The following is a 144,179-nucleotide window of genomic DNA, read 5'->3' as shown; positions in this document are numbered from 1 at the left end:
TGTCTGTTTCCTGCTTAGTTTCGGGTGTCTTAAAGAATTAAATTTTTTCCAGACGAGTTTTATAGGTTCAGCATTTCCTAAAGAGTTACAATAATTTATCCAGGCTATTTTTTTGGCTTTTTTGAAAGCTTTTTTAGCAAGAGCCTGACTTCTCTTCCAGGCAATTTTGTGGGTAATTGTGGGTCTGCTAGCAAATGTTTTCTCATCACGTTTACGGTTCTGTTTAGCAGTCTCGCATTTTGGTGTCCACCAATATAATTGTGGGAATCTATGTGTATCTTGCCCTTTTGAACGTACACCTACGATATCCAGAGTTTTTGTAATTAGTTGTATAAATTGAGAATACGAGATATCAGTATTAGATCGTAAATTTTCTGATAATATCAAGGAGTCAATTGTTGTGGAATACAATGGCCAATCAATAAGGTTAGTTTTCCAGCGTCTAAGGAGAGGTGTATTTCGCGGGATCTGTACATTATACATAAATCTTCCTTGAACATGTATGGGTAAGTGATCACTTCCACGCATATCCTCATCCACAAACCAGGTAAGTTGGGGGAAAATTTCATCAGACACTATGGTTAGATCTATCACAGAAGGATTATTTCCTGATCGAGGAATATGTGTTATGGAACCATCATTAAGTATGATAAAATTATTATGTTCTATCCAGTCCACTAAAATCTGGCCTAAATGATCTGATCGTGAACCGCCCCCACATTGGATGATGCCCGTTAAAATCTCCTACACAAATATAAGGGCCTGGAATATTGTCCAGAATACCTTGAAAATCTTGTAGTTGTATTTTTTGAGATAACGAATTCGAAGGTATGTAAAAATTAATAATACTGAAATAAAAGTTTTGTATTTTTATGCGCACTGCTATGATTTCTACATGATATCTGTTTACTATATTAATTTTTGGGTATAAAAAAAGAGTTTGGTGGGCCACACTCTCATGAATGTGTATGCTCACACCTCTTTCATTGTGTTGAAATGGCGGACCTATAGTATTATAATATTTTAGATTGTAATTCTCGTATTGCTTTCCTTTAGTCTCTTGTAAACAGAGAATTAAAGGATGGGATTCCTCAATTAGTTTATTTAATTCGATTTTACGTGCAGAAAAACTATTTATATTCCACTGAATTAAAAATTCCATTCCCTACAATATACTATTAATTTTTTCCTCTTTGATTCCTGGATTTATGAAATTAAGTTTTGTAAAACAGTCAAGAGATTCCCTGTTAGCTCATGAATATGTTTAAGTAGTGGTTGTTGTCTTCTAAGTTCTGATATATTTATTAGTGCCGACCACAGCTCTGGCAAAGTTTGCATTAACGATTTATACAGTGCCTGAAGATTTTCCGCTGGAGGATTTGAAATGATCTGTCTATTTGATGATCTATGCTCATGTGGATGTTGCTCAATGTGATTGGATCCAGACTGGGGTTGCGCATTTCGTCCAATTGGGGGTGATGGCGTATTCTCCTCGTCTTCGGATAAACTGTCAAGTGATGAAGATTCATAAAATAGCTCTTTAGGTGGTTTTGGAGTTTCTCGTGTCCTTATATTACTTCTACGTGAGTGCAGCCCATCTTTGCTCACACTCGTGTGATTTTTCTGTTTTCGCATTGAGGGTTGCGAGGATGTAACTATTTTAGGAGTTATTGACTCTCTAGTTGTCACAGATATTAATGGACTTGCCATTGTACATTGGATGACCTCAGCGTGAGAGGGGAGCGGTGGAAATTGTTTAGCAGTTAATGGAGGTGCCAAAATGTCTCTTCTGGTTAGAGGTGGTTTATATGTCCCCAATATTTTTGCCTTAGCTTCAAAATAAGATAAGTTTTCCTCCGCCATCCGCGTCTGTATTTGCTGTTCTATTTGTCGTTGAGGGCAATCTGGGGATGTAGCTCTATGATTACCTCGACATATGACACAAATAGGAACTTCTGTGCAGGAATCTCCATGTTTTTCTTTTCCACAGTTGATGCAGATTGCTTTTGAACGGCAGTTCTTAGTTTGATGCGCATAACGGAAACAGTTTTGACATTGTAAGACAGACCTCGTTCTAGGTCGGACCTCGAAAATTTCACTGTTTACTAGTATTCTTTCTGGTAAGACATTACCCTGAAAGGTTAGGCATATTAATTTTGTGTCTCCCAGATCGAAAGAACCCATATTATTCCATACTTTCTTCTGCATACGCCTCGCGCTGATGACTGGGATCGCCGATTGCACTCCATCCATAATGTCTTGTACACTGATATCTATGCCAACTCCGAAAATAAGACCGTCTCGCTGTACAAGAGCTTGAGGAATTCTAGTTCGAACCTGTAAATCTTTATGATACATTTCGTTTTGTGTGAAAGCATTTGCAGCTTTTGCATTTGGAAAAGTCACACGGACTCTATTTTTACCACACTGTTCGATCAATTCTATGTCTAGTCCTGCCTTTCGAAATGTATTCCCTAAACTGCCACCGGACAGTTTTCCTATATTTTTTCCTGTTCCCTCTAACAGTACTATATATGGACCTGATTGTGCATTGTCATATGTGTACTGTCGTGATGGAGAATTTTCATTCTCGTTCGATCGGATGATTTTATCTGGTTGGGCAGTTGATTCTGAATCCGCCGATCTCTTTTTTGCACGATGTTCTTGTTTTTCTTCCTCCCCTTTCATGATAGCATCCTCGTCATTCACTCTTGATATATTAGTCTGTAGAAAGACGGGAGTTTCACCACCGCTTAATGCTAATAGGGTATCAGCAGCACATAGGGTTGCTTCTTCCCCCATTACACTGATTAATAGCGTTCAGGTGAGTCAGTTTATCGTTACCACTACTATACTCTTATTTACACAAATACACACACTAAGTTAATAAATCCAAATTAATTTTCACTTCGAATACCTCACAAGAGGTATTTTATAGTCAAACACGTAATAACTACGAAATAAAAACCGGATAACACAATCACGATCCGAAAAACCTCCTAGCCGAACACAAGCTCAACGCCATTTTTTTCATAATCAATTCTTGTTCCTGTCTGAAAAAAATCTTATTGGCGCTTTTGAATTCACTTACGGTTACCGTTAATCATTTTGTAAAGTAAATCGAGTAGAGTTACTACTACTTTTCAAAGTAGCTGTAAGTAATTTTCACTGTTATTTTTTTACGAATTAACTTGATCTGTTCTTTTGTGTTTACATTCATTAACAGTCATTCACAATATTCTATCTTTTTTTTTTATCAACGTCCAAAGTTAACGTATGTCACGGAATCTCAATACAATAACAACAAGGATTTATACTAATCAAACACTAATTCCAAAGTATTCATACTGTAGACTGTGGTAGGATCTGCAAGGAATCAACAATTCAAACTCATTAAAGCAATATTTCTGAAAAGAAGTATGGTGTTACTGTGGGTTATTAGAACTTGCTATATTACTGTAACTTCATACCGTAGCCAATCGTAGCCGACGAAAAATACCGGTTCCGAAACGCATGCGTGACGTAAGCAAGTGACTGAACTTTCGAAACATTTTACATGTAAATAGTACTAAATAAGCACATGTTTGCAACAAGCTTATCTAATACCATGTGTGGACTAACAAGTAAATGTTGTTTCAGTGAAAATATTGGAACATTTTGAGGCTCACCTGCAAGACAGCCACGGGAGCCACTGCCTTATGGAGAATCAACTTCAAGTTACGACTAATCAAATGTGAGTTTCAACTTTTCCAACTACCAAAACCTTTTTCAACGTGTCCTTTTTCCATTCGTGTATTTTTCTACGTCACTGGATGCTTGATATTCCCGAGAGAACAAATAACAATAGTACTTCCATAAGCGCGAGGTATTTCTCTGGTGCACAACTCCTCTCCGCCGCAGACAAATCTGATGGGCAAAAAAAGAGCTAAATTTCACCATAAATGGAGTTAATTAAAACTTACTTTCAGGGAACTAGATGTTCCAAGGCTCGATAAAGTGCTTCCTTTGTTGTTAGGTGTCAAAAGAGGTGAGGAAGGAGGCGCTGCTATTACCGTTAACTTTGAAGTGATGACAAATTATTCTTAGTTTTCACCGTCTAGAACTGGCTGCATCGCTTACCTCAATGATCCAATGATGATCGTATGAAATCGAAAATAAAGTATTCCGGAATAACAATATTATGTCATCTGCACGTCAGCCACGGCGGGGAGGTAAAAAGGGGTGGGGCGACGCAGTCAATATAACAATATCACGTGCAAAATGTATATTTATGGCAAAAGTTGGTCTATGTGGGCCACCAGTGATGACACCATAGTGGGTCAGGGGGACGGTCGCCCCAGTTCACAGCAAAACGAGTACACGAAAGAGCCAGATCTTGTCCAAAAGAGCTAAGTTGGCAACAGTGCTCGCAGCCGCCGCAGACGGAAGGACCTCGGGGAAACTCTCCCTCTTGCCCTTAAGAAATGAAATTCTACTGATGTGGAAATGGTGTCCAATGTTAATTGACGTTTTTATTTCACAGACGTTGTGGAAAACAGACCGAATGGAAATGACTTGACAATTGGCGATTAAAATTATCCCATATGCCATCTGGTGAGATTTTCAGGAACCACTACATGTAGGACACTTTGCTGTGTTGAAGCCGTTTAAAGCATGGGGAACATGCGAAAAAGTAACGTCTACTGTTTACCTTCTGCACTAAATCGTTTTGTTGGTCAGGACAAGTGAAAAGCTTACATGGGTTTTCCACCCTGTGGAATCAACAAAATGAAATTTGGAAATAAATCAGGGAAAACAGAACTGATTGACAAGATTAGCATGGGGGGATAACTGAAATGCGGCAAGGAAATTACGAAGAATGCACGAGTCTGTTCACTTTATTTTCCCAATGATGATTTTATTACCATGAAAGTATGTTTTAAATTGTTCTTTATGAATATAGCATTTCTTTTCGAAAACAATGTATTATGTATGTAATTTGGAACAGGTGCAAGTCGAAGATGAAAATAGTTTGAGAATTAATTAATGTCTGTAATCATAAAGGTAAGCCAGAAAAAGGAAATTGGCATGCTAATGTTGCTGTTTCATTCAGTAAGTGAATTTTCAGTGAAGATAGCCGTGAAATTGTTGTTGTTATTATTATCCTGTGCTGTTATTAAACCAGCCTGCCTCTTTGGGGAAAGAACTGCACCGGCATGTTTACATTTTTGTTCTCCCCAAGCTTTGCAATACAGGTGAATTGCTTTATTTTCAAATCATTTCTGAGAGCCCAGTTACAACCGAGGTTTAGATGAAACAGCACTGCTTTCAAGAACCAGTGCGTATACATTAGTTTCATTTTTCCTATTGTGTGCGGGATCCCGAAAAGTCGGGACCGGGATCGGGAAAAAAAGTTCCCGCCCCTATCCCGACTTTTCGGGATACCGAGCAGTCGGGAAATACCGAATGATCATTTTAAAAAGTCGTTCGTTAATTCTCGACGTTTTCTGCATTGTAAGTTTCTAGAACTTATCGGAAATTGTTCGTTTTTATTCCAGAAATGCAAAAACAATCATTTAATGTGAATATGACGTGTATAATTCGAGATTTCCAAGGCTTCGGGAAATTTTAAACATATCTCGTCCCGAAAATTTCCCGACTTTGTCGGGAAATTGCGAATTTTTCCCATCCCGAATATCGGGATTTAGAAAATTTCCCGTCCCGACCCAAAAAGTTCTGTCCCGCACACCCCTACCTATCATAAATGCTTCGTTCTCAACACAGCTTCACCTTCGTTATAGTCCCTGGAATTCACATTGCATTCGCAATATTTAAAAAATATCGCGTAATTAAACGTTTCTTCCATAACAGCAATGACAACACGCTGCTATTACGCACTACTACTGAATGTAAAGAAAGATTTATCCTACGTAGAGCGACCATATTGGAAGCGACACTAGCGCTCAGGTGGTAATTTTAATCGTGATTGCCTACGTGCTATCCACTCCGCCACAGGTTCCTGGTTGGAATCCCAGCTTGGGCATGAGTGTTCTTTGTAAGACTTCACCAGTTTCATCATATCGTCAGTCTTCCTCATCTTCCCGATTAGGTAAGAGTGGTAAAAATGGGAAGTAAAATAAATCATATCAGTCAAGTCTCCTACTGTTACTTTTGCCGTTTGGTGTACACAAAAATAGCCTACATCAGAAATTATATTTCCAGCAGAGAAAGAATCATGCACAGAGACAGGAATAAAAATCAGAGATACTGTAACCATAATAGAACGAATTACAAAGAGTCTTATTTTGCACTTCTCCGATGAAGAGACACTTATAGTTAAGTAATTTGGCAGATCAACAACGGATTTAAAGATTGTTCATAATATTAAAAAACACAATTCAGAAGAATATTTAAGAGGCATTTAAATAAATATTGAAATAAATAATTTTCTCTTTAAATACATACTGCATCAACATTACAGTATAATTCATTGTAAAACTTGAAATTTGTAAACTTAGCACGCTTTTAACTTAGGATGTTATAAACCTTTCCTCGTCAAGTTTGTCTCAAAAGAGTGCAACAAATACAGCAAAACACCGTCAGCCTCCATTGATATTTTCATTACATAATTACAAATTTCTTGTGGAAAAGGAACAATAACAATAAACTAGCATCTTCTTCGTTTCCTTGTGAACGTCGAGTGACCTGCCATGAAAGAAACAACTGATTCAGCATGGTCCGACTGGAACTCCCTTCCTCATTTGGCCTTGGTGAACATTTTCGCCCATTTAAACCTTTCCGATAGGTTCAGGGCGGCGCTAGTGTGCAAGAGCTGGTCGGTAGCTTTCAACGCTCCACAAGTTTGGCGCTTCCATCGCTTGCAGTTTGATGGACTGGTTGATCTAAAATGTCACGTGACGTTCGCTGAAAAGCAAGGCCGCCATGTTAAATGCCTGCAACTTGTTTGCCCAAGACCCCAAAATTACACAACTCTACGTTATTCGAAAAAAATTTCCCAGTCGCTTGGGGCATTGAAATATGCTGGTTGCCAGTTGAAGATGTTTGTCCTAAAAGGATTATATTTCAAAAAGTGTTGGTCGGATGGCATTGCCAAAAACAGGATCGCCAAATCTCTTAAGAGATTTCTCAAGTAAGCATTGCACTGAGTAAATAGTGTACAGAAATAAACCAGGTTCTGAGTTACTAACTTTTCAAATATCCTTAAAGGCTGCAGTACTTGGTAAATACTTCAGTTTTGCACCAAGATACTTGCGTTTATTCTAGAGTGTAAACTGCTATTCATGTTAACATAATGTTTTTTTGTTCCATAATTATGAAGTAAACAAATAGCACATTCATAATGTCAGGCCAAATCTTTACCTCCCCTTTTTAAAGTCGATTTCTGTTTCTTATAGTCAATTCCAATCGAATAATTTGTTTATTCTTATCTTGCGGCAAGTATTGTATTTATAACACACGTTTCTGATATTTCACATTTTGTTTTTATCTCATTTAAGTTTTCTCCCTACATTTATCTGGATAGAATAGATAAATTGTGTTCGTTTGATTAGGCAATTATGTTAGATTCTGATTATATTAGATTATGCTTGGTTATGTTTAGCTTGGCCAGGAGGGCCTCCCCGATGGTGCAGTGGTAGCTTCATCGCCTTGTAATCAAGGGGTCTCGGGTTCGATACCCGGTGGAGGTGCATAGTGGTTCGGATCCCACTTTAAACTGTAGGTCCAGTCCCGATTAGCCTTACTGTGCATAAAGTGGACTTAAAACATCAAACCAAAGCTTGGACAAGATGATTTAGATCAAGTTCTTCGTTACAATAGTTTTGGTTAGGTTGGTTATGTTTACACTACGATAGGTTCTGTGAGGCTAGATTAGTTTATGGCAGTTAGATTTTAGTTTTTAGATTAATATTCGCTTGCTTGTTCATAAAAATAAGTTCTGTTAGTTGTGGTTAGGTTAGTTAACATTATTGCAGATTAGTTCTTGTAACTTTGCCTTAGTTTTGAAGCGGCTAAGTTATTTCACTTTAAATAGTTGACATTCATCATTAAACGATTGTGCAAATAACGCACTGCAACTAAAAGGTTTTAACGAATGTTCTTAGTTCATTCGTTGCAAAATGTGAATAATGAATACACCACACACCAATCTTAAGAATCTAATAATTTCTGATGCAATAACAAAGTTTTTTTTTTTTTTAGAGAGAGGGAGAGAGTTTAAGTATATATAATAAATCTATTGTTTCCAATTATTTAGAAAGTGAACTTTGAATGTAAGAGAAATTTAAGGTAAAATGAAAATGCAAATCCAAAGTCTAATTTTAGTCATGTATTTTAGCTTTAAATAAGTAACCTCTTTCCTAAATTTACATTAAATGAATATAAATACTGATGTAGTAACTGATCTTAACGTGTGTGATGTTGCCGATAGAGATTTTACCTTTGGTTATACGTATTTTTACATATAAGTAAGCACAATGCACAGGAAATATTGTTGTACTTGAATTTTTCTTATTTTTTATGTTCTTATTTTTATTTTCTACCTCCAAGTACACGAGCAATCAAGCCACAGCACGTAGCTCTCATAGTTGCAGACTTGAATACGTGACTCCTGCACTCCTTGTTCATTTGTTTGAAAGACCGAGGTAGAAAACCAGCAAGTTGTTGGTTGAGGTTCTTCTAATGTGTGAAAATGTATGTATAAGAAAATTTGAAAATGCCATGTGATTTTTATGGAGAAAAACCAGTCTATAAAACTCGGAAAAAACAACGCGTCCTCAGCTTCATCTACTGATCGCATTTGGCGCTGCAGTCGAAGTGCAGTTCGATGTACGGTCTTGCACTTTTCGGACACGGCCTTTATGTGGATAAGGAAAGTAGGTAAGAGTTGATTGGTTTCGGTCTCATTCCAGTGGGCAGAAGGAGCTGTCTGTGCTCAACCTGGAGGAGGCTGAGCTGGACATTCCAGATGCAGTCACCATCCTACAGGCGCTGGCCTACAGGTGCAAGGGAACGGTGGTCGTCCTCAACCTGCGGAACTACATCACGGGTCCTCCGATGGAACCAGGAGATATCAGGTGATGTGACGATTCGAGATGAATTTTAACTTGAACAGGCACATATCTAGAAATATATTTCGGGGAGTAGGAGGGTAGAATCAAGTGTCCCAGAGACAATAATAAAAATAATAATAACAATAATAAAAATGTTTAAATTAAAACAATTAAATTATAGTTAAATTAAATATTAATTACAATATGTAAATTTAGTAATGAATTCTTATTATTACATGAATACTTAAATAACGGTAAAAGAATCTAAATATAACAGGATGTATTTATTATCTAATTCGTGTACTTAAGATTGCCAATTTTGCATAAAAATAAGGAAATTAATATCAAATAGATAAAGAATTGAATATTTATTGAATAATACAAAAGTATGTTTTTGATTAATATTTTATGCATATTTTCATAAGTAGTAGTGTGCATAAATCTTCATTGGTTCTGTCCTTCAAAGCAGTACGATCCCAATGTAATAATCCTTGTCTTCCAAGTTCATAGGAAATAAATGACCATCGATTATGGTACAACAAATGAGAAAAAGTACATTTTCATTTTAGTCTTGGTAAGTCTTTCGGGGAGGAGGGGTCCGGACCCCCCCCCCCCTAAATACGTCCTTGAACTTGGATTAACTTACGAAACATGTCAGTGCCGTAGTTAAAGGGACACTACCAGGCTTGAGTCTCGTGGCGAGCGAAGAAAATTATTTGTTAACCAAAGATTATATGGTGATAACTTCATCTTTGATGTCTAAAATTGAGAGATCGTCTCCTTGTGGTCTGCAACATAAGCGACCACCTCCTGGAAGGTGTAAAGCTCTCCGTTCACAATCAATTAAATTACGAATAATACAGAAAAATTAAAACTTCCTTTTCATTTTACACTAATTTTGCACGAAAAACTATATTTTGTGACTGCATAATATCCATTTTAATATTCTGATGCAATTCTTGAATATTCTAAAGCAAATTTCTTGGTATGTTGATGCATATAATTGGAGGAGAATATTTACACACCAATATTGATCAATATTTTGAACAAATTTTAATTATTGCAATTTTCAAGTATCTGTATCGGTGGGAATCGGTAAGAGTATCGGCATCGGTATCGGTTCAAAGTGATATCGGCTCAGCCCTAATCATTATCATTAAATTCCAATGAATTTGAAATATGTTTTGCTTGTTGATGGAATATGAAAATGACTTGAAATTGTTCATAGGAAATTCTTGAGTCAAGGAGTAAAATACTTCTGTTTGTTGACATCTTGTAGTTTTCCGTTCTGTGGATTTTAAGGCATTTTTACGCGTAAAATAATGAATGAAATTAAATAGCAAGGAAAAGGGTATTTGGAGATTTTTGCAAATTGAAAAGAGTATAGAGTATATGAATCTCTAAAAGAGTATAATACTCTTAAAAATAGTATGTCTGGTCACCCTATGTTAGCAGTATCTAGTACTATACGTAGTTTTACCAAGAAATGTCCAATTCTTGCAGCAATATTTTATTGTGATTTCAAAAGAAAACCAGGAGAGAAGCAAAGACAAAAACAACACTAAACCTGACGTAACTAATGTTATCCAAAACTCAAGTGTAACTATCTCTAGTTTCGAAACTCGAATCGCAAAACTTTTTCACTATGATACTGTTCGGGAAAAGTGTACAAAAATGATTCGCTAGAAGTTGGCCGTTTTTCAATGATTTCAATAGCTCACCAGATTTCAAACGTTTCAGAAAATTATTCATGAAAGTAGACTGACGCAACGTAGCCTTTTCCCGTTCTCTCTGCCTTTTCCTATTTTCTGAGGAAGTTACATACCAACAAATATGCGCAAGAACAAGATCAAGTTTACCCCAAAGGATGCATTCAGTAAATAAAATCCGACTTCGTTCTGCCTTCATGTCCCCCCGGAGTCCGTAAAACAACAAGGGGTACGGCCGTACCATCGTACCCCCCCCCCCCCCCCCCGGAGCTGCCGGTGCAAAAGTGTACTATATTTCTTTCCTTATTATATTACTGTTCAAAAAACTCTCATTCTTTGTTTCTTTTCCTACAAATATACTTCTTATTTGAGACACACGCAGAAATGGTGCATTTATTCAACGTATGTATTTAAAAATATTACTAAGAACACAAACATGTTAGTAAAAATAAATATATACGTTTATTTATTTGCCTTAAGATGTAAAATAAATAACATAAGGACAAAACGAAAAAAAATATGTCTCTAAATATTGAAAAGAAGAAAGTTTAAATTTGCGGGTCACAGTGACCCATTGTGACCGCAATAAATTGTGAAACGAGCGCGACCTCTCCCGAGTCAAAGTAGTGTCATTGCAACACTGTGGTAAAACAGCTGGATTGCGATTCAAGCACTTCATAGTTACCTTAATGTTCAATTGTCGGGAACATTCGAAGGACAGCAGTTTACTATTTACGTTAGCTCGATCGCTGGTTGTATTGTTTTGTGTGTGTTCCGTTATTTAAAGAGCAGTGAATAAGCATCAAGAAGTGTACATTCACGGCGCGCTACGACGCCAGCGTTCGAATCCCGGCGTGGACATGGGTGTCCTTTGTGAGTGTCCCTTCATCAATTTCATCATATCATAAATCGTTCTCATCGTCGCGGTTATCCAAAAATGGCAGAAAAGCAACGCTAAATAACAAAAAAACAAATCAATGAAGTGTACATGTGGTTTCAATACGAACCTGCAAAAGGAATTTGAATTTCTGCGTCTTGACACGAAATCAAAAGTGAGAGATATGTGGGGTAAGTTTTCTGGGGAGTTTTATGAAGAATAATGCTGTTCGCAACAAGGCTGGTTCTTCTGATAAATACTTCTCGCATTCCTCATCTTCAGCATAGGACTAACATCAAAGATTGATCAGAAGGGACAAGAAATACTATGTAAGTCTTACCGAGATTATAATTATTAATCTCTTATGGCGGGGGATCATATTTCATTTATTATTTATTATGTAACATTTATATGCTTCATACTTTAATAAATAATAGTATGTTTATAATCACGATAATATTACACAATTATTCTTCATAAGACTCCCCAGAAAACTTACCCCACATATCTCTCACTTTTGATTTCGTGTCAAGACGCAGAAATTCAAATTCCTTTTGCAGGTTCGTATTGAAACCACATGTACACTTCATTGATTTGTTTTTTTGTTATTTAGCGTTGCTTTTCTGCCATTTTTGGATAACCGCGACGATGAGAACGAGTTATGATATGATGAAATTGATGAAGGGACACTCACAAAGGACACCCATGTCCACGCCGGGATTCGAACGCTGGCGTCGTAGCGCGCCGTGAATGTACACTTCTTGATGCTTATTCACTGCTCTTTAAATAACGGAACACACACAAAACAATACAACCAGCGATCGAGCTAACGTAAATAGTAAACTGCTGTCCTTCGAATGTTCCCGACAATGGAACATTAAGGTAACTATGAAGTGCTTGAATCGCAATCCAGCTGTTTTACCACAGTGTTGCAATGACATTAGTTTGACCCGGGAGAGGTCGCGCTCGTTTCACAATTTATTGCGGTCACAATGGGTCACTGTGACCCGCAAATTTAAACTTTCTTCTTTTCAATATTTAGAGACATATTTTTTTTCGTTTTGTCCTTCTGTTATTTATTTTACATCTTAAGGCAAATAAATAAACGTATATATTTATTTTTACTAACATGTTTGTGTTCTTAGTAATATTTGTAAATACTTACGTTGAATAAATGCACCATTTCTGCGTGTGTCTCAAATAAGAAGTATATTTTTAGGAAAAGAAACAAAGAATGAGAGTTTTTTGAACAGTAATATAATAAGGAAAGAAATATAGTACACTTTTGCACCGGCAGCTCCGGGGGGGGGGGGGGGGGTACGATGGTACGGCCGTACCCCTTGTTGTTTTACGGACTCCGGGGGGACATGAAGGCAGAACGAAGTCGGATTTTATTTACTGAATGCATCCTTTGGGGTAAACTTGTTCTTGTTCTTGCGCATATTTGTTGGTATGTAACTTCCTCAGAAAATAGGAAAAGGCAGAGAGAACGGGAAAAGGCTACGTTGCGTCAGTCTACTTTCATGAATAATTTTCTGAAACGTTTGAAATCTGGTGAGCTATTGAAATCATTGAAAAACGGCCAACTTCTAGCGAATCATTTTTGTACACTTTTCCCGAACAGTATCATAGTGAAAAAGTTTTGCGATTCGAGTTTCGAAACTAGAGATAGTTACACTTGAGTTTTGGATAACATTAGTTACGTCAGGTTTAGTGTTGTTTTTGTCTTTGCTTCTCTCCTGGTTTTCTTTTGAAATCACAATAAAATATTGCTGCAAGAATTGGACATTTCTTGGTAAAACTACGTATAGTACTAGATACTGCTAACATAGGGTGACCAGACATACTATTTTTAAGAGTATTATACTCTTTTAGAGATTCATATACTCTATACTCTTTTCAATTTGCAAAAATCTCCAAATACCCTTTTCCTTGCTATTTAATTTCATTCATTATTTTACGCGTAAAAATGCCTTAAAATCCACAGAACGGAAAACTACAAGATGTCAACAAACAGAAGTATTTTACTCCTTGACTCAAGAATTTCCTATGAACAATTTCAAGTCATTTTCATATTCCATCAACAAGCAAAACATATTTCAAATTCATTGGAATTTAATGATAATGATTAGGGCTGAGCCGATACCACTTTGAACCGATACCGATGCCGATACTCTTAACGATTCCCACCGATACAGATACTTGAAAATTGCAATAATTAAAATTTGTTCAAAATATTGATCAATATTGGTGTGTAAATATTCTCCTCCAATTATATGCATCAACATACCAAGAAATTTGCTTTAGAATATTCAAGAATTGCATCAGAATATTAAAATGGATATTATGTAGTAACAAAATATAGTTTTTCGTGCAAAATTAGTGTAAAATGAAAAGGAAGTTCTAATTTTGCATAATTTCCAGGATAATTAGACTGTCAAGAAGTCGCGCGGGATTTTGCAGACCTCGTGAAAGACCAAAATGCCTGAAAGTATCTTCTGGTATCCGTAGCTGAATTAAAACCGATACATCGGCATCGGTATCGGCTCAGCCCTAATAATGTTATTTTTTAAACTTACTGTGCAATTTCAAAAGCCGTTGAAAAACATCTTGAAGATTGGATTGAAGAAAAGAATCAATGAGTGGCGGTCAGTGTGCAAAGATTTAGTACAGGCTGGGTCTAATTTAAAAGTGATTGTGCCTCTTAGAAAATTCTTGTTTACTCTGCCTGGTACAAATGTTGGTTGTGAAAGGCTCTTCAGTGTTATTAAAACTTATTGGCGAGAGGAAAAAAGTACACTCCTGGTATCAACACTCGAACAAGTAATGAAAGTGAAATTCAATGTGGACATGACCTGTGAAGAGTTTGGACTGGCAATCAAGGACGACTTAAACATACTCAAGAAAGCAAAATCATCCGAGAAGTATGAACGATCGTGCCCATTGGTGAGTAAGTATTTGTAATTAGCTAATTACATTAGACCCATAACTAATTTGAATCTGTAGAGTGTAGACCTATTTTATAGGGGCCATAATAGAAGCGATAACAAATAGCCACCCTTATTTTCGTTTTCTTTTTATGTTTTGTGATTGCGCACCTTCAACCTATAGACTATACTCTTTTTGGTCAACAAATATCTGGTCACCCTAGCTAACAACAAGAAAACAAGAAACGTGAGTTAACCAACCTTTCGTCCGTGAAGTTAAGTTATTGAGAGACAATGAGCACAAGTAACATTTAACCCCTGAGAAAATAAGTTAACCAAATCATACGTTTTGGAATAGTATTTGAGTCAAGTAGTCGTAACCAATTCTATAGTTTAACCCATTTCTCATACTTCCGGTCGTCTTAATAATTTTAAAAGCAAGAAACAATTCTCTTTTATCGTTCCTCAAAGAAAATCATATTAGGATTAGACATGTAATTATACTGTTCGGAACTCTGAAGTTTCTGATTTCTTCTTTGTGGCTTCTAGTTTTTTTCTTTTATGTCCGTATGTATCCTTAGGATCCAAAATCTTAATTTTCAGGGTTAACACGGTAGCTAATGGCGAAGATGTTTGCAAAAATTATTATGCATTTCTGTAACTTTTAATCTCAGGGACAACAGGTTACGTGTCTTGATTGTCTCTCAATAACTTAAGATTTAATAAATGATATTGTATGCGCATTTTGTATTTTGTTTAACCAGACACAAATGATCTGTGATAATATGTGTTATGTGAGAGAAATCGAGACGACAGACTTTGACTTGGAATTTAGCATTTAAATGTCTAATTTTCTTATAGGTACGTATTATTGTTGAAGCGAGCAAGTGAAATGCCCATTTTAATGAAACACACCATTGGGCAAATTTTATTGTACAAAATTATCAATGGATCAACGGAAAGCAGAAAATTTTAAATTTATTGAAATTCAATGTGAACAAAAATAAAAACAAAAAAGTGCACCCGTTTACTTCGTTAACGTCGAAGACTAAAGAAACCCGCCGCCACAAACATGGGTGGGGATAAATAGCGGGCGAGTTGTTTTCGTCCAATCACACTCAACCTTCAGCCAATGGGCGCAGCTGTCATTCTGCTCGTCTACTCCACGTGGAGTCTCAGTCACATGACTGCGGACACGCTGTTGCAATGTGGAGACCGTGGGAAGGTTCTTGTGTGCGGAGGGACAAGGTGGCGTAGATTAGATGTGGAGAGTAGATGTGTGGCAACGATTTGCGTTGAATGTGATTGTTGGAGCTGGTGGGCGTTCTCCGTGGACTTCAAAGCCAGCCGGTCGTTAACGTAGCTAGCGTGTCGACTATACGCACTTACGCAAAAATAGATTTGCTTTTGCAGTAATTTGTACATTAGTCACGTCAATTGGTAAAGGTATTGTAATATGTAAAAGACTGTGTGAAACTGTGTAATCTATTTTCATTCTGTATAAGTATGGGGGGCAGGGGTGCCCATCCCCCCAAGGCCTACGACGCACTCCCCCCAAAAGGTAAAACATCCCCCCCCCCGTTTATGCCAAATTAATTATTCATTTTTTTTTGTCAGACAAAATTTGCGGAAAAATATAATACCATAGGTGCAATCACGATTTTTTTGTCGGGGGGAGGGCAAGTACAAGGATAAACGTACCAATAATGATAATGACATCATTATTATTAGTAGTAGTATTACTAGTGATAGTAGTTATTAGCCTAAAAAATTATGCAAAAAGGAGGTAGAAAATCCTGACAAACTGTGTGGCAAACTCGAAGTCCTGCATATTTATATGAGATTCAAAAATGTCAGTTGAAAAGACGTTAAGATGGCTTGGCTTCGGTTTTTGGGCGAGATGCAACAACATCGGCCCTATTGTCTCGAAACGCGGTCAAAGGGCGTGTATTCAGGTTGGCGAGGGGAATTAAGTTCTCGCCTGCCTGTCGCTTATCTGAGAATCTGTGGTCTGCCGTGCACATAAAATCGAACTGTGATTTTATATTACGTCACTGGATACCGTGACAGTTGCGTCACTGTATAATACAGCATATTTAAGCAATATATGTTTACTTTAGATACTTTAGGTTCACTGCCATTGTTAGTGAACCTTATTCTGTATAGTTTGTCTGCTCGACTAGCCTTGTATTAATGCGAATACCACGCCCTCCCCCCTCCATCCAAACCGATTCTAATGGCATAAGAGGTAGTGTTTCATTTCAACCCTATCGCCACGATCACCCACAGGTAGGTAGGAAAACTATACATAATAACCAAAATTAGAAATCAATAACAAGTCAATCAAACGATACGATCCCCCCCTTTTTGTGTGAAGATATATAGAATTGGTATAAAATGTCCCCCAAAAAAATTTCCATGACGCGGGCGAGTTATGAAACCCCCCTGTGGGCACCCCTGTGGGAGGGCGCTATTTTGCTTATCGTAGCCCTTGTTCACGAATCCTGAAACCGCCAGTGCACTTTTGTATGAAATCGGTGATAATTAGTTTCTTTCCATATGTTCAGCACTGAATACTTGCACAAACGTAAATGGTCGCGGTGGGTTACAGCGACCCTCTTAGCTACAACCTTTCCTGCCGACACGTGAACGCAAACCGAATATCGCCTGTGGGACTGTGGAGGGCAGAAGGAGATAAGAAGCTACTTCGAGTATGGCCCACTTACCTAAAACCCTAACGGATTTGTAAAGAAACAAAAGTTAGGTGCGGGTCATGATGACCCGCACAACCGCTTAGGGATTAAAAATTCCATCATTTTTTTTTTTTTAGCATGAAATGTCTCAAAATTTTAGTCTCGGTTTTCAAGCTAACTCCAATACTTTTATAAAACGGGATAAATAGTGTTTTTTTTTTTAATAATATCGACGGGACATGCCCCTGAAACGGGACGTATGGTCACCCTACGTAATAACGATTACTGGTTAATTTTTAATTGTAGTCCAAACTCGAGTATCCGACATAAGAGGGGGCTATCATGTACGTGGATGGATCAGAAAAAAGGTTACAACAAGCATTCTGTGAATGTACGAAATAGAAAACAAGCAATTGTTTACCCAGAGGTGCAACAGATCGCGTCATATACTCGTGACGAGTTTCGACAACTTTACGTTTACCATCAGTAGCCGATGCAATGGCAAGACGCTTGCAAAATTGGTCTGCCGTGGGAGTGCGAAGTGTCATACGCTTGTTGTGGCCGAGGAATGTTCCGCCAGACTCATACTGCTAGGCATGTGGAGTGAGGGTGTCACCTTCATTCATGACAATGCAAGAGCCCACACGGCCCGCCAGACTCAACGGTTGCTGCAACGTCTCAGGTGGGAAGTGTGTAACCCCTCCCATACACCCCGGACTTGGCCCCCAGTAACTTTTCCTTTTTATTCAGCTGAAAGCACAAGCGCACTTGTCTGGAACACGGTTCTCTTCCGACGATGACGTCCAGGCAACTGCCACGAAGTGGTTCAATGAGCAGGGAAATGATTTCTACCAAGACGGCATCAAAAAGTTGGTTCAGCGGTCTGATAAACGTCTCAATCGCCTTGGCCATTACGTGGAAAAGTGATGTGTGTGTAGCCTTCTTAGAATACAATCAGGTCATACTGTGTGTTTCTCATTTGTTGTAACGTTTGTTTCTGATCCATCCACGAACAGCTTGAATGGTGCTCGAATATCAGAAGGTTTGCTTGTTCCAGGCTGTGCGAGGTGGTGCAGGTTTTCTCGCGCCTCCAGCGGCTGGAGATGAGTTACCGGGACGTGTCGAGTGCTCTGGTGAGCGCCATCGCCGCCTCCTACTGCAGGGACTTCAAGACCTTCAGGATCTGCGTGGAGGAGGAAGAACCACGGGACCACGTCATCGCCATGGACTCCTGGAGCTTGCTTCGAACGCGGTGCCCTGAACTCGGAGTGGAGCTCATTGTTGGTGAGTCCAGGGTGAGGCACACATCTAGAAATAAATATATTTCGGGGGGTCCGAACCAAGTGTGTCAAAATAATAATAGCAATAGTCTAATAATAATAAATGTTTAAAATAAAGTAATTATAATTACATTAAATTAATTAAAATAGTATTAATTAAAATATTCAAATTAATTAATATATTTTTATTACATTAATAGGTGAAAAGACGGTATGAGGATAGTGATCTAACAGCACGTATTCATTATCTAGCTTACTTAGTTAAGGTCGGGAAAATTTGTAAAAAAAAACTGCCCTGGCAAGGAAATTAATGTCAAATAGATAAAGAGTTGAATATTTATAGAATATCAAAAAAGGATATTAGATCCAGTTGACGAAAAGTGAAGTTTCTGGTAATGCTTTATGCATGTTATTATAAGTAGTAATACATCTTGCATAAATCTTCTTTTGTGCTTTCATTCAAAGTCGTATGATGCCAATATAATCCTTGCCGTCCAATATGTTCAGCGAAAATAAATAATCCTCGATTAAACAATATGTATTTTCATTATTTAATTTTAGTTATTTTATTATTTCATTATTTTTTATTTAATTTTTGTACTTAGTAAGTCTTTCGGGGTTGGGATCCGGATCTCTGGACCCCCCTCCCTAAATACGTCCTTGTCCAGGGTGTACTTCTTTTGATCTGTATTTAAAAAGAAAAATAACGCTCAACAAGCAGTGTTTGGAAGTAGCCTATAGGCTAACTAGTTACAAGTAACTCAGTACTCTTTTTGAGGAAATGTAACTGCAAGTAGTTACTTTTAAAAGTAAGTAACTGTAACTGAGTTACTTTTTTACGATAGAAGTAACTTTTAACAGTTACTTTACGACACTTACGTTGCTATTTAAGTGCCGTAAATTATTGGCGATTTAGGGTTTAATGTGAGCCGGAATTCAGTTTCTACTGCGATACAAGAGATGTACCAGTAACAGAAAATAGATATCTTTGTTCTTTATTTGTATATTTTTTTTTACATGATGGTATGATTTAATATCATACCAGAAAAAGGTCCAATGATTATTCGGAGACCAGAATAATCATTGGTTTACATATAATAGAGTTAAATGGTTAAAATGTTATTGTGTGAGATCTACAGTTATTGATTTTAGGATCTTAAAGTCAGAGAGAAAAGTTAGTACGGAAGGTTAAAACCAGTGTAAAATGTATGAAATGGGATAAAAGAGTTATTAGGTTTGGGATTTAAACTTGACAAAGTTACTGATTGGGTGTGGTAGGAAGTTTAAAAGCCTCTATTTGTTGTTTTTTTGTCTGTTAAATGTAACATAAGTAAAATATAAGTAAGTATTCACAAATTATTTTATTATGTAATTAATTATCGATTAGCGTAATTTGGTTGAAAGAAAATTTCCAGCAGAAAGTAACTGTAAAAGTACCTTAGAGTTACTTTTGAAGTACATGTAACTGCAACTGAGTTACTTTTTTAAATGAGTAACTGTAACTGTAACTCAGTTACACGGGCAACAAGGCACACAGGTAGTATGCAGTGGCGGATCCAGAAGTTACTGTTGGGAGGGACGAATTTCAATGAGGCACCTCACCTCACCGAGAATCAAGCTACACTTGCACAGTTTTATACAGTACTGTAAACAGCTAACCTAGCAGGCTTTCATGTCCTAGAGATTAGCGTATTGTTTTACAAAAATGGTGATGGCCTCTCCGATGGCGCAGTGGTACCGTCGTCGCCTTGTAATCAAGAGGTCCGGGTTCGATACCCGGCGGAGGCAGAAGTGGTTCAGATCCTACTTTAAACTCTAGATCCAGTCTCGATTAACCTTTCGGTGCATAAAGTGGACTTAAAACACCAAATCAATCAATACAAAAATAGGGGTCCAGGGCTGGAATATATGGTTATTGAGTTTGAATTTGTTTCAAGTTTACTTTATGCTCAAATACACTAACCGGCACTGGACTTGCAAGTCAAAGCGGAATATAAAACAGTATGTGCCTTCACTGGGTATCGAACCCGGAACCTTTTGATTACAACGCCACGATGTTACCATTACGTCATCAGGGAAGCTCCGAATAGACGGTTATTGTTGCATTTTGTTTTCATAATCCTCCCATTGCCACGGTAAACTCAACAATCAGATAGCCGGCGCCCGTGGCGGAGTGGTTAGCACATCGCGCTACGACGCCAGGGGGGCTCGGGTTCGAATCCCGGCGTGGGCATGGGTGCTTGTGAGTGTCAATTTATCAATTCCATCATATCGTCACTCATCCCCATCTTCGCAAATTAACCAAAAGTTCCACAAGAAATGAAGTAAAATAAAGCAAATCGCTCAATCAATCAAGTAGAGAGAAAACTATTCTTTCAAGGTATCTCGGGTTTGGTCCCCTTTGGAGGCATATTCCACAGCGGTTCGGGTCCAAATTTCAACTGCTAGCATATCATGAGCGTAAAGTGTGCTTAAATCAAATTTGAATCAATATCCTCGAGCTTGTTAAACTTTGTGATGAAAGGCAGTACATTTGAATCTTCAAAAATATTAGGAATGATAATATATCCAAAAACCTGGCAGTTGGGAGGGGCGATCGCCGCTATATCCCTCCCCGTAGATCCACGCCTGGTAGTATGTTCATAGTACTGTGCTTGCCATTCTTGGCGAATATCCTTAACACGCTTAAATACTTGAGCTTGATTTGCTAAAACGAATATAGTGGAATTAAATTAATATACTTAGGTACTCGTGCACTTGCGAAGTTTGCCGTTTCACCTTACAAAATTCAAGGCACTCAACTATCTCCTAAGAATGATTAAATTAATATTTCTGTTACAGAATATATCCACTTACTTGGTACGAAGGAATATGGCAGTTCCCAAATGAGATTGGAATCGAGACTCTATCCATTGCAGAATTTATCCCTCAGTGTGAGGAAATATAGCCGTTACTGGGTCATTCCATATCAAATCAAAGCAAAAGAAAAACAAACATTTTGTCACCCACCATCTCAGGTTTTTACATCAGTTTTGTCCCTAAATTTCAGCAATTTGCATTAGAGATGGTGAAAAAAGGCACAGAACATAAAATGTAGCTTGAAATGTACTGAAAACAATGTTTCTTTTTTGTTTTTTTTTCTAACCACAGCTATATATAATTTTTCTCGCAACTGTCTTCAAAAGTCAAAAATGCCGCACGTCACGAAACAAAAATGGGCACCATTTTCAAACAAAGTCAAGTATTAAAAAAATAATACCTGTTTTGAACTACACTTACATAGGGGTTACAACAAAAATTAGAAATTTTAAAAAATGGTCGAGCGACCAGTATTGATTGACCCTGAATTTTTCAACAATGTCCAAAAGCACGTTATAGAGTAAAAAAACTATAAATTGCATTGTTTGTAGAGAAAGAGCATGTCTTTGCAATGATTTTCAACATCAAAATTTTTTTGGTGTGGTCATGCCCACATGCTGAAAATTCAGGCTTTCGTAACCTAGTTTTAACACCACAAAATTTTGACTTCAAGTACATTATTAATCTTTTTTGATGCTTTTATAAAATCTTTTTGAGTGCTGATATATATTTTTTTGAAATCCTAATTATTTCATTGAGCTTTGTGTAAAATTTCAGAGAGATTTGATCATTGGTTAAGTAGAAAAATATAAAATGTAAGCAAGGGTATCTTGTGCCGAGGGCCTGAAGAGTGACAGAAAACGCAGACTTAATGACATTTCGAAGTGCTGTAAAATTAAAACCGTTTGAGATACAGTGAAAAAATTCAGGGAGTCTCATACGGGAAGGGTGTACACCAAATTTCATCAACATCAGAGACGAAGGGTGACATGACCTCGTTGAAATGATTTGGAATGACCCTACTGCAAACAAGAATACCATTGAGAATGCTTCCAATTGCAAAATGTAGCCCTGTTTTTGAGGAAATATATAATTCCTACAAACGAGAATCCCTTTTAGAATATATGATTTCTGAGAAAGAGAAACCTAGCCTGATTTGATATCATATGACCCCTTTCTAATTTGAAAAAACCTATCCTTAATCGAAGATGGCGAATTTCAATATGGCGGCCATGTTTGCAGTTATACCGTAAAAGGTTGTCCTCCTTGCCCCTTGTTTGCTGGGGTGCTCAAATATTTAATTTTTCATTCTGTTTCTGAAAAAAAAAAATGGTGTCCTGTGACACTGTAAATAAACATTTACTTCATTTTGAGTGATTGTTTGCGAGGTTCGAGCCCAATTTATTTCAAAAATTATTCTGTTCCAATACATGTTTTTAAGTCTTCTCTGTGCACTAGTGTTTTGCATTAACAACTTGGAATTTTCACACACATTAAGAAAATGTCTGGATATCACCTGTCTCTTTTGTGGTACACCATTAAAAAAATTCACTATTTTCCGATAATTTTTCCATTATTGTATATTCAGTCAAACGCAACATGAGTTGTGTGTTAGATATGGAGACAGCCTAATGTGTCTCTCCTGAGCCCAGATCAGGTTTACTACTAAAGAATGGACGATATCGAAAATTTGATATCGCGATATATCATGAAGAAAATATCATCACAGACGATACGATATTTTTTCCGTATCGTGATATCGGCAATATATCGTCTCCACATCGCCAAATATCGTGACGATATATTGCTGACACGATATATATCGCTAAAATATCGTGACGATATATCGCCAACATGACATATATCATCAAATATCGTGAAGATATATCGCCGACACGATATATATTGTCAAAATATCGTGATGATATATCGCCGACACGATATATATAGCTATCGCCAAAATATCGTGACGATATGTCGTCTAGTTGATATCGCCTGGACGATATTTTTTCAATATCGCGATATATCGTCTGGACGATATATCGCCCAACACTAGTTACTAGAAAAAAATAATACCACGTTCCTCGGTGGATTACGGTTGTATTTTCAAGCACACAAAATATGCTTATTTCTACATGTAAGATTTTTAATGCATATTTTGGAGTATTTTATTTGCTAATCAGTGGCGGCGATTAGGGGGGCGAGGGAGGGGCAGTTGCCCCCCACATCTTTTCTGCCCTTTTTCCCCCGCACTATGCTAAATCTTATCTACAAAGGGAAATACACTGTCTTTGCCCCCAATTTTGGCACCTTGCCCCCCCCCCGGGTTTTGAAACCCAATCGCCGCCACTGTTGCTAATGTAAACAAGATGTGGGTATTTTGATACAACACGTGTTTTCCTTTGGTGGAGCTTTGTAGGTGTGTAAATATCACTAGACTCTGAAGAATAGTTCCAAAGTTATTGAGTCTTGAAGTTAGCCGAGGCTCCTTCCTCACATTTGGGACACATTTTCTGTTGCACACCTTCCACAGGCTATAACTCTAGAACTATTTTTCGGGGAAAGATAATATTTTATGTAGAAGCATTCCAGATATGTTTGAATCATCATGCCAATTTTCATCGAAATCCAAAAACTATAACCTGGAAAACTTTCGGAAATTGGTCGATCTTACATAGCTTAATCCTCTTACTATGAGGAAATACAGTTGTTTTTACAGTTTAGAATGCCATCAGGCATGTATTTAGAAATATATTTCGGGTGGGGGAGAGGTCCGAAACAAGTGTCCCAGAGATAATAATAAAAATAATAAATAATGTTTAAATTAAAACAATTGAGGACTAAAAGTGGTAAACGTTGTAAAAAAGGTTAAAGGTAAAGTGTTCCCCTGTGCTTAGCACCACGCCATGAAGGCGTATAGGGTGTGTGGGGGTAACGCCCCACACTTTCTTGATCCGGTCGTGAGTGGGGGGATGTGATCAGCATCACGCCCCTGACCGCCTTTACCCCCCAGGGTTTCCCCCAGGTACCCATGTTATTCGACGCTGGGTGGGCGCCGGGTCGCTTCCAACATTAGAAAAGTTCCCGGATATGAACCGGCCCGGGATCGAACCCGGGACCTTGAGCATGGTAGTCAGACGCGTTACCGACTGAGCCACCGCGGCCACCAATGTGGTAAACGTAGTAAGTGCCAAAAGTGAAAGTGTTGTGAAATCGCATCGTTCAGCAAAGCCCGTAAGAACGTTCACACTAGTGTCTCTTTACACGCCCTTTGAACTACTTAGAGGGCTACCAGCCACATTTCACGTTTACCACATTATCAAACATGGCACATTTCACAGTTTAACGTGGAAAACGGTGTTTGAATTATTGTGGCACTTACAGCGTTTACCAATTTTTAGTCTTCAATTAGAGGAGCCTCCCCGATGGCGCAGTGGTAGTGTCGTCGCCTTGTAATCAAGGGATCCCGGGTTCGATACCAATTGGAGGCACATAGTGGTTCGGATCCCACTTCAAACTGTAGGTTCAGTACCGATTAGTCTTGCTGTGCATAAAGTGGACTCAAACGCCAAATCAATCAAACAATTACATTATAATTCAATATATTCGTTCAAATATGTAAATTTATTAATATTGTATTTTTATTATTACATGAATACTTAAAAGATGATATAACAATATCAATGTAACATGATATATTTATTATTTAGTTTGCGTGTACTTAAGATCGTCAAATTTGTATAAAAACAAGGAAATTAATATCAAATAGATAAAGAATTGAATATTTATTGAATAATACAAAAGTATATTTTTGATTAATATTTTATGCATATTTTCATAAGTAGTAGTGTGCATAAATCTTATTTGGTTCTGTCCTTGAAAGCAGTACGATCCCAATGTAATAATCCTTGTCTTCCAAGTTCATAGGAAATAAATGACCATCGATTATAGTACAACAAATGCGAAAAAGTACATTTTCATTATTTTATTTTATTAATTTTTTTTGCGGAGGGGTACGGACCCCCCATAAATACGTCCTTGAATGACATTGAGACATTCTTCATTGCAAAATTTATCCCTCTCTACGAGAAAATAGACTCCTTAATGTTTGTATTGAAATACAGTCATTCCTAGAGACGAGATTTCCAATGAAAATGTTTCCGTTGCAGAAGTTATCCCTTATTATAAGGAAACACAGCCTTTCATACAAGCTACAATGCCATTGGAAACATTTCCACAATATATAGAATTTATCCCTTACTACGAACATGAGGAATTAAACTATACCTAGAAACATTGACAGTGGTTCAATATTTGCATTGCAGATTTTATCCCATTCTATGAGGATATACAGCCATTCTTACAAACGAAAATGCCACTAAGAATGTTCCATTTAATAACTGGGGAGCCGGAGAGGTCTAAGCAAGAGGAAGACGACCGTCTAGCAGATGGAATAGAACAACAAATGCTAAAACAACACCCTGAGCTTTCCGAAGAGGGAGTTGATGATGCTATAGAAAAATATCTACATTTGTTTGAAGAATGCATGGAGTTAGAGAACGAAGGAGAGCCAAATGAAGAAGGACAAGATGTTGAAGGACAAGTTGATGAAGGACAAGTTGATGAAGAACAAGAACCGAGGAAATGGAAGCTTAGATCCACCCTCAAAGAAGTAATGAGTAAATATAGCGATACTCTTGGTAAGTACATGTGTAATTTTGTTGCCCGTTGTTCCATAACCAAACCTCGTTTTTATGAACAACTTTTCTTAACAATGTTTTCTTCGTTGAAGCCCTGTTTCAACGTTACAAGTCCTCGTAAAATGTCATTTTCTATCCTATATGTATGCAACCATGTGCACAAATTCACCGTTGCCACTGACATTTATGTTTCTGCTGGCTAATATAATAAAATCGACAGTACGCTATGAGAAAATTCGTTTGGGTATATTTTATGAGTTTACCTTTGTCAGTGTGTATTCCAGAACGACATTTTCTTAACCACGGCCACCTCTCACCTTGTGACCGTCCCTTACACCGACTACACTCAACGTATTAATAACAAAGTACAGGGCTCCTATAAATGATTTATCAGATTTCAAAACACCGTTTTTTCAAAAGTTTTAATAAATAACTCGTGAGGCAACAACCCGTGAAGGCCAGGGCCTATCTATCGACTGTCGGCCTCACTCCCACTAGCCGAAGTAAGAGATCATCCAACCAGTTACAGGATGACGTGTGGTCAGCACGACGAACCCCCAGTCGTTGTTGTAGGTTTCCATGACGTTACGTTACTCATTCGTAGCTCCCCAATTTCCTCACAATGGCGGGTATCCCATACACAGGCCGAAATTTCAGGAGAAAAGTTGTTACGTTTCCCCCAGGAGACTCGAACCTGCACCCGTCCCGTACCCCGGCCACGGTGAGGAGTTTCAAAAGTATTGCACATACAACAATGATTGATACATGAAAAGAACCGTAAACTCACAAAGTTTTCCTGACACTACAAATGTTCTATGTGTGCCGCGCTGGACACACGGCACACGCTCAAGGGGTAGTCAAGTTGAGTCCATACCTATTGTAGCATTCTTCAGTCAGTGGTTATCTGTTTATACAGAGTGACCGAATTGCAAATAAGTTACTGTCGGCGTGCTCGTATGCACAGGGGTGTGTTTTGATACAATCCTTTTGTGTGTGTGATTTTTTAAATAATATCTTGATTCTCATTCCCGCACACTCTTATTACTACTGAGAGAGAGAGAGAGAGAGAGAGAGAGAGAAATGAGCGAGTACATCGTTGGCCATTGCGTAGCTACTAGTGTTATCAGCTCCAATAAATATGGAGCTGAATTTTAAACACTTACTGCCCGACTGCTGGTATGCTTTTTGGCATCTTCATTTACTACCGGTATGCCATACAGAGTCATACCGGCCCAATTCGATCCCGATACCACAGCAGAATGCTCTGGTGTCCTGACGGTTCTTTTCGGTATTCTCTTCTGAATGCACGCTGCACTATAGTAACAGATAAACATCTCGCATATTACAACACAGAAAAAAAAACATGAAGTGGAGGCCATATTTTCGTTAACTTTGAATTGCGTTTCCATTAAAATGCATGAAATCAATTAACTTCTCGAAAACAATCACTAATTGTAGAATACTGATGATGATATACCCATAATAAGCATAAAAGAGGATGTCGCCTTTTTTTCAGATAGGAAGAAATTAGAAAAAAAATTTAGCACAACTAAACACACGGTCATGAAAATAGGCGGCTGGTCAGAATTGCGCCGGTGTCACATGGGAAAAGGAAAGCGAGAGCGGGACAAAAGTCGCTGCTTCCCGGGCACTCTGTGGCACTGTTCGAGCGTCAGACCGACCTCTTTCCGGGGCACTTTCGACGGAAATGTGATCTATGCTTTCGAGTCCCATTCGATACAGCGTGTTAACGGAAAGTTCGTTACAGGCCCCAGAAATAGAGTCCCACATCTGCACGTCGGACTGCTCTTAAACCTATTGTGCTCCGACGTGGCAACAGCGCGAATTTCTGACACCCGCTTAATTTAATGGCCGTGAGTTTAGATTTAGTAGACACATCGAGAAGTCGAGGCCTGAAATTGAATCCGTAGCCTGTTGGTTACAAGGCAAGAACGTTAACTGATGGACACAAAGCGAGAGCATGCTAGATCAAGTATTTTTCATGTTTGTTACGGTTTCGCCTGAGAAAATCTTATCCCTTTATCTAAGCGCTGTTAACACAAATAGAAATACTTCTATTTCACAAAACACCTACTAATGCTATCACATTACAATCAAAGGGTTGTGGATTCGTTTCCTGCTGGAGGTTCGTTGCACAGGGGTTCGGATTAGACTTTGAAGATCCAGTCCCCAAACTGGAATTAAAACGAACCCTTGCAATTGTCTTGATGCGAATATACAGGGTGTTCGAAATGAAACACCCTCATGGCAACTCTCTGTAACTCCACATGTATTTGATGTATCAACATGAATTATAGCCCCCGTGGCGGAGTGGTTAGCATATCGCGCTACGACGTCAGGGGTCTCGGGTTCGAATCCCGGCCTGGGCATGGATGTTTGTGAGTGTCCATTCATCAATTTCACCACGTCATCACTCATCCCCATCTTCGCAAATTAGCCAAAAGTAGCACAAAAGGCGAAGTAAAATAAAGCAAATCAAATCAAATCAAAATGAACTATACATCAATGAATATACATAGTCATAACGTTTCTGTGAGCAAAGTATTCAACCATCTTGAAAGGATTGCAGTTGCCATTGGGACAGTCACGCCACACATGCTACAGGCAATCTGGCGGGAAATCGAGTATCGAATGGACATCCTTCGTGCGACTCGTGGGGCGCATGAAGAAATGTACTAAATATACTAAAAATATACTAAATGTACCAATTACTACTTTGCTCACAGAAACTTTATGACTATATATATTCATTGATGTATAATTCATTTGGTTACATCAGAGCTACATGTGGAGTTGCATACAGTTGCCATTAGAGTGTTTCAGTTCGGACACCCTGTACGTAGCTATATACATACTTCATGTGCCGTAATACGCGTATATGCACATCATATTTGCAGTGTTACATCTTCATATACAAGGTGGTTATAATTAAAGTGACGGTGTTCAGAGTGGTATAGCACGGGCTGTAATGAGAGTAGCAGTCTGAAACTTCGTATATATGCTAATGAAGCAATGTGCTCGCGAATTATGCAAAAAAAAAAAAAAAAAAAAGTTCCAATTCTCGCCACCAGGGTAAAAAATGGCGCTGTAAGCAGTCAAAACGTGGTATAGTTACAGGAAATAGGCAGGAAAGATCAAACACACGAGAACAATGATTCTGGCATGTTTATTAGGAACTATGGTTACAAGAACTGTTCAATATGGCCTCCCAATTCAGCAACATGCTGCATTCGTAACACGGCATGATCGACAGTTGCTCGCAGCATGTCTGGTGAAATCTGAGCGACATGTCGTTGTATGCTAGCTTTCAGATCAGGCAGAGACCGGACATGTCCCTGATAGACACGATCTTTTAAATATCCCCACAGCCAGAAGTCACATGGATTAAGGTCGGGGGATCTGGAAGGCCAATCATCTGGAAACTGCCTAGAGATGATGCGGTCATTAGTGAAGGTTTCTCGCAGCAAATCTTTCACGTGGCGAGCGACATGTGGTGTTGCCCCATCTTGCATGAAAATGGTGGTGTGTTCACAGTTCCGTTCTTGCAAAGCTGGAATCACGTGTTGTACAAGGAGGTCCCTATAACGTGCAGATGTCACTGTACACCTAACAGGCCCTCGAGGTGTCATCTCCTCAAAGAAAAACGGACCAAGAATGAAGGAGCTAGTGAACCCACACCAAGCAGTCACGTAAACTGAGTGCAATGGTTGTTCCTGCACAACATGTGGACGAGTGGAACCCCATATGCGACAGTTCTGAGTATTCACTGTACCGACCAGAGTAAAATGCGCCTCGTCAGTCCACAGAATATTCCCCGGCCACATGTCATCCACTTCCATGCGTGCCAAAAACCGATGGGCAAACTCACGGCGTTGTGGAATATCTTGGGGTTTCAATTGGTGCACAATTTGAATCTTGTAGGGATACCAGTGTAAAATGCACCGCAATACCTTGCGAACTGTTGACCAGGGGAGTGACAATTCACGTGCCACAGCTCTAGCACTGGTTGCAGAAGTTGAGGCATGTGCTGCACGGTCAGCTACAGCTACAGCAACTTCGTCCACAACTTCCACGGGGATGGGCCGCCTTCCTCTCCCTGGTGCAACACCCAATTCACCTGTTTCCTCGAATTTCTTCATCATCTTCTTCAGCCCATTAATTGACATGGGCCCTCTTCTCAGCCCTTTCTGTTGGCGATATTTCCGCAGTGCAGCGTTACTATTGCTCCCATTCTGGTAAAACAACTTCACTAGCAGTGCACGGTCTTTCTTCGCAATAGCCATTGCTTTTTACACGGGAAAAATCAAACTTTTAATGTTCGGCGAACATTCACATCACTAAAGGAAAAAAAAGCAACAAGCGTCACCAACAACAACCAGGGAGCTCACACAATGGTTAGGCAATGTCAACGACTTTGACGTCAGAGTTACGGAAAATTCCACGTTTTGACTGCTTACAGCGCCATTTTTTACCCTGGTGGCGAGAATTGGAACTATTATTATTATATTTTTTTTTGCATAATTCGCGAGCGTATTGCTTCATTATCATATCTACGAAGTTTCAGACTGCTACTCTCATTACAGCCCGTGCTGTACCACTCTGAACACCGTCACTTTAATTATAACCACCTGGCCATCTCAACATTATCCCTCCATCTTCGTCTTGGTCCCCCTACAGGTCTCTTACCATCAGGTTTCCCAACAAGAATCCTGTAAACTCCTCTTTCCTCTCCCATTCGTGCCACATGGCATGCCCACCTAAGTCTTCTTGATTTAATCGTTCTAATAATATCTGGTCATGAATACAAATTATGTAGTTCTAAATTATGTAACCTTCTCCACTCACCTGTCTCCTCATCCCTTTTAGGTCCAAAGATTTTCCTAAGGATCTTATTTTCAAATACTCTCAATTTATGTTCCTCTCTCAATATAAGATACCAAGTATAATATTACAGGCATATTACTGTTTGTATATTTTAACTTTTACTTTCTTAGATATTAAACGAGAAGATAAAAGTTTACGAAGAGAAAAGTAACATGCATTTCCTGAATTAAGCCTGCTTTTTAGTTCCTCTTTAATATAATTTTAATTTATTAGTATTACTCCTAAGTAATATATATTAAGCAATAACGCACTTCTTATAGCCGAAGAATCAAATGTCGCCTGATGCTAGTTTTCCTCATGAGTGTTCTGTACACGCTGAGAAAGTGTTGCAAGGCGACACCATGTTGAATAAAGCTTATGTGTTCCTTTGCAGAGGACCTTCAGCTGGATATGTACAGAAACAAGGAGAAGGTGGACGACATCCTGCTGAAGATCATGCAGAGCTGTCCCAAGATGGCGTCCCTTCGATTCAATGGCCGCCTTGCGAAGCCTCAGACAGTGCGCCTCCTCTGCCTGCTGACCATCAGACGCGAGTCGAGTGAGTTTTACTTCGGTGACGAACCTCATCTCATTGTGCTGATTCCGATCTTTCTAGCAGATAAGTTGCCGATTAACGCAATTCTCTGTACACTATAAGAATGGAGACAATGTAGACAAATGCACGTGGTTTCTGGTAGATCCCATTTGTTGCTCAAACAACATCTGTCCAGAGAGCTTGCACGCAGAAATATAGTGCATGTGATAAAGCATGCCACTCAACGTATCCGCTATATTAAAGTTGTGGGACCTGGTATCTTGAGCTGTGCAGATACTACAGAATATCACCTAAACTAAAGGCCAAATCACACGGGACTGGATTTCCCTATACCGTGTCCAAGCTATCTATAAAGCAAGCAGCGCATAGCGTCAGAGAATGGGAGGAAATCGAGTGGGCAGAGCGAAGCAGTAAACGCTGCTGCGAAGGCTGGTAGCTGCAGTTGCTTTCCTCGCCTCCACGCAATCGCGTTCCCTCTCACATGTTCATTCGTAGAGCCATCTCGCCTCACTACTTGCGCAGAGATTTGTTTTCGTTCGCCTGCTCCAGAAATAGCTGGAACAGGGTATAGTTCACGCTGTACTGGCTACATAGTTAAAAATGATGAGTAGGCCTACCAGGCTGGTTGCTAGACTGGGTTTGACGACTAGACAGTGTTCTAATTGCAACTGGTTTCTCTGTTAGATTCTGTGGAACAGCCAATCAGAGCGTGCATTTAGTCACGTGAAGTCTGTAATCTGAGTTTGGGAAGGGAAATAGTTTTTGTCTGTTCGATGAAAGAAATAGCAAAGACATGCATCCATGTTAATTAACATTTAGGACTTTATCCAAAGCGATCAGATTTGTAAACGACAGATGTGATTATAGCCTATAATGAAAATTCCTATTATTACCAGTGTATGAAACATTTGACATATGTAGTTGAACAAAATCTATTTTTTATGAATTATTCCTGCGAATCTCAGGTAGGCCTATGAATATACATATCCGAGTTCATTAAAATCCTTGCTTACCATATTTTCTATCGATCCAATTTTCAGTCCATCCTTTTCTTTTAATTCTTTGAATTTTTAATAATAACAGCAGGAGTTATTCTCCTACGACGTTCTTCCTCAAGTCGCTCGTCCATCTTTTTAGCTTGTCTGCTCTGCGCAATGCATTGTGGGTACAAAAATATACCGACAAGTGCGGGTAACGAGTACCGTGTGAGGCGAAAACTAGCAGATGAGCAAGTACTACGCAACTAGTCCAAGTCCAACTGGAAAATCCAGCAGGAGATCTAGCCTCGTGTGATTCAGGTGTAACACATAGGAAAGAACAGATCTCAGAAGCAGGCCATAGCAAAGGGTAGGGTAGGGAGGCTGAAGCCTAGGGTACCATTGACAGCTTTTCTAAAAAAAACAACAAAGTCAAAATATGCGACGGAGAAATTTTCACTTGACAGGGGTAAGGGGAGAAGGCATAACACAAGGCATAACACTTAACTGAAATAATATTCTTAAATATGCTAAACTTCTTTTAAATCAGTTGTTTCTTCATTTCAAAATTTGTAGGATGTAAATGTCACAAACCATGACATAAGAAGAAAATATGAAGGACACACAACCTTTGCCTGTGGCTCCAAAATATCTAGCTACAGGGCTGTCAGAAGTCACGTTGTTTTGTTTACATTAATTTCATTTTTAGCGTGTATAGAGAATAACTACATAATTACCAGTGACGTGCGGTGACGTCGACACTTGGGGTAGCAATCAATGGCGTGATTAAGGCGGGGAGTTACTGTGGGTCATACCCCTTCCCCTTTAGGTCCAGTATTCCTAAAAATAGAACGTCAATAACAGGAAAAGATTGCAAAATGATGAATGAGTACTAAAAAAAAGTACACGTAACCCCCACCCACATTCGAAAATAAAAAAGATTTGATTTGACTACTAAGCCAGAGACCCTGGGTTCGAATCTTGGCTTGGCCATGGGTATTCTTTGAGTGTGTCCCTTCATAATTTATATTGTATCATCTTCGCGATTAGCCAGAAGTGGCGGAAAAGCGAAGTAAAATAAACCACATCAAGCAATCAATCAATGATTTGACTTGAATTTTGTTACTTAGCATCGCTTTTTAGTCACATTTGGTTAATTGCGAAGATGATACGATAAATTAATGAAGGGACAAACACAAAGAACACCCATGCCCATGTCGGGGTTTGAACCCGGAACTTCTGGTGTTGTAGCGCACTGTGATAACCACTCCCCCACGGTTGGTTGATTTGGTATTTTAAGTCCACTTTATGCACAGAAACAAAACAGGTAACAAAACACACTTTTTGTAGTTTCTTCAATAATATTCATTTGGCTTTTCGAGTTCTGAGATACATTTTTCATTTCAAATTATTACATTATTCACTGCAGAGTACAACACAGGAACAAGAATGCACGCTCATCACGGGTTCGAATCCCGGCCTGGATTGTTTGAGGTCCCTTCACCAGTTTCATCACATCATCACTCATCCTCATTTTCGCGATAACCAAATGTGGCAGAAAAGCGAAGTAAAATAAACGAAACCAACAACAATATGAACGTGCGTTCTCTTGCCAAAATTAAAACATCCGTTGGACGCCAAGAGATTAGTATATTTAAATAAAACACTACTAAAACGAGAGTGAGAGAGAGCCTGAGCACATATTTGTAATGTAATCATTATATTCCATATTTGAAAAAAAATATATTAAAAAAAATAAAGATAGCATAACATTATTTATTGTCTACACATAACACGGTCCCATTTCATAAATAATAAAACTACATCCCATATTATACATAATGTGTAAAAGATTCTGTAAATACAGAGAACATAAGTAAGTACAGCAGAAAATTTTCCTTGAGTTCTTTAGAGGATTTACAAAGAAATCGAAGGGAAACCAATCCCCTATCTGTCCTATAGGAGATAGACTGGGGGACCTGAAAGCATGGGCTTTCAACCATTGCAGCGGGGGGGCGAGGGGGCAAGGGAGGTAGAGGTAGAAATATTCCTTTTCCTTCGGCCGGAAACTGGCCAGGCTGAAGAAGAGCGGGCTAGGGTATCCAGCCAGCTTGCTTTGCCCGCGGATCACACCGATGGACGAGAAGCGCGTGGAAAAGAAAGTGTTGCATATGAACTGTGGCTTTAACAGGACAATACATTTTGGGATTTGAAAATAATTAGAGAGTGAGATTGATTAATCTATCTCTGCTAGACTAGCTACTCCTCAGTGCACGCCACTGATAATTACTAGTGTTGTTATTGTATTTTTTTGTAATTTTAAATCGCTTCTCTTCCTCTTTGGCTAGTCGCGACGATGAGGATGAGTATAACTGACGAAATGGATGATGATGCAAGCACATGCCTTACGCACGGTTCGATTCTGCTATTTCCCGCTTGTTAACTCGTTTAGATGGCAACACCGTCACGGAGGCCATTATTATTAATTATTATTATTATACAGAGAGTTTTTAAAAGTCGCGTAACCGAAACTTTGGTCGTTTATCTCATGAAAACAGTAAGCGATATTTACACGGTGTTTTCTGCATTATACAGCCTCATCCCTTGAGATATTTTCCAATCCTTAACATTATCAGTTTACTCCACACAGAAAATTCTAGAAATTCCACCTACTGGTGGAAGTAGGCATTATTATTTTATTTTCCAGAATTGCACTTTTGAGTGAGAAAAACACCCCTTTATCTCAGAAATGGAATGGAAAATTAAATATCTGAGTACCCCCAGCAAGCAAAGGGTCAGGGTGACTTAACTTTCACGGTGTAACTGCAACATGGCTGCCATCTTGGATTCAGTTTAGGTTTTTCAAATGGGAAATACCTCATGTGATATATCAAATCAGGCTAGTTTGTTTCTGAAATTCATTTCTACAATCAGATATGTTTATTAATACAATTATTATTTCAAGCAGAAAACACACAATTGCATTTTTACAACAAAGCTGTAATAAAAAGATGAATGCACTTTAAATAACGCATTGAAGCGTTATTTTATAACTGACGTTATTAATTAATAATGACAAAGTTTCTTTATTTCTCATAAAAACACTGTAGCGTGTACATTCATGATGACCTCATCAAAACGCTGAACACGTGTTCAGTTCTAACCATTTCCAATTTTTAAAATGCCCTCATACGTAAGTAATGTTGTCATTACTTTTCATGTATACTAACAACTTTTAACTTATAGGTAGATACTTCCATATTTCCATGTTTTTTTTTTTTTTTTTTTCAAAATCAGTGTTATCTTTTAAACCTCTCGTTGTTATTTTGCTGACTTCTCAGTTCACAGATTCCCAATTCACAGACTGCCTGAATTTCTTCCCGATTCATCAATCATAACTCCCAGCGGAGTGTGACACGTGCAGTCTTCTCTTCACGTGCAGAACCTATTCCCAATTCATAGATTTTACCCCTCCCCTCCCTACTTTAGGTTAGGTTAGGTTAGGATACTGTCTTTCTACCTATTAGAGAGAATTATGCAATATCATCTGCAAGGAAAATAGCCATTATTGAAAATCTTTTAACGACATATTACATATACAGCAGGCACGTATCCAGGAATTCCTTTGAGGGTGGGGGGGCTGAACATAATTTTTTAAAGGGGTATAGATAGAACCTCACAATTGTATGTTTAAGGCCAGTGGTGGCAATTGGGTATCAAAACGAAGGGGGGCGTGCAACGAAAGTTTACTTTCTCTTGGTAGACCAAACTGAGCATTAAGAGGCCATAGTGTGGAGGCAAATAATGGGGAGAAACTATCCCGTAAATCGTCGCCACTGTTTAAGGCTGCAATTTTAATCAGAACGTGAAATCGGGACTTTTTTTACCACTCGACTCCTCTGTTTTCATGCACTAACTGTGTGTGCAGGCACCATCTCAGTATGTGTGTTTGTCCATTTCTTCTCACCAGGCATCAAACCATCTGTGTACCAGAAGTGATTTTACGAAGCTGTTACACAAGCACGGGATGCACAATCCACCCGACAACGCGAGATTCAAACTGCGGGCTGCGAACTGGATGCTGACAGTTCTCCAATATTTCTCTCTGATTCGAGCCTGGACACCACTAATGTGTCTTGTTCTACCATGTTCGCAGCTCTTATAAAATTTCGCGCCTTCCACAGATTAAAAATTACACCGAATCGCCGTATGTATGGCGCTACCTTCATTGTGCAGATTCCAAATGCTGACAAGTCTTTACATAGTGCTCAAGTTCGCTGCGACAACATCGAAAGCGCGAGAAAAGATTACGTGCAATATTATCAACAACAGGATTATAGAACATTCTCAGTCTTGCCTGGATAAGTATTTCTGTCCTTAAATTATCGTCACATTATTCAAGAACACAAAATCCTAATTTTATGTAGTATAAACTAAAAATAATATATATATATATATGGTGGGGGTGGAGGCTCGAGCCACCTGATCCCCACATTTTAATACGCACTATTAACAATAGCAGGTTTATAGAACGTTCTCCGTCTTGTCTCGATAATTATTTCTCTCCCTAGATTAACATCACATTATTTTATTTCACACCACAAGAAACAAAAAAATCTCATTTTATCTAGTGTAAAGCGTAAACTTTCGGGAGGGCTCGAGCACCCTAAGCCCCCCTTGGATACGTACCTGATATACAGGGTTTTTAGATGGCTACAAAGCAACTTACCTTCATCATTATTTCTTCCAGGGTCGCATAAACCAAACAACTTTCACTTGGATCACAAAATGTTCACTTCGCACAACAACGTCAATTGTTGTTTGTTTATTTAATGAATCCGTGAAGGTGCTTGTGGGGGAGTGGTAAGGTACTTCCTCCGAGGAGGTGGGCGCGTATTGTGGACGAGGGAGGGAAGAAATCTATGAATCTGGAAGTTTCTAAGACTGCACGTGTCACACTCCGCCGTGGGCCATGATCGGTGATTCGGGAAGGAATTCAGGATGTCTGTGAATTGAGAATCTGTGAATTGGGCATGAATCCATTTTTTTCCCCAAAAACATCGTGCTTTTTATTTTAACACACTTCTCTGTAAAATATACCTAAAATTATATCTTCATTTTGGTTTTAAACTAATATATTAACTTATAGTTTAAAATGTCTACGCTTGTTCGTGACGGTTTCATATTTTGGAAACGATTTTGAGGAAGTAATTTTTTTCATTACATCTCAACCGACAAATACCGATGTTACGGCTCCCGTGTGACGGTAGGTGCTCACTCGATTTCCGTCGAAACCGCCCCACTTTCGATCGTTGATGCAAAAAGTTTCGATACAAAGTGGAAAATCGTGGGAAACATTTACTTACTCGACGTTTCACGTAGCTGTCGAAATTAGTATTTGTATAAAACACAGACCATACTTTATTTTGGAGATGGAATAAAATTTTGGAAAACGTGCACTGAGTCGCTGTAAAAGTGTAGCGCACGCTTTGATTTTTCGTGCTATTGAACGAGATAGAGTTGTGAGAAAGGTATTCTCAAGAGGATAGCGCCATGTACACCCAACGAAAAAAAAAGCAGTAGGCGAATTGTCCATCACCATTTTCATTCGGTCTGTATTGCACAATATGATTGATAATGGATTGAAATAAAGATGTCAATAATCAGAGGGCAATGCCTATTTCGAACCAACATAATTTCATTCCTTAAAACAACACAGGATGTAGAATGAAAAGTAATGAAAATAACGATGGATAATTTGCCTACCATTTTCTTTGCCGTTGACTGTACCATGTACCAAATGAGTCCTTGGAGCTGATCCAAAGTGTATTTGAGGACCGGATATTTTCCTGAAACATATTGCCAACAAGATTACCTGGTTTCTTCCTGTGTGAGTATCTTAAGGGGAAGAGTAATATTTTCGCTCGAGGTGTGTAAACGCCACAACTTCAAGTTGCGGCTAATCGAGTGGGAGTTTTCGACTTTTCCATCGATAAATCAAATCTTCAACGTGTCGTCTTTCCGTTCAGATCGCCGCGGAGAAAAAATGTTTGTGGACCGTATTTGAATTCATCCGAAAAAAAATGGTTCCTGGACCGTATTGAAAATCAACGGGAAAAAGGTTCATTGACCGTATTTAAATTCATCCGTAAAAAAGATGCCTGGACCGAATTGAAATACTTTACAGATAAAAACGTTATTTACGGTCCAGAACCCATTTACGCTTGCTGATTTTCTCTCCTGGACCGGAATTGAATTTATTTAAAATTGCTGGACCTAGAACAACCCTGGTTTAGATAGAACCTTACGTCTGGTTGGACATTGTAATTGTTCCTCGCGCCCTTAAGGAAAAAAGTGTACGCTACACGCCCTCGGACATAGAACGAATTGAAGGACAAACGATATCACCAGTATTGACAGCAGCGTACTAGAACGAACGACCAGGGACATGGAACGACATGTCCAGAGTTTGGGGGGAGGGGGGGGGAGCTTTCAGTGTGGAATGCATAGGTTATTAAACTCCCATATGTATGCTACATTCCAGATGTAAAAACTTGTTGCTAGCTTTATTCTTGTTTGCATAAGTAGATGATGAAATGTGTCAGTCTTATATAAATCACCCTATAGTTTGATATGAAGTTTCGCACGGAATCTTCTTGTCTTGCAGAGATGCGAAGGCTCCACGTTCGCTCGCAGTACTACGAGGACGGGTGGCACAGTGAAATAAATCGCCTGTCCAAGATGTTCCGGAAGGCAATGAGGAGGATAAAGGTGGACTTTCGACTGACCAACTGGGGTCCCACGCAGCCACCCAGGATCTGCAGGGTGCCACTTGCGAAGAGGACGACCTGGAAAGGGGATCCGGCGTGCAAGGATTGGGACATGCTAGATATGCTAGGTGAAGAAGAAGAGGAAGAGGTGGAAGAAGACGACGTAGAGGAGGAAGAAGAAGAAGTAGAGGAGGAGGAAGAAGAAGTAAAGGAGGAGGAAGAAGAAGTAAAGAAGAATGAAGAATACGTAGCAGAGGAAAAAGATGACGTGGAAGAGGAAGAAGATTCGTAAATAGTAAATTTACCCTAAATTGTTTCAACAATTCAGAAATATATGCAATAAATCTATTTTTCTTGTATGCAGATATTAGCTTTACTTATCTTGTAATAGGAGGGTAAGTCAAATGAAAGCCTTACTTTTTTTGCCTTTTATCTAATTTAATTTTAAAAGCAGAGCTGTGTGGCACTTAGAAGGGTTTCTTCATATTCACTCCTGTATATAAGATTAAATACTTTGGTTTCTATTAAAAATTAGAAGTATAATTATCAACACACACACACACACAAAATGAATGCCTGCTCCCACGCAAGTTACGCGTATGATTTAGTCCCCCCTCCCCCCCCACACACACACACTTTTCGATGTAGGAGAATTATTCAACTTTATTAATTTTAAATTGTATGTATTATTTTACTAACACATTATGTATTGTTGCTTTAAAATCTGAATATCATTAGCGGCGCCAGGATTAATCATCTAGGGGTGCTGAGGGGTTGAGGAATGAAATTTAGAGAGTGTGATTATGAAAATAAAGAAACCAGTGAAATATTCATGCGTGTTTTAGCCACTAAATAAAAAACTAACCAACTTTTAATGGGCATCTATTAATATGCCAATGAAACTGGAGAATAGCCTACTAGCGACTTGCTGCATTTTTACTTGATTTTAGCACAACAATATATTTAGGCATTTGAAAGGAACGGCTTCTTCAAGGGTAGCCAATGACATACATGGATGACCAGAGGATTTTTTTTTCCAGGGGGGAGGCAAGAACAGCGGTCTCACTTCAATACCGAACATTCCGTACTCAATAAGACGGCATGTCATAACATAACACTGTAAGAGTTGTTGATTTCGGTTGAACATAGGTTTTGAAAAAGGGGTGCTAATGGGTTTAATATCTTTTAAAATATTTAAAAGATATTAAAGATATTTAAAACATAAAGATATCCATAAATATACCTGGTCTTCTCCAGATGGTAAAACTCATAATCAGATAGATCATATTCTCATTGATAAGAGAAGGCATACTAGTATAATTGACGTTCGTACACATAGAGGTGCTGACTGTGCCAGTGACCATTATTTAGTAATTGCTAAATTAAGAGAAAGACTCGCAGTGATAAATCATAAGCAACAAAATCTAAAAGTTATAAAATTTGATACAGGAAAGTTTGCTCATGAAAGAATTAAGAAAGATTACCAAATTAAACTGTCAAATAGATTTGAGGTTTTGCAGGATTTAAATGATGATGAAAATATAAATGAAACAGACGTAAATAAGAATTGGGAGCACATACGTAATGCAATAGAATCAGCAGCTAAAGAAAGTATAGGATACCATAAACCAAGAAAAAGTAAGCCATGGTTTGATAATGAATGTCATAATCTAATAGAAATAAGAAATCAGGCTAGACTTAGGTGGTTAAATAACTCGGATGATACAAATCTAAGCAATTATAATAGAATAAAGCGAGAAGTTAACTGCACGTTTAGAAGTAAAAAAAGAGATTACTTGAAAAGCAAAATTAACGAAATTGAAACAAACAGCAAAAATAAAAATATCAGAGATTTATATAAAGGTGTAAATGAATTTAGAAAGGGGTGGCAACCTAAAGTAAACTTGATAAAAGATAAAGACGGTGATTTTCTAGCTGACCCAAGCGATATTCTAAATAGATGGAAGAACTACTTTAATGACCTTTTAAATGTCCATGTAGGAGATAAATCAGAAGTAAATGAAGTACACACAGCAGAACCTTTAGTTCCAGAACCAAACTTGACTGAAGTTAAAGATGCTATTAAAAGGCTAAAGAATAACAAAGCACCTGGCATTGATTTAATACCAGCTGAGTTAATTAAATATGGTCGAAATTCATTAATATGTCAAATTCATAAATTAATTTGTTTAATATGGAATAAAGAAGAAATCCCTCAACAGTGGAAAGAATCCATAATTGTTCCTGTGTTTAAAAAAGGTGATAAAATGAACTGCAATAATTACCGTGGAATTTCTCTACTCTCAACAACATACAAAATATTGTCTAACATTCTTTTAACAAGACTAACCCCATATGCTAATGAAATTATAGGTGATTATCAATGTGGATTTAAACGTAACAGATCAACTACAGATCAAATTTTTCACATCAGACAGACACTTGAAAAAAAGTGGGAATATAATCAAAATGTCCATCAGCTATTCATTGATTTCAAAAAAGCATATGATTCGGTCAAAAGAGATAAATTATATAATATATTAGTAGAGTTTGGAATACCTAAGAAGCTTGTTAGTATGATAAAAATATGCACCAGTGAAACAGAAAGTAAAATTCGTGTGGGTAATAATATGTCTGACAAATTTATAATTCATGATGGGTTAAAACAAGGAGATGCATTATCTCCATTGCTCTTTAATTTTGCCTTAGAATATGCTGTAAGGAAGGTAAAGAAACTAAAGAAGGACTAAAATTAAATGGTGTGACTCAGTTGTTAGCATATGCAGATGATGTAGACTTACTGGTGGATGATATAAATACGATTAAGAATAATGCTAAAATATTTTTCAAAACTGCTAAAGAGATAGGTTTGGAAGTTAACAAAGAGAAAACTAAATATATGCTTACAGGCCGAAACCAAGTGTTAGGTAATAATCAAAATCTAATTATTGATAACAACTCGTTTGAACCAGTTTCCAAATTCAAATACTTAGGAGTAATATTAACAAATGAAAATTATATTAAAGAGGAAATAAAAAGTAGGCTTAATTCAGGAAATGCATGTTACTTCTCTCTTCATAAACTTTTGTCTTCTCGTTTAATATCTAAGAAACTAAAAGTTAAAATATACAAAACAGTAATTTTGCCTGTAGTATTATATGGGTGTGAAACTTGGTCCCTTACATTGAAAGAGGAACATAAATTGAGAGTATTTGAAAATAAGATCCTTAGGATCCTTAGGAAAATATTTGGACCTAAAAGGGATGAGGAGACAGGTGAGTGGAGAAGGTTACATAATTCAGAACTACATAATTTGTATTCATGTCCAGATATTATTAGAATAATTAAATCAAGAAGACTTAGGTGGGCAGGCCATGTGGCACGAATGGGAGAGGAAAGAGGAGTTTACAGGATTCTTGTTGGGAAACCAGATGGTAAGAGACCTGTAGGAAGGCCAAGACGAAGATGGAGGGACAACGTTGAGATGGACCTAAAGGAAATGGGTAGGGATGGAAGAGAGTATATAGATCTTGCTCAAGATAGGGACAGATGGAAGGCCTGTGTTGCTGCAGCCATGAACCTTCGGGTTTAAGAAGGCTAGAGAGTTAGTTAGTTAGTTAGTTAGTTTGGGTGGTAATGGGTGTGCGGAAGAAAATTATGCAGCCCTTCGCACCCCCTGGCTGAATATCCATATTTTTTTTATTGTTTGAAACCAATATTAACAAAGAAAATTCCGATCACAGTTATATTTGTTATTTGAAACAATCACCATAAAGGAAAGGAAGTTTTATGATAAGCCAAGTATGAAACGCTATTATGATTCAGTCAGACAGGGGTCGGGTGTCGCATTCCACAGAAAAAACTGTTCGTTCTAGGAGACAATGAAGAATGGAATGGAGTAGTGGGGTTTACGGTACGGACAGCGCAACTTTTAAGTGTAGAAAAGGCGAGGCTATTTGATTGAACAATCAGATTTGCTTATACTTAAAACAAAGCCAAGAGAGGCCTATACCCCAATTCTTCAGGTGTGATATGCTCTGATTTTTAAGAAATTCTGAATTTCTAGTGTAGAAAAGGCGAGGGCTCAACAGATAGATTTACCCATACTTAAGACAATGCCAAGAGGGGCCTATACCCCAATTCTTCCAGTGTGATATGCTCTTAATTTTAAGAATTTTGAATTCTAGTGTAGAAAGGGTGAAAGCCTCTCAGACAGATTTGCTTATACTTAAAATTATGCCAAGTTCCCATATGATCTTATTGCTTATAGTGTGTTTTTCTGTCAAAATCCCAGGAATTGAATTTTAGTGTAGCTCAGATTGATTCTGCCATGTATATTAATATAAAGCTTATAGTTACTGGGTTCTGAGGCCCAGTGGAGTGTGGTGCATAGCCCTATGGTTTTTATTGCCTTGCAATCAGGAGGCCTCTGGGTTTGAGTCCTGATAAAATGTGAAGCCTCTCCTGATGGCAAAATGTTAATATTGTTGCTTTGTAAGCAAAAGGCTCGGGTTTGAGTCCTGATAAAATGTAAAGCCTCTCCTGATGGCAAAATGTTAATATTGTTGTCTTGTAAACAAGGGGCTCCGGGTTCGAGTCCTCATAAAAGATTGAAATATATACAACTGCCCACACATAAGATATTCACTGCTAGCTGATAATACAGTTGAGGTTTGTGTGTTGTATAACAGGATAATAGAACAATTATCTTCTAGAACTGCTCCGTGACTCTCTCATTTCTTACATCATAAACATATGATTTTTCACCTATGAGAATGACACTACAAATGGTGTCTTCAGGTAAAGCCTCATGGAATTCACAGATAATTTTAATGTTTGTTCTGTCATTCACCACAACTTGTTTTCTTTTTGAAGTGTTGATTACAAACATGGGTCTCCGTGTTTTGAATTCATCTGGAGTGTAGTACATATCAGTACTGCCAGTAGTGACTCTTTTGAAAGCCGAAAATGCCTCATATAATTTGAGAAAATCATCCTTGGACATGTCTAAATTGTAATTTTCTCTGGGGAATACCTCATTTCTGCCATTTTTAAGATATATGTTCTTGATGTTGCAGTTATCAAATCTACTTGAATTTTTTTCCTGATTATTGTGTCTTCCAGTCTGAAACAATACCACTACAAAATCAGGCATGTCATATTGAATACTGGAGAATGAATTTGTAGCATCAAACTCATAATAGGTGCCAGATGCGGGCTTCTGTACACATTGATATGTATAAAATTGCAGAGGAATCTGTGGATTTTTTATTATATCAGCTTTGTATTTAAGAGCATAACTGGCCTCATATTCAACAACAGGGATTCTTAACTCCATAGTCTGAATAATGCATTTGCTGCATCAGGTAGGGTATTAGGCAGAGCTTCCCCTGTAGGGTTTAATGTGCTGTACCTCATCAAAGCATTGTTATCATTTGCAGCTCTTCTAAATGTGATTCTTAAACCACCCTTCCACATAATATCTTTGTAATCCGAGAAGAATCCTGGCAACAGGCGCATGGGGAACAGCACTGTGTGGTTCTTAGATAATATCTTATCACCAGCCTCAAATCCACCGATTTTGTAGTATGAAGCCTCGGTTTTGGATAATTTTAGAGTGGCCAAAGCCGTGGAGGTAATGCCGGGATAATCTATTCTGTTTATAACAACGCCATGCTTTCTGATCTCAATTTCAGAGAACAGATGCGGCACAAAATTATCTACCAATCTTATATTTGAATTTGCCGGATAATCTGTTCCATCGAGCTTTACGACATCAAATTTGATGTATAGATCTGCTCTGTGAGGGTGTATAAAGCCGTCCCCTACATCAAGATCAACCTCAATTTCTGTGTTGGGTTGATTTAAATTTGCAAATGTCCTCCTGTTTGGGGGGAATGATTGTAGCTCATAACTCTCAATATTTTCCATTGTATGTATTTTTATTTAAATGTTAATTTCTATGATAGCAGTTGTTGTGGCTCCAGCAAAATCAACTAATTCTTCTTTTTCATTAGTGACCATCAATTCAATGTAATCTATTCTATTATGGCACACAGGAAAATATAATGTTGGGGATGGATTGTAGATGATTGGCTCCATAAATTCGGAATTAGGTTTGAATGTTGCAATGATGCCGGTTTGTTTGTGAGTGCCTATGCCATTTGATTTGGTGATCATACCCTCAGCCACATTACAGTGAATATTCAGAGTCTCTATGGCTAAGAATTTGGGTATATTCATAGCAGTGTGTTTGATGGCCGCTTCAAGTTTTGTGTTGTTCTCAAATCCTAACAGCTCTCCTATAGTACCCAGATGCACCGTTTCCGTAGCAGATACAATCTCTACTCTGTGAGTGACAGAATTTTGACTTAACACCACACCTCTGGGTAAGTGAGCATTTAGAGTGGACAGATTATACTGTCCTGGAGTGATGACAATTTTTTGATCCCCTACTGCAATTGTGTTGTTGTGGTGCGTAATATTTGGGATCAGGTACATGCCGTAAAATGCTCTGAGAGCTATTGTTTTGGGATACACTATGTCATCATGCAATTTGAGTTTCAATATTGAATTTTGGCTGGTGAGATGGAATACCCCCATGATGTTTTAAATACCACAAGGCTTTTTGAAAATTTTCAATTGATGGTTTATTTATTTGAGACATATATCTGAGAACAGATAAACACAAATGTCCACAATTAACATCTTTGAAGTTTTGAACACGGGCATTATTGTAATAAAGATTAGCTGATTTTAGATATTTTATTAAATTTTCAGGTGGAACACCTCCAAATGAATCAAACACAAATGCCTGATTGTTTAAATATTTAAGATAACAGATCCAGTGAGTGCCCTGATTTTTGTACTTATCCAAATTAACAATGCCACACTCTTTGTTGAGTGGTTGTTCCGGTAAAGAATCAGACATGTACACACCTCTAAAATGTTTGATGCCCAATGGCTTGATTAAAGCTTCAATATCTTGGTTTGTAAGCGGCTCTTGTTTTTTTTAAACTTATTCATGGCTCTCTTAACACCTTTGCCTTTTTTCTCCATGGCCAGGTTATGGCGCTTCTGCTCATCTAATTCTGCCCTATTTTTCTTGGCATCTATTACTGTTTTTGCTATGGCAGCTGATCCCCCAGCCAAGCTCCCCACAGCCCCGAGAGCAGCTAAGATGGCAGGGATAGTAAATATGAATCCCCCTGTATGCAATTTTTTCCTGGATTGCTGTAATTTTTTTAATTGGGGGGTACTAAGCAACAATTTCATACCATGTCCCTTTGCAATACAAGAGCTTTTTTTCTTGCGCTGCTTTTTGGTTAAAAGACTGTCAATAGTTTTAAGAGATTTGAGACCTGCATAAGGTATTTGATACATAACACCCTTGGCCTTCATCGTAGGTTTATTATATACATATTCACAACCCCCACCCCAGTTTTTGTTTGGTGCTCATAGCTATGGTGGTCCCCAATGCTGCTATTTTCTCACTCAAAGAAGCATCTTTGCTTACAAATCTACCAAATGCAGCCTCTTCTAATTTCTTGTCTGCAACATGTCTCCTGTTAAGATCAGTATGTGTGTTGTATGCTATGTCATGGTCTCTGCAAGCAGCATCTAGAGGATTAACACCAGGGTCCCCTCTGTTTAATCTATGGTCCAATTTTGTACCTGGACCACAATACTGATAGCCTGGAATGTGTAGTTCAAATGGCAGCTTGTTTATAATGTCATTAACCAGCCCCCGGCCCTCAGAAATATTCCAAAATTTGGGTGGTAGAGTATTAATAATTTTTATAAGATATCCAATCCCCTTAGGGTCATTCACTATAAAATTAGACAATTTTGTGCTTATCATGTCCATAATTCCAACCTTTTCATTGTAAAAATTGTGGTTGCCAGCATTTTCCTCCCCAGCTATCACCAGCAACCTATCTATAAGTTTCCTGACATCATCAACCCACACAAATTCTTTAGGCAGGGTGTTGTATTGTTTGATCCCACTGCCAGTCTTGATCTGTGACCATATGGGCTTGATTAAATTATTGTATTTTGCCCCACTGCTCGACTTAACTCTTTTTTGTGTAGGATCATTGTTCTGGTACAGAGCATCTGATTTTATTAATATTTCTTTGTAATGTTCATAATCTTGATCTGTATAGCTGCCAGGCCTTTTCCTAGTCATCAGTTCCCACAATCCAGGTGTTCCGGGGTACTTAACAAAACCACCTTTTTCTCCGAGACGAGATTCTGAATAAACAATCAGATCATCTCCCATAAAAGTTACTCTGAAATTACCAATTCTGTGTATGATACTGCCATCAAGCTCTGTGTCGGCATATAAGCCAAAGACCTCATCTTTGTTGTCTTTAGGTGTGGTTAAATATTTTTGAGCAAGAAGACCCAATTCAATAGGATCCTGAGTAGCTTCAATTCTTCTAGGAGCAACAGGACTAGGTGTATGAATACTGGAAAGTGGGGTGAATGGATAATCTAATATGTTTCTTGCAGCTACAGGCACAAGCTCCGTGATCAAATCTTGATTTTGCTCTGTAACAGTTTTGATATTCTTACCTAAATTATTAATAGCATCAATGACAGGCTGTTCTGTTTGTTTGTGTTTTTCATAAATTCCACGGTTCTCTGATTTCCATCCCTTAAATCTTTTTACAAGATAATCTCTTAACTTAAGATCATCAATGACTGGTCGTTTCATGGTTATTTATTTATGTCTCAACGTCTAGAAAATCGTTGATTTTATTTCTGTATTTGCCACTATTGGGTGTTCTTGTCATATCAATTGTGACAAACCCATAACTGTCCTGGTTCCAGCACTTGCTGCAAAATTTAGAAAAATCATTGTAGCTCAAGTCCCCACCTACATATTCATCATGTATGTGTTTGAGGTTGGTATGATCTTGATGAAACACACATATAAAATTGCTGTTGTCTCGGATCAGCTGCTTGGGTATTTTAGAAAAAGTCTGTGCCAGGTAGAAACAATCAATGTTTTTGTGCCGGCCCTGTGTAAAGAAATTTCTAACCTTGTTTTGATTATCCAGTATAATGTCATCAAACACAACAACAGAATTATCGAGACATTCATCAAGTGGCTTAACATCTGGTTCAAAAATGGCAATATCCAATCCATCATATAGCTTCATCAGCTGCTGATATTTTAATTGTTCCAAGCTCTTTGAGAAAACATACAAGTGCCTGTTTTTCCAGTCTAACCAGTTGGGTGCCAATAAAAAATTATCAACCATTAGTGTAGTTTTACCACAAGCAGATGGCCCAACAATAAGACATCTAATATTATCAGGCAGCAAGTTGCCATTTCTCTTATTCTGCTGTTCAGGTTCTGGCAGCCTTTTTATAACATCCCAGGTGCTCATATTATTATTTTGTCTGCATCGATCCAGCTGTTTTCCGGATGACCCAGCCATTTGACAAATAACTTGTTGCCTTTTCTGCGGATAATTTTTTCTATGAGATATGTGTCAGGCTGTTTAGTTTTGCTGAGCTCTTGTTCATAGAATCGGCCTTTGAGAATTTCTCCTCGATGATCTTTTATTATATATGTGTTAAGGGTCCCAGGTTTAATTTGAACCACTGTAAATAATTCGGTGCTCCAGTTTCTCGTAAAGCCTCTTTTGAATAAGTGCTTATATTTGCTGATTCTTACTTGGTCGCCCACCCTGTATTTGGCCCTTCTTGTTGTTGGCTGGTATCTAGGATAATAAACAGTCCTGATCAATTTTTGCTCATCAGATGAAGTTACTTCAGAGGGTTTCATGTTGATTGTAGAATGGACCGAGTTGTTGTATTTATGTAGAAGTTCTGGAAGAATATTAAGCCATTTATAATTACCTTGGAGGGTAAATTGTTTATACATAAGATTTTTTAAGGTTCTGTTGAATCTCTCTACAATTGAGGCTTTGAGATCACTGTAACTCGAGTAATGTTTTATTGACCGGCTTTTAATAAATTGTTGGAACACTGAATTATAAAATTCTTTGCCATTATCTGTTTGCAAATAGCGCGGGGATCTTCCTGAATGATTGATGATTGTCCTGAGGGCTTCTGTAACACATTTTCCAGTCTTGGATTTGAGTGGCACAGCCCATGCAAATTTTGAAAATGTGTCTATCACAGTGAGTAGATACTTGTAGCCCTTGTTGATTTTGTCTAAGTTTTTCAACTGTCCGGTTGCCATTTCAATCAAGTCGCTTTGCCATAAATCATCTATGCCCTTTGTGACTACTGGGAGTCTCTTATAATTATGTCTGGCTTGTCTGTGTAATTCATCAACAATAATTTGTCTAGACATAATATGTAAACAAGAATATTGCAACTATGGGGTGTTCAGCAGCTGAAACTGCAGGATTTTCTAAATATAATTTGTCCCCTATTTGTATTTTAAATTCCAGAGAGCCATCATCTTCAACATATGCTGTTTCTAATGTATTGGGATCTGTAAAATCCTCTAACTCTACACTGGTGATTTTCGGTTTGTTCTCAGCATTTGTTATTGATAAGGTAGGGTAGTGGTGTGCCTGTGGCTGATGCCAATATTTGATCTTGATTGGTCTCAATGTGCCTCCAACAAAAAACTGGTAATAAAATTGTGCAGGGGACAGCATATATATTTTGCCGCCTGGTGTAAATGGTGAATCATATTCTTTGTTGGGGATACTGTACAATTCAAGAATTACTGTATGTTTTGGATTCTCGATTATGCCCGTTATTTCTTTTTCTGCTGTAAGCAATCTGCTTGTTACAGATTCAAGGTGCTCATTGATGGTCCTAACAACATCATCATGGCCTGGCTTGATCTTTATGTCCACAGCAAGTCTCTTGTATTGTTGCACAATCTCTTGAAGCTGGGTGGCAAAAACAGACAAAGCATTTGCTTGATTGGATTCCATGGTCCCTAGCTGTTGCTTGATATTGGCTACAATTTGTTGCAAATTTTCAACAACTGCCAATTTTGAATTTTGAGCAGTAAGATCATGGACCTGCCTTCTGATATCCTCAAACAGGGCATGCAGTTCATTAATATGTTGATTGGTTGGAAGAGTGGCCACTGTCTGAGTGAGTTGTTTGATCTCTCCTTGGATATTCTTGATATCTTCCGATTTCAATATGCGATTCACTGCTCTCTTAATATTTTTAAGTTCCTGTGATGTGGGAAGATTTGATACTGTATTTTGCAAAAATTCAAGTGCCAATTTTACATTGTTTAATTCAGAAGCATCAGCCACATTTTGCATAGCATTTTGGAGCAGGGCTATATCTGCCTGAGAGGGTGTGGATTGTTGTAAAATTTCAAGTTTTGTTTGGATATCATCTATCAAGTGATGAAAATGAGATAGTTCAGATTCAGTGTTGAGGTTTTCAAGCTTTGTGATCTGTTGCTGGACACTGACAAGTGTGTCTACAATCCCAGGCAATCTGGATTCTTGTACATTTGCCAAATCACTTTGCACTGCTGCTATGGTACCTTCAAGATGGGTTATGGTACTTTGAATTTTTCCAAAATCTTCGTATGTTTCAAGTTGCAGCTTAATGTTTGCAACACTCCGAGTTATTGCATTCAAAGCATCAGAAGATGGCAAGTTGTTCATAAAATTTTCAAGTGTCTCAATTTTTTCTTTAACCTCGGCTATGGCATTGTGCAGAGGGTCCAGATTAGGTATCTGGAGTGACTGAATCTGTTCCTTTAGAGTGGAAATCACTAGATCAAAATCTTCTTGTGATTTTATGCTTTTGACAATTGTTTGGAGCTGTGTCTGGACATTATTTATCTGCTCTTCCAATTGCTGTTTCAATTGCTCGGAGTTGGTGGCCTGGGTCTTAAATTTGGCTTGAAGAGCTGCTACAGCTTCTTCCAAACTTTGAAAATTATCCAATGTTGCCAGGTCAGTATATTTCTGAAGCAGCACTTTGAGTTCAGAATCAATTTTAAGAAGAGGGTCCATGCATTGTGATTGTAAATTTGTAATTTCTAATTGAAGACTGGCATTCAGTGTGGTTTGTAAAGCTTGTAAATCACTTCTCAATTTCTTGACTCTGACATCAAGCATCAGAATCTCATCACTGTGATCTTCATGTCTTGTGTGGCCAAATATATCATTAGGCATTTTTGTTTTACTGGTTATTTATTATTGAATATCTGATTCTTAATTCTATAAAAAAGGGTATAAGCTTGTCATATGATCCCGGGACCTCAATATATAAGCAGTCACCAGCAGAAACCGTATATACAGTGCCAGAAATCATGTTTGAGTGCTTGATTCTATAAATATTTCTCCCTATTGAAATTTTAACATCACCCTCAGGGGTTGTAATAAATTGCAATTGCCCACCTACAGGTAATTGGTAGTGATTTAAATTATTGTTAAATATGTACAATATTTTGCCTGTTTCTTCATCATTATCTGTAAGTATGCTGTTCAGATGAATAATTAACAAGCCACTCAGTTTAGACAGCATATCAGGAGAGGCTTGCGGTGTTGGCAGGTCCATAATAGCCTGTTTTTTGAACCCAAATAAGTTCATAGGCATGTTTATTTATTTCAAATCATGCTCTGGAATTGGGCATTGTTTCCCATTTTTCAAATCACAATGCCCCCAAGGTAGAGTATGTATGTTACATGACAAAATGCATCTCTTGTCATCATGTGGGTCCAGAGCCACTTTTGTTACAATATTTGAAGTCAATAAGTGATTCTCACTCTGAATTCTATTTTCTGATGTTCTAATTGAATTCTGTGATTTGATGCAATTTTTATAATCTTCAAATACAAGCTCTTTTTCCACAGTCACTCTGCCAATGCCCTTGGCTTTTTTGACAACAGCACTACATGTTTTAAAACTGTACATCTTGGCACTTAACCCAGCAAATTCCACAATAACATCACCAAGTGTCTCATCTTTTAACTTGCCAGGCACCTTTTTGTTGTGGTGTTGTTGAATCTTTGTATGTTCACTGGTATCAAAATATTGAAACAATTCAGGCTGTGACATATCTTGATAAACATCTTCTGTTTGAATTTCAAGAATAAAACTATCCGTGTCCATGTACAATAATTTTACACGATCACCATAAAAAGGTTTCAGCACATCATAATATAATATTAACATATGTAATTTGGACGATTCCAATATCACAGCCCCTTCATAAATAGGTTTATCAAATTTGATTTTTGTTTTCATCATGTTGAAAAGTGCCATGTGCTCATCATAAATTCTTCTGTAATTGAAGTTGGGCTTTGCAACCAATTTTTTGCTCAGGCTGGGGTCAGTAATTATTTTAACATCGGTATGTTTCCTGACATTTTCAATAGTTTTGCCATACACTGAATTCACCATCAATTTAAACAAGCCCTTATCAAATTCGCTTTTTGCAGATGTTCGAAGCTCCGTATTTGTATCAATGTATGGTTTCAACCATCTTGAGTGCCTGAACCTCAAAACTTTGCCAACTTTGGTTACTTGAACACCATGTTTCATCAGGAACTGTAGGTTTTTGTAATATATGACATAGCCTTGTTTCGGCTCCAGAGTCGTCATGAGCTTCCTCTGTTTAGAGCCAGGTGAGCACTGAACCTCGGGAATTGGGGGCAGATCAGAAAATTTGTTGTGTAAATGATCTGGAAACATCAGATCAGTCTCTAAGAAGAGGCCATATTCACTGTCATCAAAATCCTGAAGATCTTCAATATTGAAATCTTCGACCCACTCAAGCCCTGCATATGGCAATTTATCCATCATAGCGTGACCATAGAGGTTGTTTGCATCTCCATACAGTATATAATTTGATGGCCGTGTTGGATCATAATCAGGCATGTATTTGTTATTTGCTCTGGCATATCTCTGGGAACATTGCACCATCCCCCCTCTTATACATTCCTCCATAAACAGATACTTTTCTTGATCGTGGATCAGATCCAATGGCTTTTTGGTGTTGAAAAACATTGCAGCCCATGCTAGGCCCGGGGCACTGTAAAAATACACTGGGTCCAGTCCATAATTTTGCATGGAAGATTTTCTGAATGCCTGCAATATATCAGCTAAGAGGGTCACATCAAGTTTCAAATAAGCCATGTGATAATCACAAAATGTCTGGCAATTTAAATTGTCCCACATCAACTTGGCATGGTGATAATCTTCATCAGTGATTCCAGATCCTCTGATTTTGCTGTAAAACGCTTCTTGTGGTGGCAGGGAACACTCATCAAATTTAGAAAAATCTGTGACATAGTCATATGGATATACACCCTTCCGCCTAATTAATTTCAGCTCCTGATCTGGAAACGAGGCACGTGTGATTTTCAAGTCATCATCAGATAATTGAGAGGCCAGTGTAGCCAGGCTAGCAGGTAAAAATCTGTAAGAATCAAGAAATCTTAATTGAATAGGAACACCATCAACTTTAATTATCTTGCTAATAGATATATATTTTTCATCATTTTCAGCTAAAATGTTTAAATTCTGCTTGTCAAACCCCTCGTATCTGATCAGATGATGGAAATCATAATTGGATGCTCCATGGCAAAATATGGGGACAAATCTTGGTCTCTTGATCTGAATATTACAGCTATTACACAGGGCCTGTTTATATCGACCATCTGTATGAGAATGGTGTTTAACCTTGATATTTGTATCTGAAAATTCACAATCACATACCGGGCATTTTTCTGCTTTGTTGAAATCTTCAATCTGTTCCTCTGTTAAAGGCAACATAGGCTTTGATATTAATAAGATGTTAGATGCTATGTCACGGCACTCATTTTCTATTCCATGTTTAAATTCTTTGATGGCATTTGGTCCCTTGTATAAGTATGGCTCACTAGCTACACCGTCCCGTACAACCACATAACAAAAGCTGGAAGGTTCATGTAGCTGGTATGGTGTAATTGATGATTCTTCTGGATCTGGGCTACAGAATGCAAGAGATTTGAGATTCGATTCGAAATCACAGACAATATATGCTGGGTGTTCCAACAAGGCTTCATACTTTTTGAATTCTGCTTTTTCACTTGGATTGGGCATCACCATATGAACAGGTTTATGGTTGCCACAGTATTTCAGATGCTCAATTAACTTGTTTTTAGCAATTTCTGCATTCTCTTCCCGAACCCCCTTCACCATTTTTTGACCATCAAATACAGTTAAACATCTTCTGCACAACTTAAATATTGTATGAGTTTTGTCTAGTTGTGTTCTCACTAAAGCTTCAAGATTATGTATCAGAGTGTAATGGTATGTATCATCCCCTTCAATTAAGAGCAGATCAATCGGAATAGCAGATTCATCATCAATTGTACTGATTCTGAGAGGTGCTATCGGACAATTGCCAGTGGAACAAATAAATACATTAATAGATAATTGTTTGCCATTGATGTGCTTGGCTCTTTTTTCAAATTTATCAATATTCTGAACTGACATTGGATATTCCAAACCCTCCATTACATCGTCAAAAAGATGTTCATGTTGTTTGTAATAAGTTATTCTCTGAGGATCCTTTGAAACTGGATACAAAGCAGCTAATATACACCACAAAAAGCATTTCTGGTCGGCATTTTTTATATTGACCACGGCTCTTTTGTTTTTGATATTGGCAGGCAATGGTACATAAGTAGATCCTTGTAAAGGAGTGAATTCAGAAATATTAACATATAACTTGTGTGATGAACCGCATAGGCTCCATCCGGACTCTTTTGCTGCAAATTCAGAGTGTTTGATGTTCAGTTGATTTATCAAGCTGCTTATTATTGTGTCTGAATTTGCATTTGAATATACAGGTACAGTTTCTGTTATGTGGGGCTGTGTAAATTTTGTGCCATTTGGTTTCTTATATTGTACAAACAATTTGAGGGATAGCTTATAAGAGCCATTTTGTGCATTAAGAATTGCCTGCAGATCAGAATTTATACTGTTCAAGAAATTCTTAATGCCGCATCTTGGCTCTGATACAAACTGGTAATCCCTAAGTTGGGCATTAAAACTGCTATGTATGGGTGGTTCATAGCGTGGCTGCTTTGCAGGTCCAGCATTAACAGGTGTTTCATGCTTCCTTTTCAGACCAGATGTGGATGGTTGTGGGGGCAATGTTGATGACTGTACATAAGAATTACACTTATGCCATTTGTAATATGCCTTGCTTAATATTTTATGGCATCTTGGACATATTTTCATGGCCTTTCTGCATTTCTTAGAGTTACAAATACGGCAATGTCTAGCCCAATGAGAACTAGATATATTTTTATTACACCGATTGCAATATTTTTGTTTTGGCATTTTTTCTTGTAGTTTATTATATAAGATTTTCTGGGCTTCAATTCCAAACTTTATACTTAATAAAAATATCAGTTGGGTTCAGCAGTTAATGGCTGAGCTGGTGCTTTTATACCCAAACAACAGCAGTAACTAGGTTTTGGTGATAGTTTTGCTGTTATACAACACACAAACCTCAACTGTTTATCAGCTAGCAGTGAATATCTTATGTGTGGGCAGTTGCATATATTTCAATCTTATATCAGGACTCGAACCCAAAGCCTCTGATTACAATGCCACAATATTAATACGTCTCCAAATAGAATATGCCCATATTTTACTGGGTTCTGAGACCCTTATGCAGACAAAATTGGATTTTGAACTGCCATAATATTTTCTAAGTCTTTGCCTAGGCTCATATTATCTGAACAGAATTGCTTTTAGCATGAGGGGGGTACAGTTCATTGCCACTGTGTGAAAATATGTATCTTTATCTCAATAATCTTTGTTACACTTTTACATGTTGTCTTGCATGACTAGGAATTTGTTACACTTTTTCCCCTGTCGTGCTGAAAGATTAATGACCCCTTCAGTGAATCATACAGAAAAATCATTAATGCCCCCTTCTAGCGTGTCTCTTGCGTGCCGGCAAAGCACGCAAACAATTAACTATGCTTACCCGCTCTTCTCCTATTGTATTGAGGAGGTGGTTATAAAACATGAAAAAATAAGAAAATTCAGTTTTTTGTACAATATATTATTGTAAAACACTTTTTACCAGGTTTTCAGATCTGGGAGTTGTATATCAACTATTCTCAAAATCCCACTTGTGGACATATTATTTTGCCACATGTTTTCAATCTTAAATATTATATGAGGACTCGAACCCGGAGCCCCTTGTTTACAAGACAACAATATTAACATTTTGCCATCAGGAGAGGCTTTACATTTTATCAGGACTCAAACCCGAGCCTTTTGCTTACAAAGCAACAATATTAACATTTTGCCATCAGGAGAGGCTTCACATTTTATCAGGACTCAAACCCAGAGGCCTCCTGATTGCAAGGCAATAAAAACCATAGGGCTATGCACCACACTCCACTGGGCCTCAGAACCCAGTAACTATAAGCTTTATATTAATATACATGGCAGAATCAATCTGAGCTACACTAAAATTCAATTCCTGGGATTTTGACAGAAAAACACACTATAAGCAATAAGATCATATGGGAACTTGGCATAATTTTAAGTATAAGCAAATCTGTCTGAGAGGCTTTCACCCTTTCTACACTAGAATTCAAAATTCTTAAAATTAAGAGCATATCACACTGGAAGAATTGGGGTATAGGCCCCTCTTGGCATTGTCTTAAGTATGGGTAAATCTATCTGTTGAGCCCTCGCCTTTTCTACACTAGAAATTCAGAATTTCTTAAAAATCAGAGCATATCACACCTGAAGAATTGGGGTATAGGCCTCTCTTGGCTTTGTTTTAAGTATAAGCAAATCTGATTGTTCAATCAAATAGCCTCGCCTTTTCTACACTTAAAAGTTGCGCTGTCCGTACCGTAAACCCCACTACTGAATGGAAACATGTAATTCGCTGCATTTTATTTGATATGATTTCATTGTTCGCCGTTCTTATTTGTAGAGCGGATGTTTATAGTGCGTTAAGCGTCATTGCAAGAAGTGCGCATTGTGTCAGTGCGCCCTGGATGGGGGTAGAGTTCCAAGAGCCTCATTCGCTACGTGTTCAGTGGTGCAGCAAGGAGCAGAGTGCGCAAGATCAAGATAGTCATGCTGAAAGGTAAGGAACTATCAGAAAAATACATGCACTATCATTTTTTCTTACGTCTTCTTTTCTCTCGTTTCTTCTCAATTCTTTTCATCTCTCTTCTTCCCTCAACTTCTCATTTCTCAATTCTTTTCTTCTCTCTTCTCACCTCAACTTCTCATTTCTCAATTCTTTTCTTCTCTCTTCGTCCCTCAACTTCTCATTTCTCAATTCTTTTCTTATCTCTTCTTCCCTCAACTTCTCATTTCTCAATTCTTTTCTTCTCTCTTCGTCCCTCAACTTCTCATTTCTCAATTCTTTTCTTATCTCTTCTTCCCTCAACTTCTCATTTCTCAATTCTTTTCTTATCTCTTCTTCCCTCAACTTCTCATTTCTCAATTCTTTTCTTATCTCTTCTTCCCTCAACTTCTCATTTCTCAATTATTTTCTTCTCTCTTCTTCCCCCAACTTCTCATTTCTCAATTATTTTCTTTTCTCTTCTTCCCTCAACTTCTCATTTCTCAATTATTTTCTTCTCTCTTCTTCCCTCAACTTCTCATTTCTTTCCTTCTCCTTCTCTCTCTCCTTTCGTTTCTCATCCTTATCTTCTATCTTATCTCTTCTCTTTCCTTCTTCCTTCTTTTCATCTCTTCTTCCACTTCTTCTTTCCTCACATCCCTTGTATTTTTCTTTACTCGTTTATTCCCTCATCTCATCTTCTTGTTATATTTAATTTTCTACCTCTCTATTCCAATGGCGTACGCAAGGGGGGTTACGGGGTTTAACCCCCCCCCCCTTGAGCTTGTAAAATATTATGAAAAATGCTGTGGAAAAAAATTAAATGACCAATTTTTCACAGTCAAAGATCTGGGACAATAATATTACTATTACTACTTGTATTACTACTACTAATAATAATAATACTAATTTGAATTATTACTTTCATGCAGCATGGAGAAAAGCACAGCATTCCAAACACACGCGTCTTTCTGAGTGATGCCTTGAAAATAAACACGAGTTTATGAGGTTAGGTTAGGGTAACTATGATTTAAAAGAGAAAAAAGTTGTTTTGTATCTCACTTGCAACAATGTTCAATACACTGGCGTACGCAGGATTTTCTTTTTCGGGAGAGGCTGGAATAATAAATGTGGATAGCACATGGCTCGTTTTGGAGGACAGGATGCATAATAAAATATTTCGTATTTTTGGAGCTTTTCAGTCTATTAAAATTGTATTCAAAGACAAAAATGGTAATCGGGATTCACTTTAAAAGAGGTTTCGCATTTACACATTTTCATTTTTTAAAGTTCTTAACGGATTTTTATTTGAAAATTCTGATTTTCTCAAAATTTCGGTAGGGGCTGGAACACCATCGGCCTTCCCTCTACGTACGCCAGTGTTCAACGAACATGTATTTTTTTGTGTGTGAACAATGAGAATTAACTAAATAAAGTTCTTGGTTCGTTGTAAGAGGCTAATGTATAGACAAAGGCTAGGCGGACACCAGTCCGCCTTCCCATTGTATTGTTTACCGCAGCACGTTTGAATGTCTTCTCCCTTTAAAATGTCTCACCTTGTTGACGAGACAATTATTCAAACGACAATAAGCTTAACTATTACAAAATGTTTTGTTGGTATGAACAGCGAGACAATTCAGATGTGAATTATCAGGGACATTTATGCGGGAAGAAGCCGGAAAAATTCCGACTAATTCCGGGAATCGAACCCGGATCGCCTGCGTGGTTGTCAGACGTTATACCGACCAGACCATCGCAGCTCCTTGGATGAGTTCCATACTTTGATTATTTCAATTTATTTTAATATATTTTCTTGTATTTATGGATCTTCTTCACCCTTGAAATGTCTCACCTCGTTGACCAGACAATTATTTCGTAACAAAGAAACAAAAAAATGCTCCCAGGATTTGATAAAAATCGAATGACTAGAAAGTAATTTCGTTCTAATGTTTTCATAAATACTATATTTATGTAGATCTCTACTACTTAATAGTAGTAGTAGTAGTGGTATTAGTAGTATTATTAGTATTAATGTAGATAATTAATTAATTATAAGTATTATTAATTAATTGTGATTATTATTTAATTAAAGTATAATAAAACAATGGTAATGTGAATTTGGAAAAAAAGTTTTAGAAATACACCCCCCCCTTGATGAAATCCTGCGTACGCTACTGCTCTATTCGCTTCTGCTCTGTACTCTTCCACTATTTGTCATGTTTTCTCGAATTCCCTTCTCTTCTCTTCTTTCCCCTTCTACTAAATTGTATCGACTGCACCACGCACTCTCACCTGCTATTTTCTTTTTGCTATTACTGTTGAACCTGAGTTATACGTATGTCAAGGGAAGATAAAATGATACGTATAACTGAGAATTACTTACAAATCAGATTTAGATACTATGTCATATCATCATTAAAATGCAGTAAAACCTCGTTAATCCGGACACGATAATGGGGACTTCGCTTAATCCGAACAGGCAAAAAAAAAAAGCAGAATGCTTTCGGAAGAAGCCGCATTTACACAGGAATACCCTCGTACTGCATTCTATGTACAGTATTGCTTTACATTTTACTGTACTGTATAGTGTATTTAGGTTGGTTGGTTGATTTGGTGTTTTAAGTCCACTTTATGCACAGTAAGGCTAATCGGGACTGGACCTACAGTTTAAAGTGGGATCCGAACCACTTGTGCCTCCACCGGGTATCGAACCCGGGACTCCTTGATTACAAGGCGACGACGCTACCACTGCGCCATCAGGAGGCCTAGTGTATTTAGGCCTATGCCCTTTAAATACACCATAAAAAACGTGTTTTGCTATAAACAGAGCTTTAATGCACTTTCTACTGTTCTTTTAGGTTATTTCAGTTAATACGGACTTTCGTTAAACCGGTCAACTTACAACTTATCCCCCCATAAGTCCGGATTAATGAGGTTTTACTGTACTGTAAATTAACGAATCTAAAAGTATGATTCTTAAATACAGGCACTGTGCACAGAATTTATTGGGTCGGAACGGGAATTTTTTAAAATTCCGACATTCGGGACGGGAAAAATTCGCAATTTCCCGAAAATTTCCGATAAGTTCCTGACATTTACAATGCAGAAAACGTCGAGAATTAACGACTTCTTAAAATGACCATTCGGCATTTCCCGACTGCTCGGGATCTCGAAAAGTCGGGATTGGGACGGGAATTTTTTCCTGTAATTATTTCTGCCAGAAGGACTTGCCTTCCGCTGGACGCCACGCGAAAATTATCTGTAAACGTATTCCCCGAAATCTCACCTTTACATTGACGTACGATACGCATCACAATTTTGTTTTGTAACTGCTGTTCCAATAATTAAAACTACCCTTTCCGATGGAATCGAATTGATTTGGATAGGAGAAAAACACGTGTCAGCTTTGTTTGGACTCATGACGTCACACTGATATGGTCCATACAGATTATTTGCACTTCATACTTGGCAACAGTGGAAATTAATAACAACAACAAAAGAGAAACGATAAACAAGCAAAGCCGTGCCTCCTTATAATGCCAGTTGTTTATTTTTCTACAAATGTTTAGAAATATACAAGAAAAGGGTGTGTTTTGGTGCTAGTAATATACATATTCACGTGTTTATAACTGATACAAATGTCGACACATTATGGAAACACATTCCCATTGGCCCATGATGAGTATGAATTTGAAGAGGACAATGATGATGAGGGCGATGAAGACAGAGACCGTGATGAAAGAGACGATAGCGATGAAGGTAAGTAATTCGGAATATCACATTAAGTATTGTCAATTCATTGCAATACACAAAATTGGGGAAAAAGTTACAGTAGTTACATGTACACAAGCTACAAGAAAACAAAAGAAATACACCCTTGTACACATGCTTAGGTGGTCATGTAGTTTGTCAAAAAGTTTTCTCACGATTAGTTTTAAGTTCAATTTATGCTTAAGTAGGTTAATCAGTACTGGACCTACAGTTTAGGGAGGGATCCAAACTACTAACCAATGTGGCTCCACCGTGGATGGAATCTGAGCCCGTTATATAGTGAAATCATGGGCGTAGATAAGCGAAGGGTGTAATGAATCCAAACCCATTTGGAGGCCGTTTACCCACTGTACCCCCTCGAGAATCACGTCGAATTTGTTTTAGTCGACATATTTAAATGTTTTACGTAATGTAAAAGTGGTTCCAGTGTTAGGAAAGCATACAGAACGGAGATATTTGATCCCAAAGAATGTCCCATGTAAACTTGCAATTTCGGAGTAATTTGGCCGCTTTTTGTAAGTAAACACTGTTTGTATGTACACTAAAATAACGAAAGAACACGCCGAAAATAACTATCAGTACCAAACCTAACAATCCTAACCTAACTACATAAAATTATAGCTGCTGTTTGTGGAAAGTCGTTTTGGGTGCTATATTCACTTGCGCGAAGCCTTTGGGCTGTTCTGCTTCACGGTAAAGTAACACGCTAAGGTAACAGACGTACTTTACTTCACAATAACACATTTCCGAGAGCTAAAATCAACTGAAAACGTTCATAAACAACAAAATCTTCATAAACCATGCAAGATATTTCACTTGCTCTATGGGGTACAGAGGGTCAAGGGTACCGAAAGTCCTATTAATGTCACATAGTTATGTTTTACAAAGTAAAATTGGCATGAGTTTACAATACCGGACCACTCTCCAATTTCTATAAAATTTCGCCTACTTACTAATTTCGGTGTCCTGATGACGTATCTGTAGTTGATATTTGGCGGTCACTTGTTAAAAATGTACATTTACATGTAGAACTTGTAAAATAACCTTGCGATTTACCACGGTCATTGTCCATACACAGCAATTCGGAACCATCTTTCTTTCGAAATTCGTTAATGATCTTCCTTTACGCACAACAATCTTGCTACTTTGATTATTGACGTCAGACGAGGAATGCCTACGAGATTAGGTTAGGTTCCATTAGCATGAATACAAAGAAAAATTAATATTTTGGCTAAGAGAACTATACCTTGTCTTGCCAAACATGAAAAAGCGTTCTCCTGTGACGTCAGAACACTATGTTGCTAAACTGTTGTGCGATAAGTGACACCAATTCGGGGAAAATGGCATGTTCTGTGGAGCTACTGTTCTTATGGTAGGGTTATGTTACGTTAAGAAAACATAGTTTATTTCTCGATTTCCATACTCAACCGCCAATTATTACATGCAGATTCGTGATTAGAAGTTCACAATTAGTGAGTAGGCGAAATTTCATAGAAATTGGAGAGTGGTCCGATATTGTAAACTTGTTCCGCCTTACCTATCAAAGTTAAATTAAAAGCAATATTGTTTTGGTTAATATAATTAATTGCAGGGTTGTTGATTTTTTGATTGTCTTGATTTTTTTTATTCTTTTTACTAAAACTACTTTTTTAATTATGTTTTATCACATTTTCAATATAAATGTTTATACAAAGTCTAAAACTTGTTAGGTTCTATGTAATTTGCATGATATTAAAATAAATTAAAACACTTTTCAAGAAATCTGTCATACACTGCCATATTTTAAAACAATATTCAATAAACAGACATCAGTAAAAGGTAACAACTTTAGAAAAAAGGAGTTTAATGTATGAAATCTAATTCTAACTACTTCAGTTATTAGTAAATGTTTCTGTATTACTGTTACAGAATACACTTGAGTGTACGACATTGACATATCATAGTTTGAAGCAAATGCTCTTTTACAAGTTCCGAATTGCAAATTAATTAGTGAATTACAAGTATCTGTATTTTAGTTTGGGCTCTACAACCCCTTCTTAAAATAAGGAATTTTGAAAAAGTGCTAAATATACTTAAAACTATGTTTTTCAATTTTACGTTAACTTGGTTAACTAAACTAATAAATACCTTGGGCAACTTGTTAAACATGTACTGTAATCTGGGCTGAACTCTGACACTTTGGTGAGGTTTTTTTTTTTTTATATTTATATATCAAACAAGCTTCGAACATGGACAATCATTATATATTACATTGTGGGGTATATTTATGAGGAACACAACTAAAGTGAGAATCACGAACCTTCCGACCCTCTGTAAACAACCGTCTCACTTCGAGTAACGTATCACTCCGCGCCAGCTGTTCGTGAATGGTGCGGCCATCATATGCTGCTCACTCGCAACCTTTAATTTTACGTAACATGGAAAAACGTATTCTTATTTTAACTGATAATCTACACATTGAAGTATAATACATTTTCTACAAGCGATTAAATACGTGTTCTTGTTCAAGAATGAACATATTTTTCTACGCCAAAAGTCCCATTTATCTGACACTGGGTTAACAGATCCCCCTTCCCCCCTCCTCTCTCAGTATGACAATGTCAAAGTTATACAAGAGTGTGAGAGATTCGTTCCAGTAAATTCAAGCCTTTTGATTTTATTGCTTCCTCTTCCACCAAATTATTGCCCAACATTGTTGACATGTAGAGTATTGTTTTCTCCTTTGTGCAACAAATATACTGCCAGTTTTAGCAGAAGCTAAACAAAGATAAGCCGGGGAATAAAAGGAGATTATCTTTCTCTCGGTTTCTCGTGCACTAGAAAACAAGAAGACGATAATAAGCACATTATTTACGCACGTCTCATGCAAGTAATGTATTTTCTTACCTTGATTCAGCAGTTCCTTTTTGAACTTGAGGTATTCGGCGCTAGACATCATCCTGTCAGAGTACGGTCTGTCAAATTTGCTTCCCAAAAAGGAACTCAACGTGGCACAAGAGGCGATTTAACGTCGACTGCTAAAATTGGGGAGATCGTCATCAATCATCACTATCAACATCCTCCCCACAGTGGACAGGACGGCTCTTTGATTGAAAGAATACGAAAGAACCTCGCGTTGTATTGCGCTTATCTCAAAATCGGTGTACTTGTTTATACGAACAACAACGTGTTTTTTTTTCACGGGACTCGCAACTTGACCGGTCGTTTTCCTTTCTTTCACCACATCGAAAACACAAAGACGCAGACACACACTTACACTTGGACACCCACTTCACTGCTTGCTCAGGATAGCACCGACACAACGTCACATAAACGTTAAGAACAAGCTGCTTCTTGCCACTTTTCAAACGGCTGTATTTCCGAAAGACTACTCTGAAAACACGGGAGAACTTCCTGCACGCATGCAAGTCGCCATGTTCGAAACTGGCGCTATTTTCTTGCTGTTCACGTGATCGATTGTAATTTATACAATAATCACGTATTATTATTATAAACAGAAACCTTTAATGAAAATATATTTTAAAATGTATAATCCAACGTAATTTACACGTTTTTCTTCCATTAGCATACTTTCATAGAACGGACTACATGATGCGGAAGAAATCCGTTATTAGGCTGTTGCCAACCTCAATACTTCTCACTAAGTCAAGTACAGAAACGGAAGTGGTATGTCGAATGTCGGCAAATGATAGTGTGATTTCACATTGTCAGTGACTATCCTCCGCGAATGGGAGAGGGGGTGTGACGCAGGAGTTGATCTATAATCCAGAGGTGTTCACCATCTGGATGGTGACATCCTCACACTCCGGAATACTTTTGCGGATGAAGGAGGGCAGGCCGTAGGGTGAGGGAGGTTGATTTAAAATGAACACCTCTCAACAAGAGAGAAGAAAAATGTGACAATATTTAAAAATTCACCCCCAAATATGCATTTTATTTTATATGTAGCGTACAATAAAATGTGACTGCCTCAAAATATTTCTGTATTCTACAGTCTTCTTTCCTCACTTTTATGCTTCTCTAAGTTGCCGTTTGTCTTTGCTGCATAATCCAGCATTTTTGAATGGGATGAAAAGGACATACGAGTTTGTTCTTGAATGAAGTAACTTTAGAGATGTTGAAGTACACTCTGGAGGATACTGGAATGTGTGACATTGAGGTGTAGATTGACCACGTTGTGACACACACATTTGTCATTAGTTACGAGACGATGAGGGATAGGTGATATTAGAATTCCAAATTAGTTAGCCGTCCCCGTGACGGAGTGGTTAGCAGATCGTGCTACGACACGAGGGGTCCCGGGTTCGAATCATGGCCTGGGCATGGATGTTTGTGAATGTCAATTCATCGATTTCATCATATCATCATCATTCATTCCCATCTTCGCAAATTAGCCATAAGTGGCACAAGAGGGGAAGTAAAATAAAGCAAATCAATCAAACCAAATGAGTTATTTCCATTATTTTTATCTAATTAATAATAAATCATAACACTTTCAAACATCAAATAAATTTAATGAAGAAACCCCGGTTTCAAAACGTAATTTATCTCAATGTGTCACATTCTCCTAGCAAGGTTTTTTAGTAAAATATGAGAGAAAATTAATCCTTTGGTACGGAACCATCTTATTCCTGGGGGATAAGATGTAAATTTTGTATTTGATTTTTTTTTAATTTAGCGTTGCTTTTCGTCCACTTTTGGCTAATCCCGACGATGAGAATGAGTGATCGTCAGATGAAATTGATGAAGGGACACTCACAAATAACACCCATGCCGGGATTCGAGCGAGGGAACTTCAGTGATGAGTCTGAATGTCTGTCACCAGGCAAGATGTCCATTCTAGGGTTAAATGCTTTCCACTGCTTCTGGCAAAAAAATGTTGAAATTATCAACACATTTTCAATTTTTTTTTTTTTTTTTACATATATTTAATAACTTTCAACAGGTCATCAGTGATACACAGCTTATTCCGCATCTGTTGACAAATGGAATGTTTTTACACCTTGTAGGCTATGTGGATTATTTTTTTTCTCCATAAGTTTGCAACACTGTTAGGGTACACGTGCTTTTGTTTACAGAAGGTCTTAAGTTCTATGATTCTCACTTTACATTAAAGCATTACATGAATAGAACAAACTTCGAAATTTTATTAACCCATATCTGATGTCTGAAGTCATCCCACCCCGTGGGGAAGGGGATGTTTTCGGACACAAAAATAAGTTTTAAGAATCACAAAGGGCTATATAGAGACAAAATACATGCATAGATGACAAATTACATAATCTGCATATTAAACACGACAAACACAATCACATCTTTTTGTGTTTGATTGTTCTATCTTAAAGCATGCTTCCAGAAAAAAAAAGTCGTAGATTATCATATCCAAATGTGAATTTTCCTTTCTTCTCTTGCGGCTTTGGAAGAATCTCCATGCTCTGATCTTTCCAATGGAATCCTCATTATCTATAGTAGGGAATGCAAGGACTCTTCTACTGTTATTGTAAAGACATCAACATTTTTGCCACCCACACCGTTTATAACACCAACATATTTTCGTGTTTGCTCTATTTTGTTCTCTGTGTATGCATAGCACACTGTTACAAACACATCCTCTTCTAGAACATGATTGCAGGTATCTGACACGGATTCTCTCTCATGTTGATCTTGCATTCCTGATTCATCACTGCTGTCTATGTGCACTGATGTGTGTTAATTTTCCTGCCTTCACATCTCTTATGGCATTCTCTAAATCTTTCTTATCAGTAAAGGGGGGGGGGTGGATTTATATGCACTAAAAAATTTCAAAACAACCTATTTTAAGGTTCTGTACATCTTACATAGGAAGTAAATCTATCAGTAATTCACTGAACGCAATTATAGAAATGAAAGTGTGATAAATTGTGCTATTTAGGATCACCAAAAAATACTAATTTACAAATGTTCTTAGTTTTGTGTAACAAAATGATTATATTACATGCATTCCTTTGTCTGGAGGCTCGCTCTAAAAACTGCAATCTTGCAATTACATATAATAATATACGTATATTGTTGGAAACACTATGCTCATTTTGTTGCTTATTCTTTTACATTAGCATTTCAATACAATAGAAGTTATTTATCGCTGTTTTCAGGTTGCTTTCACTTGCGATTTTCAGAAAGTAAGTCTTTGTATTTTGAAAATGTTCTTTCCATTTCACAAGATGCCACTGGACAGTATTTGTTCTTTTCATTTCTTGTGTTGATATCCTGATGTAAAATGGATTTTTCTGTTTTCATAATCTTCAAATAAATAAGTAGATTTTAGATGTGGAATACCCAGGCAAATCCTGGAACACCGGAATCACCCATCTCAGGAATTGCATACCTGGGTTTCTGGAAGCTATTGCTAACTACTTCTCCTGGTACTATTTTCTTTTGAACAATATTGAAAAGAGATTGGATGGACAAAGAAAGGGGAAATAAAATATAATCTTTGTCCGTTCAAAACTATCAACGACATTTTACCATATTTTTAATACTTAAGATTCAAATTAACTGCATTTTCATTCAAATTAACAACACAATCATAAATTGCATATGGTGCAACTACATATATACAACAATGGCCTGGATGGCCTAGTGCGGGAATTCAACCTGTAAACACTCCGAATGTGAATCCATCACCTTAACCGTCAATTCAAAGGAAGCAATGCTGGATTTCTACATTTAACGTGTGGTTCTGGTGGTGATAGAGTTCACAAAAAAAAGAAAAGAAAAGTGCTCCCCTGTGCATAGCACCACGCCATGAAGGCGTATAGGGGGTGTAGAGTTCACAATGAGATAAATGTATTATATACAGATATTGAACTCGGGCAGCAAACTGTCTACACTATGATTCTGTGGTTCGGACCTACTGTAACATGGCAGTCGAACAAATGCTATTTGTTGTGTGAGATTTAATGGAAAATAATGCACAACGATAGACCAGAGAATAAAGAATATAAAAGCATATTTTTTTTAAACATAAATTGAGTTGCAGGTTATATATGAGATATAATTGTGACACATTTTCTTATCAAAACCAGGGACCGTATTATATGCCCATATAAATGGCATTAAATATACCAATCCCACAGGCGCTATCTCAGTTTCTGTAGGACTGCCATCTGTTTCCTTCCAATTACTTTAATAGTAACATTAGCACTTCATATCACTACTACTTTCTTGAAGAAAATAATCAAAAAATCATGTTTAATTGTCTTCAGTATGTTGTTTGAATATTTAGCTACAATCCATCGACAAACATAATCACAACATTTTATGGTATTTTTATTATGTATAATTGAAGAATAAAATATGCTCATAGTGCATATATTCATCATGTGACCATCATTCCCTTAGTTTCTACTGTCTTCTTATTTTTTACTCTAATAACACAATAATCCTTCCCTAGGTTATACAGCAGCATTGTCCGGAAAAATTAACGTAAGTTTATAAAAACTCAGTGTCCAGGCCTATGCAGGCAACTCATGTTTTCTGTTACCAAAAATAAAAGCTCTATTGCATTTCAGCAAATTTCCATTTAAGCTGCCAAAAACTACTCTAAATACCTGAACTGTATTACATGTTTAGAGCATACTTGACAATAAATAGCTCTGCTGGCAGTGGTAAATGCATCGTTACCTTCTACCGACTGTTGGAGCAATATGCTGTTACTTCTTCTCTCCTTCGGCATTTATTGTCATTTCTGCAGCACACACACACACATACTCACAGAGTTATCAAGATGTCACATTAATAGATAATCATTCAAATAATGCCAACCCAGTGTTGTTGCTGAAATTTGGAACTGTGACTCGCATGTGTCAAAGGTCGTTTGTTGATGAAAGGGTGGGTTTTCTCTACCTTCACAACCAGACAACCTGCAACGCTATGAGATAAGTTTTGGTTGAAAGCATATGAATTTTCCTTAAGGAAAAACTCATGCAAAAATCTGTCCCCTACTTATCAGTGACGTAGCAATGTTTACATTGTTTTCAACTCAAGGAGAGCATGGATAATATTAGCAGTTCTTCCTTCCTTCCTACAGATGCCCTCTGTAATGAGTGTGAAGATGAACTATCCTCCAAATTTCCTGATCAAGTTCTTCTAAGTTGTGCTTAGATCTGAAATCACCTCAACCACATCCATAAGAAGTGTTTTGGCAAAGTTGCTTCTCCTTATGATGACTCCACTCTAGCTTCTAGTGTTCTCTGTACCCTGTATGGTCTTCTGTTTGTTTCTTACTCTTCCAGTAACAGTCACGACAGAAAAACCATCTCTCTCAATATTGAAACTTATGAAGTACTCCTGGAAGCTAGTGTAGAGTAGTATGATTCAGGCCATATTTAGCAGACTCAGTATTCTCACTGTGGAACGTGAAAGGGCAATATTTATTATATGGCTATATTTATTAAAAAATGTCAAATTAGCTGCACCAGTTGATTGTACCAAAGATTCCGCACGTATGAAGCAAGTATCTAAGTTTTAAGATTTGTTGATATTGAAACCGATTGTGTGCACTTGTAAAATGCACATAGCCTACTCTATCACAGAACTGTCCTCACACCTCCATTGTTGACACATGCCTGGAATAAAAATTCCTAACTCTCATTATGTGTCAGCTATGGCCCAAAGTTTCCGCTACTGAGGACAAGAATGTAAATTCTCTTAACTTCTGACACATCTCACGCACACTTCGACCCACGTGCACAAGTTCAACAACTGAAGCTTACCAATTACATAATTCAGCAATGCCACAAGTGACAATGCAGGAATTCACAACACACTGGTGCAGTGTTGCAGGCTCGACAACAGAGGAAATAGACTCTCATCCGAATTCATCCTGGCGTCTAAATTTTCCTCAGATTATGGTACTCCCTTAAAATGAAACAATTCCAAAATATTAAATAACAGTCTAACAATGAATCTAACTAAGGCTATCTGATGATAATTATGAGGATCGTTCAAAGAAAGAGAGTCCCCCTTTTTTTTTTTTTTTTGGAGAAAGTACGAGGGCGATAAATGAATTGAAACTACGAGGGTGAATCAAATATGAACGAGCCTTGTGCGGAAAAACAAAATTTATTGATGGAAACAGTAATAGTATTAATAAAATGTGGTAGTATTAATACCAAAAGTTACCGGCGATCACCCTGCCTTAGTGCAATATGGAAAAATGGCGGATAAATTCAAGATTTCATGAAATAAAGAACTAATTAATTGACAGTACATGGTATCTACTCATTATCCGTGATTGACTCCGGGAATTATGTGTGAATTCTACGTGAATTTTTCTCTGTAGACGTGAAAAATTGCAACTTTTATTAATCCAAATCCCTTTGAATTTATGCATATTTATTAATGCCCTGAGGTAAGTTTTTCACAGTTTAGTTTTTTATTAAAAGGGAAAAGAAAAGAAAGCTGTGTCGAAAATAAAACAGAATTCTTTCAGTTTGTTTGCTTTGTTTGTTGTCTTTTACAGAACATTCTTATCTGACAGGGTGAAGATTATTGCAAGATATCTTGAAGTTGATAGGTAAATTTGAAATTCTCATACAATTAACAATTTGTCGTACATTAATATTTCCCGTAACATTTGTGACTTGTGCTTGCACTGCAGATGTATGAGTATGTGAAATATCAAATGTAAACTCAGCAACTTAAATATGTTGAATTGAATTATAATTTTTTGATAAATTGGAATCACACAGATCCTTTATATTGTTAATATATTTGTGGGTGGTGAGGTGAGGTAATACGTAAGGCCGAAATGGAGAAAACGTCTGCTTATACCCTTGAATTTTTGGAAAATTAGCCTTGAAAACTTGAATTTTATCAAGGTCCTAGTGTAGCCACCCTGCCATAGCTTGGTGTTGGATATATATCTTTCTTATAACACTAGTAATTTCAATTGCAACATGTTAAGTTTTCTGCAGATCATTGACACAGTAGGAAACAGTGCCAGATTGGAAGCACAGCATTTTATTTCAGTATTTCGCATGAGTATGGAATTGACTTGTAAGAGAATGGAATTTGGCAAATGTGTTTGGTACGTGAGGTATGGCAACATTCTTTAATATTTGCCGTCTCATCATGCAGGCTATTGTTTTTACATGTCTTGTTCTGTTCACAAACTAAACCAGATTGTCACTATGGTAAAACACCACATAAGACATATCTGTATCAAAGAGTTCGTCGCTTTCATCATTGTCATGTTTGTCATCGACGTCTTCTCTGGAAACTCTGAAAATTAGAATGGAATTCGTACAGGAAAAACCTTGGCAAGGGGCACATAATTTGAAACATCTTAAGGACTCCAGAAGGCAGGTAGGAAGAGTGCTCATGTCACCGGAGGACTGAAGAAGCCCCATAGGTACCGTGGCTCTCAGAGAAATCCGTCGTTACCAGAAGAGCACAGAGTTGCTCATAAGGAAGCTTCTTTTCCAGCATCTCATCCAAAAGATTGCTTAAGATTTCAAAACCGACTTGCACTTCTAGAGTTCTGCAGTCATGACTTTTCAGGAGGCTAATGAGGCTTACGTTGTCGGTCTCTTCAAAGATACCAACCTGTGTGCTGTCCATGCTAAGCAAGTTATCATCATGCCAAAAGACATCCAGCTCGCCCACCGCATTAGTGGAGAACTTGCTTAACCCTCAAATGGAGGGGTGAAAAAACAAAACAAAAAAACAACGTAAGCGGATGGGTTGGGTCTCTCAGACCCAAAGTGAAATATTCTGTTAAGAGGTTATAAAGATATTTTTTTTAAAATTTTAGTATAACAAGTGTATAATTTAGAGCATAATATAATTTTAGAAAATATGTTTTTAACACCTATGAACCGAAAATTTCATTTCGGATCTGTGAGAGCCAACTTATCTGCTTATGTTACTTTTTTCACTACAAATTAATCTCCAAAAGTTCATCAATTTCTTGCTTTGACAGGTGACTTGCCATTGTGAAGGAAACGTGTCTCGTAAACACCGATTACAGCACACAATGTTTACAAAAAACCTCTAGTAAAAAATGTACGAAACAAATGAGCTGAGAACAATGTCGATTTCGCAAAACACACACACACAAACATCTTACCTGAGTGGGTGGGCTGGGTCTCCTAGACCTGGAAGGGGTTTCAACACGTGCAGCAGAATAGCTGATGATGAAGTAGTGGTCTCAATGGTGCAGCTAGGGATACCTACAGAATGTAGACCGAAGGTACTGAGAGTGACAGTACAGTATGTTGAAAACTTTATCGGGGATTCAGAAAAATGCAACCACCTGGGTCTCACAGACTCAGTCTGTCCATTCTAGGGTTAAATGCTTTCCACTGCTTCTGGCAAAAAAAATGTTGAAACTATCAACAAATAGTTTTGACCACGGTGGGAAAAAATCAATTTTGTTGATTTTTTTATTTAAATAGGATTTTTTTTTTAGAAAACATGACAAAATGAAGGACACAATGTAGTTAATTTCCTTAGACACCAAATTGCTTGTATGGTTTTTGGCACCATACATAAAGATTATATGTTTTTTATGGAAAGACTTTTTCTAGTAAACTGCCCTGTAACATATTTGAACAGTTTGATTAAAGCAAATAAAGAATTACATGTAAATATACATTTTCTGTTTCTGATACAGTACCTACTGTGGAAATGTTTGTTGAGTGTGTTAATGAATCTATAATTATTTAAGTAACTTTCCTTCAAGTGAAAGTAAAACATTCTGAATATACTCTAAAATTGTAACTTCAAATATTAACTTTAAAATTTTAATAATCTTTCTAGCTGAACTTTGGAGATTTTTTTAAATGGTAGTTTGAATAATACGAGCTGCCATGTTTATTTACAGTTTAATGATAATGACACTACAGAGGCTGATCTGTCTCCAACCGAACAACATTCAGACAGAGCCACCTGGCAAACCGGTTTGCACAGAACACCCAAACTACACTCACAGGATGAGCACTGTAGGCTGTTGGCTAGTAAAGTGAAGGTGTTGTAGTGGGCAGAATGCTGCCGAAAAAATCTCTATTGGAAAGGGTAGGTTATGGCACTTTTTCATGCCAAATTTAGCATTCCTGCATGGTAGAACAGTGTTGGAACAATGGATTGGTGGTAGGATGGGCCATTGTTAGTGATATAATTAAACGGAATGCACAGCAGCTGCCTCCACAGCCCACATCACCATCGAAATCGCATTCAAAGAGAAACAAACAAGACAGGTGCTTAAGAAGATCCGGGATATGGCAGCCTGTGAGAATCCACCACCACAGCATGTTATGGCCAGACGGGTCAAAGTAGGCCAAGCAACTGTTAATGCTGCGTATTTCCAAGAATATGTCCTATCATCAGTGTACACAAAAGAAATACTGGTCTGGTATGGAGCAGACACCAATCGTGTGGAACTGCACCAGGATAAAGCTTCAAGTCACACTGCCAAAACATCGCTGGCCTTCTACAGACGCATGGCAGCCAAAATGGGTATCCATGCTATTCTGTTCGAGGACATTCCAGTGAAGAGTCCAGATGTTAGTCCAATGGATTTTTGTGTTTTTGAACTTCTCAAACGGCACCTTTCAACGCGTCGGTGCTGCACCATGGTATTTTCACCAAAATTGATTCTAGTATCTACAAAATCCTTATGTTCATTACTCTATAAATTATTTAAATCATTCCATCTTGGTTTTGACAGAAGCACACTAGGAATTGACATACGCTTATGCTAGTTTTCCTTGCCTGAAAGGGTCAGTCCATCACTTAGAAACCAAGGGCCTTGCAGTACAAACAAGCATTGAAATAATATGATGATGTGAAAATTGTGCTCAACATGTCTTGAGCTTGACGTGACAGATGTTGTTGCCTGAAAATACTATCCAGTTGTATCTTGTAAAGTAGAGCCAGTTTTTTTTTTCTGAGTGTAATAAAGGACCAAGCAGACATCTTTGTGTCACAAATGATGCCAGATTATGCTGAATATTTGCCACCATAAAGTACTCTTTGCTTACGTCCTATTAAATAAAATTTGACCCAGCCTTTGCAGGAGGCAGCGACAAATTATTGAAAATTGATGTTAGCATGGAAATGAGAATATCATGGTCAGGTGACTGGAAAACAGGATTGGCCATTTTGCTGCAATTTTGGATAAAACCCAACTTTTTTTTTTTGTTTTCAGCAAGGAAACTGGGGAAAGCAGGGTTTTATTGTTTTCCTGGGTTTGTTTGATGTCTGATATGAGACGTGGCCATACTCTAGAGCTGTGATTAAGTTTGTGTGTGTGAGTGTGTATGCATGCATTGAAATGCTTGTGTTCTCCATTCCAGATACAGAGGATGCCAGTGAGACAGATATGGGCAAATCGGAGTACACAGAGATTAAGGAACAGTGAGTAGATATATTATTTGAATATTTATGATGACTTGCCAGACACGATTTGTACTTACACATGGCTGTTCATTGGTGCAGGGGTAGAATAAAAATAATTCAGGAGTCGGGCTTTTTTTTTTATTTGTGGCAATTTTGGGCTAACAAGCTGCACATTTTGAAATGTGACCTTTAAACATATAATTTATGAATTAATACAAAATTAAATTTAAAGTAATTCTTTCACTGCAGTGACAAGTAGAGTTGCAAAAAAGCTGACTTTTTTTAATGAATATTTTTTTCGATAAAAAGCTGCCTTTTTTGAAGGAAAGAAAAGACATTAAGGCTTTTTACCAATTGCAGCTAACCAATTTCATTTGCAGTGTTAGTTAAGAGTTTAGAGGTTTGTAATTTCATATTTTGGAAGTAGCTAAATAATTTTATGTGATGTAGAAGACACATATTTCCCATTTGTTCTACAGGGTGTCCAAGAAGTCACACTACAGAGACTTTGAACATCCGTAACTTTTGCGTCATTGCCTTGTAATCAAGGGGTCCCAGGTTCGATACCCGGTGGAGGCACAAAGTGGTTCGGATCCCACTTTAAACCGTAGGTCCAGTCCCGATCAGCTTTACTGTGCATAAAATGGACTTAAAACACCAAATCAACCATTTAATAGAATTTGTGCTGAAATTAATATTGAAAGTCCAATAATTTCTAATATTATTCCTGTATTTCCAATTATTGATAGTATTAGAAGTCCGACTATTATGTTTGTACAAAAAGTGGTAGAGACATGAGTTTTCCATTGGATATAAACGTTGTCCATGTGGACATTTTGTAAGTAAGGGGAAAAGTTACTAATATATAAACATGTTTTTGAATAAAGTGGATAAAAGACAGATGTCAAATCGCTTTCAAAAATTTTTGATGTGAATTGATGGTGTCTGTGAATATTTACTGAATTGATAAGAGAACTTTAAATTTTTACACATTTTACGCATTACAGACAATTATGGCATATTCATAAAAAAGTAAGCCTTTTTTAAAAAAGTACGTGGTGTACTGGCAACATTGGTTCTGTCAGAGAACAGTACCAGGTTTGCCAGACATCTGGATATGTTATTGAATCAGTGTCGAGATGAAAGAAAATATTTGAAATTTATCGTAGAAAAAGACAGGAAGTTTAGTTTTTTGTATGATAATTTTGAAATCTTACTTTCATTTGGACATTGTCTGGCACTCTTTTCTTTCATTTGGACATTGATTCAACAACATAGCCAGATGTCTGGCACAACTGCCAGATTCTGCCCTCTGACACAACCAATGTTACCAGTACACCTCGTAAGTAAAAATCAAACTTCTTTGAATATGCCATACTTAACCCCATTAATCATCTGTAATGATTACTAATTTATCGTTCCTTTATCAATTCGGTAAATACCTACAGAGACCATCGATACACATAAAACAAAATTTTCAAGTGACTCCACAGTTGTTTTTTATCCATATTTATTTTCTCTTGGTTCAAAAAAGTTTTGCACCTTCAAAACATTTCACCCCATATACTGAAGGTTCATGTACATCATGATTTACTAGTTTATTGTTTAAAAAATATCCACATGGACAAAATTAATACTCAATGTAAGATTCATGTCTCTAGTGCTTTTTGTACAAAAGTTACATACATTGAAAATCTCGGTTGCATGAGTTTTTGAACACCCTGTATTTCCTAGTTTGTTTTTGCATACCTTGGTTTATGTATGTGCCTACTCAATGGCTTAGTGGTAACACTGTTTTCTTGTAATGAATGGGTACAAGGTTATTTACTCAGTGGAGATATGTTGCATAAAGATTCAGATTTCATTTTAAAACTGTAGGGCCAATCCTGATTAGACTTTCTGAGCATAAAATGAACTTAAAGCAAACTTTCACATGTTTGTGTCATTGATGTTACAAAAATTAATTAACTAAGGTCGGAATTTTCCAGCCTTGTCCCTGGGCTCGGGGGTTCACCCAGCCTCAAATCAATGGGTATCTGATGGCACCTCTCGGGTGTAAAATCGGCCGGATCACATCACCTCTAAAATGGCTGAGATCGAGAATGTGTGGGGCCTACCCCATATTCTGTAAATTTGCCTTCATGCCACAATGGAACTTTACCTCACCTTACTATTCGTAATATGTATGCAGAACCACATGCGTATATGAACCATTTAATACCTAAGATCAGTATTGTACAAAAATGAATATTTAGATCCCAAAGTAACTTGTAATTGCAAGTAATGTTGTAAAATAGCTGGATTTTTGATTGGATAATATAAGAGAATGAACCTCCCTGATGTCATAAAATAATATCACCTTGTAATCAAGGGATTCCAGGTTGAATTCCCAGTTGAGGCACAGTGGTTCAGGTCTCATTTTAAACTGTAGATCCAATCTCAATTAGCACATCTGATGAGTGGATTTAAATAAATAAAAATCACATTTTGTTATGGATTTTTCCCCCAACATATTTCAGTTTCTGTCTCAGTTTTAGGCCCACCATACACTAGAACAGTTTTTCTCAACTGCCTTCATGTGGTTCAGTAGCTGGCCATGAGAGTTCATTAGATCCATTGGTTGCCAACAATTTTAAACACAATTTTATATTTGTCAAGAAGCCTAGACATATACCATTTGCCATAACTTGCTCCATGACCAGGTTTACAAGCCATTAAGTCAAATTACATGATGCACTTCAAAGCCAGAATACAGACATTTTATGTTAATACAAAGGGGAATGATTCTAGGAGGGTAATCCCAAATGTAAGGTCTCCAATTTTTTTTTAAATACAAAGAAATGTTTATTGTAAATAATATTTACATCATTTTAAAGCTTGAACATTTATCTATTTTTCTACATAATCGCCATTTCGGTCGATGCATTTTTGTAAGTGCTGCGGCAGTTTTTGTATGCCCATGTCATACCAGCTCACTTCCATGTTGTTGAGGAAGCGTCGAACCTCATCTTTCACCTCATCGTCATTGCTGAAGCAAGTTCCGGCCAAATGTTCTTTCAACTTGGGAAACGGGTGGTAGTCACTGGGTGCCAAGTACACACTATAGGGTTGGTTGGTGTCTCAGGTGTGAAGTGGAATGTCCAGGTTTTGTCACTCGTGACAATCAAATCCAAAATATTGTCCTTTTCATGTGCATAACGGTGAAGAAATTTGCGCGAAGAGTCAACTTGTTGCCATTTGCGTTCTTCAGTGAGCATTCGCAGGACCCATCATACGCACACCTTCCGATATTGCAATTTTTCCATCAAAATCCTATGATGGTTCTTTGGGAAACCTCAGGAAGCAACGTACAGAGATCATGCAGAGTGATCCGCTGATCTTCAGGCATGATTTGCTCAACCTTCGGGACTGTCTCGTCAGAAATTGATAGTCTCCCGCTTCTTTCTTCGTTGTGAATTTCAGTACGACCAGCTGCAAACTCCCTACACCACTTGCGAACATATTTGACATCCATGCATGACTCGCCATACACTTCCATCAATTGGCGATGAATTTCAATTGGTTTAACACCTTTTGCGTTCAAAATCTGAATAACTGCATGAACTTCGTACTTGGAGGTAGCGCCGAGCGGGAGCTCCATTACAAACGGCTGCCTAGCCAAGACTGAGCGTCCCAGCGAGGTGCACGTGGGCTTGTTTGGGAGTGGGGGAAGCAACCAACAGAACAGTGTTGCCAACTGCCAAATAAAAAGTTTCTTTGTATTTAAAAAAAATAGGAGACCTTAGTTTTGGGATTACTCTCATTGATTTTCTATTTTAATGTAGTTAAAGAAAGGAACATTATTGTTGAAGGTACATTTGATAAGTGTATTAAAAGATGTAGCAATATTTTCTTCTTTTTTTGCTTCATGTGCATGTTCACATGTCAAATTCAAACAATGAAAATTATATCATATTTTTAGATTCGATTTACAAAATATATACAAAACTACTCTAGTTATGCGTGTTTTAATATACTACATAGATATATTTAATAAGCCTACTGAAGTATGAAGTTAACACTTGGGAAAACCATCCATAAAAAAAAAAGCTGGCATTTTTGCAACTACTGCTTAACTAACCATGAATTCCATGTTAAAAGTTGTATTTTCAATTTAGATAAGAGTGTCTTTTACTGTATAGAGATAAATGAAAGATGTGGAAGAAGAGAAATGCACCCAAGTAATGTATTTTCATTGATTTGAAACATTTTGGGGTAAAAAGCCAAAGAAAAAAGCCCAACCAAAAGAGCCATGGGAGAAAAAAAAACTCCTGCTTTTTTCTCCAAAAAAAAACAACAGTTTTTTGTCCCACCACTTTCAACTCTAGTGGCAAGTGTGATGGTATTTTTGGTGCACCATTCAATTCTGGATCCTCCAATACAGAGGGTTTGATTCCAATCATGATCACATAGTTTAAAGTTTTGGAACAAATCTTGTATTCAAGAATATTTAAACATGTTAAAAGTTACATACACAATAGTCAACATGGTTTCTATCCCTGTAGGTCTACCACAACAAATTTAGTAAATTTTGTGCAAAATGTTTTCGATGCACTCTACTGTAGATCAACGGTGCATACAATTTATATTGACTTTGCAAAAGCCTTTGACAACATTAACCACGACATACTTTTGCGAAAATTATCTAGTTTTGGTTTAACAACTAATTTCTTAAATCTAATGAAATCATATCTTCAAGGAAGGAAACAATATGTATCATACAAACAATCTACATCTGCTGAGTATGTAGTGAATTCAGGTGTTCCTCAAGGATCAAATCTTGGACCCCTGTTATTCAGCTTGTTTGTGAATGATTTACCGTCTCATGTTAAGAACTCTAAATGTCTTATGTACGCAGACGATATAAAACTATACAAACAAATTGACAACAGAGAGGATTCGTTAAAACTTCAAACAGACTTAGATGTGTTATATGAATGGAGTTGTGTGAACGATCTTAGTTTTAATGTCAAGAAATGTTGTTTCATGCAGTTGACGAATAAGAGGTTTACTTCTCAATCTACTTACTCCATTAATGGTCAAGTACTTCCACAGGCAGATATAGTTAAGGACCTCGGTGTCCATTTAGATTCTAACCTGACTTTTAAACAACATGTCTCACTTGTGATTAAAAACGCGTACAAAACGCTAGGTTTTGTTATAAGAAGTACGAAGAATTTTAGAGATATTGACTGTATTAAAACCGTATATAAAAGTATAGTGAGAAGTAAACTTGAGTATGCGTCTATTATATGGTCCCCTCTTTATAAATCTTATGAAAATAATCTCGAAAGAATTCAAAAAAAGTTTCTAAGATATTTATATTTTAAAAAATATAATAGACCACCACAAATGACAATGCCCTACAGAGACCTCCTTCTGGAATTTAATTTCGAAACCCTTAGCAATAGGCGAAAATTGTTAGATCAATTGTTCCTGTACAAAACGGTAAACGGCATATTAGATAATAGTTTATTTCTTGGACAACTTCAGTTTAATATAAGGAAGATTAATTTACGTTGTAGAAATATGTTCATCCCAAAAATTCCAAAAACACAAAAATTTAAGAGCAGCCCGATTAATAGAATTTGTGACATGTATAATGAAATTATGATTTATAATCATTCCATAGATTTTTCAATGCCATTCCTGACTTACAAGAATACATTAAAGACAATTTTTGAAAGTACGAATATGCAATAGTTAATACATAATAACATGTTAATACATAGTAATTTACGTAATATACTCAAGATTATATGATTAGGCTATTATTATTATTATTATTTTTATTTTACTTATAAACTGTTCTGTATGTTTATACTTCTGTAATGAATACAATTTGTGAATAGATTGCATATGTATCCATCTTAATTGAAGTTGTATTGTAATTCTGTAATTTTGTAATTATTATTTATTATCATTAATATTAATATGTACGCCTTCTGTAATTGGAGGATATACCTCTGTTGAAGGTAATAATAAATAAATAAATAAATAAATAAATAGCTGAAAGGGTTATTTTTAGACTTTACGCACTCATGTTGGCTGCCATATCTAATTTTATATGATAAAATGAGTCTTTTTTTATTCCTTATTACATAATAGTTATAAACTGCAATTTAGATGAAAGTAAGATGGCATGAAAGATAAATAACTGCAATGAAGTAACAGGGTTCAGGAATAGAATTTTCATCATAATCAGCATTTTGATGACACCATTGAAGACAAATGGTTGCTTTAAAACTTGGGGTCTGGGGCAATTTAGGTTTGAGAATGAATGTAGTATCTGCACCCTGAAGAGCATGCTCTCTGCCAGAAGTGAAATATTCTATTTGTCCTTGATCTCCAACCACACTGTAAAGGTTAATGTATCTTTGTGTGCCAAATCATAATTTTGGGAAATTAATAAGGTTAAAATTTAGAAATTTCGTGCACTTGACAAAGGCAAAGTCAAGTGTAATGTAAACAAACTGCCCTACTGATACATAAGGGATTAAGTGGACTTAAAGCACCAACTCATCAATCAATGATACATTGAAACGTTCAAGCCTGTATTATTAAATTTATTAATAATGACTTAATAATACCCAGCGGTGAACGATGAGACTCGGTGAAGTACACAGACTCCTCTCTGGTACAGGGATAGTATTAGGCAAAGGCAATATTCACTGCACAGAGAAATAAAACCACATTGCTGCAGTAGATAAACTAAAAGGTTTTATTCTTTATTTATGACAATTATAATGCGAATATACTTGAGATGAAGGTGAGGATTTCGCTTTGTCGATGAATTGACTCAACTAAAATGCATAAACTCAATGCGTGGCTATCGGCATGCCTATGATCACATAGACCTAGCTTGCATCCCAAACTACCACACCAAGAGATATGCAATAATAACCCAGCCAATATTTGCTTTTTATCCTTTTAGTCCAAATTAATCATTAGGCTAGCTTTATTTCTTAATGAATAATGGTTGCAGTATTGTGCATAGCATCAATGCATGGCCATCGGCATACCTATGATCGCATAGGCCTAGCTTGCACCCTGAACTACCATACCAAAATGTATGCACAACACCGAGGAGTTCTTTTTAGGTTTAAAAGCTTCGTCGATCCATGGTGAAAGTGTGATATTTCTTACACGATATCCTCGCTTTTATACTATTTTGAGAACACAGATTCAAGTACAGATGAATCACTCACTATTTACAAAAAGATGCTACCAACAAAACTGACATCTATACATGTTTAGAAATACAAATTCACATAGTGCACTCTCGCAAACATGAAGATACATTAAAGTACTCATAATAGAGCATAAAATACAATAAATATTAAACAAAAGATATACATTACAAACAAGGTGCAATATTACATATAATAACAAAGGAATTACGCTTTCTTTCACAAAAATAAATATATTAGTGACATATTTTCTACCGGTGACGTCACATAAAAATATGGATCATATCAACATCAAGGACAAACATGCATTCTAGTTGTAGGACAGGGATTACTAAATCAACGATTGTGGACTAGTAGTGGTTAGTGAATGGTATCCTGCTAATTATTTATCGTGAAATTCTAGCCTGATTTGATATATCACATCACCCCCTTTCCTTTGAAATTTTTGTGTTGAATTCAATATGGCGGTCAACAATATGTCGGACCTGCGCTTGACACACGAAGCTAGGTTTCTCCCTGTGCCTAACCTATTTCTTTCATGACCAATTATACCCAGGATAATTCCTTTACATCTTGTAAGGGGTGTTAAGGGACATTTGACTCGTCATAGTTCATGTAATGAGGCTTTTATCAGTCACATAGTTACACATATTATTTTGTACCTTCTGATCCCATTGCAGTCCCAGAATGATTTTTTTTATATGTTTTAAGAGTATGACGTGAGGGACCAAATATATTTTTTTCACGATTTTTGGTGATGACATGTTTTGAGATATTCAAGGTCAAAAGTCAAGGTCACGTGGCAAAATTATATGTTTATCCAAAGGTAGGCTTGTTAAATATCACTGGAAAGCTTGTTCAATTCCCTATTCAATAAGCTTTATTTGAGCTCCCTAGGCGAAATAGGGGCAATTTATGCGAACTTTGACCTTCAATAATTTAACAATTACAAGACAAACGAAACTAAAAATTTTCATAGTTACTAATTTCCATGCATAGTTTCAACTCCCCAAATTTCATGAGAATCGGAGATGGTCAGGTTGGAAATTGCACATATCTGTGTTAATTTGGCATGGAATCACTCATAAGTAGGGGCATGCATATTTCGTTTTTGACGAAAAAACAAAATTTGAAAAAACACATTGTAGTGTTAATTTTTCATGTTTTTGAAAGGTGTGAGATGCATTTTGTGACCATGTTTTGTCACGAAATAATGTGAAATGAACTGCAAAAAGCGAAATTAACTCTTTAAACACGATATTTAGGGTTTATTCACAGACGCAGCGCAGCTCCTTCTGAGGTCTGAATTATCCTGAGAGTTATGCAATTTCCGGAAAATTGATTAATTCTGCTGTTAATATTGGAGAAACAAAAAGTGACTCCTTTACGTAGAAATAAACTTAATACTTGGATAACTACATAAATGGGCTATTAGAAGTGAAATATTAATTCTGTGGAATAAGTGTAGTTTTTAAATCAAATTTAGGATTATATTCACAATTTAAAAACCAAAATGTATTTTTATATACCACTTTTGATCCAATTTTTCACCGCTAGAACACCGATATTTTATTTTTTTTATTTATTTACTCAGTTTTTATACCGAAATTTTGTTTTTTATTTACCAAAAATACATATGTGCCTCTACTCATAAGCTATTCACTAGAACTATTCTTAGTCTCTTGTGCAACCAGTGGCGTAGCAACATAACGCGAGGTCCTATGCGAGATTAGAATGATAGGCCCCCACATGTTCTTTACATTTGAAATCTCAATTTGAATCGACACAAAATCTTCAGGGACAGGCCAGCAATTTATCATATTTAAATAATAATAATACATTACTGACAAAAATGAGATTTATATTTTCACTCACCCTAAAAATGTATTTCTCTGTTTTCCTGGAGCTGAAACCTGAAATTGTATGACAAGCCCGTACTTAGGGGAGGGACCATGGAGGCCATGATCCTCCGCGAACTATGAAATATTATAATGTGAAGATATAAAAACCTACGAAAATAACATTGACGATTTTTCATATTGAACAATAATTTCGATTTCATCGTTGAATGTATGAGTAGGTTTTTGGGTTCTGCAACAATGATTAATTTTTGTTTTATAACCATTGATTCAAGTCTACAAGTCGTCCCAATTTAGTCGGGACAGTTCATTCTTTCTAATCCCTGTCCCGATTTTTTTCAAACTTCAATCGTGTTGTGAAAATGTTTCTTTTTTTCTTTCTTTTTTCTGTGTTAACTCACATTTAGACATGCTCTTCATATTAATAATCATTGCTAATATGTATCATTTATTTATAAATATATTATTTTCTAACCATAGAATTGTCATGGCTGTTCAAAGGTGCTGGTATAAGAAAATTGAAAAAAACAAAAGACAAAAAAACGTAAATATTGTTAATTTGCGGAACACAGTACTATTCTAATACTTCTGAGAATTGAATGTAAACAGTAAGCACTAAGCTGTAAGCCACATGACAACCTTTGTCTGCAAGCCACGGTGTTGCTGATTCTCGGATGGGGGAGGTCATTGGTGAGTTGTTTTTTTTTTCTGTTACTTTTTAGCATAACTTTGCAACCTTACAATTCTACAGCCCATAGCAAGATAACAGTAGGCAAATACTTCATCACTGTATGTATTCTGTTTTTACTCTACATCTTGTGTTCTTCTAAGGGATGGAATTCTTTTGATGTGAAGCTGATGTTGACATCTGCTTAATGGCATTTTTATTTCAACCCATTATCGTCACACTGTGGAAAACAGACTGAATGAAAATAATAATGGACCTATTGGTTTGGCCATTGGGTGTACACTTAGCACTAGCTGCAATACTATCATAACATTGTGGTCACATCTAATACTGCAACAGCACCACTGTGACATTTGTATGGGTATTCTTTGTGAGTGTTCCTTTATCAATTTCATCATATCATCAGTCATCCTCATCGTTGCAATTAGCCAAAAGTGTCAGAAAATCAACGTAATGTAACCTAACTCAATCAAACTTCCCTTTGTTCCACATTTTCAGATCCCCCCCCCCCCTGCTAAAAAATCCTGGGTATGGACCTGCTGTATGAAGGAATGAAACAATGCAAGCATTTAAATGCCTCACACTTTCTGTGTGGCAGTTGGAGGTGCTTTATTGTTAACTTATTAAAAGCGGGAGTGGAAGGTGAAGAGAAAGAAGAAAATACAAGACTAAGTGCTTTTTATTCATTAAAGGAATAAACGTTTCACATGAGAAATACAATGTTAATTTTTACCTTTCTTCCGGCCCCCCTTAGGGATTAGGGTCCGCCTACCTGTATGTTACATCCCTGATTTGATGTATTCGTTCATGGGACGCGAGGCCCCGTGCAGTTTCTCACTTTGCCCTCCCCTTGCTATGCTGCTGTGTGCAACTATACCCTGGCATTGATGATTACTCATCTATCAATAAAAATAACCAGTCATGTGCATCCACCCATGTGATCTATTGCCGATTATTTTACCGATCCAATATATTGTTGCATTCACTGGTTTCATGACCATTCTATGAGGTGATCGAACTCGTGAAAGCTTAAGGGGGCCTGATGATAGAGCAAGGTAGGTTTTATGTTCCCCCTACAATCTTTCCAACTTAGCCCAAGCAGAGTGTGGAAGGAAACAAGGGATGTCGATGATGCATCTTACCTCTCTGCTAGGTGACTAGTAAGCGGACGTCAGGTGACAGATCTCGGAGTCCTGGATTCGCTGGCCCACAGTCTTCCTTTTCTGTGGCAGGTCGATGATGTGTGGGTTCTAGCTGTTGGTTACCACTCTGGGCTGCATCTGGTCGATGTGACTAAGTCGGCGAGCAATACTAGCCAAGTTGACTGTAGGCAGGTACGGCCGACAAACTTAGTAACGTAGTGGTTGCCCTCAGCGAGACGGCAACTCGAGAGTCATGAACCTAGAACTCCTCTCGGACTAATGCTTGTATTGTCGCTTGCCACTCGCTATTCGTTACTCACTGGCTGATGGAAGATTGAATGAACCCCGAATTCTGGAAGCTACCCCTTTTAACCTACCATAGGGCATTGCTTAGATGTCGACTCAGCCTTCCAGGTTCGTCTCTTGTTGTTCATGCACTCGGTAGTGTTTTGTGGAAAGCTGTGTCTCCTGACGTCACTTGCTTTTGCTATTGCTGGAATGTATGAGTGTCGCTTGTCCGAGAATCGATGTCTGCTTTGAGTTTTAGCTTTTTTACAATGTCTCCCTTGAGTCTTTCCACAACATGTATAAATATCTTATAATTTAGTGCAAAATTCTATCATTTTGTTATGATTTTTATGATAATTGCCATGGCCTACTTTTTTTTTAAAAAAGTGAATTGCTAAATATGCAACTTCTTTTGCACTGCAATCAAACAAATATTTGTTTAAAGAGGTCGTCAATGAACTATTCAGGTTTTGCAAGGACCATTTGGAATTTTATATCGGATCTGTAAAATATCGGTTATCGGTATCAGTAAATTTTATATCGGTATTGGTCAAATTTTCATATTCTCCCTGTGTGAGACTATCATAAATGAAGTGTGTGTTTGTGTGTGTGTATTTGTAGGACTATGATGCATAGAATTTGCCAAACTCTGGTGTAGGAAAATCACAGCACTAACATTCAAAGTTTGAATATTTTGAATTGCCTTGGCCATCTCAATTCGTTGTTAGATGCCAGTGAAATCACTGGGTCCATGTTACTTCCCTTGGTGTCAAGTACTCCCCCCCCCCAAGAAAAAGACTTGCTAAGAACTAAAATTAAACTGAAATAATTAAAAATAAATAATGAAAATATACTTGTTGTTTAATCGAGGGATATTTATTTCTGCCAAACTTATTGGGATCATATGACTTTGAATGACAGTGCCAAATAATATTTATGCAAGATCATATCATATATGCATAAAATATTAGCAGGAACTTTACTTTTCACCAATGAAATCTAACATCTTTTTTTTTTTGCTTTTCAATGAATATTAAATTCTTTATCTATTTGAACTTAATTTACTTGCCAGGGCTGCTTTTTCTTTTTTTTTTTTTTTTTACAAATTTTACCGACTTTAACTATATGTAAGCTAAATAATGAATACATGCTGTTATATCACTAACATCATACTGTCTTTTACTAGTCATGTAATAATATTATAATATTTATTTGAATATTTTATTTTAATTCATTCTATTAGTAATTATAATTATTTTTATGTAATTTATTATAATTATAAGTGTTTTAATTTGAACTTTATTATTATTATTAGTATTATTTTTATAAACACTTGGTTTGGACCTATCAGAAATATATTTCTGGATACATTATGAGATGGTAAGCCACTGGTGAGGTGACCTCAGAATCAGTGACTTCACACTAAACCCCAACACGTGACACCAGACCTCCCAAAATTCAACAAACCCCAAAATATTCTTAATTTTGATTGGTTTCGCGTGACCCGTCCATAGCGCTGGATACGCAGGCTAGAGGGTAACAGACTTGCAAATTGAATGTTTAGTGAATTACCAAAAGAAACTTAAATGCATCTCCACCAATGATATCAAACCACAGGTCAATTAATTCATTACTCAAAATCAATCTGAGACGTCACCGGGGCTGCTTCCAACGTTAGAAAAGTTTCCAGATTTGAACCGGTCGGGGATCAAACCCGGGACCTTGAGCATGGTAGTCAGATGAGTTACCGACTGAGCCACCGAGGCCAAATTGTGAGCTTGATACAAAATGTATACTCCCAATATTATTACATTCGAGTGTACATACACGAGATTAAAACTCGTGAGCTTAATAAAAAATCTGTGTAAGTAAAATGGTTACATTTATTGAAGAAAATAAATTCTATATTTATTTTTCTGAGTTCAAATGTACTTGAATAAATTCTGGCGAATATCAAATATTGTCTGCAGGATCGTCGCGATGTTTTGATGCAAAGTTAATCCAACTAATTATTAGCTCGAGCAAAGTGCTGTGATAACCATTCGTATCACATGGTTATTTCTCGTGTTTATTTTAAAACAACTTGCATAAAGAAACAGTAATTATTTGTAATCAAAATACCTTAAATTGCATAACTTGTGTCGGATATCTTGAATCCTGTTGAATTTTTCCTACAAACGAAGCAAGAAGCCGGTAAATGTTGATTATAACTGTGGTAATAATTTTTTTACAAGATGTCGTCCTGCTGTTGTTGTTCTTATACATGCAAAGCACAATGTAACAAATAAGTCACTACAGCCGATCACAATGCTCTGATCACACAGATTGTATAAAGTTCTTCCTAGTTGTGAACAACATATATTTCTGGACGTGTGAGTGTTGTGGAACCTTCATCCATTCACATGAAGTAAAGGGCTTACCTTACAGCAAAATCTCAGCTGCAAAGACAACGATACCATACGGACAACACGTTTCCTTCTGAAACTTCTGTATTGCACTTTCGACTGGTTCTTATCGTTATATCTCTCCTTGGTAATACCATTGTGGGGCTGATAATATCAATCAAAGCTAGACTTGGATGAAACTGCTACGAATATCAATTTGTTTCCAGCAGCATTTTAACACCACACATTTCTTTATCCACCATCTTAACAGCTGATTTTCCCCTCATTTGGGTCTGTCAGCTTTTTTATGTCACCTCCAGCTGCACAACAGCACTTTTCATCGACTTGCTGCACCATGGTGCTCTAGCCTTGTAGCAATGCACGATGCTTCTGCTTGCCGTATGTCACCAAGCAAACTGAGTGTCGAACCTTGAAATTGTTCACAAAAGCTATACTTTCGTTAAAGTTAAAATACCTTATGTTATTTGGATAAATACTTAAAACACAGCTTAATCCCAATTGCTGGACGACATGAGAGCCACATAGCGGGATATTCTCAAACTTCATGAAGCAAATATTTTGCTAGTGCACCGTAAGCGTGCTCCACCAACGTGAATTCGGCAAACTACTTGGACGAGACCTTCGTGAATCTGTCAAACCACCTGGATGCAACCTTCATGAATCTCATGTCAACTCAAATTATTATAAAGTAAATAAACTTTGTGATTAGTATTAGGTGTGCTTATGTCAATATGTCATAACGTGCCTGGTTGGAGTTTCTTTCCCAGGAGCATTTCTCAACCATTACGTCAGTGCTGCTCTCTGGTATTGTCTCACAGAACTTTTTTTTATGCTAATGCTTAGCCTATATATAATTTCTGTTTCAGCATATTTTGGTAGTTTATTATCATGATTTGAACTACCACACAGCATCACAAGGCCAATTTGGGAGTTACCTGAAAAAGAAGATGCACTGGGGGCTCTGGTGTGGAAACTCAGATAACAGTGGTGGTGGTTTTCAACAAATGAGAAGTTGTTTGACAGGTTGTGGCCCTCAGAAGGCTCTTGAACCACAGAGGTGTTTGCATGAATCTTGTTGTGGTAAGCAGTGGTTGCTTCTTTGTTTCAGAATGTACCAGGACAAGCTGGCAAGTCTGAAGAAACAGCTGCAGCAGTTAAGAGATGGAACTCACCCAGAGTACAACAGGAAACTCAAGAGACTGGAGATTGCAAAGAGAGAGAGGTGAGGGAAGTTATTTCATTTACACATATCTATACAGTGTGTATCATAAGTGATGGTGCAAACTGAAACGGTGATAAGTACACAATAGCAGAAGCAACAAAGTCTCAGTAAACATAGAGTTGCAAACGAATCGTTTGCAAGATTATTTTGCGAATGTATGGTTACGATCTGCCACTGACTCGATTGTTTGTACACATCGTGTGCTTGTCACTACATGTTACGTGCCTGTACAGGATGGATAGTTTGTTTTTCAATGCCCAATTTCAGCAGTGTTCAGTTTTAAACAAAGAAACCTCCATGCAAAGAAACAAGTGTACAGTGGCGGATCATAACCAAACATTCGCAATTATCTCGCAATGGTTTGTTTGTGACCCCATGTATACTGAGACTTCGTTACTTCTACTATCGTGTACTTCTTTCACTGTTTCCATTGTGTGTAACATTTATGCACTGAAAACTTGCTCATCAAATGAAATTCAATAACAGAGAGCCAGATGCCAATACTAGGGTACTTGAGGAAACTATTGTAAAACCTGAAATATTGGGTGAAACCTTGTGGTTAAAATAAGATCTGCCCATACTCCTTACTTAAATGTTTGACAGAGAAACAAACAGAAATTGATATTTGCTGCAAAGTGAGAAGTCTTGGATGCAGATCCAGGCTAAAGAATTAACATGTTTCTGTCCCTTGAATTTCAACAAGTAATCATTAACGCTCTAGTCTGTGTAACTAGTGAAGTATGGAATTGATTGACTAATATGATGTAAAGTATTCAAAATATCAAATAGGGCATCTACCTGCTTTACAGAGATTCATGGTAATGTGAACTGCAAACCAGAGGCTCATGGATATAACATTATGCTTGTCCTAGCATCCATTTCATCAGTTAATCATCCACCTGCATCATCGCAATTACCCTAAGGCAGTGGTTCCAAAAGTGGCTTACAGGGGCACCGCAAAATTTTTCAATATTTTCACTGAAATTACATTTGTTAGTCTAGACATGGTTTTAGAATTGGACCATCGCATCAATCCAAATTATTTAGTACCGTATTTGCAGGCATATCGAACACACTTTTTTCCCTTTGAAAAATGGTCTTCTGTGGTGATCAGTTTTTTTATTTCTTTCGTTTCCGGAAATTTTCTCTGTTCTGAGTTAAACGATTTCTTTCTTGCTTCTTGCAGTGTGTGACAAAGAAGATTAAAATGTATCCTTTCCTAGTTGGATTATTTATTTAAAGCAGACTTACATATTACTATACAGGGTGTCTCAAAAGTAATGGCGCAAACTGACACAGGTAAAAGTACACAATAATAGAAGCATAATAGTCTCGGTAAACATGGGTCGAGATAATTGTGAATGTGTGATTACAAGCCACCACTGAATTCATTGTTTGTAAACATTGTCCTAGTTGTTAAAATGTGTGCGAATCTGTGGGTACAAGCCGTCACTGACTTCAGTGTTTGTAAACATCGTCCTAGTTGGTAAAATACCAATAATACAGTATGAAAAATCAGGAGATCTCATTGATTTTATTGAACATTCTACTTACTTTAACAAGGAATACAGCACTACTTTACTAGTACGTATGTTCTATGTTACAATTATTATACACTCGTACCTGTTAAAGGAGATGTTCAAAGTGTCGTCCTTCCATCTGGATGCAATACTGTACGTGATTCCTCATTGAGTTTTGAATTCTTTCGAACACCCTCGGTTCATTTCGGAATTGGTCACAAGCATGTACAATTCTCTGTACTGATTGTATCCATCCTGTTTGATTACAACGCCACCTCTCAGAAATTGTTGAGTTGAGTTGAGTTGGTGTTTTAAGTTCACTTTATGCACAGTAAGGCTAATCGGGACTGGACCTACAGTTTAAAGTGGGATCCAAACCACTATGAGCCTCCACCAGGTATCGAACCTGGGACCCCTTGATAACAAGGCGAGGATGCTACCACTGCTCCATCAGGGAGCCTCGCCACCTCTCGGAAATGTGCTGTTTTGTAAACAAAGAGCAAACCTCGGAACGTGCAAGGAGTAATCACTCGATGTTTACAAAATGCAATCAGTGACGGCTTCTAACCACACTTTCGCACACATTATTAGAATTTTACCAACTAGGATGACGTTTACAAACAATGAAGTCAGTGGCAGCTTGTAATCACACATTCGGGATTATCTCGAAAACAGCTCGTTTGCAGACCCATGTTTACTGAGACTTTTTTGCTTCTATTATCGTGTACTTTCATCTGTGTCAGTTTGCGCTATTACTTATTAGTTTTAAATTGCAGATTCGACACTGTCAGGGTGTCCGGTTTTTATTTAATCTTGGATTAAAGGGACAATGACAGAGTAGAAAATGAATCAGCACAGTTTTGTTTTATATAATTTCAGTGATAAGCTTTTTCCTCAAAAATGTATGCAAGAAAAGGCAGCAAATACAGTACACATAAAATGTTTCTGAATTTGAAACATGTGTTTATTTTTTTTAACTTAAGGCAAGCAACTTATCCACACTAACTGAGCGTTGCAAGTGTTAGATAGGCCTACATTCTGACTTGGGAGGCCTACATTCTGACTTGGGCACCATGAGACGAGAAGGTTTGGGAAACTGTGACCTAAGGTGTAGAGCAGCCATGTCAAACTCAGTTCTTAAATAGGGCCGCATAACGATAATGTCATAACTCTCCGGGCTGCACATCTCGAACCCCAACTCCTGGAAGTCCAAAACTAAAATTTTGCCCCTGATGGGGGCCGGTGGATTCCAATAATTAGACTTGCAGTACCATAAATTATATGAATTATCTATGTAGAGAGAACTCCCTCCCCCCCCCCCCCCCACAAGTTCCCAAAATTAGCAACCAGAACAGGATGTAAGAGTTCTCCTCACCTCAATTTCCATACCATACCTCTTAGAACTGAAGGCTTACACGATTACATGTATGTATAACTGTAATGAAAAATATTTTATGATCCTCATATGTTTTACTGAAATAAAATAATACAAATAATTCTCAAAGTCAGCGATACTATTTTACATGTTTGTTTTAAGTATAAATATGTTAAAATTTTGCAAATATTTTGGCTAGAAACCGTATATAGTCAATTCTAGTTTGTTTTCCCAGAGATTTGACACCTTTCTTGTTTAGAAACTAGCTTCTCAATGTCTGCAATATGTTGCATTATGTTTTTGTGAGCAGGAAAAACTTAATGCAAACAAGAGTGTAAGTCATTCTTTAATTTCATGTTTGTTATTTTGCTTCACCTTTCTGCCATTTTTGGCTAATTTCAGTGATGAGGATGAGTGATGTCATGATAAAATTGATGAATGGTAACTCACTAAGACCAGCCATGCCCAGGCTGAGATTCAAGCAGGAACCCTTGATATCGTAGCATGTTGTGTTAATCATTCCGCCACAGATGCCAGTTATCAGTCATTTTTGATCGTTTGACTGTTTTTTTAATCTTCATAACAGAGTGCTGCCAAACATCTCTAAAATTTCAACAGCAATATTGCTTGTTGCTCTGGGAGATGAGAAAAATCTAGGAACACCCACCTTTTGATATTTCTCTTTCAATACTGAGTTGCATTGTAAGGCAATAAATTTCAGTTGAAAGTTAGGATTTGCACAGGCAGCATCAAAAGAAAAAGGAACACCGAACAAGAAAATTTCCCTTTACACTCCTTGAAGTTTTGATACCTGTTTTCAAATTCATTAAGTAATATTTCTACTTGGGGCAGCATTGGCTTAAATCAGGTTCACAGATTGACTTCTGATATTCCAGATGAGTTTGGAAGTGACTGAAAAAATCTTTGCAAAATGGCCCCCCTTCCTTGAAAGTATCTTCTCCTGTTGTTGTGTTGTTGTGTCATGGAGAGGAATTATGTCGAGCAGTTCGGTTACATTGAGATGAGAATTGCATTCACAGTACAGTAGAGAATAACACCTTGGCACCAAGCTCCTCATCCACCACCACCTCAGTATGTCAATGCTGGGTAAGGGCAGGCATGTGTGCAACAACCATACTCCTTGTTCTGAACGAGTAGGGTTACCAGACGTCCGGGAGGAATTTGAAAAATATCATAAATGTCCTACATTTTGAGCATCACATAATATTAATTAGGAAAATACGTAACAGAAAAAAATCATGCAAGTTACAAGTCTATGGACTGCGCTTCCGAACTCAATCGTGAAATTTATTTTTATTCAGTCATTGTCCAAAAAGAAAGAAAAAGTTTGTCCTGCTATTAAACAAACGGGAAAATGGAAGCAATTAATGAACAAAGTTTTGGGACCACTTTCTTATAACGTCACTGTTCAATGCCTGAGCAGAATTTCTTGCCTTAGGGTTTATAATGATGGAACAAGGTGTTGCCCATTCTTATTCAATATTCAATGTAATTTGATTGTAAATCAGGGGTATAGAGAACAAAGTCATTCAGGGTGTCTGCCAGTCAAGAAAGTCATGGAAGTCAAGAGAAAGTAAAGAAATCAACAAGTAGGTCAAGAAAGTCAATAAAAAGGCAACAAATTATTCTTGTTGTCAAGAATTCTTGCTATCATAATGACTGATTGGTTTATTTAGTTTATTTTACTTCACTTTTTCTGTCTCTTTGGCTAATTGTGAAGATGAGGATGAATGGTTTTACGATAAGATGGATAAAGGAATAATCACAAACATATAGGGACAACCGATACAAGCCCCACATAAGATTATACTGGCTATGAGTCCAGACGCCAAAGCCTTGCCTGCTGCTAAACACAGTTCAGGATACATTAATACGAGAAAGCAGATCTAATTCTCTTCTTAAATTCAGCTTCAGTTTTCATGTTAACTGGCCCTTTGGTAGGGGTTTTCATTAAATAAATATTTATTTTCTTAATTACTAATTTCCAACTTTACCTAAATAGGAATCGAATAAATAAAAGTTAAGAAAAATGGAAAAAAAGTCCAGAAAAGTCAAGAATTCTGGATGTGTTATTTTGGTAGACACCCTGTTATTGATCTAAAAACTACCCAAGATGAAACTTCTGGAACCATTTTAAATTACGGTAATTGCTGAATATTTGTTTGCCATTACAGGTCATAATTCAAATGTTGAGAGAGTTCTTTCATTACAATCAACACAACAGACTCACGAGAGAAATTATTTTTTTCATAAAGTCTGTAAAATGTTTGGTACTGGTCCCTATAATTTCAAAAAGTTCGACTGTCCACTCTAATATAAATATAGTTTGACTAAACACGAAATTTTCATAAAAAATGTCTTTTCTGAGAAGTATCACTTAAATCATGTATTGATTAGTATGATTGCAAGTTTTGAAATTTTGCATTTAAAAATTCATTGAGAATTATTTTTTTTTAAAACTGAAAAGTGTCATTTTACAACTACTTTCTAATGTGTTCCATAGAAATATGTATTATTTATTGAGGATCTTTTTTGTCCTACATTTTGACTTAATGTCCTACATTTTGGGACATCATGTCCTACATTTCTCTTACAGCAGTCTGGTAACCCTATGAACAAGGACATTTTGTAACATTTCCAAAAACAATTCAGGCCCCAACCAACTTCTTTTTCAACTCCCACTCCCCAATGCCTCACATTGAACAAGCATAGTGAGAGTACCATGTTATTTTATACCAACTTTATCTTCACTCTTGACCTTGTTTCCTACTTCCGCGATTTATATATGTGGCATTTGATTGACTGAAGGAAATATCCATATTAAATTCATGTGTGTCATGTAGATTAAAAAAATATGCCATCTTTGCTCTTCTTTTTAAAATTGTACTCTGAAAATTACATATTTTACACCTTCAGCCTTCTGATTCATCTTGAGAGTATCAACAGTAAGTATGATGTCTGGCAATAGAGTCTTCCCAATCCCTACCCCGCTTCATGCAGATCTTCCACTGTGTTGCAAATCAACTTCTGATATGCTGCTCATGTTGCCCTGGCTTTTATTGCATCCACAGACTCAAACTGGGTTCCTTTTAGTGCAGACTTGACTTCTGGGAAGAGAAAAAACTCACATGGGGCTAGGTCTGGTGATTTCAGTGGATGTTCCAACACTGAAATGTTGTGTTTGGCTAAAAACGTCTTCACAGATAGAACGTGTCCTGATGAAGAATCCACGAGCCATTCTTCCACATGTCTTGTCTCATCCTTCTCACTCATTCATGGAGGGTCTCCAAAATCTACTTACAGCGTGCTTCAAAATGGTTTGAACGATAAGAAAACGTTCCAGGAGCGGTAAAACTTTATCAACAATTAAAGTTGTATGTAAATACTTTCAACCATATCCTCGAGTTTTGTTTGCAATGGTCGTAGTAGTTCCAAATTTCTCCACTAGGTGGCAGGGTGATAAGTTCCAAGATGGCTGCCTGTGGTGCAGAGAAAGTTTTTTGCATCCTAGAGTTTGACGTTTGTCGGTCTGTTGTTAGTGTTCAGCGTAAGTTTCGTACGAAATTTTGTAAAGAACCACCATCCAAGAACTCCATACGTAAGTGGTATGATAAATTCAAGACAACGGGATGCATTTGCAAAGGAAAATCGTCCGGTAGACCGTCCACGTCTGAGGCAGATGTCGAGAGTGTTCAAGCTAGTTTTCAACGCAGCCCCCAAAAGTCTACAAGGAAACTGAGTCAAGAGCTAACAATGCCTCGAGCAACTGTTTGGCACGTAGTTCGTAGGTGTTTAAGGATGTATCCCTATCGAGTGCAGTTGTTACAACATTTTGCACCTAATGATCACACGTCCCGCAAACATTTTTGTGAGTCATTTCTAGAGTTATGCAGTGGTGATGATGATTTTATTGACAAACTTTGTTTCAGTGATGAGACTACGTTCCATGTGACAGGAAGAGTGAACAAGCAAAGTGTTCGCATCTAGGGGACTGAGAATCCTCTTCAAATCATTGAAGTTGTGCGTGATTCATAAAGACTAATGTGTTTTGCACCATTTCATCTACCAAATTGTACGGTTCGTACTTCTTTTACGAAGAAACTGTGACTGGACAAACATTCCTACACATGCATACTACAAATTACCTTAATAACAGACTGCCAGACCGTTGGATTGGGCGATCTACTCAAAATGATTAACAGTTACTACATTGGCCAGCAAGATCCCCAGATTTAACCCTCTGTGATTTTTTCTGTGGGAACATCTAAAAGACATTGTGTACAAACCTCTTCTACCCATAGATGTCAATGAACTGAAAGAGCGCATTACTGCTGAAGTGCACTGTTGATGCAGACATGTTGAAACGGGTCTGGGCAGAATTGCATTACCGAATTTATTATGCAGGGTAACAAAGGGGGCTCACATAGAACATTTGTGAGATACTATGTTCAAAATTTTATCAAAGAAACTTGGACAGTTTTAGGAATTACATGTAAAATTTAAAGCAATTTGGACGAAAAATACAAAAAATATAATAAGTTGAAATCGTTCACATCATTTTGAAGCAGCCTGTATAATACACCTGACTGACAGTTTGACTTTCAGGAACCCAATAAACATAGATAATCCCCCAAATATCGAAAAAAACAGTCACCATTGCTTTGCATTTGGACTTGCTCATTCGTGCTTCTTTTTACTTGGGGATTGAGAGCTCTTCCAGTGCATGGATTGTTGCTTAGTCTCAGGGTCATATAGAAATATCCAAGTTTTATCACAATGTAATGATAGAATCACTACGTGATGCTTTTTTTATTAGTTTATTGATGAATGTTTAATATTATTTTTTAGTGACAGTAATACTTTTTTTATGCAGTCCCCAATGTAACCTGCTGTAGGGCTGGCCTACGTGACGGTGAAAGCCAGCTTGTAGAAGGCGGTGGAAAAGTCCAGTTTACTGTCTTGTTTTCGAATCGCCTATGTAAGGGAACCAATTGAGTAAATGGGGTTGGCATTCATTTCTCGGTGCCAGCAGAGTGGCTGTGGCATTTTACCAACTAGGACGACATTTACAAAGAATGAAGTCAGTGGCAGCTTGTAATCACACATTCGCAATTATCTCGAAAACGGCTCGTTTGCAGACCCATGTTTACTGAGACTTTTTTGCTTCTATTATCGTGTACTTTCACCTGTGTCAGTTTACGCTATTACTTATGAGACACCCTGTATATATATTTTAAATAAGAATTTCAGTGTTTTTATTAAAGAGGATCATGTTATTTTTTATGTGCAGGTTATTTCTTATGTAATTCTTTGTATATATTTAATCAATGAAATAAAGAGTCTTGTTATATATTTTTAAACTGAACGTCTGGGCTATCATTCAAAGATAAAAGAACTGAGTTTTTCCATAATATCCATGGCAAGGAATATGGTAGTTATTCAATGTCTTTTAATTCGAAGGTCAAGCCAAGGCAGGTTACTCTCCACCAGAAGAAATAAAGCATAACAACAAGTAATTCCATTTTGGAGGAAGTCAGGATTATTTTCGATGTTTTCAAGTGTGTTAGCACAACAATTCACTTGATGTTCCTTTTGCTTGGGTGTGAGGATTTTTGGTACCACTTTTGCACATTTTTTTCATGCCTAGATGATCATCTAAAATCTGTTTAATAGTGTCCTTGTTGATGTTACAGAGTTCAGAAATTGGTCCATTGCTCAGGCAATAGTCTCCTCGAACAATTTTAGTGACTTTCTCGATATTGTCTTGAGTTTTCGAAGTGCAAGGGTTGCCTGATTGTCATCCCCTATGTGTTTTCTACTCTCTTTAAACTTCTTAAACCGCTCAAAAACTTGAGTGTGAGATAAACACTAATCCCCATAAACTTCTATCAACTAATTGTAAGTTTCGTGGCATATTTCCCAAGTTTTGTGAGAAATTTGATATTAGCACATTGTTCCACTTTCGAACTTAACATGATTCCGATGGAGCTCAGATGCATAGTCTGCTTCTAATAAAAGCTACAGCCTGACTGCTCCACTGCATGAAAGTTTGTAAGCAGGTGGAGGAGAGTGCACAGGTCAATGTCCTACCCAGCTCTTTGTTACGAACGTGACCTGAAATGAGTAAGAAAATCAATCGGGGAAACTTGATTGCCATATCTGTGATATTGCCATAATGATGAAGCTTGTGCTTACCCTTAGGTCAAGGCTGAATGTGATATGGCGAGACTATGAGATAGAATGTGTGGAGAGGGACTACATCAACGAGAAGAAAGCTGCTGCAAAGGAGTTTGAGGAGAAGAAGATAGATCTGAGGGAGAACCTGATCGCTGAGCTGGAGGACAAGCGGAAGATCATTGAGGCCGAGAGACACACCATGGAACTCACGGGAGACTCTATGGAAGTAAGTGCTTTATTATTTCTGGTCGCTATGGAACATATGGGAATCTTATTGTGAAATCTTGTCCCACACTGTGGCAGTGCAGTCCAAGGTGCGAGCTTTGGGCTCCATTTTACAAGATGCGTACTGGTTTTGAGTCTCCTGAGGGAAGCCTAATATTTTTTCCTGAGATTTTGGCTAGTGTGTGAGACCAGTGGCAACCCACTGTTATGAGCAAATTTGGGAGCTACGAATGAGTAGCATAGAAAACCTACTACTTCTACTTGTGGTTCGTCGTAATGACCACCATATCACCCTGTAATTCTGTAGTTAAGATCTGGCCCTCATGGGCTGTTATGCCATGTTTTATTATTTATTAGAAAATCTACACAGGGCAATCAAAAAAGTAATCACCTGTACTTATTAGGAATTCCTTGATTTCTGGGAATTTTCTTGACAAATTTGAAAATATGTCAACTTAGTGATTTACAAGAGGTTTTCTGTCCTCCTGGCTTTGGGGAATGTTATCTATATTCTTGACTGTAACAAAAGGAAGGTTATCATTCAGCATAAATCAAAGATGGTAGTAATTAACAACATGCTGTTTAAATTACACATGCTGTAACTGCATCTGTTCAGATTTTTATTAGCTTAAAGGGGTCATTTCGATCAAATTCGTTCTTTGCCAGAATTCATGCTTGAGTCTTAATTTGTGGAAATTTGTGACCATATTTAATGTAGAATTCAATTTTGCATGTGTGATAAAGAAATCAGTTCAAGTGATGATTTATGGAACTTTCCCTGTGTCATTCCTTAAGAGGTTTTCAAACTTTCTGCTGCCATGGCTCCTCTCAGCTGCCAAAAATCTGCATGCACTGCCTCTCAATAATAATAGATAAATACATGTGACTATGAAATAACAGTACAAAATTTATTCATGTGTTTATTTACTGTTGGCACACATCAAGTAATGAAAATATAATTTGTGATTAATACAGGTGATGTACATTTTTTTTAAATATTTATAAACCAGTGCCAGTTCACTCAAGGATATGATGTTCATGAGAAAAAGAGATGTTAAAAACAAGCGTATTGCAATGTTTAGCAAAGTCAGGGGAATGCATGAGCTTGCTTTGTCTCGCACAGTTTATTGAATGTACATATTTGGAAATTATATCTCATTCTAGATATTTGCTCTTGGATCTGTCATTGGACTTGATCACGGCCACTTCCAAAATTACTTTCCACAGAAGTTGTGACTAGTGTTCCATGAACACATATTTGATTTCATAATTTAATTGTAGTCCAGTTTCTTCTAAGAACATGCTCAATGTAGGAAGCAATCAGCAATGTTTTGATGTTCAGTCTTTCTCCTCCAAAGCAGCAACTACGTTTTGAACGTTGTGTAATCAGTACAGAATGTATCATTTCCTTGTAGAGGTATTTCAGATCATTAAGTTTGTGTAAAATATCGAAAAGGTGTGCCAAATTCTGGCCAAACGCATGGTTTACTTGCTTTTGATATAAGTACAGTTCCTAAGTTCGAAAGAATATCCGTGGGACAACCAATGTGAGTTGCAATAATTGAGAAGAAGATATATATTTTTTCTTAACACATTTTAAACTTTAAGAAGAAAAAAATAAATATTTTGTTGGACGTTCTCGCACCTCCTCAGGGATGCATGCCACACAGTTTGAATACCATTGCTTTAATGCAATTCTTCATATCTACAGATTCTCATTCTTTCTGAGCTGTCCAATAAACTATTTGCAAGCATTTAATGTAAAATATTAAAGTGATTAATTTTTATTACAATATTTATTATTTTTAAGCTTGGGATTTTTTAAATTTAGCTTGAAACTCTAGAATTATAGTTGAAAATAATAGAAACCGCAGAGTATAAACAGGAACCAAATAGTAACATTGAAGTGTGTTCCTTTTGCTTGACTTTTTGATGGAATTTGAAGGGTATCCCATTACTGATGATGATGTTTTATTGTAAAGAGGAAAGAATTTTACACTACTGTTGCAGTTTTGTAATCCAGACAAGTTGTATTGTGGTGTATTCAGTGCCGAATCTACAAATCTTGCCCCCCCCCTGCAAAATATTACCAAAGGCTCCCCTTTACGTACCTACCTTCACACATACACACAGACACATACACATGTTGACAAAGTCACATAGAAGGGCCTACAGGGTGATAGGGTGATTCAAAAGTCCCTTAACACCCCCTGTAAAAATAAAAGAAGTTAGGCTGGGTACAATTGGTCATGGTAGAAACAAGTTAGGCTTAGGAAGAACCACATTGGTGTGTTCCAAGCGGACATCCGACATGTTGAATTCATCTCAAATTTTTTGAATGGGAAGTGGGTGGTGTGCATGACCGCAGACACCTTTAGAGAATGGAGGGGGCAAAGCTAAATAATGTATAAGTACTGATTTCTTTCTGTTTGCGGGAGTTTTTTTTTTTTTAATTTTAAGTTTGGACCTAATACACTTGAGTTATCCTTTGTAAAATGTAATTACAATAACTAGCTTTGACGACAAATCATATATATCAGGGTACATTAAGCTTTATTACCTGGACAAAAAATTCACTGTACTACTGTCATTATGTAATTATACAACATAATACTTTACATGTAACTTTTGACTGAAAGTTTGATTATCATATTTGGTTTATAATCCTTATTCCTCAAGTCTTTACCTTTACCTGTATATATTGTATTCGTTTCTGTACCTCTGAGTAACTACGTTTATTTTTTACATACATATAAACGAACCCTCTACTATGTCAATGGCTGAGGGCCCCCTAACGGCTTACTTGTCTCTGCACACTGCGGGTTTTCGCAGCTTGTAGATCCGACACTGGGTGTATTACAAGGTGGATTGATTCGAACCAGGTTGATTTAAATCGTGAAACAGAAAAATGAATTTTTACATGTAATTTTTTATTTGTTTTAATCAAACTTTTCAAATATTTTACAGTGCTGTTTACCAGAAAAAGTCTTTCTATAAAGGAAACATATATCTCTATGTATAATGCCAAAAACCATACAAGCAATTTTAAGCATGATTTAAAAAAAAAAATGAATTTAAATTTAGATAATGATGATTTGTATCCACCCTGTGTGTCTATATGATGCATATAAATATTACACATTAAGCAATTATGGTTTGTCACAGCAACATTATCAACCTCCCCCGAAAATACACCAAAATCAGTTGTTTTTTTGTATTAATGTACCACTAATGTTAGCTTTGGTGTGTAGAGACATTGAAAAGAACCTGACTACTTCTGTGTTGTGAAGGGCACCTGAATTTATAAGCAGCTTACATCCACTCTTCCTTTGTAAATTTGAAATTTTCACCTTAACATGTTAACTGCCACGTGAGTTCTATTTAACTCCCACTACCTTTATGCCCTGAACCTCATGAAGCTTATTTAACTCATATGTCTCTTTATCTTGGGAGCCTCGTGCTGTACTGGCAACTCATGCTACCATGCTATTACATATATGTTACGTGAAGAGTGGCCTGTGAACGAAATTTTGCAGATGGTTCGCGAAAATAGAAGTACATTAACTTCTTTTAAATTTATTTTTGCCTTTAAATTTCACTTAAATCTGACAAGTATACAAAATAAAACATTTGCACTCATGAACACTGTTTTCAAGTTTTTCTGATTGTGCTTTTGGCCTTGAATTGTTGCTGGTCAGCTCCTTGAACAATATTGATACAATAGTACATGCAGAGGTAAAAAAGGTAAAGTGCTCCCCTGTGCATTGCACCATGCCATGAAGGCGTATAGGGTGTGCGGAGTCAGGGCCCCACACTTCCTTGTTCACTGCTGAATGTGGGGGTGATGTGATCAGCACCATGCCCCTGGTACCAGGTACCCACTTTACACAATGCTGGGTGGGCACCGGAGCACCTGAACAGGTGGAAAAAATTGCGGTTCTCCCCTGCCAGGGATCGAACTTGGATCTCTCGCATGGTAGTCAGATGCCCTAACAACTGGGCTACTGCAGCTTAATACATGCAGAGGCATGTTACAAATAACAAAAGACTCGATGCTCAGAAAAAAACATGAACAATATCTATACAATAATACATGCAGAGTCATGTTACAAATAACAAATGACTCAATGCTTAGAAAAAAATAACAATACTCAGAAAAAGACAATAACAATACTCAGAGAAAAATAATAATGCTTGAAAATAAAACAATAAATATGCTGTGAGTCAATTATAATATAATATATTATTGCATTCTTGTAATGAAACATCGTGGCCCCAGGGATTATTTTTCTTCTATTGCGGCAGTCAACGTGTTAAGGGGAGGAGGGACAATTTCGCACCAGTTGTGCATTTATTTTAATATCGTCCGAATGGGCAATGCTACTGAGGAAAAAAAGCTGGTGTTCAATAGAGTATGAATTTCTCCACATGTTGCAAGTGAAAGTGTTTTTTAAAGTTGATTATTAAGCTAGATACGATGTTTGAAAAATATGATGAATAAGAATTTCCAGAAACTCATGTATTCCTTATGGGGAATCAACTTCAACTTAAAGTTACGGCTAATCAAATGGAAGTTTCTACTTTTCCGCCTGTCAATTATTACTTCAGTCTGTCCTTTTTCCGTTGATATATATTTCTATGCCATCTGAAGTTTGATATTCCAAAGAGAACAAATAAAATAATACTTCCATAAGGGCAATACATTTCTCCTTGCCTTCTACAGCCGTCCTGGCAGTGTTGCCACACCTGATGCACATAAAAGAGCTAAATTTCACAGTAAACAGAGTATAAACTTTCGAGGAGCTAGATTTACGAAACTGGATAAAGTGACTCCTGGGTTATTTTTAGGTGTCAAATGAGTGGAGGTGTGTGTGAGGGGGCACTGTTATTACCGTTAGCTTCAACCTTTTGAGTCCCAAGGCCATTTTCACTCTTTGGTCCCAAGCCGATTTTGACCAAAATTTGAGCCGATTTTGAGCAAAATGCAGAGTTTCAATTAAATGAGTGTAGATCGGAGGCTAATTGCCCTAGAGAGATGAGTGATATACCATTGTACGTGGAATGAACCAGAGATTCAGACTATATGAAATTTATGCAAATTCGGCATATATGTGGCAGGGGGCAGGGAGCTAACTCTCAAAATTCCAAAATTTCTGAAAAAAAAGATGGCCCCCCCTCCCCCTAAGAAAAAAGTACATGACATTGTCGACATGCACATGGAAATGATCGCTGACATGTAAGAAACACACAAATATTTGCATTATTATCATATGACTAATGTAACGTGAGTTGTACCCCCAAAATGAATGGTCGGCACGCCATGGATTCAAGCTTCAAAATGCAGCAGTACCTTGAAATGAATTTAGCTCGGAGACTAGTTGCCCTGGAGATATGAACGATATACCGTTATTTTCCTGTAGTTTACGGTTATTACAAGCATAAGAAAACAGTTTTTGTTTGTGACGTTTCAGGAGAACACACGCTCCTTTCATCAGACATTCGTACCGTTGTACGAAGAATGAATCACAGATTCAGACGATATATAATTTATGCACATTCGGCGTACATGTGGAGGGGGGAAAGGCTGAAATCCCGTGAAAAATACTTTTTTTTTTTTAAAAAAAAAAGTGGTTTCTCCCCCCCCCATAGAAATTATCACTTTTCACACCACAAGAAAAACACATAGATGACAAAAAAGTCCTTGGAAGTCTGTCACTTCACTCAAAAGTTTCCTCGCACTTGGGCACAAAACGACACACACCTACGCACAACTTTCACAAACGAAAAGCTAAAACACAGTGAAAAATGAGCGCCGATTCTTGCAGCTGCTTGAAATTCTATTTTTAGACAATGCTTGGTAACCTGTGTTGCAACTTGTGGAACACTTGTGCTTAAAAACAAAGGTTTCCTTCAGCGCACCTGAAAATTCCATTCTCACAACGCAGATTCAACAACCAGTCTTCCCCCTCCCCCCACCCCCACCCCCTGCTTGTGCCCGCACGGAAAACTTTCATTTTGACATCGGATACTGATAAACAAGCTTCCTTCGAATGCAATTACCAGGGGGGAGTGAAAAGCATTGCTTTAGAACAACAAAGCCGGTCTTCTTTTGTCGGCAAAAATTTTCCCTTGAAGAAAGATGCAAAAGAGAAGTCCGTTTTCCTGCCTTTTCCCCTCCATTTCATGATGGAAAAAAAAAGTGCAAGAAACATTTCTGTTAAATACATGTTTTAGGAACAATATATATATAAAAAAAATCGAAATTTTAGCCAAAAGTAGAAAAGTTATAACGTATAAACTACAACCTTGACACAGCATCGAGATGCTTGGGACCGCGAGGGTTACATTTGGGTATCTCGATCAATACGCTTGGGACCCAAAAGGTTAAAGTGTTGGCTATTTATTCTTAGTTTTTACCGTCTAGATCCGGCGGCATCACCCATATCAATAATCCACCGATGGTCGTATGAAATTGAAAATAAAGTATTCCCGGATAACAGTATTACATCCTCTTCAGGTCACCAAAGGTGCTATAAAGAAAAGTAGCTGGGGATGTAAGAGGGGTTGGGGTGATGCAGCCAATATAACAATATCATGTCACGTGCGAAATGTATACTTAGGACAGAAGTTGTCTATGTAAGCCGTTCAGTGATGGCATCATAGTGGGGCAGGTGCCATAGTTCACAGCCAAACGAGTGCACAAAAGAGCCAGATCTGGCTCTAAAAGAGCGAAGCTGGCAACAGTGATCGGCAGCTGCCGAAGAGAGAGAAGGACAAAGGGGAATTTGTCCCTCTCCCTCTTAAATATGCTATTGTTACTTTTCTCACTTCATGGACCAGTGGCAAAACTAAAGTCTCTTGCTAATATTTTTTTTATTCCAGTTTGTCCTTCACCTTGCCAATTCCTAATTCTCTTAGAAGTATGACTGTGGTAAAAGTAAACATGTAGAAAATCTTAAGCAAAACTCACAATGTTGATGCTAAACTATCTAAAATATAGAGTAAACCTATTTCACAGTTTAGTCTGGCTGGTATCCAGATGGGACAAAACACAACAAGTCCTTTTGTTTCTGACAAAAATAAACTGTTTCAAACTGTCGCAGATTGTCTGAAGCAGAATGAAAGTAACTGTGATTGATTGATTGACTTATTGATTTGCTTTATTTTATTTCGTCTTTTGTGTCAATTTTTGCTAAGATTGAGATGAGTTGTGATATGATGAAATTGATGAATGAACACTCACAAACATCCATGCCCCTGGCATCGTACTGCGAAAGTAACTATGGTGTGGTCAGTCAACATGGTTACTGATGAGAAGATAATTTCACTGTGGACATCTTATTTGTTTGAGTTTTGATGAAAAAAAAAACAATAAATGAAGAAAGGATCAAAGGTAATTCCACAAGATTAATAATTCGTGACCATTTGCACCAATGTTGACTTACTCAGAGATCGGCAAGTAAAAGTGGATTTAACCCACCCACAGTGCAGTAATGGCTGCCATTTGCAACCAGTAATGTAGCACTTCAGAATTTCAAAAGTAAATACATAATTGTTAAAAAGGAAGTAACAGACTCAAACTATGCATATAAAAACCGAGAAATGTATAGTATGTTACAATATATATATTTTATGAGGTGTTTGCTCTGCCTATTCTGCAGTACAGAGTTTGTAAAATTGCAGGTGCAATACAAACATAAGCATGCATCCAGAAACCCGTCGTGATATAAACATTAGCTACAAAATAATTTTGAATGCCATGTAGAGATAGATGTATATATATCAAAATCTACTACAAATATAACTGTAACACTACTTACTACAATTGCAACTGCACTAATATATCAAAATTTATTCATGTAAATATGTTTTCCCCCATCTTTATTCCATGCTTGAAAAATTCTCATGCCCGTATACCAATGCCCAGGTCCCTTTACTTCCACCCATTACAAGTTTCTACCACACCACGGACTGTAGAACCACGCCTTCTCGAAAGAGGTAACCAATCACAGACTTCCATCCGTATGACATTTATGCACTTGCTTTGAGGCTAGCTACTCTCCTAGGGTTAATCCAGAGTTTCGTGACTCACTACGTACATCGCACCTTTCATGTTGGTGCAATAGAAGATGATTTTTATACTCGAGGATTACACTGACCCACGGATCTTTTTACTCCTGAGTTAGTGCAACATTGGTGCAAACGGGCATCAGTATACTTTACCAGAAGATCAATTATTCAGTGGAGGTTTTACTTGCACCAATTGAACTTAACAAATGCATCATGTCTCATCCTGCATGCAACTGACCATACCATTGCATCATTGTGTATGTGGCATATATTTTTTCAGGCCCTCCCTGATGGCATGGTGGTAACATCGTTGCCTTGTAATCAAGGGGTCCCAGGTTCAATACCCGGTGGAGGCACATGACACAGTGGTTTGTATCCCACTTTAAACTGTAGGTCTAGTCCAGATTAGCCTTTCTGTGCATAAAGTAAACAACAATTCAATAAAACAACAATATATTTTTCTACCTCCTTGACCAGCTCAAGAGAGTGGCATGTTTCATGTTCAATACTCAGCACAGCATTCTGCTAGGCTTCGACACCGAACAGCCAACACACCTCATAATAGGAGCTATTTTGTGTAGAATAGCACAACCAGAATCTTTCAATTTTTTGCCAGTTTTTGTATGAATAGTGTAATAGTATCCAATATTCAAAATAAAACATTATGTTTTTCATATTTCAGAAACAGTCCTTTTTGGTTGACTTGATCTTTTGCTTTTTTCTCATCATTGCTGGCCAGTGTCTGTAGTATTTGAGTTGATTATATTTTAATCTCATCCCATCTCACACTTTACTCACTTGTGTGTAAACTGAGAATCATCCCAGTTTTCACTTCCCTTGTCACTTCATACTTCTTCCCTCTGCCTAAACTCTCACTGTCGACTCCTCTAACATAACCACAACACACATGGGCCTCCCAGGTTGGGTAGTGGTAATGTTGACACCTTTTAATCAAGGGACCCAGGGTTTGATACCCGGTGGGTGCACAAGTGTTTTGCGTTCATCTTTAAACTGTAGGTTCAGTTCCGATTAACCTTCCTGTGAATAAAGTGGACCTAAAAAAAAAAAAAATTCAAACAAAGTAAGTAACATACAGTGTCCAACAAAATGATATGTTTATTACTTGGGAAGGAGGGTATATGGCATTGTCGGCCTCCTCGATGTCGTAGTGGTAGTGTTGTTGCCTTGTAATCAAGGTGTCCCAGGTTCGATATCCGGTTGAGGCACCTAGTAGTTCAGATCCCACTTTAAACTCTAGGTCCAGTCCCGAATAGCCCTAATGTGCATTAAGTGGACTTAAAACACCAACTCAATCAATGAAACATTGTATTGCCAGAGTGGTGGTGCTGAGGCATTTGCTGTGGAATTAAGAAGCAATGAATATGTAGTGAATACTCAAGCTAAGTTTAATGAACAACCTATCCACTGCAAACGAGTGCCAGTGTGGTCATGGGCGTTTTTTTATTTATTTTTTATTATTATATAGAAAGGTGGCCATACCATTACCATAAGTTCAGATTGCTATGTTTCGATGTTGTTAAATTTCCTGGCATCAGAACTTTGCAGACGTCACATTCTTTGTGGCCACCGCAATCGCCAGAGCTCTCTATTTGCGACTTCTTCCTTTAGAATTATCACAAAAGTAAGGTTTATACTGAGAAATCATGAACAGTTGCTGATTTGAAAGAAGCAATTCGTAGCGGAATTAATACAATACCTCAGCAGTAATTCAGCTGCACGGACAGATTCTGCAGTGCATCCGCAAAGATGGTCATTATTTGGAGGTCACCATTTTTTGGACCTAAATTTTGTTTCCTGACAATTCTCCTTTGACTTTCGTAAATGTCACAGACGTCTGTGTTCCAGGATACAATATAATATTTTCTGGCAATTAACACAACTAAATAGTTTTATTTCGTAGTTCCGTGGTAGCTCAGTCGTTACGGCATCTGACTTCCATGCAAGAGACCCAGGTTTGATCCCTGGTGGGGAAGAACCCGAATTTTTCCACCTGTTCAAACAGCTTCAGCACCCACCCAGCATCATATAAAGTGAATACCTGGAGGAAACTCTGCAGGGTGAAGGTGGCCACGGGCATGATGCATATCACATCACCCCCACCTTCGGCCGTGATCAAGAAAGTGTGAGGACCTAACTCCATACCCCCTATATGCCTTCATGGCATGGTGCAGAGCACAGGGAAATAGTTTTATTTCATTATGCACCAGATCTCACCATAATACTTTTGGTCTGGAAATGAGTCTCCAGACAACGACTGCCAGCCATTGGTAAATACATTAATAGTTTCTGTATGTTTTAGGTGAAGCCAGTGATGACCCGTAAACTGAGGCGAAGACCAAATGACCCTGTCCCGGTTCCTGAGAAGAGACGGAAGCCTCCTCCCGCTCAGCTGAACTATCTGCTGGAGGAGAGGGAGATAGAGGAGGACCTCAGGATGATCGCCAGGGGGAAGGTCATGACGCCCATCAAGAAACCAGGTAACTTCCTAATTCATTACACACGCTGCAATCTGTGAAATTTATAGCGTACCAGAGTGCAGATTTTTTCAGAAGTCATGCAACCTTAACTTTCATCAGGTAAAATATGAAAAGTAGTCTAGAAATTAATGGCTCACACCAGAGTGAAATTTATTCCAGAATACCAATTTCAGGGGAGAATAGATTATAAGAAATTATTTTATTGTCATAGTGTTGTATGCTGACTAATGTTGTTCATCAAACCTGAACGCTATTATTAGTGTGTGCCAGCCCTAATTACTGTACATTATCCATTGTAGTTCATTTGTCACACTTTTTCATGTTCTCTGCCTATCTGTGTCATCGTCCAGGATAAACGGATGTATACAATCTATTGCATTATGTAAGTTATTTATTCCTGTTGTGTTGACTTATTCGTGATTTACAAATTTTTTGTTATTGACTTATCTTGAGTTGAACCTGTACTCAACACATAAGTTGCTATTTTCAATTAGCAGCACTAGATATTTTTAAAGTAGTAACTTTATGGGCAAATTTAGAAAGCGACATTTTGGTTTGCAATGCTAGCAGTCCAGAATTGTGTCAGTTGAGTCAGGCAACATGTACGAAAGTACTGAATATACAGTAAATAATAATTTTGCCCTGAAGAGGCATTTCTGAAAGGATTACGTTTCCGTGGGCACCATTAAAATGACACCCTGTATATATATATTTATACACACACCATCAGTTTCACTTGTTATCACTTGCATTGATAGTTTTAAAGTATTTCTACAAGTTTCCATTAAAAAATTGAATGGAAATATTTGCATTACAAACTTACTAATGTATTTTGTTATTGGGTTGGGGGATCATACCTGGCAGCTACCTGGTAGAGTGGTTGCTACTTTAGTTAGGAGTTGTAGTTTGGAATCTTTTGTAAGGCATGAATTGATCGATTCATTTAGTGTATTCATCCCTTTTCTGGCACTTGTGGCTAATCATGAAGATGAGGATATGATATTATGATGAAACTGATACAGTTGGTAATGGTTTTACTACCTTCAGAGGGGGAAGTAATCTGGCTTGACTCGGGTTGTTATGTAGGGCCTCCCCGATGGTGCAGTGGTAGCGTCGTTGCCTTGTAATCTAGGGGTCCCTGGTTCAATACCCGGTAGTGGCACAGAATGGTTTGAATCCCACTTTAAACTGTAGGTTCAATCCCGATTACCCTTACTGTGCATAAAGTGGACTTAAGACACCAATTCAATCAATCAGGTTGTTATGTGATACGTTACTTTCCCTGGCAAATTGTTTGCATTACACAATCAAAAACTAACAAAACGATTCAATCGATCTAAAAGACATTGAATAACTACCATACAAAACAATGTTATATTCCTTACCATGGATATAGAGAAAGCTCAGTTCTTTTTCTCAATGATACCTAGAAGTTCAGTTAGAATAATATAAAGGACTGTTTATTTCGTGGATTAAATATATACAAAAAATACAAAAGGAATAACCCCCTCACATAAAAAATGACATGATCCAATTAATGAAATCCTCTGAGTGGTTCATTTCAGTGGCTTGAAAACATGTTTCTTTAATAATAATAATAATAATAATATCTTCCAGTAACTGAACGTTGGCTTGTCACCAAACGATTCAAGATAAATACGTTAACTGTATCTGCATTATCTTCTGCTAGCCAGAAAGCTGGCTACAGCCACTCCATACCAACGTCGAGAGATTCTGCAGGGTCTCCCCTCTTGTCCAATAAACGTTAGAATGGATCCTTTATATAGGCCCTCCGAACAATGACCAGTAAACTGGAAATTTCCACCCCTTAATGACTTGGAGGGAAAAGATTTTAAAATTAACCACCTTCCACAATCCTGCTTCTAGTCACATAGGCCAAGCATCTAGTACATTAATTTTGAAACTGCATAAAGATGGGAGTTACATTGGTATAAAATACAAAATATTAAACATGTGTAAAAACTAATAAAAAAAAGGATCATGTACTGATTCTATTATTACAAGTTACATTCACAAAGCAGATCCCCCTGGTGTTGCATAAAGCTGTGCAAACCACTCTGCAACGGAGGTCGGCTAGGTAAGGTATGAACATTGTCAGATATGTTATTTCATCAATTCATCATTCATTAGTCATTGTCGTAACTCAGTAATTCCCAAAGTGTGTCCTGCGGTGCCATGGCTTTCTTACAGGCACCACAAAATGCTCCAATATTTTCACTGAAATGACATTTACTTATTAGTCTACACGTGGCAAATTCAATCAGTGATGTGATTGTTTGAAATGTGTGCTTATTTAGTACTTTTACATGTAGAATGTTCCTGAATTTGAAATATGTGTTATTTTTTCAATTAAAGGCAAGCAAACTAACCACACTAACTGAGCTTTGCAAGTGTTAGATATGACTACTTTTTGACTTGGGAGCCATTGAAAAATCTTGAAAGACTAAGGGTGTCATGAAATGAAAAAGTTTGGAAACCCATGTCGTAACTGATAAAGGGTAGAAATAACCAAGCTTATAAATTATTTTATAAATGATAATAATGGGTTACGTACATCATATCATCTCTCTCCACAGCCCTGAGTCCCAGTTCAGCGTCGTTGAGCCAAACTTCAGAGAACAACTCGGTGCCTGACACGAGGATTGAAGACGGAAAGCTGCTGTTTGAGAAGAGGTGGTAAGTGTTACTAGTACAGCCATGAACATCTTTTTTGTTAACATTTTCTACATGTAGTAGATTCCGGTCTTTCCTTCTTCATGACCAGGTTATGAATGTTGATAAAGGTGAAGGAAATCTGCAGGATATTGTATCTACTGAAGAATCAGTAGCGTTAATGATTCAGGTGTGATCACTAGTCATTTTATAAACTGGCTCCAGGGCTGATATTTAACCGATTCGTAGGAACATGCATATTTTGCACAAGTGGTGTTTCGTATTTCCATGTTCCAAATTGAATTTTTTTATAATTAATTTCAAAGAGCCACTGCCTTCATTAGCAGAGGTTATGGCATCTGTGATTGAGATGGTAGTATGGTACTGCTTTGTTTGTTCCTGGTGGTGGTAGTTTCAACTTATCCCATCTGGTAGCAGTGGTGGATTCGATTTCACTCTGAGTTTTTGCACGTAGGAAATTACCTCTACTGCTATTGGAAGCTTTACTTTCACGAGTTTTGTTTAATTTTCATATGGTTAAGTATGTCTGACTGACCACCATGTGAAATGCAAAATTAAGTGTTGCATAAAGTGAATTCTACATTTTCAACTACACCTGTTATGAAGTGAAATTCTCTTCTGATATTACTGGGCCTCCCAGATGGCGTAGTGGTAACGTCATCGCCTTGTAATCAAGAGGTCCCGGGTTCGATACCTGGTGGAGGCACATGGCACAGTGCTTCGGATTCCACTTTAAATTGTAGGTCCAGTCCTGATTAGCCTTTGTGTGCACAAAGTGGACTTAAAACACCAAATCAACCAATCAATGAATCTTCTGATATTTCCATTTATATTGCACTTACATCTCAGCATCATGCAGATGAAAAACTACGAAAATCAGTGGTGAAGTGTCACATTTTTATATATTCATCGCAAGACTTGCCAAATGTCAGGAATATTTGTCCTATCCCATACGATGAGAATTATGAAATCTGATTAATTTGTATTCTGTGTGTAATTAAATACAACAGATTGACATGTCCAAATTACAAAGTAAACATGCTACAGTACATCATGTTATTGTATTTTATTTTCTTGTTGATATTGGTTTTGTGAATTGTCAGTTTATATAGTGTTAATAACTTTAATAACGCTGCTAATAACACTAAAAATTATATACTTGTATGAAAATACTTTGGAAATCACACCATTTAAATTGAGCAATACGAAAAAAACCAACAATTCTTATTTTTAAATTTTTTCTCCATGTTTGAAATTAAAATGCAAACACCTCAATTGTTGCATTTAAAGGTAAGCACTAATTGTTGAGAGAAAGAGAAACAAGAACATCTTTGAGACTTTCACACGGGGCTTACTTGATACTTTGAAATCTCAGTCATAACTTCTACATTGGTTTTGATAATAAAAAGCAGATTTCGTATCACTCAATATGTATTTTTCCTCTTAAAAACAAGAGTGTTGCATACTTCACAAAGCTGGAAATAGACACTTGGAAGAAGTTTAATTTTGATGTCATCACAGAAACCCTTCCGTAGTTGTAAACATAGGGGCTGAAAACAAGTCCTGTTACATGACCAGATTTTAAAGGGCAGGGTATAGTCTCTGGTCTTCCTTGTTGTAGGGTGTCTTCCGAGAACAGCCAAATGCCATCGAACGTGTATTCGCACAATTGTGCACGGAGCTGTGACGTGTTACACCATTGCATCCAATAAGAAACTTAGCAGGAGGGTTCGGTGTGGGGATGAGTATTGGGCTCTCATTTCGATGCACTAAGCTTACAAATTTCTTGTGTATTTCTAGCTGTTTCATGCTGTTGTTTGGCTTATTTCGCACAAATATGCAAATATTCCGACTTATTTTTTTTACGGCTTCTCTAAAATATTTAAAATGCAATATTTTTATTATTTTGCTTTGTCTACCGATGACCTAACGTCTCACCTCTGATAAAAATTATATCATCTTGCCTCTGATAAAAATTATACCATTGCACAGATGCTAGCAACCACTGCACTGTAGTAGGTATGCAACTGGGAATTGAGCAAGCATGGAAGAAGGAGTGTTGCTAATTGTCCTACATTGCAGAGCAAAGGATGAAAATTTGCTGCATGAAAGAGTCATGGAAGAAGAAACACGGAGAGAAATATCCTACAATCAGTATTGTCAGTATCATTACAATCTCTTTTTAAGGATTTACCGTGCTCTTCTTCATTTCTTAAACCAAACTTTGTCTTCAAGTATGCATAAAATCTGCGCAGTACTGGCCATCTGTAAATTGTGTTGCCTAGAAGTGAAATAGCTCATCTACTCCTATAAACTCTTTGAATTTTCTCAGGATTGTTGTGGAAGGTGTGACTCAAACATGAATCCCTTTATCTCTAGACGTGTTCTCTAGACTGGCAGGTACCAAGCCAAGAATATACCAATCTAACATCTCACCAATTCATGTTAAGTTCAGCAGTAACCTACAAATATATGACTTAAAGACAATGTAGTACTCCAAAAACGTTTTTGATGTCTTTGGAGTAAGTACGTGCATTATTACTGCTTCATCTAGCATGGCTGTCTTAATATTACTTAAATTTTCTTCGTAGGTCATCAATTTTTGGCTTTGACTTTGACTTGAACTTAACCATTTCCCTTTGACTGGAAACCACATATTTCCAATGACTTTCCAGTTTTTGCTATCTGCTCTAATAACGGAGTTGGTCTATGATGGACTTTTGAATCACCCTGCATACATATCAAAGGACAACTAGTATTATTTCATAGACTCAGTCTGGCACTAATTTTAGTGCCACCTTGGAATTCGGGAAGCTCCAAAACACAGTGAATGATTCCAAACCTGATCATATGGGTGAAATGCTTATTTTTAGATTTCAGCAGCCATATTGTCCATCATATTTAATGTTATGTGATAAAGTGGGTCTTTTAAATTTCTTATTTTCATAATAGACTTTTAAACTGCAACTTGCATGAAAATAAAATGCCATGAATGATAAATACTCTGTAATGTAGTAACATAGTTCAGGAATGGAAATAAATATTTGTCATGGCTGCTATTTAGATGACGTCATTACCGACGAATGAGAGCTTAGCTTAAAAACTTGTGGTCTTGAGCATTTTACATTCAGGAATGAATGTACTATGCCCTTCCCAAAGGGAATGTTCTCCACCAGAAGTGAAATATCTACAGCTTTGTCTTATGTTTCAACTGCACTACTAGGGCTGTATATCAGCTAGCAAACAACCACTACATTAAATCAAAAAACTCCCTTATGGTTAATGGTAGAGAAATGACCCAGGTACCGTTGTAAAGAAGCTACAATTACATTGTCAAAATGTTCAATAATACTTCATAATTATTAAGTAATTTACGAAAAAGACATTAAAACAGGTAATGAAAAATCTAGTTTTCTCCATTTTTGTTAATATATTTCAAACAATGTGTCCAGTACGTATAATATACTTTATTCGATAAATTGCCCAATCGATTTTCTTTCATTTGGTGCAAAAACGAAGGTTTTATCTCTATCCTGTGGGAAGTTATATGCATTTAAAGATTGCACTACAAATTCTGATGGTGGCCATATTGATGACATCATATCTCCGAAACCGACAATGGGCTTCTTTGGGACTTCTTTTGTAAGAAATACAACTCCAGTAGTACTACATGGTCCAGCAAGTGATTTTTTTTTTTTTTTTTTTTTTTTTTTTTTTTTTTTTTGTTCAGGTTTGCCTCCAGAAATGCCTAATTTGACTCCACTAGTAATCAGGTTTCTGTAATAATAACTATGTCATAGCCATTTGTAATATTGTTTACATAGAATTCTCAAGTCTTTGTGTTAAGCCCCCTTACATTTTGATGATAAACTGTTACGTTATCAGTAGTCATCATTTAGAAATAATTAGAAGTAATGACATCAACTTAAGTTAGATACATCTTCAAGTGTTCTTATAATGCAAGGCGTATTCGGAAAGTAAGTACCGAAAGGGTGTAAAAAATAAAGTAAAATAGTTTCGTACTTTTTTTATATTTGCATTGCATTCTACAGACCTTAAACTACTTTTCTACGTAGTTTCCACCATTGTTCAAGCATTTGTTGTAGCGTGGCACTAGTTTTTGTATCCCATCATCATAGAATGTTCCCGCCTGTGACGAAAACCATACATGCACGTCGTCATCCTTGTCGAAACACTGACCAGCAAGAAACTTCTTCAGATGAAGAAAGAGATGGTAGTCACATGGTGCCAAGTCAGGGCTGTTGGCGGATGAACAAATTGTTCCCAGGCGAATAACGTGATGAAATTTTGAGTTTGTTGGACCGTATGCGGACGAGCATTGTCGTGAAGCAACACAATGCCTTCGCTAAGCATTCCGCGTTTTGAATTGCACGAGGCAGCCGGATTAATGTGTCACAGCAGGCATCTTTGTTGGGGGTCTGTCCTCTAGGCAAGAATTCAACCATTCTTGCATTGAGAAAACAAATCACAGACCGGACTTCACAGTCAGCGGGCCGATTGATTTTCTTGAACATTTCAAACCTTCAGAAAACTACGAAGAAAAAGCATGACCTGCTCTCACGCGTGCCTGTGGCTAACTAACGGATGAAGGACCAGATGGGAACAAGTCTACTTGAGATAAGAAACGGTGCATGATATCTCAACTCTAGAGAGATTTTGCACCAAAGTGACAAGCAGCCTGCAACACATGTCACTTCAGTGTGAACTCCCCACTCCCCAAGTAGGCCAGTCTAGAAACCTACATGCATCATTTAATGGAAAGTCACTTGGTACACTTTGGCCCTCAAAGAGTGGCTGTAACAAGGGGTTTAGTTTAATTTACTGACAAGGATACGAGTTCAGGGTGCATCCACATACCAAGTGGCTCACAGGCCATAACACTGCCTCTCTTCCAAGTAGACACAAAATTAACATTTAAGAAAAGATGTGGTAACCAATAGTCAACATAAAGCCCAGAATTCTTTCATTAGGGGAATGGAGATATTCATTAGAGATAAAGTGCTTAAAAATTGAAACCATGAACAGGCTTGGGTAGAGTATTATGCTCAGTTTTGTGGCTGAGCTTAAGTGGTCAACTTGCTACTAAAGGTTCGTGATTGAATTCCTGGTCTGTTTCTTTGTGAGTGTCTCTTCATCAGTTTCATCTAATCAACATTTATCCTTATCATGATTAGCCACAAGTAGCAGAAAAATACAGTTGTGAGAAAATATCAATTTGCAAACATGCCCATCAGATGTTTCGCTTCGCACAGCAGTATTTTGGTGATAAAAAGTTTAGTAAACTTGGGTAGATGAAAATTAAGTCACACAGGTAAAGATTCTTAACAAAAACACTAACTAAATATACAGAAATAATTCATATACTTATCATTCTGCTACATGTCTCCAATGGGAAGGATACACTGGTTTCCATCTTTGTCAGACACTCCTCCTGTTCTCTCTTAAGCTGTAAAGAGGAGAAACACTCCTGCAATGTTGCACAGATTTGTAGCATTAAAGAGTAGCAGAATTATCAAAATACATTTGTAACACTTGGTAGGACAGCCATACGCTTACTTACATATATATCTAACACTTAAATCTTACACTCTGTCCCAGGAATGTTTGAAGCGAGTGAACGAAAACAAATCTGTGTAGAGGTGGTGGCTCGAGAGGCCTCGACCAATGAACTTGTGAGAGGGGAAGCGATTGCAGCAATGCACACTGCTTTGCTCCGCCCACTTGCTTTCTCCCCTTCTCTTCTGTTAAGCACAACCTTACTCCACAGATTCTAGAGACAGGGTATGGTATTAATATCATTTAAGGTATGGTAACTTATTGTATGAATTATGAACTCATATCCTTGTCAGTAAATTAAACTAAACCCCTTGTTACAGCCACTCTTTGAGGGCCAAAGTGTACCAAGGGACTTTCCATTAAATGATGCATGATAACCATCACTTATGTAGGTTTCTAGACTGGCCTACTTGTGGAGTGGTTAGCAGAGCATGCACGCCATGGCACCAAGAGTCCCAGGTTCAAATCCTGGTCTGGACATCGGTGTTCTTTGTGAGCGTCCCTTCTTCAGTTTCATCATTTTGTCGCTAATCCTCATCTCTTCGATTAGCCAAAAGTGACAGAAAAGCAAAGAAAAATAAAAACAAATCAATTAATCATAGAATGGTCTACTTCTTTCTTTCTAGTGTCTTGCCGATTGTCCTCTTGATGCTGGGTCAACACAATACTTAGAGGCTTCTACCAAGAATTTAACCCAACACATGTGTAAAAAAGGTAAAAGGTAAAGTGTTCCCCTGTGCATAGCACCACGCCATGAAGGCGTATAGGGGGTGTGGGAGTAACGCCCCACACTTTCTTGATCCGGTCGTGAGTGGGGGTGATGTGATCAGCATCACGCCCCTGACCGCCTTTACCCCCCAGGGTTTCCCCCAGGTACCCATGTTATTCGATGCTGGGTAGGCGCCGGGGCCGCTTCCACCGTTAGAAAAGTTCCCGGATTTGAACCGGCCGGGGATCGAACCCGGGACCTTGAGCATGGTAGTCAGACGCGTTACCGACTGAGCCACCGCGGCCATTTGTACCAACACATGTGTACAAATTATAATTGTCCAGCTTAAAAAGGCATATGAATACATTCAATATTTCACCTTTGCCATCATGATTAGCCAAAAAGTGAAAATATGGAAATGCAAAATAACAAATACTTAAAAATAGTGATAATAATTGTTTTACTTCGCTTTGTACCCAGCTAAGCCAATAAGGTCTAGATCCACAGTTTAAAGTTAGTTCTAAACCACCGTGTAATTTGTCTACACCATTTTGAACCCGACACCCCTTGATCACAAAACACTGCATGGTCCGGATGCCCTAAAATGATAAGGATATGTGTTCATAACCTAGGTGTTAGCAAAACTTTAAAAATAAATGCATCATGTAGTACTACATCTTCAGCTGAAATGAAAAGAAAAAAAAGAAATAAGCATTAGAATTATTGCTTTTAATTTTTAATATAAATCTAGTTTGTTTCCTTTATTAAAAATCAAGAGTCAACCTAAAATTTGACATGTACATAAAATTGTATAAATATTAGACTACTTAGTGTCAAAAGTTTCACATTTCATCTGGATTTGCTTGCCAATGTTCGAGAGTATTGGTGGGTGTGGGATATAGACAAAGTAGTGTCACATTTGAATTTTTTCAGAATTGTAGAGAAATATATAAGTACTGTACTTCACTCTTTGTGTTACTAAACAAGAAGGAATATTGGAGAAAATCAGAAAGATAGAATGGAATAATGTATTAAATTTTGAATTTTAACTTTGAAAGAGAAAAGCAAAATTTCAAGACAATCTTCTTTAACAGATGTACATTGTCACCAAATCTAATACTCTCTTCTCAAACTAAAATCTTATGTGGAAAGTTGCAAGTTCATAATTTTTATTACGGTTTTCACCTGTTTTTCCACACAAATACTGGTACAGTGCTGTATGTCCAAAAAGTACATTTTCTGGGGCCCAATCCGGAACTAATGCTGAGAAATGAGAAATTGTTAAAAACATACAACAGTGACAACACAGGATTGATTGATTTGGTGTTTTAAGTCCACTTTATGCACAGTAAGGCTAATTGGGACTGGACCTACAGTTTAAAGTGGGATCCGAACCACTATGTGCCTCCACTGGGTATCAAATCTGGGACCCCTTGAAAAAGTGTGTGTGTGTGTGTGTACAAAGTCATTTGTATATTTATTCTTGTGTTCTTTGTGTAAGTGAAAATGTCCACGTTTGGAGGTGGCCATGCCACAGCTCATGTCCTTTGTTGAATAAATGTGTTGTTTAAATGTGATCGACATGATATCGTTGAAGTGAACTAGAAGTCTACTAAAGCCTCCTCTACCTACCGTTTTTAGATTTTAGACTAAAGTTCGTCTGTTAGTTAACAGGTCTCCCAAGGGATACCTGTTCTTGTCCACGGAACACCACACATAGCATAGGGTCTACGTGTGGCAGCGTAAAGCGTTGCTCTCTCTTACTTTTTGAATAAGTGTTGTTGTTGTTTTTTACATAATCTTAATAGCAATACATACATATACCATATTCATTTAAAGTAAAGTACACCCCCTTATACTACCTTATTGTAACTTCTGTAGAACACAAGATCAGTAGCAGCTGAATTTCAGCACTGCATAAAGAAATTGCTTACAATTCAGTTAAAAATGTTTTGTTTCATTTTGAATTGATACTTGCAGGTTCCACAGAGGTCAGCCAGTGTATGTGGAGGGGAAGGACACCTCACGGTATGCAGCTGTTATTTCAGCAATTGGAGCAGAGGCAGTAAGTATTGGATGCAAAATGCTGAAATGTTATTGCTTTGCATGCTGTTTTCTACTACACAGGGACCGCAATGTTTTCATTGTACAAAATGCCTCAGATGTTCAACTTTTAAACATTGAGCTTGAGTGATCTTGTTGCCCAACTAACATCCTACCCAAGTTCTTGCCAAGCATATTGGTTGATATCCATCATATTTTGTCCTGCACTGTGGCCGTACAGTCTAAGCCATCATGATTTGGGCTTCGGGTATGGGACACACCCAGGTTCGAGAACCATAACAATTTTTCTCCTGGGATTTCGACCTTTGTATGGGACTGGTAGCCACCCACCATCGCAAGAAAATTGGGGAGCTATGAATGAGTAGCTTAACCCGGTCATGGAAACCTACAAAAACGACAGCATTCATAGTGCTGACTGCACCTCACTCCATAACTGGTTGGATGGTCTCGCATCTCGGCAGGTGGCAGTGGTAGGTAGGCCCTGGCCCTTGTGAGCTATTGCTCTGCAGGTTATTTATTTATTTTTATCCATGAGATTTTATTGTGGTCTTTGAGCCTCCACAGTTGGGGTGACCAAATGCATCCTGATTCGAATCCAGATTTTGTTTCTGTATTTGAGTTCTCAGATCCAAGAATCAGGTTCCAGTTCTGGTACATGTAATGGGTAAGCATTCACTTTTTTCATCTTCCATTTACACAATATTAACCCTGAGCTATTTTTAGGAGATCAACATTAAATAAACAGGACTACAGTTTTATAACTAAAAGTTCTCAGTAATGTGTATATCAGAGTTTTCCAAACTCCTGAGAGATGGAGCTACTTCTCACATTTGAAAATTCATGGTGAGCTACCAAGGGCAGGTTGAATTTATGACAATTTGTTGGTTTATAAAAACTTAAACACATAATGAAATTACCCTTTTTAATCGACAGACAGAAGAGGCAATAAAAAAGTATGTTGTATTAAACTTCTAACATAATTTTTAACATGTTAACTGCCGTGTGAGTTGTATTTAAACCAGGGGTCTCAGGAAGTGTATTTGACTCACATGTCTCTTTAGCTTGGGAGCCTCATGGGGCACAGGCAACTCATGCTACCATGTTATAACAAGCTACGTGATGAGTGGCCTCATGGACAATTCTGGAAAATCTTATTTTGTGATGTTGGTATTGTTACAGTTAAAACAAACAATTTAAAAAGTATGGATCAAATGAATAGATGACTTTAAATTTCACTTAATTCTGACAAGTAAAAAATAAAAATTCACTCGTGAACTGTTTCCAAGTTTTTCCGATCATGCATTTGGCCTTGAATTTTTACTGGTCAGCTCCTCGAGTGATTTTGGTACAATAGTATACGGCAGAGTCATTTTGTAATTAACAAAAGGTTCAATACTCAATAAAAAAAGCAATAAATATGCTGTGAACCAAATATAACTCACATGGCATGTAGTGTAATTAATAATTGATTGATTCTATTGCCACATGAGTAGCATATTGTGAGTTCTGAATGGTTGTGATTAAAAATAACATCCTTATATCTATATGGAGATCAATATTCGTAAAGAAAAGTATTTTTTCAGCTTCACATATCTACTTCACACACACAGAGGCTTTATTTATTACCTCAGCATGCCAAGCAGAATGCGATTCACAAGCCTCTCTTGATACAAAGCTGTGTTACGTAGATTATCCAAATTGCATACAATGGCAATATTAGATTTTTGTGATTCAATAAGCAATTTATACGTAAAATAGGGATGGCCTCTTTTCTTCGAAAAATTGAAAATCTAAAAATATTTTTTTAAAAGTTTTTCGAAAAACTTAAAATGATTTTGTATAAATACGAAAGTTAATTAAATTACAAATACGTTATTATACTAAGGTGCAACCTATCTTGACAGTGACGTCGTAACAGCATTACAAACCTACAGCGTTCGTACTTTCAGTTTGCACTCGTGAAAAAAGAAAAATAAGGGAATGAAATTCAATAGATTAAGATACATGGGAAGGAATTTCAAAATGTCATAATGAGAGGATTCTTGCAGAATATAATAACGTATAATAAATAACCATTAAAATGAGCATGAAACATAAACATAATAAACTGTACGAAACTGATTTGGATTCAGATAATGAATGCGGGATGGCAACGTGCCAAGGAGCACAAAAATATAGTTCCTTACTTGAAGCACGTTGCATTGCATACAGTACATGGAAATGTATTACAGATGCTAGATTCTGAAAAACCTGTTGAAATGAAGAGTATCCGGTACAAGCTAAAAAAAAATATGCGTGGGTTCGTTGACCCGAAACTCGGAGGTGGTTGCAGGGCAAAGTGAGGTTAAGGGCGAATCTATCTTTGTCTGCTGGTTATCACGCATCCTCAGCAAGTGAGATCTGGACAGGGGTTACTTTAAATCACTTTGTAGAGGGAAAACTTTGAATAGTCATGTTGGAGGGGGGACGTATAAACGTATTCGTATTTGCTACGTACTTGTGTTAAAACAACGAGTTCAGTTGTCACAAAAACGTTTAAGGGCAGGGCAATGGGAAAACTAAATTTCCAACAGTGGGAAAAGTGATTGATTGAGATCTTGATCCATAAGCATATCAACATTGAGGTGTATTTTGTACAACCTGGGTTTGTATTAAGATAAGGAAGCATTCGTAGACGACATTGTTGCTTGGCTTCACCAATATCTGCGCCAATAAAGCGATATCGGATCACTGTGAAAAAAAAAATCTTCATTACATGTATGAGACATGAGTTAATGTCGGCCTTCAGCAATTCTGTAAACATAGCCTGGGAGGGCACAACAGTTGTTTCACATTGCAAGGATGTAATTAGAGGGGGGGCAGAGATTCGGACCTCCCTCGAAAGACTTAGCACATATTAAAATTAAATATTCAAAATATAACTATTTAGCATTTGTTATAAATCGATGGTTATACCTCGCTGAAGTTATTGAAAGGCAAGGAATTTGGCTCATACGGCTTCCACAGATTTATGCACATTACTACTTATGATGATGATAATGCATGAAATATTAATCACCAATTTCACTTTTCGTCAATTCCAATAGGCAATTAAAAGTGATCACAGTATAATTATTTTTCCCTAATACAATATGATCTAAGACCTTTTGTTGTTATTCAATAAATATTCAATTCTACGCGTATGTCTATTTGACATTAATTTCCTTGCCAAGGCTTTTGCTTTTCCACAAATTTTGACGATCTTATCTACACGTAAGTTACATAATGAATGGATTTTCTTATTCTATTCTTTTACCATATTTACCTATTCATGTAATAACAACAATGCAATATTAATTAATTTACATATTCAATTAATGTTATTTTAATTCAATATAATTATTCTAATTATATTATTATTATTGAGACACTTGGTCAGACCCTCCCCGAAATGTATTTTTAGATACGTGCCTGGTATGCTTTCCATCTAGGCTCAGAGTTCAGCCTTAGGCGAAAAAAGGAAGGTTCATTGTTGTGTATTTAGGAAGCAAAGATGGTTTTGTGGAAAGTGTTTGTTTGTTGTTTCGTTCGAGAAAAGGCGTTGAGGCAGCATTCTGAGACGTGGTTCGTCGATATTCTACCCAAACTGCAACCAAATAGCGTAATTGTCATGGATAATGGATAAACCTATCATTCTGTTCGCAATGACAATGTACCAAACAATGCTTCGAGAAAAAAATACACGAAGACTGGCTTTCGTGGAAGACTGGTAAAAACAAAGTTTACTTTATATTAGTGCTTCGTTTAATACACATATTCAAAACATTAAAAGTCCTTTTGTTTCTCAGTCCAAATATATTTTTAACTTTGTAATTTGTTTATCTTTTCGTGTTCGTACGAGTTCGTTAGCAAGTTCGTACGAGTTTGGTAAGTCTCACAGTCCACCAAAATTTATATTTATAGTACTGACAGTTGATAAACTGACATGACTGATGCATGCCCTTGTTTCATTTTGCTGATGATTATCCCTGAAATTCTTTACGTGTGTTGGTATGCATGTCAAACTCAAGGTTTAGTTGTGTGTGAGACTGACAATGTTACTGCAGCTTGACTGAGATATGAATACCCCTGTGGCACTGCAGTCGAATTTACAACCATAAGGTGGCAGAGGGAACATGGAATGTGATCATCTGCTTCCAATGTTGCATTGACAAATTGCACAGCACTGTCAAAAGACACAAGAGAAGGTGAAGCGAGAGGAGAAAACTAATAACTGCAATTGTGAGTTTGCTCATTGGTTCATTAGGTGCTTTCCATGTCCCTAAATGTTCAAAACAGTTACTTCTTATGATCATGCTGTTCCCGACAGCAAACTGGCAAAGTTAGTTCCCATTCTCATTGCTCTCCTCATGGAGAATATGCCAGCCTGCAACATCCGACTCATATTCATCCTTTCCTACCTGAACATTAGTCACCCAATATGATTAGCATTTCATAGTTCTGGATCTTTCTACGTGTTCATTCTAAATTATCATAGCACAGAACTCTTGTTTCTCTATCTTGTGGCACTGGAAAACCCTTTCCTATCCGTACTCAACGGGTAACCAGCCGGACCGACAGCTAAAGGTTTGCTTAGACAATCAAAATACTTAATAATTGTTATTTAATCACTCAGTTCACTTTTGACATGCACCTACTGACTTGTGTGCAAAGGGCCTAAGGTTGATAGCAGTTTGGATCTCTCTCCTTAATCAGACTTCTCAGTTTTATTATTATTATTTTTTTCAAGGCGAGGAGTCACTACACCTTAATTTACAGTATCTCCTATGCATGTAAAAAACAGATGAATTTTACTTTCATCAGTTCGTGTTCAATCCCCAGGTACATAAGGCAAGATACAACAATGTGGTTTCCAAACGACACACTTACAACACATTATTTTAATCGTCTACTATTCAGATAAACCAACACATTTATACACGTGGCCAACGATTCATTTAAATCCAGTATTCTTAAATGTATCAAAATGAATTATTAACACTTATAATTTGTCACATCTAGTGTCTATAATCGACATTCTAGCTTATTGCCTTTTTTAAGGGTTCAACATAAAGATGGGTAGCTAAGCATGCACTCTTACAATTTTGTTATTTAGTTGAAACTCTAGTACTTACTGGCGAGGTCGTTACAACTTCTAGGACACAATTCTGGAACAGTACTAATGCAAATTGAGTATTTTGTACTTGTCAGGTTGCGCAGATTTCAAGAATTGTTGGTTAGATTGATTGATTAATTTGGTTCATTTTGTTAGTACTGTATTTCTGCCACTTATACTGGTCATGCACCGTGGCCGTGCCATCTGGGGCATCATTCTTTGGGCTCTGGCTACAGGATGCATGCAGGCTCGAGTCTCCAGGAGGAAGCATAACAACTTTTCTTCTGAGATTTCAGCCTGTGTATGGGACCAATAGTCACCCACTATCGTGAGGAAATTGGGGGCTTCGAATGAGTAGCGTAACCTGGTCATGGAAACCTACGACAACGACTGAGGGTTCATTGTGCTGATCGCACGTCACCCTGAAACTGGTAGGGTGATCTCCCACTTCAGGTGCGAGTGAGGCTGCCAGTTGGTAGGTAGACTTGGGCCCATTGAGGGCTGTTGTGCCACAAATTATTATTATTAGTAGTATCAATACTGGCTTATCTTAATTAACATACATGAAATGTTATCGTAACCTGTGGTTGCTTGACTATACTTTATTTTTCACTACAACTACTTTCAGATCTGGGTGAAGAAGGCATCAGATGGGATCAAACAGAGGATTCCACTGTCTCTACTGTGTAGAGGGAAGTATTCAATCAGACGAAGAGCTTCCTAGAAGTGGGATGGACTTGTAAAGCATTGTCTGCTGCATTCAAGAACACTTTCATTAGTGCATAAATTAATTTTGTGAAGAATTCATCAGGAGTGAGCAGCAATAACTGCATGTTTGTTTCTCTCAGTGTCGTAGGTGGTGAATCCATGCTTGGTTTTGTTGTTCTGAAACCTTCTATGGCTGAACTTGGAGTGGTTAACTCCATGCATTTGGAACAAGACAAGTTGATGGAGTACCGGAAGGAGAAGTACGAGGGATGATCGGAAGAAGAATATAAAGCCTGTAATTTCCAGTAGGTATTAGAAAAATGCAAACGGACTCACGTGAAAGGATACTTCATACACTTCTTCTCAACATAGTCTCCTCCCCAGTTCAGGCATTTATCCCAGCGCTACACAAGGTTCATGATGCCTGTCTCATAGAACTCGGGTGTCCTGTTGTCGGAACCCAACCTTTACTTCATGCTTGACAACATCATCCGAGTGAAACCAGCGTCCTCTGAGATGCTTCTTGAAAGGAGCAAAGACCTGGTAATCGCTTGGAACAAGGTCTGGGAAGTATGCTGGATGTGCCACCCAAATCCTGCAAAGTCCTGGACGTAAAGGTTGGACTCCGACAACAGGACCCCGAGTTATGTGAAACAGACATGATGAACCTTGTGAAGTTCCGGGATAAATGCCTGAACCAGGAAAGAGACTGTTGAGAAGTAGTGTATGAAGCATCCTTTCGTGTGAGTCAGTTTGTATTCGTCTAATAAATACCTACTGGAATTTGTATTATTTTTTTATGATCATCCCTCATAGTACTCATTTCCTTTCTTTGTGATATTTGGTTCAGAACTGAAACCAAAAGAAATAATGAAGTATGAAGTTCATTGATCTCAATTTTTTTTTGTTAGGAATTGAATAGTATTTCCAGTTTCCAGATGCACTCTAATATCAGGGATATTGTGAAATACACGGCACTAAAAACGTGAAATGTCACAAACTCAGTGTTGGCATTTTCAGCATCTTACATCACAATACAGGGTTATTCAAAAGTCTCTTGACATTTTAATCAAAAAGCATTTCATTCAGAAAATTTACAGTACTGCTGAAATGTACTCTAGAATAGAAGAAAAACTCAGTACATTTCAATGTGGTGGCCCTGTAAATCTAGGCATAGCATTAATCTCTCTTGTGTAGACTGGAAAACATGTTCCAACATAGCTGGCGTGATCTGCCCCATTGCTGCAGTAATTCCCTGTGTCAGTTGCTCTATGGTGTTGATCTCTCCTTGGTACAGCCTAGACTTAATGAAACCTCAGACAAGGGAGCCTTGGAGAGTCAGGTCTGAGAGCGACCCACCCAAAGTCTTGATGAGCCATGGCCGATCTACCAATCGGGGAAGGTGTCAGTGATGTAGTCCCGAATGATTCTGGCAAAATGGGATCATGCACCATCTTCCTCGAAAACAACAGTGTATTTTATCCCACCCTGAACACCATTCATTAGTGATATGAGGAAAATGTTAAGAGACTTTTGAATCACCCTGTATTATCCAGTCCATTCACCAGTTACATGCTGTATCCAGGAAATTTGTGAAACTTTAGAAACTTTTAATTACATAACGCTTGTTGTTCCTCTGTGCAGTTCACGCCATTGAGAGTCATGTCGCTTGGAAGCTGTACCCTGCAAAGCAAAGTTCAAAGGGTAGCCTCAATTTTCACACATGTTTCGCTTATGTTATATTACCTGCAGTCTTTATATTACGGGCGGAACAGATTAATCAGCACTCTATTGGTTTCAGCCGATATAGGCATATTGGTTTGTTGGTAAAATTACCGATTATTTTACTGATCCGATATATCTACAAATATCTTATAATTTGGTGCTTCCATTTGGTTATAATTTTTATGGATAATCTCCATAAGTCTAAATATTCAACTTCTTTTGCATTGCAGTCACCTTGAAACATGCATTTATTAAGGAGGTTAGTGAACTATTCAGGTTCTTCAAGAACCATTTGGAATTTTATATCGGATCGATAGAATATCTGTTATCGCTATTGTTAAATTTTATATCAGAACTTTATCAGTATCGGCAAAAAATTCATGTCAGCCCATCACTAGTTCATACATTCAGCACTATCTATGGCAAAACTGAAATTAACCTTCTACAAACTCTACAGCTATTAATGCAATAATGAAAGCATGGGTTCCGTGTGACACAAACTTCTACACATTCTATGAGCAAGCTGGTGGTGAAAGATACTAGTAACAATGCTCATGTAACAGCCAATGACCCTGTTAACATTTGGTTCAGTCAGTGACAACTCTGGTGGGTGATTTGCAGACTTCAACATGCCTCTATAAACATATCAACCGTCATGGTTGCAAAGAACACAGAGCTGAGTTTAGTATTTTCAAGGTTTTAGTGCTTGACATTTCAAGTTCATGTACAATAAAAAAGTGGAGCATCTGTTATCACATGACTTTCTTCTCCATGTTTTATTTCTTGGATTGACCATTATAATTGAAGAAATTCAAAACTTTTGTTCTTATATTTTTAAAGAAAATGTATGCAATGAAGAACATTTTATTTGTGGACTATTTCCATTCTATGACATTTGCATTTCTTGTTACAAAATACATCGTTAATTCGATTTGAAAGTGAATTATTTTGTTATATCAATGTATGTTTCATATTATATATGTATTAAAGAGAAGACATTGAAAAGAGAGAAAGTGCAGTTTGTTGATGCAGAAAAAGAATTGAAAAATGTGTGAATGAAACCAAGAATGTATGTTTAAAATAATGCATAAAAATGAGAGAAATTGTACTTTTGTTAAGGAAAATAAAAAATCAAAACTTGAACTTGTTTGGCAATAGTATAATTTAATTAGAGGAAAAGCCAAACAGTGAAATTTGAAAGTACATAGATAAAGTATTTTTTTATTATTATTATTGTAATGTACAAGGAGAGGCCAGTCATGATTAAATTGTTAATGATACGCGTATTAGGATGTGTGTTTGCAAACTTATATGTAGCATATTTTAAACCACATTGTGTATCATTTAATGCACTAAGATGATGCCTCTGAACTACTGACATCGCTTGTGCACATACTAGTCACATCTCTGATGTACAGTCACCAGTAATTAAAATGGGACACCTATATCCTGAAATACTTGCGTCCCTGCAAGGTGTTATGTGTGTTGCCTAGCTGTACGGCAGTTGTAGAAGTTTCCATTGAAAATTTGCTATTAAATTCCACTTATTGACATAGAGTTAGGCAACACACATAATGCCTTGCAGGGAAGCAAGCATTTCAGGATCTAGGTGTCCCATTTTTATTGCTGGTGACTGTACACCATGCATAGATTGGGTGATACATATCCTCATGCATGTTGTCAGTTTAACAGTGTTAAGTGTTTTCAATGTATTTTTGGCAATTTTGGTACATCACGCTCTTCAGATACAAGGTGGTATCAAAAAGTACAAAATAAAAAAAAGCAGACAAACCTGAAACCATCGGCGCCATCATCTCTCATGCGTCAGTCAGCCGGTCCAGCCAGGGCGGACCTCTTCCAGGGACCATACCAGGTGGGGAGTTTGTCTGAGGCAGAACATCTGTCAAGGGATAATGCAGGTGTCCTAAGGGTGGGTCACTGAGGTCAGAAACCTCAGGTGGAGCGAAAGGGCAAAAGCCGCTCCAAGTATGCATGGGACCTGCGTAAGCCGGCCTATCGATCATCCCCGTCTGGAGACGGGAGATGACAGATAAGTTATTACAGAGATAACCTACTCGTGACCGCCAAGCATTCATAGCAACTCGCCTTTTTGATTTTTCGATGTCTGCTCTTCTTATCGTGGATTGCTCACCAACCAACAAGGAATATGAACTGGGTTTAGACTGTCACAAGAGAGGTTAGTTTTACCCTACTGGCATGATGGAATGCGGACAAGGCAATCCTGTTTAGTACAAGAGGAACTCCAGGTTCAGACCTCTGGTACTGTGTCGGTTCGATTGAACCTTGGTGCAAAGCTAACTCCTCTAAGGCCAGAGCCGCGTGACTGTAGGTCCTTGCACTCTGAAAGGCAAACCCAAACCAACTCCCTTTGGGATCTAATGTATTGTTTCCGTCAATTCTGCCGTTGTTAAAACACCTTCTGAAAGTCCTCTTTTCTTCATGTTGTTCAGTACAAATCTCATCTAAATATGAGGGGGTGTCCAAGCCAAATATCTAAAAACACAAAAGCATGTGATCAAATAAGATTGTTTTATTTTTCAATTTAGTCTTCTCTTCTATTAACACAATCTTCCCATGTGGATGGCAAGCTCATAATACCAATGCTGCAGATGGATTCATCCCAACTCTCAGAAAAGATAGTTCACCACACACATGATCTTGTTTGTCATCAAATTCCTGTCCCTTTAACTCAAAATTCAAATGTCGAAACAGATAAAATTCACTGGAGATCAGGTCTGGTGAATAAGGAGGATGACTGAGTATTCTGAACTTACGTTCATCTGCAGGAGCTATGGCAACATGAGACATGCACGGTGGTGCATTATTGTGCAATACATTCACACAATACCTGTTGTTAGTCCTCTTTTTCTGGTGAATGGCTTGACAAGTTCGGTCAAAGTTTCTGCATACAATACACCAATAAATAATGGTATTGTCTGGGATGGAACTCAATAAGCAGTGAGCCTTTGTAGTCCCCAAAACAGTGGACAACATCTTCCATGTTGATTTTTGAAATTTACTTTGAGTGGAAGAAAGTCCCTATGTTCATTCCACTACATGGAAACCTGCTTCATTTCGGGGTCATCATGATGTACCCATATCTCTAGGTTAGTCAGAATTTTAAATGAAACGTCAACACGATCTTACCTTTGAAGTGGTGTGAGCAACACGGACATTTTTCTCATCAAGTCTTCAGTCAACATCAGATGAATTGTCTTTTTCGGAAAGCCTATTGTCCCTGCTATTACAGACAGTTTCAATCTTCTGTTTGACATCACTAGTTCTTCTATTTTTTAAATGGTTTTCTGGAGTTTGGAAACTTCTGGGCAGTGATGAAGATGGTTTATCTTAAATGGATTTTCTTGCTCTCTTGAACTCAACCCAATTGTACACAGTGGCAAGAGAAGGCGAAGAGTCCTTGTACACATTGATCAAACAGGTATGGATGTCCTTGTGTGGTAGCTCTTCCAGCATCATGGACTCTATCACTGGCCTGCACTTCAATTTGCTGCTTGGCCATGATTTAATCACTTTCCAAAGCCATGGAACCAGAATGAGAGAGCAGAGTACCAAAAATTGACTATGTGTATAAAGATTGTCCTATCATAATGTGACATGTCTACATGGTCATCGTGTATGGTATCCTAACTTCAGCTTGGGACACCCCTCGTATTTGCAATTGTATCAAATTTCAGTTCTTTGAGCTTTATTTTTTTTATTATTATTATAAAAGATGCAAAATTTCCAGATGGCCGCACCAGGAGAAAAATGAGACAACTATATTGCTTCAGACTAAAAACTGTGACATTTTTGATGATTGTGCGAGGTGGTGCATTACCATGGTGGGTCATTCTATTCTGAATGATTTACAGGTCTAGGTGCTTCAGCCTAACATGGTCCCAATGACACTTCAGCAGACCAATGCAGTAGTGGTCCTTGTCGAACAAATTCCTTTATTTATGCTTCGGAAAATGAGAGACGCAGTAGTAAATAATTACAGAGAAAGTTAGTACTCACATTTTCCACGAAGCTGTTTTTAGTTTGTCCTATTAATTTGAGTGGCCACTGCCACCATCCTTGTTGGAACTTGTTGCATTGTTGCTTGGCAGGTTTCTTCATGGAAAACATTAGTAATAAGTTTCTCTTTATGATAGACAAATGAAATTAGCATTGCCTCTGCCTTGCTACTTTTTCATGGGGCATGGAAATTATTTTTTTAACATTGTGAATGTTTATTGGTAACATACAAAATTGTGTTTGGTATCAAAAACTGTATGTAGTAGTTTGTTTGTGTGTGTGTGTTGCACCCCCCCCTCTTCAATGTGAGACACAATTTGATGCATGCATGTTGTAAGAGTTTTATTCACTTTTAGTGACACTAGATTCATGTTCACATGGCACAGTGATTTACTGATTTACAAGGTTCCACAGCTCACCCTTGCACGGTGTTCCATTCCTATACAGTGTTGCCACTTTGGGAACATTGATGCCATTTCATATTCCTATGCTGTATGTTGCAGGCGAGGTTATATCATCTCTATTACATAGCAATTGTTTTGGGAGCAGGTACCTCAAAGCATTTATGCAGATCCTTACAGCATAAGCAGTTGTTCCATGTTCAAACTAGGTTATCACATGAAAACTGTGCCACTTTGTTTGTTTAAAATGTCTCATATGTAATGCACATATTTGGCTATCACTATCTCCTTCAAAACGTTAAGTGTTCCCAGGCTACTTCACCTTCCATTTGATCCCATGCTTGACCAACGTTTCTGCCTGCAGTCAGTCTCTCGCATCGACTGAGGCTTGTACTTTCCAAACTGGTTCGGGCGCTGTTTTCAGCAAGAGAGTAGATAAAGCAGAAAGGCTCTTCTGCCTTGAGTCGGTGATCTTTCCAAGGACTTGCTTCACACAAATAAAAATGTTAGCATCTATTGTACCTCCAGACATGCGCTGACTTCTGTCGTGTGGTGTTGCAGCTCCTTTCCATTTTAGTCCATGAGCCAGGACCTGAAATTTAGACAATCAGTACCACTCGGGGAAGGGAGGATGGGTTCTCATATGATTATTTTCCAAGGTCTGGATGCCTGGAGCTGGAAAATGTGTGATAGCATCTCATAACTCTTTGCCTTTTATCAAATAATTATTGAATTAGTAATCAGCTGAAAAAATGTTTTTCATATTTTTTATAAATTGCATATAAATTCATCTCAATATTTGAATAAATGAATTAAATTTCAGCAGACTTATTACATTGATTATTTTATAATAATTATAATTATTAAGTGTAAAAATATTAATATAATTCTTATAATAATAATAAAACTTTATTATATTGCTTATATACTTACATAGATTAAATGCATAAGTTTTACTTACAATTTTCAGTAATAATAGTGGCTAAATCTAAATACGCATGTATGTTATGATTTAACATAAACAAAATTTTATTATTTATATTCATCATCGTCATCTGAATAGGTGTCATTGATTTTTACATGTGGAAAGTCTACAGTTGTCAGTGCACCTTTTTTTTTTTTTTTGGATAGAAGATTACACGTTGGTAGTTTGTATTTCCAAATGGAGTTGCTAGCTAGTAGATTTAACACATTTTGAGGTGCTGGCTGCCACTCCATCCAATCCACTACCAGCTGCCCTGCTTAATCGTGTTATTTCAATGTCCACCTTCTCCCAGTTGGACTAGGTGTACATGGATCATTCAGAAGACATTTCTTGCTTACAGCAGCTTGATAATCACACGTGAAGCATGTTTCTTGAGATAGTTTCTCCAAGGTGAAAATTGATAAATGTATATCTCACCCTGCCTTGTACAGAATAGACAACAGGCCATGTCATTCACATAATGTACAGAAGATTTTGGAGCATACAGTAAGCACGAGAACTACAATTTTTCCATTATTTCTTCATTGAGATCCCATCGATCTTGAAGACTGCGAGAATATTTCCTGCGTATGTCTGTTGGTAGGAAAGATTTTCAACGCACTTACTTTTCCTTTTCCTGCAAATGCATATGGATACTAATCATATCTCGACAAACATTATTAATAAGAATTGAAGCTATTTTCCTAATCATTCATATTTTGGTACTATATTTCAGAAGCAATTTAACTATTATTCTTCCATGGAATCTCAAACATACAATACACACATCTGGTGTCATCTGAGCCTCTCATTACCGCTTCATAACCCTCATTAGCAGCGACAGTATTCACCCAACAAATTACCATCTCTTCTTCATGTTTACTGTTGAGATTGAGCACTTTATCTCCACAATTGGTGAAGTGTTTTATTCAAAAGTTTTACAAAATTCTCTGGTTTCCTACATTCGTTAACAAGAAATGCAATTAGAGTTGTTTTATTCATTACATGACTTAGGAATTTCCTTCGTTTTCTGACAATCTTGGAAGATGAGATCCTCTATGACTGATACCAGAATTCTTCCCATGTGATTGTCCTTTCAGTGTTCTTTATGGACGTCTCGTTGTACATATCAAACAGACATCTATTCTTGGACTCCTATTTTCTTCCGCAAAGCAATGGACAAGGCAGATAGACCTCACCAAAGTTTGACTCCTCTTCTTTCACTCTCTGAATAAGAGTCATGCCTTCAATCATCGTGGCTGAATTTCCAGATATTTCCTCAGGAAGGATAACATTTTTCTGCAAGTATGACTCAAAAACCCATGGTAATGGTTCTAAGAGTTCTAAGAGAAAGTGCATTTGAAGATTCTGATTTAGTGCTGTCACATTAATTGGACCAAATAGTGCCTTGTCTGATAATAAACCTGCCATTACTATCTAATGCCTTCTTCTTGTATCAAGAGAGGAACAGAAAGAACTAGACGAAAATCATGTTTATGCAACTGAGAGAACATTCAGAGACAGATACAGTAGAGTATGGATTAGTACATGTAACAGAAAGACCCTACAGTCGCTTGAACCAATGCTCACATGATGTGCATCACTGTAGAGCAATGTGTGTATCAACAGAACAGCTCAGAAACGGACAGTGTCACAGCAGTAACTGACCCCTAGTATGGTGTGTGATCTCAAACAGCCAACACTTCTGCGTATCTGTGTGGCATGGACTCGATGAGAGCTTGGGGGATTCCTTGCCGCTCTTCACTTTTCACTTTGGGCAATTTCAGCTCTGGAAGAGTTGAGGGAGGTGCCATCCTACCTACAATGCATCTGCCAACCACATCCCAGACATTCTCTATGAAATTTTAGTCCAGTAATCATGCTGCCCACTCCATACTATTGATTCCCTTGTCCTCTGTCACGTTGTGCATTAACAGAACTTTGTGAGGACGAGCATTATCACCAATGAAAAGGAAACGATCACCTATTGCATTTGCACAAGGCATTGCAAGAGGTCTGAGGTTCTCAACCCCATATCTAAAGGCCGTCAAACTGCCATTTTGGATGACGTGGAGGTCTATACGGAGGTCCCACAATTTTAATTCCAACCTACACCATCGGTCCATCACTTCCATTTTTGAATGTTTCTTGCACAAAAGCAGGGTTTTAGCATGTTCCACGTTTCCTCCAGATCAGGCACGTTTATTGTAAGACTGGAGGCTGAACCGCGACTCATCGGAGAACACCAATTCGTTGTGGCCCCAATTGCAATGTTCCTAAGCAGTTTCCTTGGACTGCTACTGCCATTCTCACAGCTGCACACGCTAGTTGTCAATTCAGATATATCGGCGTTAATGATGAGCAAATAGCATGTGAAATCCTGTAATGGTGTTAAATTCAATCAACTTGTCAATTAAATTATTAAAATATTCACATATTTTAATTGGTGTAATTATTATAACCTTAATTATTATCATCATTATTATTAATTTAGAACAGAATTACTGTAATTGTAATTTCTTATAGTAAAAGTCAAAATTTTAAAAATTATCAAAACTTTCCATTTACATCAATGTATCTGGGAAGTGGAATGATAACACATAGAAAGCAAAGAGTTATGACATGCTATCACATATTTTCCATCTATAGGCATCCTAACCTTACCAAAAATCATATTAGAACCCCCCCTCCCCCCCGAGTGGTACACTGGCAAACTTTTAAAAAAGGTCTCCCTCCTCTCAGTTAGATTGGAAGCAACAAACAAAAACCGATATTGAATTGGAAACACTCCAGCGTCAATGCCGAAACTCTATGCAAGATAAAGAAGAGCTGCATGGTTGTCAGTTGTGAACACCACACAGAAGAGCAATGTTAACCATGAGTCATCAAGCAATTAGCACAGCGTTTCTTTCTGTCGTCATTCAGCCTCGGAAGAAATATTTGTTGTCCATTTTGAGCTTTCAAGAAATCGGGTTCTGAGCTGGCGATTTATTTCCTTTAATGAATGAAAATAGGTTGTTCATTTTTCGTTTCTTTTCGCTCTTTTGTCATTAGCTCTAAAACAAATATAAAAACAAAACGAGCAAAGAAGGTCGTTTCTTTCTGCACGTGACAGGCATATGTGGGAACTTTGCTATTTTTACGACCATATTATATCCCTCGTGTTTACTTTCAACGATAAGGACGAACGTTGGAGTGACCAGAAAAAATGAACGAACACAATAAGCTCTTAAATATTACCCACACTTCGAAAGTAGATTCCGGCCTCACTGGCAGAGTGGTTATCACATCACACTATGACGCCAGGCATCCCGCATTCGAATCCTGGCCTGGGCATGGATTTGTGAGTGTCCATTCATCAATTTCATCATATTGTCACTAATCCCCATATTTGATTGAGTTTGAGTTTGAAGTCCACTTTATGCACAGTAAGGCTAATTGGGACTGGACCTACAGTTTAAAGTGGGATCCGAACCACTATGTGCCTCCACCGGCTATCGAACCTGGGAACCCTTGTTCACAATGCTACCACTGCGCCATCGGGGAGGCCTCCCCCATATTTGCAACTTAGCCAAAAGTTGCACAATAAGGGAAGTAAAATAAAGCAAATCAATCAATCAATAAATCGAACATAGGGTCTCCGGTTTCATAGAGCAGTATGCAAAGCACTCGGTCATGAAGACCCTCAAAATTGAAATAATAAGTGGAACAAAAGATCGACGTCAACCTACAACAATTTCACCTGTATTGTGTGATATATGGTTATGCCCTAATATAATCGAACGTGCTCTTGCGATAATAGTTACACACTTCCGTCTTGCAACATACAACCTCGACTCGGCACGATATGTGCATTTCCTTGCCCCTTTTCTGCATTTTTTCTATTTAGGATATATTACGTTGCCTTTTTGCCTCTTGGTTAATCCGTGGCGATGAGAATGATTGACCAATTGATAACATGGATGTGATGGGGCAAACATGCCTTAATCATGGTTCGAACTTAAGACCTCTGTCTTCAAAGCACGTTACAATCTGCCACGTGTGTCTTTTCATCTCCAGTCACCATTAATTTCAAGAGGTAGAAAATAACGTTACTCACACAAATTGTGTAAATAATGTCCATGACCATAAACATTTGTTGCACTTGTTGAGAGAAATCCATACCCTCGTAATGTTATAAGTAAACGTCGACCTAGTTGATATCCCAGGAACCCTTCCTTGCACGAAAGTCACACTGTGTCTACAGGATTTACGACTGAACGCTTACTAAAGTAATAGAAATGTGCATCCCCATTTCCATTAATCGTTCACTCTTCGTATAATTTGAGGTCAGCTAATTCGAACATACCACTCTTAAGACAGCTACACACTGCCAAAAAACTGCAGTGTCAATAAAGTAATTACTATATATTTATATATTTTATTTTTGGTAATGGAATATTTTTCCCTTCAGATTCTTATTTATGTTTGATTTGGTTTATTTTACTTCGCTTTTCTGCCACTTTTGGCTAAACGCGACGATGAGGATGAGCGATGAAATGATGAAATTGATGAAGGGACAGATACAATGAACACCAAACAAACACAATGCCAAGGCGGTGTTTAAGCAAGCTGTGTTATCCACTCTACCACGGAGGCCAGAATCCTTTTTAGTTGGGAGAAATCGTTCCTTGACAGCGAACTAAGAACAGTTAATATGCGTCATGTCAGAGTTATAATACAAGGGTCGTTCAAGGTTGACCGGGATTTTCGTACGTAAAAAATCGATGAATAGCCGGATCATGATGAAACGTGCGGGTGACGTAATGTATTCCTTCGTGAGTAACTAGCGCCCGGCATGACGTATTTCGCGCATGCGCAGCAGTTGCAGCGAACATGGCGGCAAGCAGTGTGTCTGTGGCTGTGGAGCAGTGGTGTGTAATCAAATTTCTCGTGAAGGAGAAAGTGAAACCAGCTGAGATTTTCAGACGATTGCAAGCACAGTATGGTGAACAAACGATGTCGCGGACAAGAGTGTATGAATGGTGTGAGCAGTTTCGCGAAGGACGGGAGCTGGTGACAAATGAAGCGCATGGACACATTCGCTCGACTGCAGTCACACCAGTGAATATCGCACGTGTTGAGCAAATGATTCTTGAGAACCGGCGAGTAACAGTGCGGGATATTGCTGCCGAGGTGAATATGTGTGTCGGGAGTGTTGAGACAATCATTCACGACCACTTAAAAAAATCCACAAAATGTGTGCAAGGTGGGTTCCCGCCAGCTGACATTCGAGCAGAAGTGGACACGCAGGACGGTCTGTGAACAGCTTCTGAATCGGTTTCGAGCAGAAGGTGATGAATTGTTGCAATCCATCATCACGTGTGATGAAACATGGTTGCACAATTCAACCCCAGAGACCAAAAGACGCAGCATGGAGTGGCGGCATAAAGGTTCCCCGCCCCCCAAGAAAAGCAAAACGCAGCCGTCTGCTGGAAAGATCATGGCAAGTGTCTTCTGGGACATGAAGGGCGTTATCCATGTGGATTTTCTGGACAAAGGGAGCACGATTAATGCCCAGTATTACTCCACATTGTTGAGTGGTGCTGTACGAAAGTCCATTCGCAAGAAAAGACCTGGGATGTTGTCTGGAAATGTCATTCTTCTCCATGACAATGCCCGCCCTCACACGGCCAATGTGACAACAACAACTCTGGCCGACATGCGCTGGGAACTTCTGCCCCATCCCCCCTACAGTCCGGATTTAGCCCCCAGTGATTATCATTTGTTTGCACCCCTTAAAGACCATCTGGGAGGGAAGATATTCACGACAGATGAAGCACTGCGGAGCGATGTCCTCCAGTGGCTTCGACAACAACCAAGTTCTTTCTACACCAAAGGAATTCGGGAGCTGCCAGAACGATGGCAACGGTGCCTCAGCGCGCACGGAGAATACTTTGAAAAACTGACATAGTTTGGTGTTTCTTCTGCTACCTATTTCCTCTGCAGAAATAAAAGTCCCAGTCAACCTTGAACGACCCTTGTATTTTAAATATCTAGAAATCAATTGGGATTTACTCTTAACCATTTTTTTGCCTACATAAAAACTTCCATACAGTTAAGACTGTTTACACTAAGGACAACAGCGTTCAAGTCTATGCTTTAAGGAATGATTAAGCACACTGTGATGACGGAAAATAATAATTTACATGACTATAGTGATGCATTACATCGGTGAAACATTAATTTTTGATCAGAAAGAAATATTGAAAAATGCAGGGACACAATGACCAATTTATTTATTTATTTTACTTCGCTTTTCTTCCACTTTTGAGTAATCACATAGATAAGAGTGAAAGGTGTGTTAAAATGAAATTTGTGAAAAGCAATCACAAACGTAGGACTCAGCCCAAACTCCACATTATACTGGCCTCTTGTCTAGATGCCAGATCCTCGTTAGTCTGCAAAATACACTCCATGGTCACAATGACGTAAGTATTCATAGAATAAATTGGTATATCATTCCCCCTCTCCCCCCAAGAAACTATTGTGCATTCTGTGATATATTCATTACTTCTCAGGAACCAGTCACGGCCTTCCAACTAGGTTATCCTGAAAAAAACTGCGGGTTAGGATGTTAACAGATACTTCAGGGACAATATCCAAAGAATATTGTCACATACGCAGAATGCAAAACATTTCTATTTTCTCATTTCTACTACAACCCTGGCGAAAAAAGGTGGCTGAAGCGTGGTGCTGGTCGTATCACCTCCAAAATGGCCGAGCTCGAGAATATGCGGGTGCCCTACTACCACCTCCCCTAAATGTGCCTTCATGGCACGTTGCTATATGCACGAGAAACTTTACCTAACATTTACTACTACTAACTACTCATGCCAGGAATTTTGGTATTTTTTATACTTTTTTATTTGCCCATTGCTAACCTGGTTCATTCCCAGGCATAACAGCAATTAGTTGATGCAATAAAAATATGCCAAACATACATAGAGAGAGAGAGAGGGGTAGGAACACAAAAATCTTCCACAAACTGCCCAGATCATGCCTGACAAGACTCCAACAGAAAGCTTTCCGGAAACAAGTTTATGTGCCCATAAGGTAGTGATGGCCTTGTCTGCAACTGCCTTCCCCCACTTTCTTATCCAATACAGTAGTAATGAAGTGTTTCCAACTACTTTCCAATCTAACTAAGAGGAGGGAGACCTTTTTTTAAAGTTCGCCATTGTACCTGGCTCAAGGCCTATTTGAAATCATGTGATTGACTTGAGACCAACTTGCATATCATTCATTGCAAATTGTAGGATTTCCTTTTCTTTACAATCTAAACAATTATAATAGAATAAAGCAAGAAGTTAACCGCACGTTTAGAAGTGAAAAAAAGAGATTATTTGAAAAGCAAAATTAACAAAATTGAAACAAACAGCAAAAATAAAAATATCAGAGATTTATATAAAGGTGTAAATGAATTTAGAAAGGGGTGGCAACCTAAAGTAAACTTGATAAAAGATAAAGACGGTGATTTTCTAGCTGACCCAAGCGATATTCTAAATAGATGGAAGAACTACTTTAATGACCTTTTAAATGTCCATGTAGGAGATAAATCAGAAGTAAATGAAGTACACACAGCAGAACCTTTAGTTCCAGAACCTAACTTGACTGAAGTTAAAGATGATATTAAAAGGCTAAAGAATAACAAAGCACCTGGCATTGATTTAATACCAGCTGAGTTAATTAAATATGGTGGAAATTCGTTAATATGTCAAATTCATAAATTAATTTGTTTAATATGGAATAAAGAAGAAATTCCTCAACAGTGGAAAAAAATTCATAATTGTTCCTGTGTTTAAAAAAGGTGATAAATGAACTGCAATAATTACTGTAGAATTTCTCTACTCTCAACAACATACAAAATATTGTCTAACATTCTTTTAACAAGACTAACACCATATGGTAATGAAATTATAGGTGATTATCAATGTGGATTTAAACGTAACAGATCAAATTTTTCACATCAGACAGACACTTGAAAAAAAGTGGGAATATAATAAAAATGTCCATCAGCTATTCATTGATTTCAAAAAGCATATGATTTGGTCAAAAGAGATAAATTATAATATATTATTAGAGTTTGGAATACCTCAAAAGCTTGTTAGTATGATAAAAATATGCACCAGTGAAACAGAAAGTAAAATTCGTGTGGGTATTAATATGTCTGAAAAATTTACAATTCATGATGGGTTAAAACAAGGAGATGCATTATCTCCATTGCTCTTTAATTTTGCCTTAGAATATGCTGTTAGGAAGGTAAAAGAAACTAAAGAAGGACTAAAATTAAATGGTGTGACTCAGTTGTTAGCATATGCAGATGATGTAGACTTACTGGGGGATGATGTGAATACAATTAAGAATAATGCTAAAATATTTTTCAAAACTGCTAAAGAGATAGGTTTGGAATTTAACAAAGAGAAAACTAAATATATGCTTACAGGCCGAAACCAAGTGTTAGGTAATAATCAAAATCTAATTATTGATAACAACTCGTTTGAACCAGTTTCCAAATTCAAATTCTTAGGAGTAATATTAAGAAATGAAAATTATATTAAAGAGGAAATAAAATGTAGGCTTAATTCAGGAAATGCATGTTACTTCTTTCTTCATAAACTTTTGTCTTCTCGTTTAATATCTAAGAAACTAAAAGTTAAAATATACAAAACAGTAATTTTGCCTGTAGTATTATATGGATGTGAAACTTGGTCCCTTACATTGAAAGAGGAACATAAATTGAGAGTATTTGAAAATAAGATCCTTAGGAAAATCTTTGGACCTAAAAGGGATGAGGAGACAGGTGAGTGGAGAAGGTTACATAATTTAGAACTACATAATTTGTATTCATGTCCAGATATTATTAGAATAATTAAATCAAGAAGACTTAGGTGGGCAGGCCATGTGGCACGAATGGGAGAGGAAAGAGGAGTTTACAAGATTCTTGTTGGGAAACCTGATGGTAAGAGACCTGTAGGAAGGCCAAGATGAAGATGGAGAGACAACGTTGAGATGGACCTAAAGGAAATTGGTAGGGATGGAAAAGAGTATATAGATCTTGCTCAAGATAGGGAAAATAACAATTGTTGGATAAAAAAAATTAAACTTGGTTCAAAACAGAAGTTGATTTTTTGCAGCAAATGATGGAAAATGAGCAAAAAATTGTCACAGTACTTAATAAAAATTTAAATGTCATTCGAGAAAGCATGTTGAAAGGGATGAAGTTGAGAATATTTTACAATTCTTGGTGTACTTTGGTCTGTGACCTCATAATGCATATTTTTTCATATATGCTATTATTTTAGGGAAAGAAAAGAATGCTATAATATATTATGATATTTTAATGCCAATTGCACTCACAATACAGTAAGCCATGTCTTATGCATTGTTCAATGTATTTACAATTCCGGTCTGAATCACTTTCAACATCAGCAAGCAACTGAAGGGACATTTAAGGAAGTCTAATACAACCTTTTGAAGTGCCTTTCTCTGACTGCAGGAGTGTATATATGTAACAAGAATAAAACAATAAGTAGGGTATAACAAATATTAATTACTCTTCAGCTGCTTGATGCACACCTTTCTGAAAGTCTGCTTTGATAGATGGAAGCCTGGAGGATCATGTAGTGTATTGTACCTTGCTTCTAGTCTATGGAGAAATGACCTTTGTTCTAGGGATAGCCTTGAGGCTTTTGTGTTAAAGAAGTTGTTGCATTTGCTGTTGGTACACTTCGCAACATCTTATTTGACCGCCCCGAAAGAATTCTAAGTCCCGAAATCGTAAACTTAGCAACATTGCACTTCAGCTCCAGGTGAGAGTAGCCAACTTTGAGTAGGTCCTTCCACTAGACTAAAAACGCTGCGGTGAGAGGTTTTCAATTTAACACTTTCCATGAACTTAGAAACTATAAACCGCTATTATAATACACAATCAAACAGAAATAATAAATTGGAAAAAGAACCTTGAAGGATATTTACGATTCTGCTTGCTCGACTTGAAATTTGGGGGGTTTGAAACACTGAATAGAGTTTTTCTGCACCTGAAGGAAATTGCCATGAAGTTTGTGAAGAAAGAAGCAAATTTGTGAAGAGTTTATGCGACATTTTATTTACAATACCTTGCATAATATCGAACAGTTCTCGAAAACATATATTTTACACGACTTGTCGAGAAAATGTGCTTGAAACACTGGAAGGTGGGAGTCTTCATAAACGTTAACATGTTTTTAAGGGTATAACGTCATTAAGTTAACGTAGAGCAGTTGGTTAGGCCCTGCTATCCTTACTTTTCATAAAGCATGAAAGGCCGCGGGTTCAAATCCCACCCTCTCCTCTTTCTTTTTTTTTCTTTCTTTTTGTTTGCTGAACAGATACCGTTGATATTAGAATATTTGAAAAATGAATCCGATGCACACTTGAGGGACGTCCCTTCTGCGCATATTTCCCCTTAGAAGTTAGAGATTTCCAGGATTTAAAGTTAAAACTTTTCTTTTTAGTTATTGCTCATATGTTGTGTTAACACATACATCATGATTAATTCACAAATCACATATATGTATTCAGGATGCAAAATGTAATGTTATTTAAGTTGTGTATTGTTTGTTCTTCACTGACACCTAAAATATTGATTATTTGATTTCGATATACTAAAAAAAGATATACAGTTATGTTAAGTAGTGATGTAGTGCAGTACTGCAACGAAGGAGAGCGTTTAATGAGTTCAAATTGCTAAGATTGGTAATTTTATGTCCGTTCCTTGTAATGACTGTTGTCAATCCCCTCACCGCCATCTTACCATGCGTCTAAAACTAATAGTAAATCACTAATTAACATAAATAAATTGCTATTGCGACAAAGGCCGATTCGATAAGAAACTACTAATAAGTATTTATATAATGAGT

The 144,179-nt window shown here is 37.5% G+C and overlaps 2 protein-coding genes across 3 annotated transcripts; both read left to right on the top strand.

Moving 5' to 3' along the window:
• Positions 1-6,705: 6,705 nt before the first annotated feature.
• On the top strand, positions 6,706-39,641 carry LOC145989487 (uncharacterized). Its single transcript, XM_083124836.1, has 6 exons — positions 6,706-7,129; positions 8,910-9,074; positions 18,314-18,540; positions 25,721-26,095; positions 31,374-31,538; positions 39,180-39,641. Exons 1-6 carry the CDS (start codon positions 7,038-7,040, stop codon positions 39,572-39,574), a joined length of 1,419 nt encoding a protein of 472 aa, XP_082980962.1. The 5' UTR covers positions 6,706-7,037; the 3' UTR covers positions 39,575-39,641.
• Positions 39,642-57,315: 17,674 nt separating this feature from the next.
• On the top strand, positions 57,316-128,970 carry LOC145988923 (sin3 histone deacetylase corepressor complex component SDS3). Of its 2 annotated transcripts, none has more exons than XM_083124222.1 (8): positions 57,316-57,370; positions 74,464-74,524; positions 89,226-89,339; positions 98,457-98,658; positions 109,048-109,225; positions 111,823-111,922; positions 120,186-120,270; positions 126,032-128,970. In XM_083124222.1, exons 1-8 carry the CDS (start codon positions 57,361-57,363, stop codon positions 126,125-126,127), a joined length of 846 nt encoding a protein of 281 aa, XP_082980348.1. In that variant the 5' UTR covers positions 57,316-57,360; the 3' UTR covers positions 126,128-128,970. The 2 variants fall into 2 exon arrangements, with proteins under 2 accessions (XP_082980348.1, XP_082980347.1); XM_083124221.1 differs by lacking the exon at positions 57,316-57,370 and adding an exon at positions 60,861-61,114.
• The last annotated feature ends 15,209 nt before the right edge of the window (positions 128,971-144,179 follow it).

This window comes from Lepisma saccharinum, chromosome 6 (assembly GCF_977018435.1).
Source record: "Lepisma saccharinum chromosome 6, izLepSacc3.1, whole genome shotgun sequence".
In the NCBI taxonomy this organism is placed as follows: domain Eukaryota; kingdom Metazoa; phylum Arthropoda; class Insecta; order Zygentoma; family Lepismatidae; genus Lepisma; species Lepisma saccharinum.
The sequence above is the reverse complement of the archived record's forward strand: the minus strand, read 5'-3'. Positions and strand labels throughout refer to the sequence as shown.

Bases quoted from the DNA above. Each gene is read 5' to 3' on its own strand.
- LOC145989487 (XM_083124836.1), top strand. From the start codon at position 7,038: ATGTTTGTCCTAAAAGGATTATATTTCAAAAAGTGTTGGTCGGATGGC. The intron at 18,541-25,720 runs GTGAGTCCAGGG...TTTGCATTGCAG, and splicing joins CGGAGTGGAGCTCATTGTTG to ATTTTATCCCATTCTATGAG. The intron at 26,096-31,373 runs GTAAGTACATGT...GTTCCTTTGCAG, and splicing joins TAAATATAGCGATACTCTTG to AGGACCTTCAGCTGGATATG.
- LOC145988923 (XM_083124221.1), top strand. From the start codon at position 60,994: ATGTCGACACATTATGGAAACACATTCCCATTGGCCCATGATGAGTAT. The intron at 61,115-74,463 runs GTAAGTAATTCG...TCTCCATTCCAG, and splicing joins AAGAGACGATAGCGATGAAG to ATACAGAGGATGCCAGTGAG. The intron at 74,525-89,225 runs GTGAGTAGATAT...TCTTTGTTTCAG, and splicing joins TACACAGAGATTAAGGAACA to AATGTACCAGGACAAGCTGG.